This window comes from Ranitomeya imitator, chromosome 5 (genome assembly GCF_032444005.1).
Source record: "Ranitomeya imitator isolate aRanImi1 chromosome 5, aRanImi1.pri, whole genome shotgun sequence".
NCBI classification, from domain to species: Eukaryota; Metazoa; Chordata; class Amphibia; order Anura; family Dendrobatidae; genus Ranitomeya; species Ranitomeya imitator.
In genome coordinates, this window is record NC_091286.1 from 328,581,364 (window position 1) to 328,725,542 (window position 144,179).

Sequence of the window (144,179 nt, forward strand, 5' to 3'; positions counted from 1 at the left end):
GAGGCAGCTTTGTGTCTGCGTTGCGTTTGCAGGACACTTTGCCGGCTACACACTGGGGGAACAGCTGGCGTTGCTGAACCCCACTAACACAATGGCGTGTGTTTTTCTCTGTGCAGCTAGCACTTGCGGGCAAAAACTAGCGATGTTAGAGCCCGTGTTGAAGCAGGAGGAGGAGGAGAGGAGTAGAGTGTAGGCCGAAGCCTAGTTGAACCAATTTCAAAGGAAACCTTTAACCCCCCCCTCAGGTGTTACAAAGTACAAGAGACACACCTTGTGCAGTATTAATGCTGCACAAGTGAAAGGTTGCTCTATTAATTTGTCTACTTGCACACGCTGAATGAAAGACATACACAATTTACCCCATTCTACAGTCAAACTGTAGTGGATGCGTGACTTGGTTTTTTGATGAGACGCAGCACAGGTGTCCAAAATAACGCCTTGGTGCTTGGCGCAGCTTCCTGAGCGTTGTTATTTGCTGTACAGGAGTCTGCGCTCTTGTGTTATCCCTTGGCAATGCCCTGTTAGCGCTGCCCATCTTATGACATCATTTCATGTTGGCCCGTGCGGTTAACGATGGCCATAAATCCCAGACCCCCAGTGTCTTTTCATAAAGCCACACTGCGGTGCTGGGATTCGTGGCCTTGAGCAGTAAATATTTTGGCCGCTCACACACGTCCTTACACCTGCTTCAGACTGGGCGGCCTCTGCTGATCCCTTCTCGCATGCCGCGGCCATGAGGCTGCACAGTCTGAAGAAGGCGGAAGGAGATGAGTTAAGACAGGCGAAGATATGCACTGCTCGTGCCCATCAATCACACCCTCGCAGTCAAAATAAATAAGACAACGAGGAGCATTTTATTCAGGCAGGGCGGACGAACAGGCGCAAGTAGCCAACCAATGATGTCAGAAGACGGGAAGCGCTACCAAGGGGGGTGCTGCGTATCATTAGAAAGGAAAGTCACACCTCAGGGACAGTGGAATGGTCTCAAAGAGACACATTTTGTACGTGTTGAGTTCCACGTGGGCAAGGAGAAAACATCAGCCACCTTGTACAAATGCAGCAGTACTGCTGTACAAGGTGGCTGTTATACATAGAAACACCTGGGGGTGGGGGCCAGGCTCCCTTCAATTTCAGTTCATGTGCCTGCGTGGCGTTTGCAGGTCACGTTGCAAGCTGCACAGCAGGGGAACAGCTGGCGGTGCTGAACCCCACTAACACATTGGCTGGTGTTTTTCTCTGTGCAGCTAGCATTTCCGGGCAAAAACTAGCGGTGTTTGAGCCCAAGGTCAGCAGGAGGAGGAGGAGAGGAGCAAAGTGTAGGCCGAAGCCTGCACTGGTGGCAGCTTTTGGTCGGTTGTGCCAGCGTGGCTTGTGCTGGACACGATGCCGGCTACACAGCGGGGGAACAGCTGGCGGTGCTGAACCCCACTAACACATTGGCTGGTGTTTTTCTCTGTGCAGCTAGCATTTCCGGGCAAAAACTAGCGTTGTTAGAGCCCAGGGTCAGCAGGAGGAGGAGAGGAGCAGAGTGTAGGCCGAAGCCTAGTTGAACCAATTTCAAAGGTTACCTTTAACCCCCCCTCAGGTGTTACAAAGTACAAGAGCCACTCCTTCTGCAGCATTAATGCTGCACAAGTAAAAGGTTGCTCTATTAATTTTTCTACTTGCACAAGCTGAATGCAACACGTAGACTATTTAGCCCATTATACTGTTAATCAGTAGTGGAGGCGTGACTTGTCTTTTTAAAGAAAAGCAGCACAGGTGTCGAAAACAACACCTTTTTGCATGGGCGCAGCTTCCTGAGCGTTGTTAGTTGCTGTACAGGAGTCTGCGATCTTGTGATCCTTTGGCCATGCGCTGTGAGCGCTTCCTGTCTTATGACCTCATTTCATGTTGGCCGTTGCGGTTAGCGATGGACATGAATCCCAGACCCACAGTGTGTTTTTAAAAAATCACACTGCGGTGCTGGGATTCGTGCCCTGGTGCACTAAATATGTTTGCCGCTCACACATGTCCTTACACCTGCTTCAGACTGGGCGGCCTCATCTGATCCCTTATCGCCTGCCGCGGCCATGAGGACACCCAGTCTGAAGAATGCGGAAGGAGATGAGTGAACACAGGCAAACATATGCACTGCACATGCCCATCAATCACACCCTCGCTGTCCAAAAAAATAAGACACCGAGGGGCGTTGTTTCGAGCAGGGGAGATGCACAGGCGCAGCCAGCTAACCAATGATGTCAAAAGACGGGCAGCGCTAACAAGGGTGGTGCTGCGTGTCATTACAAAGGAAAGTCACACCTCAGGGACATTGTAATGGTCTCTAATGAGACACATTTTGTACGTGTTGAGTTCCACGTGGGCAAGGAGAAAAAGTCAGCCACCTTGTACAAATGCAGCAGTACTGCTGTACAAGGTGGCTGTTATACATAGAAACACCTGTGGGTGGGGGGCAGGCTCCCTTCAATTTCAGTTCATGTGCCTGCGTGGCGTTTGCAGGTCACGTTGCAAGCTACACAGCAGGGGAACAGCTGGCGTTGCTGAACCCCACTGACACATTGACTGGTGTTTTTCTCTGTGCAGATTGCATGTCCGGGCAAAAACTAGCGGTGTTAGAGCCCAGGGTCAGCAGGAGGAGGAGGAGAGGAGCAAAGTGTAGGCCGAAGCCTGCACTGGTGGCAGCTTTTGGTCGGTTGTGCCAGCGTGGCTTGTGCTGGACACGATGCCGGCTACACAGCGGGGGAACAGCTGGCGGTGCTGAACCCCACTAACACATTGGCTGGTGTTTTTCTCTGTGCAGCTAGCAGTTCCGGGCAAAAACTAGCGGTGTTTGAGCCCAGGGTCAGCAGGAGGAGGAGGAGAGGAGCAAAGTGTAGGCCGAAGCCTGCACTGGTGGCAGCTTTTGGTCGGTTGTGCCAGCGTGGCTTGTGCTGGACACGATGCCGGCTACACAGCGGGGGAACAGCTGGCGGTGCTGAACCCCACTAACACATTGGCTGGTGTTTTTCTCTGTGCAGCTAGCATTTCCGGGCAAAAACTAGCGGTGTTTGAGCCCAGGGTCAGCAGGAGGAGTAGAGGAGCAGAGTGTAGGCCGAAGCCTAGTTGAACCAATTTCAAAGGTAACCTTTAACCCCCCCCTCAGGTGTTGCAAGGTACAAGAGCCACACCTTGAACAGCATTAATGATGCACAAGTCAAAGGTTGCTCTATTTAATTTTGCTCCTTGCACACGCTGAATTAAACACGTACACTATTTAGCCCATTATACTGTCAAACAGTAGTGGAGGCGTGACTACTAGTCTTTTTAAGGTGACGCAGCACAGGTGTACAAATTTACACCTAGGTGCTGTGCGCAGATTCCTTACCGTTGTTATTTGCAGTACAGGAAACTGCGCTCTTGTGTTATCCCTTGGCAATACCCTGTTAGTGCAGGCCGTCTCATGACCTCATTTCATGTTGGCCGGTGCGGTTAACGATGGCCATAAATCCCAGACCCACAGTGGCTTTTCCTAAAGTCACACTGCGGTGCTGGGATTCGTGGCCTTGTGCAGTAAATATGTTCGCCGCTCACACATGTCCTTACACCTGCTTCAGACTGGGCGGCCTCAGCTGATCCCTTATCGCATGCCGCGGCCATGAGGCCGCACAGTCAGAAGAAGGCGGAAGGAGGGGAGTTAAAACAGGGGAACATATGCACTGCTCGTGCCCATCAATCACACCCTCGCAGTCAAAATATATGAGACAACGGGGGGCGTTGTGTCGGGCAGGGGGGACGCACAGGCACAGCCAGCCAACCAATGATGTCAGGAGACGGGCAGCGCTAACAATGGGGGTGCTGCGTGTCATTAAAAAGGAAAGTCACACCTCAGGGACATTGTAATGGTCTGTAATGAGACACGTTTTGTACTTGTTGAGTTCCACGTGTGCAAGGAGAAAAAGTCAGCCACCTTGTACAAATGCAGCAGTACTGCTGTACAAGGTGGCTGTTATACATAGAAACACCTGGGGGGGTGGGGGGCAGGCTCCCTTCAATTTCAGTTCATGTTCCTGCGTGGCGTTTGCAGGAAACGTTGCCAGCTACACAGCAGGGGAACAGCTGGCGGTGCTGAACCCCACTAACACATTGGCTGGTGTTTTTCTCTGTGCAGCTAGCATGTCCGGGCAGAAATTGGCGTTGTTTGAGCCCAGGGTCAGCAGGAGGAGGAGAGGAGCAAAGTGTAGGCCGAAGCCTGCACTGGTGGCAGCTTTTGTTCTGTTGTGCCAGCGTGGCTTGTGCTGGACACGTTGCCGGCTACACAGCAGGGGAACAGCTGGCGGTGCTGAACCCCACTAACACATTGGCTGGTGTTTTTCTCTGTGCAGCTAGCAGTTCCGGGCAAAAACTAGCGGTGTTTGAGCCCAGGGTCAGCAGGAGGAGTAGAGGAGCAGAGTGTAGGCCGAAGCCTAGTTGAACCAATTTCAAAGGTTACCTTTAACCCCCCTCAGGTGTTGCAAGGTACAAGAGCCACACCTTGTGCAGCATTAATGCTGCACAAGTAAAAGGTTGCTCTATTTGTTTTGCTCCTTGCACACGCTGACTAAAACACGTACACTATTTAGCCCATTATACTGTCAAACAGTTGTGGAGGCGTGACTTGTCTTTTTAACGAGACGCAGCACAGGTGTCAAAATTTGCACCTAGGTACTGGGCGCAGATTCCTGAGCGTTGTTATTTGCTGTACAGGAGTCTGCGCTATTGTGATCCCTTGGCCATGCGCTGTGAGCGCTTCCTGTCTTCTGACCTCATTTCATGTCGGCCGTTGCGGTTAGCGATGGACATGAATCCCAGACCCACAGTGTGTTTTCAAAAAATCACACTGCGTGGCTGGGATTCGTGGCCTTGTGCAGTAAATAGGTTTGCCGCTTACACATGTCCTTACACCTGCTCCAGACTGGGCGGCCTCAGCTGATCCCTTATCGCCTACCACGGCCAGGAGGCCGCACAGTCTGAAGAAGGCGGAAGGAGATGAGTTAAGACAGGCGAACATATGCACTGCTCGTGCCCATAAACCACACCCTCGCTGACAAAATAAATATGACAACGAGGGGCGTTGTTTCTAGCAGGGCGGATGCACAGGCGCAGCCAGCTAACCATGATGACAAAAGACGGGAAACGCTACCAAGGGGGGTGCTGCGTATCATTACAAAGGAAAGTCACACCTCAGGGACAGTGGAATGGTCTCAATGAGACACATTTTGTACGTGTTGAGTTCCACGTGGGCAAGGAGAAAAAGTCAGCCACCTTGTACAAATGCAGCAGTACTGCTGTACTAGGTGGCTGTTATACATAGAAACACCTGGGGGGGTGGGGCCAGGTTCCCTTTTAATTTCAGTTCCTGTGCCTGCATGGCGTTTGCAGGTCACGTTGCCGGCTACACAGCAGGGTAACAGCTGGCGTTGCTGAACCCCACTAACACATTGGCTGGTGTTTTTCTCTGTGCAGCTAGCACTTCCGGGCAAAAACTAGCGGTTTTTGAGCCCAGGGTCAGCAGGAGGAGGAGAGGAGCAGAGTGTAGGCCGAAGCCTGCACTGGTGGCAGCTTTTGTTCTGTTGTGCCAGCGTGGCTTGTGCTGGACACGTTGCCGACTACACAGCAGGGGAACAGCTGGCGGTGCTGAACCCCACTGACACATCACCTAGTGTTTTTTCTGTGTAGACAACACTTCCAGGTGGCAACTGACAGTGTTGAAACCCAGGGAATCAAAGAGGAGCAGAGTGTAGGCCAAAGCCTGCAGTGGAGCAAGTTGAAAGGGAACCTTTAACCCCCCCCCCAGGCATTTGTTGCTGAAAGAGCCATCTTGTACAGCAGTAATACTGCACATGGAAAATGGTTGTTCCGAAAATTATGCTCCTTGCAAACGCTGAAGTACACACTCATATAATGTGTCCCCTCACACCGTCAAACCATCCCGGAAGTGGGACTTTCCTTTGTAATGTGACACAGCACAGCCGTCATTCCAACCCCCTTGGTGCCGGGCGCCACCTCCTCAACGTTGTTTGGTTCTGTCACGGAGCCCGCGCTGTAATGTTATCCCTTGGCCATGCACAGTTAGCGGTGCCCGTCTTCTGACATCATGTAGGTGTCAGGCTGGCAGTGCCTGTGCGTCCAAGCTGCCCGAGATCCAACCTTGCAGTGTCATCTAATGTAGTCCCACTGCGGGCCAGGGATCCATGGGCATGCGCAGTGCATATCATCGCCTCTCACTCACCTCCTTCCTGCTTCTTCAGACTGTGCGGCGTCACGGCCGTGGCATGCTATTAGGGATCAGCTGACGCCGCCTAGTCTGAAGAAGCGTGAAGAAGGGGAGTGAGAGGCTAGTATATGCACTGCGCATGGCCATGGATACCAGGCCCACTGTGGGATCACATTAGACGACACTGCGAGGTGTGATTTCGGGCAGCGTGGACGCACAGGCGCAGCCAGGACGACAACAAATGATGTCAGAGGACGGGCAGCGCAAACTGTGCATGGCCAAGGGATAACATAGCGCAGGGTCCATGACGGAATCAAACAACGCTAAGGAGGCAGCGCACGGTGCCAAGGGGGTAGCAATGACGGCTGTGCTGCGTCACATTACAAAGGAAAGTCCCACCTCCGGGACGTTTGGACGGTGTGAGGGGACACATTACATGAGTGTGTAGTTCAGCGTTTGCAAGGAGCATAATTTCAAGAGCGACCTTTCCCTTGTGCAGTATTAGTGCTGCACATGGTGGCTCTTTCAGTAACAAACGCCTAGGGGGGGGGGGACAGGTCCCCTTACATTTTAGTTGTGCCAGCGTGGCGGTCGCATGACACGTTGCCGGATACACAGCTGGGGACCAGCTGACGTTACTGAACCCCAATAACAGAGGAGCGATTGTTGACTGTGCACACAGCACTTCCAGGCACCAACTGGCGGTGTTAGAGCCCAGGGACAGCAGGAGGAGCAGATTGGAGGTATTGCCGCACACACAGCTGGGGATCAGCTGACGTTACTGAACCCCAATAACAGAGGAGCGACTGTTGACTGTGCACACAGCACTTCCAGGCACCAACTGGCGGTGTTAGAGCCCAGGGACAGCAGGAGGAGCAGATTGGAGGTATTGCCGCACACACAGCTGGGGATCAGCTGACGTTACTGAACCCCAATAACAGAGGAGCGACTGTTGACTGTGCACACAGCACTTCCAGGCACCAACTGGCGGTGTTAGAGCCCAGGGACAGCAGGAGGAGCAGAGGAACAGAGTGTAGGCCGAAGCCTGATTGGAGCAAGTTGAAAGGAAACCTTTAACCCCCCCCCCCCAAGACGTTTGTAGCTGAAAGAGCCATGTTGTGCAGCACTAAGGATGCAAAAGGAAAAGGTTGCTCTTTTAATTATGCTCCTTGCAAACACCGAAGTAAACACTAAAAATGTGTCCCTTTATACCGTTAAACCGTTCCGGAGGTGCGAATTTCCTTCGTAATGGGACACAGCACAGCTGTTATTCCTATCCCCTTGATGCCGTGCGCTGCCTCCTCAGCGTTGCTTTAAGCTGTCACGGAGCCTGCGCTGTTCTGTTATCCCTTGGCCATGCCCAATTAGCGCTGCCTGTCTTCTGACATAATTTGGTGTCAGGCTGTCAGTGCCTGTGCGTCCACGCTGCTCCAGATCCCACCTCGCAGTCTCAGCTAACGTAATCCCACTGCGGGCCTTGGAACCATGGGCATGCACAGTGCATAACCTCGACTCTCACTTCCCTCCTTCCCTCTTCTTCAGACTGTGCGGTGTCACGGCCGTGGCATGCTAGGGATCAGCTGACGGCGCACAGTCTAAAGAAGGCGGAGGGAAATGAGCAAGAGCCCGAGGGGAAGATATGCACTGCGCATGCCCATGGATCCCAGGCCCGCAGTGTGACTCAATCAGAAGACACTGCGAGGCGGGATCTCGGGCACCGCGGCCGCACAGGCGCAGCCAGCCTGACACCAAATTATGTCAGAAGACAGGCAGCGCAAATAGGGCATGCCCAAGGGATAACAGAACAGCGCAGGCTCCGTGACAGCTTAAAACAACGCTGAGGAGGCAGCGCATGGCACCAAGGGGGTAGGAATGACGGCTGTGCTGCGTCACATTACGAAGGAAAGTCCCAGCTCCGGGACGGTATAACGGTATCAGTGAACACATTTTATAAGTGTTAAGTTCTGCGTGTGCAAAGAGCTAAAAAAAAAGAGCTACCTTTTCCTTGTGCAGCATTACTGCTGCACAAGATGGCTCTTTCAGTAACAAACGACGGGGGGGGGGGACAGGTTCCCTTACATTTAGGTTGTTGTGCCAGCGTGGCGGTCGCAGGACACATTGCCGGCTACACAGCTGGGGATCAGCTGACGTTACTGAAACCCAATAACACTGGGTCGTATGTTTTTACTGTGCAGCCTGCACTTCTGAGCCGCAACTGGCGGTGTTGGAGCCCAGGAATAGCAGTTCAGGTGGTAGAAAGATGAACACAGCAGGAGACCTGGATGACACCCAATTACTTAATCAGGCAGAGGAGTGGCAAATTCCTGCGAGATCCAGGCCTGGTTCATTTTCAGTAAAGTAAGCCGGTCAACGTTATCGGAGGATAGTCGCATGCGACGGTCTGTTAGTACACCACCTGCGGCACTAAAGACACGTTCCGATAAGACACTAGCCGCAGGGCAAGCCAGCACCTCCAATGCATACTGGCTTAGCTCTGGCCATGTATCCAGCTTAGAGACCCAAAACTTGAACGGGGAAGAGCCATCTGGGAGTACAGTAAGAGGGCAAGCCATGTAGTCTGTCACCATCTGACGGAACCGTTGCCTCCTGCTGACTGGAGCCGCCGGTGATGGTGTAGACATTTGGGGCGGGCACACAAAAGTGTGCCAGAGTTGTGCCATACTGGGCTTGCCTTGGGCAGAGGCACTGCTTCTGCTCCCTCTTTGGGCAGAGCCTCCCCCACTGCCTCGACGCACTGAGCTGCTTTGTAAAGCACTAGCAGCACTCCTCTCAGTTGGACAGGAGAAGATGATGGAATTCACCAGTGTGTCGTGGTACTCCCACAATTTACGCTCCCGGGTCAACGCAGGGATGAGGTTTTGGACGTTGTCCCGGTAGCGAGGATCGAGGAGGGTGAACACCCAATAATCAGGCATGTTGAGAATGTGGTCGATGCGGCGGTCGTTTCTCAGGCACTGCAGCATGAAATCCACCATGTGCTGCAGAGTGCCAACTGGCCCAGAAACGCTGTCCCCTGCTTGAGACATGATCTCTGCCCGCTCGTCATCACCCCACCCTCGCTGTACACACTGACCACTGGACAATTGTGTCGCTCCCTCCTCTGGACGGAGCTCTTCCTCCTCCATTGACTCCTCCTCATCCTCCTCACAAATTGGCCCCTGCGTACCCCTTTGTGAGGAACCACGTGGCGCTGACTCTCCAGAAGCTGATGGAAAAGGTGACTCCTCATCCTCCACCTCTTCCACCACATCATCCCTTAACCCTTGCAAAGTTTGCTGAAGCAGGCAGATAAGGGGGACAGTCATGCTGACTAGTGCATCATCTGCACTTGCCATCCGCGTGGAATAATCAAAAGGACGCAAAACCTGGCAGACGTCCTTCATAGTGGCCCACTCTGTGGTTGTGAAGTCTGATCGGCGCTGACTGCGACTTCTTTGCGCCTGATGCAGCTGGTACTCCATAACTGCTTGCTGCTGCTCACACAACCGCTCCAACATATGTAACGTGGAATTCCACCGGGTAGGTAGGTCACATATGATGCGGTGTTCCGGAAGGCGGAATCGGCGCTGCAGAGCAGCAATGCGGGATCTGGCCAAGCTGGAACGCCGCAAGTGAGCACACTCTAGGCGGACCTTGTGCAGCAGGGCATCAAGATCCGGATAGTCCCTCAGAAAACTCTGCACAACCAAATTGAGCACATGTGCCAGACATGGGATGTGAGTGAGGTTGCCAAGGGCCAAAGCTGCCACCAGATTTCGGCCATTGTCACACACTACCATGCCTGGCTGGAGATTCGCTGGCAGTAACCACACATCGCTCTCCTGCTTTATGGCATTCCAGAGCTCCTGCGCTGTGTGGCTTCGATGCCCCAATGAAACTAGTTTCAAGACGGCCTGCTGACGTTTGGCCACGGCTGTGCTCATGTCGGTCATAGGTAAACGTTCACGGGTCCATGTGGGGGTGGACTGTGACGGATCCTGCAGAGAGGAATCAGAGGAACTGGTGTAAGAGGAGGAGTCGATGTGTACAGACTGGATTCCTGCAATCCTTGGAGTGGGCAGGACACTCGCACGATCTGTACCTGGCTCAACAACATTAACCCAATGGGCAGTGAGGGAAACATATCGCCCCTGTCCATGCTGACTGGTCCACGCATCGGTGGTGAGGTGGACCTTGCTACTGACGGCGTTCAGTAGCGCATGTTTTATGTTTGCCTCAACATGCCTGTGCAGGGCAGGGACAGCCTGCCTGCTGAAGTAAAAGCGGCTGGGCACCTTGTACTGTGGGACTGCCAATGCCATCAAGTCACGGAAGCTGTCAGTCTCCACCAGCCTGAACGAGAGCATTTCCAGGGACAACAGTTTGGCAATGCCTGCATTCAGAGCCTGTGCTCGGGGGTGGTTGGCCGAGAATGCCCGCCTTTTCTCCCATGCCTGTACTACCGATGGCTGTAGAGTAGACTGGGAGTGTGAGGATGACTGGGAAGGTGGTGCTGTGGGTGGAATTACACAAGGTCTCTGGGAGGAAGCCAAACCAGCTGTGCGTGAGCTGGAGGAAGAGGCAACACGAGCTGAAGAGGTCGTAGCTGCCGCTGTTGGTTGGCCTACATCTTCAGTGTGTTTCTGTAACTCCACCGCGTGCCTGGTCCGCACATGTTTCCACATATTTGTGGTATTGAGGTTGCTGACATTTTTCCCTCTTTTTACTTTATGATGACACAGCTTGCATTTGACAAAACAAATGTCATCTGCAACTGTGTCAAAAAAGGACCAGGCACTGCAAGTCTTGGGAGCGCCCTTTTTGGCTTTGGAAAGAGACAGGCTCCTAACGGGTGCCAAAGTGGAGGCTACAGGCTCCGCAGTCTTCCCCCTCCCTCTCCCTCTTTGGCCCGTAAGAGGAAGCTCTTCCTCTGAGCTGCTCCCACCACCTTCCTGTTCCTCACGCCACGATGGGTCAAGGACCTCATCATCTCCACTACCCTCTGCCACCAACTGCTCCTCCTGGGTAGTCTCAGCAGCACAGTACGCACGAGAAAGCGGCACCTGAGTTTCATCATCAGATGCGTACTGCGCTGTGGTCACCGGAGGCACTGGCCCACCTGCCTCTTCAGAGTCAGAGAGAAAAAGGTGTTGGGCATCACTGCACACTGCCTCTTCTTCCATTTCTCCAATGCTGCTTGGCTGGCCCCCTGTTTCCAAGCCAAGAGATTCAGAGAACAGAAGTAGAGACGGCTCCTGTCCTGGGCTCTCTGACTGCCTGGCCAATTTGGCAGGTGGTGAAGAGACAGATGGCTGCTCTCCAGTGCTCTGTGCCTGAGAGGATGTGGCACTAACTGAAGTCGATGCCGAGGCGTTAGCTGCCATCCACCCGACAACGGCTTCAATTTGGTCTTCACGCAGCAGCGGTGCACGGCGCTCTCCGACAAAGCTGCGCATGAAGGACTGTTCCCTGCTGAAACTGAGTGACGACGAGTCACCGGCGCCCGCAGCAGGCACAGAATCACCACGTCCTCTCCCTGCTCCTCTCCCTGCTCCGCGCCCACGCCCACGTGCCTTACTCCCTGCCCTCTTCATCTTGGTTGACAGATAAAGATAAGCAGAAAAGTACTAAGGCCTTAGTGTGCTTATTCCTGTAATGCTCCTCCTAACAGGTGTAAGAAACACTAATGTTGTAAATTGTGGACTAAACTTTATTATTTTTCAAATGTGGCCTACACAAGTGTTAAGTTGTGTTTGGTGAACTTAACTTTTTTTTTGGTGCAGATCGGGCTACAGAGCTAGTTTAAATCACACGGAGACCGTGCAGACAGCCGTAAACGGCGCTGCAAGGCCCCAAAAAAACCCTCTAGGTTATCCTATGTAGTGTTTTTCCACAATTGAGCTGGATACGAGTGGAAAGACACTAATAGGAATTTTTTTTTTTTCAAATTTTAAACAGGCTGCACTATTTCAAAAAAAGGAAAATTTTTCTCAAGGTATGAGCCAGTAACGAACCCTGAGCTGAATCCAACCGGCTATGGCTGCACACAGACTACAGGGCGAGCTGGGCTCACACGGAGACCGTGCAGACAGCCGTAAACGGCGCTGCAAGGCCAAAAAACCCTCCTCTAGGTTATCCTATATAGTGTTTTTCCACTATTTAGCTGGATACGAGTGGAAAGACACTAATAGGAATTTTTTTTTTTCAAATTTTAAACAGGCTGCACTATTTGAAAAAAAGGAAAATTTTTCTCAAGGTATGAGCCAGTAACGAACCCTGAGCTGAATCCAACCGGCTATGGCTGCACACAGACTACAGGGCGAGCTGGGCTCACACGGAGACCGTGCAGACAGCCGTAAACGGCGCTGCAAGGCCCAAAAACCCCCCTCTAGGTTATCCTATGTAGTGTTTTTCCACAATAGAGCTGGAGACTGGTGGAAAAACACTAATAGGAAATTTGAGAAAAAATGTGCAGCAGGCTGCACTAAGAGCAAAAAAGAACAACTGTGTGAGGCAGTGTGAACCCCCCCTGAGCTGAATACAACCGGGTATATGGCTGCACACAGACTACAGAGTGAGCTGCACACAAACACACACAGAGACCTTGCAGAACGCTGTTAAAACAGCGCTGCAAGGCAAGAGCAAGGTGAACAGTGAAGAACACACAGCGTTTTGCTAAATTAGCCTTTGGAAAGGAAAATAAAGCAATTAGCAAGCTCAACTGGCCCTCAGTTAGAACACAGCGTCCTGTCCCTAACTGAAATCACAGCAGAGTGAGCGCAAAATGGCGGCAGCGCTTTTTTATAGTGCAGAGTGACATCATTTCAGCAGCCAATCCCAGCCTTGCCAGTACTTACATGCCCACCATGCTAAACAGGATGTGCCCACACTTTCATTCATTCCTCATTGGCTGCTGCGTTCAATTTGAATTCTGGGAACTTCCGATTCCGGTATCCGATACGCGGGAAGTATCGGAATTCAGTATCGGAATTCCGATACCGCAAATATCGGCCGATACCCGATACTTGCGGTATCGGAATGCTCAACACTAGTAGTAGGCCTAACATAACAAAATTTGGCTGTAGGCACTTTAAAATTGGTTCCAGGGGTACACGGGCAGCAGTAGACAGGTCAGTGGAGGACTAGTGGAAGCAGGGACCGCAGACAGGCGTAGTAGGCCTAACATAACAAAATTTGGCTGTAGGCACTTTTAAATTGGTTCCAGGGGTACACGGGCAGCAGTGGTCTGGTCAGTGGAGGACTAGTGGAAGGAGGGACCGCAGACAGGCGTAGTAGGCCTAACATAACAAAATTTGGCTGTGTGCACTTTTAAATTGGTTCCAGGGGTACACGGGCAGCAGTGGTCTGGTCAGTGGAGGACTAGTGGAAGGAGGGACCGCAGACAGGCGTAGTAGGTCTAACATAACAAAATTTGGCTGTAGGCACTTTAAAATTGGTTCCAGGGGTACACGGGCAGCAGTAGACAGGTCAGTGGAGGACTAGTGGAAGGAGGGACCGCAGACAGGCGTAGTAGGCCTAACATAACAAAATTTGGCTGTTTGCACTTTTAAATTGGTTCCAGATGTACACGGGCAGCAGTGGTCTGGTCAGTGGAGGACTAGTGGAAGGAGGGACCGCAGACAGGCGTAGTAGGCCTAACATAACAAAATTTGGCTGTAGGCACCTTAAAATTGGTTCCAGGGGTACACGGGCAGCAGTAGACAGGTCAGTGGAGGACTAGTGGAAGGAGGGACCGCAGACAGGCGTAGTAGGCCTAACATAACAAAATTTGGCTGTTTGCACTTTTAAATTGGTTCCAGATGTACACGGGCAGCAGTGGTCTGGTCAGTGGAGGACTAGTGGAAGGAGGGACCGCAGACAGGCGTAGTAGGCCTAACATAACAAAATTTGGCTGTAGACACTTTAAAATTGGTTCCAGGGGTACACGGGCAGCAGTGGTCTGGTCAGTGGAGGACTAGTGGAAGAAGGACCGCAGACAGGCGTAGTAGGCCTAACATAACAAAATTTGGCAGTAGGCACTTTAAAATTGGTTCCAGGGGCAGCAGTAGACAGGTCAGTGGAGGACTAGTGGAAGGAGAGACCGCAGACAGGCGTAGTAGGCCTAACATAACAAAATTTGGCTGTAGACACTTTTAAATTGGTTCCAGGGGTACACGGGCAGCAGTGGTCTGGTCAGTGGAGGACTAGTGGAAGGAGGGCCCGCAGACAGGCATAGTAGGCCTAACATAACAAAACTTGGCTGTAGGCACTTTTAAATTGGTTCCAGGGGTACACGGGCAGCAGTGGTCTGGTCAGTGGAGGACTAGTGGAAGGAGGGACCGCAGACAGGTGTTGTAGGCCTAACATAACAAAACTTGGCTGTAGGCACTTTAAAATTGGTTCCAGGGGTACATGGGCAGCAGTGGTCTGGTCAGTGGAGGACTAGTGGAAGGAGGGACCGCAGACAGGCGTAGTAGGCCTAACATAACAAAATTTGGCTGTAGGCACTTTAAAATTGGTTCCTGGGGTACATGGGCAGCAGTAGACAGGTCAGTGGAGGACTAGTGGAAGGAGGGACCGCAGACAGGCGTAGTAGGCCTAACATAACAAAATTTGGCTGTAGGCACTTTTAAATTGGTTCCAGGGGTACACGGGCAGCAGTGGTCTGGTCAGTGGAGGACTAGTGGAAGGAGGGACTGCAGACAGGCGTAGTAGGCCTAACATAACAAAATTTGGCTGTAGCCACTTTAAAATTGGTTCCAGGGGTACACGGGCAGCAGTAGACAGGTCAGTGGAGGACTAGTGGAAGGAGGGACCGCAGACAGGCGTAGTAGGCCTAACATAACAAAATTCGGCTGTAGGCACTTGCAATTCTCTTGCAGGGGTACACAGGCAGCATTGGTGTTGTCAGCGGAGGCCGATTGTGATGAGTGTCTGCCAGTTAGTACTCCAAAAAAATAAATAGATGTTAATGTCTCGCATTACAACAAAACCAAAACACAAAAGGGTGGAATACTTAGGTACAGGGGTGAGCTACTCTACTGAGTTTTAGACCTAGTAATTTGGTGCTAAATATTTACTGTTGTAAATATAGGACACTGCCCCTGACTATGTTAAGTACCATCATACATGTCAACACAATGGTATTGTCAGTGCCAGGCATTGAATGATGTCAGCGCTAAACATTGGTGGAACTGTGAGAGATTATTGTGCAAGTGGTAGAGCAATGTTTGAGCTGGGGGGGGAACTCTCTTGTGGCCGGCGGTACAGGCCCAGGGCCCCTCATCTTGCAACAGTGTGTCTGACGTTGGTTGCACACCACCACCGCCAGAGACACTTTATTGTACTATGAGGGACCCAGTGGCAGTGCCGTCGACCAAAAGCTGGCACACCCACCTCTTCAGACAAACGGCACTCTCACGGGTGCTTGCGCCAAGTGGCGAGACCACGGCCCCTTGGGGGGAGTTTGGCCATTTAGGGAGGTGTAAACATGTCGTATGCTGGACAATCAGCTGCTGCAAATTACGCGATTGGAAAAATCAGTCAGAGTAGTCCACAAGCAAGACCTTTTCATAGGAAAGCTAGGTGTCAGCCGGGCAAGGTGGGGCAAAAGAATTCGAAATTCAGTTGTGGTTCATTTTAATGAAGGTTAGATCATCCACATTTTGGGTAGCCAGACGAGTCCTTTTTTCGGTTAATATTGAACCTGCAGCACTGAATACTCTTTCTGATAGGACACTAGCTGCCGGGCAAGAAAGCTCCTGCAATGCATATTCTGCCAATTCTGGCCAGGTGTCTAATTTGGATGCCCAGTAATCAAATGAGAATGACGGTTGAGGGAGAACATCGATAAGGGATGAAAAATAGTTAGTAACCATACTGGACAAATGTTGTCTCCTGTCACTTTGAATTGAAGCTGCAGTACCTGTCCTGTCTGCGGTCATAGCAAAATCACTCCACAACCTGGTCAGAAAACCGCTCTGTCCAATGCCACTTCTGATTTCTGCATCTCTAACATCTCTGGTGTGCTGCCCCCTGCAGCTCGTGTGAGAACGATCACGGGCGCTGTGTGATGGGAATGCCTGAAGCAAACGGTCAACAAGAGTTGATTGTTTGGTTGCTAATATTAGTTCCAAGTTCTCATGTGGCATAATATTTTGCAATTTGCCTTTATAGCGAGGATCAAGGAGGCAGGCCAACCAGTAATCGTCATCGTTCATCATTTTAGTAATGCGTGTGTCCCTTTTGAGGATACGTAAGGCATAATCCAGTTGTCAAATCTGCGGTTGTGCTGGGTTGAGGGGCTGTTTCAGGCAAATCTACGTCACTTGTGTCCCTCAAAAAACCAGAACCCGGCCTTGCCACGCCACCAATTTCCAGTGGCCCCGGAAAAGCTTCCTCATTAAAAAAATACTCATCCCCATCATCCTCCTTGTCCTCCTCCTCCTGTTCGCCCGCTACCTCGTCCTTTACACTGCCCTGACCAGACAATGGCTGACTGTCATCAAGGCTTTCCTCTTCCTCTGCTGCAGACGCCTGCTCCTTTATGTGCGTCAAACTTTGCATCAGCAGACGCATTAGGGGGATGCTCATGCTTATTATGGCGTTGTCTGCACTAACCAGCGGTGTGCATTCCTCAAAGCACTGAAGGACTTGACACATGTCTTGTATCTTCGACCACTGCACACCTGACAACTCCATGTCTGCCATCGTACTGCCTGCCCGTGTATGTGTATCCTCCCACAAATACATAACAGCACGCCTCTGTTCGCACAGTCTCTGAAGCATGTGCAGTGTTGAGTTCCACCTTGTTGCAACGTCGATGACTAGGCGATGCTGGGGAAGGTTCAAAGACCGCTGATAGGTCTGCATACGGCTGGAGTGTACGGGCGAACGGCGGATATGCGAGCAAAGTCCGCGCACTTTGAGGAGCAGGTCGGATAACCCTGGATAACTTTTCAGGAAGCACTGCACCACCAGGTTTAAGGTGTGAGCCAGGCAAGGAATGTGTTTCAGTTGGGAAAGGGAGATGGCAGCCATGAAATTCCTTCCGTTATCACCACTACCTTGCCTGCCTCAAGATCTACAGTGCCCAGACACGACTGCGTTTCTTTCTGCAAGAACTCGGACAGAACTTCCGCGATGTGTCTGTTGTCGCCCAAACACTTCATAGCCAATACATCCTACTGACGCTTGCCAGTAGCTGCCCCATAATGGGACAACTGGTGTGCAACAGTGGCAGCTGCGGATGGAGTGGTTGGGCGACTGCGGTCTGTGGACGAGCTCTCGCTTCTGCAGGAGGACGAGGAGGAGGAGGAGGAGGGGGTGCGAACGCCTACAGCCAACTGTTTCCTATACCGTGGGCTAGGCATAACTGTCCCAAAATTGCTGTCCCCTGTGGACCCTGCATCCACCACATTCACCCAGTGTGCCGTGATGGACACGTAACGTCCCTGGCCATGCCTACTGGTCCATGCATCTGTTGTCAGGTGCACCTTTGTACTCACAGATTGCCTGAGTGCATGGACGATGCGCTCTTTAACATGCTGGTGGAGGGCTGGGATGGCTTTTCTCGAAAAGAAGTGTCGACTGGGTAGCTCCTAGCGTGGTACATCATAGTCCATCAGGGCTTTGAAAGCTTCGCTTTCAACTAACCGGTAGGGCATCATCTCTAACGAGATTAGTCTAGCTATGTGGGCGTTCAAACCCTGTGTACGCGGATGAGAGGATAAGTACTTCCTTTTTCTAACCAGAGTCTCATGTAGGGTGAGCTGGACTGGAGAGCTGGAGATCGTGGAACTAGCGGGTGTGCCGGTGGACATGGCAGACTGAGAGACGGTTTGAGACGGTATTGTTGCCGCCTGTGCCCTAGATGCAGTGTTTCCTACTACGAAACTGGTGATTCCCTGACCCTGACTGCTTTGGCCTGGCAAAGAAACCTGCACAGATACTGCAGGTGGTGCGGAAAATGGTGGCCTTACAGTGACGGAAGGGATGTAGCGTTGCTGACTAGCTTCATTGGCCGAGGGTGCTACAACCTAAAGGGACGTTTGGTAGTTAGTCCAGGCTTGCATATGCATGGTGGTTAAATGTCTATGCATGCAACTTGTATTTAGACTTTTCAGATTCTGACCTCTGCTTAAGGTAGTTGAACATTTTTGACAGATGACTTTGCGCTGATCAATTGGATGTTGTTTAAAAAAATTCCAGACTGCACTCTTTCTAGCATCAGATCCCTTTTCAGGCATTGCAGACTGAGCTTTAACCGGATGGCCACGCTGTCCTCCAACAGGTTTTGTCTTTGCCACGCGTTTTGGGCCAGATACGGGCCCGGCAGATGGAACCTGTTGCGATGTTGATGCCTTCTGCAGCCCCTCCTCCTCCGCTTCAGAACTACTGCCACCTGCACCCTGTTCCCCCAATGGCTGCCAATCGGGGTCAACATCTGGGTCATCTATAACCTCCTCTTCTAGCTCGTGTGCAACTTTGTCTGTGTCACCGTGTAAGTCGGTGGTATAGCATTCGTGACGGGGCACCATAGTCTCATCAGGGTCTGATACTGGATCAGTACCCTGCGAGGGCAATGTTGTGGTCTGAGTCAAAGGACCAGCATAGTAGTCTGGCTGTGGCTGTGCATCAGTGCACTCCATGTCAGATTCAACTTGTAATGGGCATGGCCTGTTAACTGTTTCACTTTCTAAGCCAGGGACGGTATGTGTAAAGAGCTCCATGGAGTAACCCGTTGTGTCGCCTGCTGCATCCTTCTCTGTTGCTGTTTTTGCTGAAGAGGACAAGGAAGCGACTTGTCCCTGACCGTGAACATCCACTAACGACGCGCTGCTGTTACATTTAGCAGTTTCAGAAGAGGAGGCAAAAGAGCTAGAGGCTGAGTCTGCAAGGTAAGCCAAAACTTGCTCTTGCTGCTCCGGCTTCAAAAGCGGTTTTCCTACTCCCAGAAAAGGGAGCGTTCGAAGGCCTTGTGTAGCCAGACGACGAACCTGGCTCCACAGCTCGAGACTTAGGTGCTATATTGTTTTTCCCATGACCACCCGATGCTCCACTACCACTACCATCATTACCAGCTGGCAATGAACGCCCATGGCCACGACCTCTTCCACCAGACTTCCTCATTGTTTTAAAAACGTCACCAAACTAACGGTATTTGTTACTGTCAAACAACTTACAAGGTGAACTCTAGCTTCTGTATGATTTAGATATCCCTTAATAGGTGGGTGAGACCGCAATGAAAATCAGGCACGATGTTACACACTCTGTTTTCTGTGGCACCAAATGAGAGAGATGCCACACACGCAGGACTGTCACTCAAGCACAAAGGCCAATATTAATCTCCCACTGTTTTTTTTTTCAGGGAGAATTTAGATACCAAATTTAAAAAAAAAAAACACGGGGCTTTCTATGGCCCACTATTTAAGAGAGATGGCACACTCAGGACTGGCACACAAGCAGAAAGGCCAATATTAATCTCCCACAGTTTTTTTTTCATTTTTTCAGGGAGAAGTTAGAAACCAAATTAAAAAAAAAACAAAAAACCACGGGGCTTTCTATGGCCCACTATTTAAGAGAGATGGCACACTCAGGACTGGCACACAAGCAGAAAGGCCAATATTAATCTACCACTGTGTTTTTTATTTTTCCAGGGAGAATTTAGAAACCAAATTTAAAAAAAAAAAAAACACTAGGCTTTCTATGGCCCACTATTTAAGAGAGATGGCACACTCAGGACTGGCACACAAGCAGTAAGGCCAATATTAATCTCCCACTGTTTTTTTTATTTTTCCAGGGAGAATTTAGAAACCAAATTTAAAAAAAAACACTAGGCTTTCTATGGCCCACTATTTAAGAGAGATGGCCCACTCAGGACTGGCACACAAGCAGAAAGGCCAATATTAATATCCCACTGTTTTTTTTTTTCAGGGAGAATTTAGATACCAAATTTAAAAAAAAAATAGGCTTTCTATGGCCCACTATTTAAGAGAGATGGCACACTCAGGACTGGCACACAAGCAGAAAGGCCAATATTAATCTCCCACTGTTTTTTTTATTTTTCCAGGGAGAATTTAGATACCAAATAAAAAAAAAAAACTAGGCTTTCTATGGCCCACTATTTAAGAGAGATGGCACACTCAGGACTGGCACACAAGCAGAAAGGCCAATATTAATCTCCCACTGTTTTTTTTTATTTTTCCAGGGAGAAGTTAGAAACCAAATTTAAAAAAAAAAACACTAGGCTTTCTATGGCCCACTATTTAAGAGAGATGGCACACTCAGGACTGGCACACAAGCAGAAAGGCCAATATTAATCTCCCACTGTTTTTTTTTTCAGGGAGAATTTAGAAACCAAATTAAAAAAAAAAAGAAAAAAGGGGGCTTTCTATGGCCCACTATTTAAGAGAGATGGCACACTCAGGACTGGCACACAAGCAGAAAGGCCAATATTAATCTCCCACTGTTTTCTTTATTTTTTCAGGCAGAAGTTAGAAACCAAATTTAAAAAAAAAAAAAACACGGGGCTTTCTATGGCCCACTATTTAAGAGAGATGGCACACTCAGGACTGGCACACAAGCACAAAGGCCAATCTTAATCTCCCACAACTTATTTTTTTAGGGAGAATTAAAAAAAAAAAAAAAGGGACTGTCCTACAATTACTATCTCCCTGCAGTAATCTCAGCCAGGTATGGCAGGCAGCAATAACAAGGAGTGGACTGCTGCACAAATTAAATCAAAAGTGTGGACAAACAAACAAGATAGCTGTGCAGAAAGGAAGGAACAACAGGATTTGTGCTTTGAAAAAAGCAGTTGGTTTGCACAGCGGCGTACACACAGCAATGCAGCTATCAGGGAGCCTTCTAGGGCAGCCCAATGAGCTACAGCGCTGAGGAAAAAAAAAAATGTAGCTTCCACTGTCCCTGCACACCGAAGGTGGTGTTGCACAGTGCAAATCGCTACAGCACAAGCGGTTTGGTGGTTAATGGACCCAGCCTAACGCTATCCCTGCTTCTGACGAAGCGGCAGCAACCTCTCCCTAAGCTCAGATCAGCAGCAGTAAGATGGCGGTCGGCGGGAACGCCCCTTTATAGCCCCTGTGACGCCGCAGACAGCAAGCCAATCACTGCAATGCCCTTCTCTAAGATGGTGGGGACCAGGACCTATGTCATCACGCTGCCCACACTCTGCGTCCACCTTCATTGGCTGAGAAATGGCGCTTTTAGCGTCATTGAAACGCGACTTTGACGTGAAAGTCGCGTACCGCATGGCCGACCCCACACAGGGGTCGGGTTTCGTGAAACCTGACTGTGCCAAAAGTCGTCGACTTTTGAAAATGAACGATCCGTTTCGCTCAACCCTAGTGGTCAGAATTTAAAAAAATGGCCTGGTCAGGAAGTTGAAAACAGGCTTCGGGGTTAATATGCTCAATAAAAGCTTTATGATGTAAAATTGTGCATCTATTAATTAGCCCTTTGCTATGTGAGATCATGTAAGCAAACTTTTAATTTCAAAGCATTGAAGTTCTGTTGTTTTAGAATTACTGTTGGGGTTTAACGTGAAGAAGCAAACCAATACCTGGCATCTGAAAGTAGTCTATGTGATGTTTCCTAAGCAATTTAATAATAAAGAAAGAATGAATGGTAATTGTCAATTCAACACAAAAATGTATTCTTTCTACATATGGTAAGATATTACATACCCCAAAGAGACATACTAATCACATCAAATTCTACTTATAACAAAAAAGATTTTGACCTTTCTTTCTGCAGGGTATTTTTTTGCATTAAAAACAAATTACATCTGTACTGTGACATTGCACATTTCAAGGTATTATCAAAATTTGACTATCACCTCAGCATGAATCTCATCAATCAAATATCTGCCATGCTACCATTTGCTGCATTTTCTCAAAAGCTATCATGGAAAAATGTTTACTAAGTTGGCTACATTTGTCTGCGGTACTGTACTAATAACACCATTCTCTTATAGTCAATATCAATTCAGCCCTTGCATGTGACAAACTCATTTGTACAGTCTAGAATGAAGGAAGGTTAAAAAACAAGATGTGAATAACAATGAACATGTGAGGATTGAAGAAACCTACTTCTCGGAATCAAGGTTACAAAATGTATTTTTTTCCATAAAAATGTGTAGTCCTGCATTTCCTTTAAAAAATTATAGTTCTGAAACAAACAAGGTTACACACTTTTTTGCAGAAATCTGCTATGCCTTTTTATAAATAAGCTTAGACTGTATTGTTTGTTTTAATCATAATCTAATAACTAAGTCATATAGTTTATACAGAATCTTAGCTATGTATAGCTGCAATAAACAAAATAGTTGTCTGTTGAGAAAATGAAAATATGCAGGATATTTGCAATTCATATGTCAAACATTGCCATATGGATGAGTTTAACCTAAGGGATCTCACATATGCTTACCCTTTTACTAACAAAAATGTACCGTGCGTCTACTTTAATGAAGAATTAGCTATAATTGTCCATTTTTGTAAGAACATGCGATAGTACTAACCAAAATTAAGACAGCAAGGGAAAATGTGAGTCACTTACTCAAGTATCTTAAAAACACATTTCCATGCAATCTCCATAATTGTGAACCTACCTGCTCTGTAGCCTTGCGCCATATTTCACATTTTCACATTATAACAGATTTTCAGCTGTTCTTCACACAGCTACTGACTAGTCATATACATTTTGCAAGTTGTTTTAGCTTTTTTTTATGCTGCCTAATCACTTGTTGGACAGGTTGGACATTCCTTAACATGACACACTGAGACATCAAAAAAAGTTTTTCTCTTTCGCAACTAAGAAGTTCCATTTTCTTTCTTAGACTATTAATGGAAAATCTATCCTACCACTGAAAACCACCATCCACCTGGAGTGTCAACTATAACCTTTATATAGTTTACAAAAGGATTCTCAAATTATTTTCTGTTTTTCTCATGCCATATCACTCACTTTTGAAAAGGTTTCACAGATACTATTGTCAAGGGATTGTTGGTATAGTGGCAGATATGACGTTCCAATACAAAAGGTAGCTAATGTCACTTTTTTGACTTAGGCAGAAAAATTTATATTGATGGGACTCATGTGCACACCAGGAGATTAGATCTGGAAAGAGTTATCTCTGAACTGCCTCCTGTTACTGTCTCTAATACCTGAGTCTCTGGCTCATTCTCTACATTTCCTTGTTCAACTCAGTAGCTACTATTAGTTTCATTCTTTTACATACAACAGGTTCCACATTATTATGTAATTTAGATTTAAGCGTCATGGAGATTTAGGTTTTTTTTTTCAAATAAACTAAAATATGTTATTGTGACTCAGGTTTCTTTGGATCACTGTAAGTAATCTCAAGTGCCTGTGATAATTAATTTGATAGGTGAGCCCAAATAACAGAAAACTACATGAAAAGGTCATTCCCGTTAGTGAGCAGGCAACAGGTTTCATGAAATGTGGGAAAGAAAAAGGATATGCCAAAAAGCATCAAATAATACAATGTCTTGGACAAAAATATGAAAATATATGAGATATTTCACAGAAACTTAAGCGCGATCATCAAACTGTGAAGGTAATTGTGGCTGACCAGAACACAGACAGGTTTGTGCAGATAAAGGCATAATGATGAAGGTTTTTCCAAACAAATTTATTGGACTAAGAGAGCAGCTGCTAAAATACCATTATAAATCAGCCAACAGGTATTTAAGGTTGTTGGTGTGTCTGTAATCCCACATACCTAAAGAATGTGGGATCCTCCAGAGGCTGGAAGGTCCTTTTTGAATTTTTTGAATTTAGAGAAGGGTTTAGTGTAGGACTCGCAAGATAATGAGGACCCGTGATGTGGGTTGTGAGCTTAAGTATTTTGGCCAAAATAATGACAAATACCTCATTCAAGTCTCATTTAGGAGCCTGGAAAGCCAGTAATGTTCTTAGTCCAGCACTGGACAATGTAAAGTGCTAACAAATATGTATGCCCTATCTAACTAACAACTCATGAACAGAAATATATTATTATTAATATTTATTTATATAGCACCATTAGTTCCATGGTGCTGTACATGAGAAAGGGGTTACATACAGAATTATAGCTATCGCTTACAGTAAATGAAATTACAATGACAGACTGGTACAGAGGGGAGAGGACCCTGCCCTTAAGGACTTACACAAGGGACAATTGAATGTTGCTCTGGGACAACAAATTGGACAGATGACAGGTGTGATATGCGAGGGTGTAATAATTGGACAGCACTCACATCCAAGGGGAACTTGGATGTGAGTGCTGTCCAATTTTTACACACCGTTGTCCTTTGAAAAGCTGGCAATTCATATGCGGCTACAGTAAATCACATTGACAGGTTAGAATATAAAAGATAGAATACATAACATATACATATAGAATAGGTGTGTGTATAATCTTTACATTGCATAGAGATATAGATAGAAGACTAGCCGGTAATTCATTCAAGACTAGCCGGTAAATCAATGCAAGAGCCAACAGGATAGGAGGCATGGTTTACATACAGTAAATCCATGCAGAATAGTTTGATATATAGATGTGTGTGACCAATACAATTAGTATAGTGTGTGTACAAATTATGGGACCTATATGTAGTTAATAAAATACGGTAATCTTTTCGGGGAAAAAATAGTGTGGGCTTCTGCGCAATTTTCTGCACCAGAGAGGGAAAGACAGTGATTGGAGGCCGATATTTATAGCTTAGGAAGGGGTTAATACCCATGGAATTTCCCAGGCTATGAATCTCAGCTCACAGCTGTATATTTAGCTTTTACTGGCTAGTGCATCTGATGAATGAATGAGAAGCAGCTGGCGCAGCATCAGTGACTAGTGCTGACATCACTGGAGCTGTGCTGCCTCACAGCCTGACCAGTACATTTTCTCACGGTCCAGAGTTCACTGCTGGTCAGGCTGTGAGGTTGCGCAGCATCAGTGACATCAGTGCTAGTCACTGATGCTGCCGCCGGCAGCTCCTCATTCATTCATTAGTGGTTTACAGCCTGAGCAGTCGCATTAGCACCGCTCCTGGTTGTAAACTCCCCAAATCCCATCACCATCACCCAACTATCCTGATCTTCCTCACCCAAATATTCCTGGTATGTCCGCTGGCTGCACACCAAATCCCATCACCATCACCCAACTATCCTGATCTTCCTCACCCAAATATTCCTGGTATGTCCGCTGGCTGCACCCCAAATCCCATCACCATCACCCAACTATCCTGATCTTCCTCACCCAAATATTCCTGGTATGTCCGCTGGCTGCACCCCAAATCCCATCACCATCACCCAACTATCCTGATCTTCCTCACCCAAATATTCCTGGTATGTCCGCTGGCTGCACCCCAAATCCCATCACCATCACCCAACTATCCTGATCTTCCTCACCCAAATATTCCTGGTATGTCCGCTGGCTGCACCCCAAATCCCATCACCATCACCCAACTATCCTGATCTTCCTCACCCAAATATTCCTGGTATGTCCACTGGCTGCACCCCAAATCCCATCATCATCACCCAACTATCCTGATCTTCCTCACCCAAATATTCCTGGTATGTCCACTGGCTGCACCCCAAATCCAATCACCATCACCCAACTATCCTGATCTTCCTCACCCAAATATTCCTGGTATGTCCACTGGCTGCACCCCAAATCCCATCACCATCACCCAACTATCCTGATCTTCCTCACCCAAATATTCCTGGTATGTCCGCTGGCTGCACCCCAAATCCCATCACCATCACCCAACTATCCTGATCTTCCTCACCCAAATATTCCTGGTATGTCCGCTGGCTGCACCCCAAATCCCATCACCATCACCCAACTATCCTGATCTTCCTCACCCAAATATTCCTGGTATGTCCACTGGCTGCACCTCAAATCCCATCACCATCACCCAACTATCCTGATCTTCCTCACCCAAATATTCCTGGTATGACTGCTGGCTGCACCCCAAATCCCATCACCATCACCCAACTATCCTGATCTTCCTCACCCAAATATTCCTGGTATGTCCGCTGGCTGCACCCCAAATCCCATCACCATCACCCAACTATCCTGATCTTCCTCACCCAAATATTCCTGGTGTCCGCTGGCTGCACCTCAAATCCCATCACCATCACCCAACTATCCTGATCTTCCTCACCCAAATATTCCTGGTATGTTCGCTGGCTGCGCCCCAAATCCCATCACAATCACCCAATTATCCTGATCTTCCTCACCCAAATATTCCTGGAATGTCCGCTGGCTGCACCCCAAATCCCATCACCATCACCCAACTATCCTGATCTTCCTCACCCAAATATTCCTGGTATGTCCGCTGGCTGCACCCCAAATCCCATCAACATCACCCATCTATCCTGATCTTCCTCACCCAAATATTCCTGCCAATACACAGTTGGCTTTATGTTTCCATTTGGATCTATTTCCCCTTGCATTTTCTCTTCTGACTTCTAATTAATCCCCTCCTGTGTCTATGACCAGTTTTCCTGCTGCCCCTCCCTCCTGATCACACCTGGCCTATTTCATGAGCACTTAGCCTGTTCTAAATTCAGAGACACAAGTCTGTCTGGACTTTGGTCTGTCTCTAGAAGGATGTTTCTAAAGGATAACAGAAAATATCAGAGCAGAAATATGCCAGAAATGAGCCAGAAGTGAACAGAAGGTAAGACTAACCACTGTTAATAAATGTCCTAAATTTCTTTCCCTTTCCGCCACACTTATTCTCATCATGCTGGCATACACTCTAACAGTTTTGGCTCCCTTAGGGTATGTTTTCACGTGCAGGAAACGCTGCGTGTCTGACGCTGCATAGAGCTGCAGCGTCAGACACGCAGCGTCCAGATGTTACAGCATAGTGGAGGGGATTTAATGAAATCCCGTCTCCACTATGCGTGGTAACACGCACGCGGCGGCCCTGCGACTCCGGACATGCTGCACGTCTTTTCAGATCTCAGCACGTCCGTACATCTTGCGGCGACGCTGCGTCGCCGCAAGATATAGCACAGGGCCCTATGGTGGGGAGCGATGATCCCGGATGTGTGCTATGAACACATCCGGCATCATCGCGTCCCAGAAAGGGGGCGGGGCTTGCCGCAGAGCGGGTTTGCCGCTCCGACGATACCGCCGGCCATCCTGATCGTGGACACGCAGCCTTACTCCTCACTCTCCTTCGCTATCCTCAAACCCCAGCACCCCCTAACCAAGTAATAATCTCTCCTTCTCTCCTGCCTCCCCACCTGACCTCCTCTGCTGACCTGCTCCTCAACCTCAGATCTCTCCTAATAAAGCACAAAACTAGCCGCCCACCCTCTTTCTCCCACCTGCTCTGTCTCTCTCTGCTTCTCCTGACTGCTGGAAACATATCTCCCAATCCTGGGCCCCCACAGCTCATACTTCCTATTACTACCCCCTCCTATCGCTCCCAAACCAATATAAACACCCGAAATCTTGCCCTCCTCAAATCTGTGCCCATGACGCCCACCCCCCTACACCCTCTCTCTGGATCACTATGGAATGCCCTCTCCATCTGCAATAAACTCAACGTGATTCACAACCTCTTTACCTCTTGTAATCTTTTCTTTCTGGGCATCACCGAAACATGGCTGACACCCTTGGACACAGCCTCCCCTGCTGCACTATGTTATGGAGGCCTCCACTTCACCCACACTCCTCGCCCTGGCAACAAATATGGTGGAGGAGTGGGCCTTCTCGTTTCTTCCAACTGTACCTGTAACCCAATCCCACCTCTACCCTCCCTTATCCTCCCCTCTTTTGAAGTCCACTCTGTCCGTATCTACTCCCCCTACAACCTCCAAATGGCCATCATATACCGACCTCCGCGCCTGACCACTGCCTTTATTGACCAATTCTCCACCTGGCTCCTTCACTTTCTCTCTGCTGACATTCCCACCATCATCATGGGTGACATCAACATCCCCATTGACACCCACCAGTCAGCAGCCTCCAAACTCCTGTCCCTTACTTCATCCTTTGGACTTACTCAGTGGTCCTCTTCAGCCACCCACACAGACGGACACACATTAGGCCTGGTCTTCACCTGTTTATGCTCCTTATCTAACTTCACAACCTACCCTCTCCCTCTATCTGACCACTATCTACTCACTTTCTCATCACTATCCTCCTCCCCTGTCACCCATGTCCAGCACCATGCGCACCCACGCAGGAACCTCGCACACCTAGACACCAACACACTCTCTGACTCTATCCTACCACTGTCCTCTATATCCTCACTCTATGACACAGACACTGCAACTGCTTTCTACAATGCCACTCTTGCATCAGCTATTGACACGGTTGCCCCTGTCATGCATAGCAGAGTGCGACGAACCAATAGAAAACCCTGGCACAATAACATCACTAAAAGGCTTCGGCAAGTATCCAGAATTGCAGAAAGGCGTTGGAAGAAAACAAATTCACAAGATGATTTCACTGTACTCAAACAAGCAACACTGGCATTCAAATCAGCTCTCACCTCTGCTAAACAGACCTACTTCACAACCCTCGTATCTTCCTTATCCCACAACCCCCAAACAGTTGTTCAACACTTTTAACTCCCTCCTCTGCCCACCACTGCCCCCTCCGAGTTCCCTAATCGTTGCCGAGGACATTGCCACGCACTTCAAAAATAAGATAGACCAAACAAGGCAAGTCTTTGTTGTCCAACCACCACAACCCCTTTGTATGCCAGACCAATGCCCAAACCCCATAACTTCACTCTCCAAAATCTCTGAAGGGGAGCTTGCTCATCTTCTCTCCAAATCACACCTCACCACTTGGGCACTTGACCCCATCCCATCCCACCTCCTCCCCAACCACACCACCACACTAATCCCATCCTCTTACCCATTTCTTCAACCTTTCACTAACTTCTGGTACCTTCCCTTCTGCCTTCAAACATGCCACAATCACACCTATCCTCAAAAAGCCATCAATTGACCCAAGCGCTATGTCCAGCTATCGCCCCATATCTTTGCTCCCATTTGCTTCCAAACTCCTTGAGCAGCATGTCCATGCTAAACTTTCCTCTCACTTTGCATCTAACTCTCTCTTCGATAACCTACAATCTGGCTTCTGTCCCCACTATTCCACTGAGACTGCCCTGACCAAAATTACTAACGACTTTCTTACAGCCAAAGCTAACAGACAATTCTCTATACTCCTCCTCCTAAACCTGTCCTCTGCCTTCGACACAGTTGACCACTCCTACTACAGATCCTCTCTTCCTTTGGTGTCAAAGACGTTGCCCTATCTTGGATCTCCTCATACCTTGCCAACCGCACATTTATCATTTCCTACTCCTATATGACCTCTTCATCTCGCCCCCTCTCTGTTGGAGTCCCCCAAGGCTCTGTCCTAGGACCCTTACTCTTCTCAATCTATACACTCGGCCTGGGACAGCTCATAAGGTTCTATGGCTTCCAGTACCATCTATATGCCGATGACACTCAGATTGTAGGGATTCGGACAGAAATCCGAGAGTGGACCCTCTGGGTCGTGACTCTAGAGCCCCCGGGGTCGAGCGGACCAGATGGAATCACCCCCTATACAGGGAGTGTTAGGAGCAGGACCTCGGGGGAATGGAGACACAACAGCTAGAGCCAAAGGGACGACCCAAGATAAAGAAGGAGACTACAGAGCTATTGGAATGGCGGGGAATAATAGGAAAACAGGACTTAACTGATAAGGACAGGAACACGAGATGATGCAGGATACGGCAGGAACACAGGACTTGGCAGGAGACGGCAGGTACACGGAACTTGGCAGGACACAGCAGGAGCACGGAACTTGGCAGGACACAGCAGGGACACGGAACTTGGCAGGACACAGCAGGAACACGGAACTTGGCAGGACACAGCAGGAACACGGAACTTGGCAGGAAACAGCAGGAACGTGGAACTTGGCAGGACACAGCAGGAACACGGAACTTGGCAGGACACAGCAGGAACACGGAACTTGGCAGGACACAGCAGGAACACAGAACTTGGCAGGACACAGCAGGAACACGGAACTTGGCAGGACACAGCAGGAACACGGAACTTGGCAGGACACAGCAGGAACACAGAACTTGGCAGGACACAGCAGGAACACGGAACTTGGCAGGACACAGCAGGAACACGGAACTTGGCAGGACACAGCAGGAACACGGAACTTGGCAGGACACAGCAGGAACACGGAACTTGGCAGGACACAGCAGGAACACGGGACTAGGCAGGACACAACACTGAGACAAAGCGAAAACTAAGCAGGGAAAAGATACTGATACAGGGGAGCCTAGGGCATAGGGACACTGACGGCACACAGTGCACCTACAAAGCAAAGGCGTCTTGCCTGGAAAGACGCTGGGAAGAAATACCCGATGGGCGCCGCCATGTTGGGGCGGAGCCATCGGGTCGCGACCTCCCAGAAGGCTCTGCGACGGTGGAGACGCGACCGCGCATGCGAGACCGGACGCCGTGAGCCGGCGAAGGAGGAGGCAGAGCGGCGAGGGACAGGATCGCGAGTGCGCCGAGGGATGGAAGAAGCCGGGTAAGTATGTGCAGCGGACTTAACACAGATCTACCTCTCTGGCCCAGATGTCACCTCTCTGCTCTCCAGAATCCCAGAGTGTCTATCAGCCATATCCTCCTTCTTCTCCTCTCGCTTCCTCAAGCTCAATGTGGACAAATCTGAACTCATTGTCTTTCCTCCATCACGCATATCTTCCCTACCTGATCTATCTATCAAAATAAATTAAATCACACTTTGCCCTGTCCCCAAAATCCGCTGCCTCGGAGTAACCCTTGGCTCTGCCCTGTCCTTCAAACCGCACATCCAAGCTCTCGCTACCTCCTGTCGCCTCCAGCTCAAAAATATTTCCAGAATCCATCCTTTCCTTAACCCACACTCTACCAAAATGCTTGTGCATGCCCTAATCATCTCCCGCCTCGACTACTGCAACATACTCCTCTGTGGCCTACCTTATAACACTCTCGCTCCCCTCCAGCCCATCCTTAACTCTGCTGCCCGACTAATGAATCCCTCTCCTCGCTACACTCCTGCTTCACCTCTTTGGCTCCCAATTTCCCAGTGTATCCAGTTTAATTTACTAACACTGACCTACAAAGCCATCCATAACCTTTTGCCTCCATATATTTCCACACTAATCTCTCATATCTTCCCTCACATAATCTCTGGTCCACCCAAGACCTCTTCCTTTCCTCCACGCTTATTCGCTCCTCACTCAATCGCCTCCAAGATTTCTCCCGAATATCACCCATCCTCTGGAATTCAGTGCCCCAACACATCTGGTTATCCATTACTTTTGGATCCTTCAAAAGAAACCTGAAAACCCACCTCTGCAAGGAAGCTTACAGCCTTTAAAGACCACACGGCCACCTCAACACCATTGGAGCTACTGCAACTCTCGACCTACTGTCTCCCCATAATCCTGTAGAATGTAAGCCTGCAAGGGCTTCCCTCTGTACCAGTCTGTCATTGTTAGTTTTGTTTACTGTAAGTGATATTTGTATTTTGATGTAACCCCTTCTCATGTACAGCACCATGGAATTAATGGTGCTATATAAATAATAATAATAATAATAATAGACTATATATCCCCAAATATGGATTACGGCGTGGGACTGAACGCCGGACAGGTATGGTATATTGTTGGTTTTTTATTTTTTATTTTTTACAGGAGATCGAAGATGTTGCATGGATTAGGAGAACAATAAAGATGGCAAACTGTGTTTATTATTTTATTTCTTAAAAAAACTTTTTTTCTGGCTGTGTATTTTTTTAACTCTTTAACAACTAAGGATTAGTAATGGATAGGTGTCTTATTAACACCTCTTCATTACTAATCCGGCTTGATGTCACCTTACAATACAAAGGTGACTTTAACCCCCTATTACCCCATATGCCACCGCTACAGGGCAGTGGGAAGAGAGAGGCTAAGTGCTCAATTTCTGGAGTGGCTGTGAGCTGGTGTTCCTAGCAAGGAAAGGGCAATAACCTTGGTCTCTTCCTAGGCTATGAATAACAGCCCGCAGCTGTCTGCATAGTCTTTTCTGGCTATTAATTAAAGGGGACCCTTCATAATTTTTTGGGGGGTCCCCCTTTTTGAATAGCCAGTAAAGGCTAAATATACAGCTGCAGGCTGAGATTCATAGCCTGGGATGATCCATGGGTATTCTATGACTGATCTATGATGCTGCGCATCCAGCCAATCATAGTAATGCCACAACCAAGAAGGCTGCAGCATTACTTTGATTGACTAACATGCTGGACGGGAGATCCGATTATTGTGAGGTGAATAGTGAAATACTCGCTATGTTCCTAGTACCACATTACTCGCCGAGTACTGAATACTTGTGAATATACTCGCTGATCCCTAATGAATGCCATTCAGGTCAATAGGAGACAAAAACAAATGCATGCACAACAGCATGTAATGGCCCCAAATACTGCCAAAACACATCAAATGAGGTACAGACACCAGACGCCTCAATTCACCCACAGTACTAATTGTAGCATGGCACTGCAGCAATCAGCCACGCATGAAGTATTGGGGTCTGGGACAGCATATACAGCTTTCAATTGAATGTCACAGTAAGGGGAGGTGGGTGTGGGATCAGTGTAGGCCTCATTTGCTTGGAACCCTAATACCACATGAAACACCTCTACCTGCTTTCATGCTGAGTCACACTCATGTGGCACAAATAGTTTTGTAGACTACCACTGTCAGAAAAATTTTAGGATAGTAACACGGGTAGCTGACTCCAAGGAAGTGGAGGCCTGACAGTCTTGGAGGCCTACTGCTACAGGCAACACACATGAAGGAGACCTAACCCAGAGTCTACTCATTCACAAAAATTAGTAGCAGACACCAACAAAGTGGCATCAATTGCAATAGAGTAGAACTATTATAGTGGGGACCTACACCTCTTCCACTACAGCCAACTCAGCAGATGGAGACTGTAACGGGCAAGGTGGTGGAATTACTGTTCCTCATCCCTCTGAAAGCCTGGAAGGGGAGTAGCTAGGTGGCCTACCAAATTGCTACTTGGACAAGTGGCAGCAAGCGAAAACTGCTACCCAAGGAGAGACAAAGAGGTGGCCCCAGATGCTACTACATGGCTGACCTACAGACAGTGGCAGCTGATCCCCTACAGCAGGTAAGCTGCTACAGCCTGAAATTGAGATGAAAAATGCAGGCAGGTACTGTAGTGACTCTGGCACCACGGGTGCAGATGGGACTGGCTGAGGAACAGAAAAGCACTGGCGGGTGCGGGCTAGACCAGGTGTTAGACAGATGGGCACTGGCAAGTGCAATCTGGACCAGCTGATTGAAAGAAGAGAATAGACAGGTAAGAGCAGATGGATACAGGGTAGACAAGCAGACAGGCAGACCTGGGGAACCAGACAACTTGAAAGCATGCAAGGCAAACTAAAAACGTACCTTAGGCACCTCCATATTGGAGGAGAAGCCTTAAATAGCTGTCGCCCAGCTATAGGTTGGGAATACCTTAGGTTGATGTAGGCGGTCCCTTTTAGAGGGAGGTAGTGTGCACGTCTGACCTCTAAGCGTAGTTCCAGGTCCAACAACTGAACGTTGGTGGAGGCCGACACATAGAGGATGAGATGAGTAGGTGGTGTGTGAATAAGAGGCACTGAATATCCTGCCTGTTAGGTATGAAGAGACAGAACAAAGGGCCAAGTCTGTAATGTCAACAGATCAGAAAGTCTGTAGTAAGAGTGAATGGTCCATTGTGTCAGACAGATCCCAGGTCCAGGAGAAGGAGAAGGACAAACTCGCATCACTTTCATTTGACGGTCAGTGGGTCATTGATGACTTTAGTCAGGGCAGTTTCAGTAGAATGTTGCAGTCTGAAGCAAGATTGTAAGTGGTAAAAGAGGGAGCAAGAGGAGAGGTGGGCGGAGAGATCAAAATGGACATGTTGTTCCAGTAGTTTGGAGGCTTAGGGGAGAAATGATATGGGGTGATAGGTAGACACAGAGGATTGGTCAAGGGTGGGCTTTTTGAGAATGGGTGTGATCGAGGTATGTTTCAATCAGGATGGAAGACACCAGTTGTAACAAGTTGAAGAGGTGGGTTAGGCTTATTATGAAGACTATTGAAATGTTTGGGATGAGGTGGGAAGTTATTGTGTCCAGTTCACAGATGGTGAGGCAAAGTATTCAGCTGAGATGAGAGGGGAGGGATGGGGAGTTGGTGGATGCAGGAAAGAATTGAAAGTACTGAATAGCTGTTTAGGGTTGTGAGACAGGTATGATATGAAGGACGAGAAGTCGGTTTGTTTTCCTGCAGTCAGAACTTGTGCAGTATTTTTACAACTTCTGATACTGGATGGGCAACTCTGCTCCCTTTCTTTAGCAGCCGTACAATAGCACGCTTTGTAGATGAGGGCCAGAAAGAACCATGTGCTCCAGTAGATGACAAGCACTGCGTCAAGTGGCCTCTGCTCCTCTTTCTCCACCTTAACATCATCCTACCCAGATGAAAAAAAACTATTTATTTTGCCATAATGCAATGTTTCAACCAATTGTAGGTCTTTTTCTACACCTACAATTGGTCGAAACATCGCATTATGGCAAAATAAAGAGGTATTTTTATTTTCCCTCCTGGATTGGATGCTGTTGTCCTTGATTTTCTGGTATACATTTTTCCTATTGGGTCCCATGGATTCTGAATGTGCATTCTGATATGTGAAGTGCTGTCAGCTGTTTCTATTGTATTTAAAGATTCACAGAGTCAAGTGGAGGAAATCATCTGCACCAATGGCCAAATTTTTACTCACTTTCATCCATGGCTGTATGAAGTTTAGTCCGAGCATAAACCAAACCCTCGTCAAAAGACGTTAAAACTATTTTATGAAGTTGATCCTTTTATGTCGAGACTCAGATACTTGAGGCACCCGCGGACTGTACTGTGCTGTCAAGGCAGAAGGAGGGTAACTCTCAGGGCATGGAGTGAGAGAACAGAAAGAATGTTTTCCATTCATCACCCTGTTTAATTCGCACAAGATTATACGCCCCTCGAAGATCTATCTTGGTGAACCAACTAGACCCCTTAATCCGAGCAAATAAATCAGACAGCAGCGGCAAAGGATACTGAAATTTGACTGTGATCTTATTAAGAAGGCGGTAATCAATACAAGGTCTCAAAGAACCATCCTTCTTGGCCACAAAAAAGAACCCTGCTTCCAATGGTGACGACGACGGACGAATATGACCCTTCTCCAAGGATTCCTTTATATAACTCCGCATAGCGGCGTGCTCTGGCACAGATAAATTAAACAGACGGCCCTTAGGAAACTTACTACCAGGAATCAAATTAATAGCACAGTCGCAATCCTTATGAGGAGGTAGGGCACCAGATTTGGGCTCTTCAAATACATCCCGGTAATCTGATAAAAACTCAGAGACTTCAGAAGGAGTGGAAGGCGAAATTGACAGCAATGGAACATCACCATGTACCCCCTGACAACCCCAGGTGGACACAGACATAGATTTCCAATCCAACACTGGATTATGGACCTGTAGCCATGGCAACCCAAAAACGACCACATCATGCAGATTATGCAACACCAAAAAGCGAATATCCTCCTGATGTGCAGGAGCCATGCACATGGTCAATTGAGTCCAGTACTGAGGCTTATTCTTGGCCAAAGGCGTAGCATCAATTCCTCTCAATGGAATAGGATACTGCAAGGGCTCCAAGGAAAAACCACAGCGCCTGGCAAACTCCAAGTCCATCAAATTCAGGGCAGCGCCTGAATCCACAAATGCCATTACAGAATAGGACGACAGAGAGCAAATCAGAGTAACGGACAAAAGAAATTTAGACTGTACAGTACCAATGGTGGCAGACCTAGCGAACCGCTTAGTGCGCTTAGGACAATCGGAGATAGTATGAGTGGATTCACCACAGTAAAAACACAGCCCATTCCGACGTCTGTGTTCTTGCCGTTCAGCTCTAGTCAAAGTCCTATCACATTGCATAGGCTCAGGCCTATGCTCAGAGAATACCGCCAGATTGTGCATAGCTTTGCGCTCACGCATGCGCCGATCGATCTGAATGGCCAAGGACATAGACTCATTCAGACCAGCAGGCATGGGAAATCCCACCATGACATCCTTAAGGGCTTCAGAAAGACCCTTTCTGAAAATTGCCGCCAGGGCACATTCATTCCACTGAGTAAGCACAGACCACTTTCTAAACTTCTGACAGTACACCTCCGCTTCATCCTGACCCTGACACAAAGCCAGCAAGATTTTCTCTGCCTGATCCACTGAATTTGGTTCATCATAAAGCAATCCAAGCGCCAGAAAAAACGCATCTACATCTCGCAATGCAGCATCTCCTGGCGCAACAAAGAAATTATGATTTTTACTTGTTGAACGGTATCACCAGAGGAGCGGGATTTCAAAGCTAGAAACAGTTTACAATTATTTTTGAAATTCAAGAATCTAGATCTATCCCCAGAAAATAAATCAGGAATAGGAATTCTAGGCTCTAACATAGGATTCTGAACCACAAAATCTTGAATGTTTTGTACCCTTGCAGTGAGATGATCCACACAAGAGGATAGAGCCTGAATGTCCATCTCTATACCTGTGTCCTGAACCACCCAGAGGTCTAGGGGAAAAGAAAGACAAAACACAGTGCAAAGAAAAAAAAATGGTCTCAGAAGTCCTCTTATCCCTCTATTGAGATGCATTAATACTTTGGGCCAGCTGTACTGTTATGACCTGGTGGTTAGGAGCACCCGACCTGATAGTTAAACTCATACAGGACGAGCTCTGGGATGTGGGAGCTCTGCTGACCGCAAGCCCTAATCCTATCGCACACACTAAAAATAGCCGTGGAGCGCTCCTGACGCTCCTTAGGCGCCTCGTCACAGCCTCAGAGCTAGCTAGCCCTAGAGATAGAAAATAAAGCCTACCTTGCCTCAGAGAAATTCCCCAAAGGAATAGGCAGCCCCCCACATATAATGACTGTGAGTAAAGATGAAAGTCACAAACGCAGAAATGAAATAAGTTTCAGCAAAGGGAGGCCAGACTTACTAAATAGACAGAGGATAGGAAAGGAATCTTTGCGGTCAGCACAAAAACCTACAAAAGACCACGCAGAGTGTGCAAAAGGGTCCTCCGCACTGACTCACGGTGCGGGGTGCCACTCTGCATCCCAGAGCGTCCAGCTAGCAAGACAAAATCAGGATAACCAGCTGGACAAAGAAACAATGAGCAAAAATAACAATAAGGAACTTAGCTTCTGCAGGAGAAGACAGGACACCAGGCAGATCCAGGAGCGAACTGAACCAATGCTAAAACATTGACAGCTGGCATGGAGTAACGATCTGAGTGGAGTTAAATAGAGAAGCCAACCAAACGATAAACCACGTCACCTGTGTAAGGAACCTCAGAAGCAGCAGCTTCACTCATAGCCACCAGAGGGAGCCCATAGACAGAACTCGCTGAAGTACCATTCACGACCACAGGAGAGAGTTCGACAACAGAATTCACAACAGACTGGTGGCTGTAGGGGCAGTCGGAGAATGGGCTGCTACACACCTAAATGTAGACAGCAAATGTTGGAAAACTAAACTAATAAACAGCAACGACTGCAGAACTAAAAAGATTAACACCAGAATATGGAAAGCAAAACTAAAAGAGAACAGGGATTGGATAACTAAACAGCTTGGGTTGGAGAACTAAACTAGTACACGCCAGGTGATGGAGACCTAAAGCAGTAGACATCAAGGTGTCACTAGACACCAAGTCTTAGAATACCCAGTAACAGTTCCAGCTGTGGTTTTGCCTCCTCCACCTCCTCTAGGGCCTCCACCTGCACCCTCAACCCTGCCTTAATTAAACACACATTCCAACACTGCAGAGATAATCCCTCTCCCACCTCCATTCTACAGAGCAAGGGCTAACTGTAATCAGGCAGTGTTTACAATAATATGTCTTGGAAATCGCAGTCATATAGTATATATCAACATGTGTGGACAGCTATCCTTGCCAAGTTTGAGCAATGGCTGTCTACTCTCAACCTGGAGCCAAGGAAGACCATGTGTGATAATGGTGCAAACCTGGTGGCAGCCATATACCAGGGCAACCTTACATATGTGCCTTGCATGGCTCATATCCTCAACCTGATGGTAAAGCATTTCCCCAACCACTGTCCCAGCCTGGAAGCGCTGTTGCAGAAACCACTGTCGTGCTGACTTCCACCATTCCACTTCTGGTATAGAGATCTTTCAGACTACTGGTTAAAAGGTTGATATGCAGTATAACCACACCATAGAATTAAACTCTGCACATGTTGCAGCGACTATGGCAGCAGTGCTGAGACCTGGTGCAGTATAATATATTTCATAGCCTGGCACAACTCAATACGGATGTGGTGCAATTCATACTTGTGTTCTGGATACAGATGAAGGACCTCTGCACCCTCTGTCCATTTTCTTAAAGGCTACTAAGATGGTTAGCTGTGATGATGGCGTCATCAGCATCCCTATTACTGTCATCTACATGCTGCAGCTAGGGTTGAGCGACCTTTACTTTTATAGGATCGGGTCGGGTTTCACGAAACCCGACTTTTTCAAAAGTCGGGTCGAGTGAAATCGGCCGATCCTATAAAAAAGTCGGGGTCGGGCGAAACCTGAAACCCAATGCAGTGCATTGGGTTTCCATGGTTCCCAGGGTCTGAAGGAGCGGAAACTCTCCTTCAGGCCCTGCGATCCATATTTTAGTGTAAAATAAAGAATTAAAATAAAAAATATCGCAATACTTACCCTCTGACGCGCCCTGGTACTAACCGGGAACCTTCCTTCCTTAGAATCAGCCTTCCAGGACCTTGCGGTGACGTCGCGGTGACGTCGCGGCTTGTGATTGGCCGCGCGGCCGCCCATGTGACCGCTCGCGCGACCAATCACAAGCCGCGACGTCACCGCGACGTCACCGAAGGTCCTGGAAGGGCTGATTCTTAGGAAGGAAGGCTGCCGGAAAGAAGCAGGGCGCGTCCGAGGGTGAGTATATTCCTATTAGGTATATACTCACCCTCGGACGCGCCCTGCTTCTTTCCGGCAGCCTTCCTTCCTAAGAATCAGCCCTTCCAGGACCTTCGGTGACGTCGCGGTGACGTCGCGGCTTGTGATTGGTCGCGCGAGCGGTCACATGGGCGGCCGCGCGGCCAATCACAAGCCGCGACGTCACCGCGACGTCACCGCAAGGTCCTGGAAGGCTGATTCTAAGGAAGGAAGGTTCCCGGTTAGTACCAGGGCGCGTCAGAGGGTAAGTATTGCGATATTTTTTATTTTAATTCTTTATTTTACACTTAAATCTGAATTCCGATACCAATTCCCGATATCTTAAACATATCGGGAATCGGTATCGGAATTCCGATTCTAGATTCAAAAGATCGCCGACTTCATGGCCGACCCCACACAGGGGTCGGGTCGGGTTTCATGAAACCTGACCTTGCCAAAAGTCGGCGGCTTTTGAATATTTTCGACCCGTTTCGCTCAACCCTAGCTGCAGCACACTTTCAATTGTGTGGGTGAGCAGGTGGTGGTGGTGGTCCTGGAGAAAGTGGAGGAAGCAGAGGAGGATACCTTTAGGTTTAACAATACCTATAAGTTCAGGTCTGTCATTTCACAGATGTTTGCCATGGGAGAAACAAATGGAGAAGGACCATGAAAAGGACAAGAAGGAAGAGGTGATGGATGCACAACAGTTAGGAGATGAAGATAATAATGGTAAATAATATTACCTCTATGTTGTCCATGGTTGTCAGGAGGGCATGGAGGAAGAAAGCTTGAGTGTTATACCACCATAAACACATTGTGAAGTTGGACCTCAAGAAAGAGACCAACCCATGAGCACCTACTTGCAGCACTATCTGCAACATGATTGTTACCTATATAGTAATGATTCCAAATAGTGCTGACTACTGGGTTGCCAGTGTGTTCTATCCACAATACAAAAGTAAATTTTGCCTGTTGCTTCCCCTCTGGAAAGGGATGCACCCATGCTGCATTATGAAACCATGCTGGAAGACAATCTTGACAGTGGTTTTGCCCAGCACAGCAGTGAGGCACACAGTTTAAATTACCGTGATAGCCTTCCAACCATGGAAGCATTCAGTTGTCAGCACAAAAACATTAGCAGTCTTGCAGCATTGTAGTCCTGTGTTACAACCCCACCAAATGCAACATCTGCATAGAGTTTGTATGTTTTACCCGTGTTTGTGGGGATTTACTCTCAGAAGTTATTTTTCTTCCCACACTACAAAGACAAACAGATAGTACATTTTAGATTGTGAGTCCTAATGATGACTGTGCCAGTAATCTCTGTAAAGCAAAGGTGGAATTATTGGAGCTATATAAGTGATGCTCAGCCGCACTCAGGTGGCACACAAATCAGTTTCGTAGATTACTATTGTCAGAAAAATGTAAGGATAGTAACACAGTGTCACAGACATGGTTTGTGGAACCACTGTGCCTCGGACTGTGGAGAGCCTGGAGTGGTGTGACTAAGTGAGCACCGGACTGTTCACTACAGTCTCTGATGGTGAGGTTAGACTTGGCTCCCGATGAACTCCAGGTGCAACTCCAAGACATACCAATGTACCAATGAATACTCAGCAGCTGGACCCAGAAGCATAGACTCGAAGGTGCAGTAAGCAGAGTTTGAATCAGAGTGCAGCAGGCAGATTACATATCATGCAGCAGGCAGAATGCATCTCAGAGTGCAGCGGGCAAGATCTGCAGCAGAGTGCAGCAGGTAGGATCTGCACCAGAGTGCAGCAAGGACCGCTACACAATCTTACACAACTTAGACTGCAGAACAGGAAGGTTGCTCAGGCACCTCCCCAGTGGGAAGGAAGCAATACTGTATATACGTAATGCCCTACAGCCATTGGCTGGGGAGGAAATAGCAAGTGCAGGCGCTGACCCTTTAACCCTGATGTGGAACCATGAAAAAAATCAATGCTTTGGTACCATGGGGTCTATATGACCCCAGGCTCAAAATCGTCATATTTCATTAAAATCAACATGCTGGCTGTTCAGAATAATCAAGTTTTATTCTGTCATCATTTCAGAACACAGTTATGAAATCACTTTGAAGTAATTTATTTGTCATCATCAAACACAAACTGAAATTTATACCAAAATGCTTTATTAATAAATAAAAGTATTCAAATTCAATTAAAAAAGCACAATAACTGCAAATGTGTGGATTTTAGTAAAAACATAATGACAACAAATGATCTAGCTATAAATTTAGCCCTTGCATTCTCTGCATGTCATAGTGCCATGTTCTTCACAAATGAACTTCTTGCAGTGATTGCAAACAAATCTTGTCTTTCGATCGAGGACAAACATAGCACCATTTGCGCTGTCCTGTAACACTGCTGGTGTCACTTGGAAGTGACTAGCCATTGTTTATTTACAATTATATTACAAAACCTGTGAATAAACAGAAAATATTCAAAAAAAATTTCAGACAATAAAGGTACTATGGGGTCAGGAGAGTCCCAAAGACAGAAAATTGAAAATAACTTTGAAACAAAATTGAAAAACAAATTGAAAATATCATCAACAAAAGCAGAAATATGTTACTTGAAAATACATAGAAGGCCAATGTGTGAGATTGACCAGTTTTAGAAATATTTCAATTTATTCAGCGCTGTAGTCTATATTACCCCATGGTTCCACAGCAGGGTTAAGAGGGCGGGAGCGCGCGCGCTCTAAAGAAATGGCTGGAGGCCCAGCTGCAAGCTCTTCTGGAAGCATGCATGGGCAAGGGAAGCACTTACCACAGAGCGGGTGAGTGAAGTGACACGATGGAGATCCTGCCTGTCAGAGCAAGGATCTTGCATTGTGCTAACACACAGGTAGTTGACTCAAAGACAGTGGAGGACTGCTCGTATTGGAGACAATGGAGGCCTACTGCTACAGGCAACGCACACAAAGGAGACCCAACATGGAATCTACAAATTAAAAAAAAAATTTGCACACACCAGCAAAGTGACATCAATTTCACCACTGTAGAAATAGTATAGCAGGGACCGACAGGTGCTCCATTACACCCAAACCAGCAGATGGACAACCAAATAAGTGGTAACATCTCCAGAAGCATCGGCAGTAACAGCTGTCACATAAACCTCTCTAAAGAAAACAGAGACTGCAATTACGCAAGAACAATGCAGCACACTAAAAACTACAATACCCAGTAACAGAAGTTGCAACTTGTCAGTTGTCTTTAGATATGACGTCATGTTAGTGGTTCACTAGTGCTTTCCGAAACATTAACACCTACCACACATACACCTCAGACACCAAACGTAATCCCCCTTCCTTCACGACCTTGCGTATTCCCAGTCATATTGCTCAGATAGTGTGCTAGTAGCACACTATTAGCAACTAAAAATAGATTTTTTACTCTGCACAACCTCTGCACACACCTGAATTTCAGCAGCACAAAAGTAGAAGGTGAAACATGGCTTGATTAATCACGTTACTCACAGCAGAAAGAAGTGTTTCAGTGTCGATGAGGCCTGTATGACAAAGAATATCTGCTCCAAAAAATTGCAAAGTGAGATGTTCACTACTGTATGACATCAGTAACAGAATAATTTTTGGGAGGCCTGTCAATGAGGTCTGTATAAAATTGACTACATGCGCCAAATAATTTCAAAGTGAGATGTCTCCTACTGTATGACTATAGTAACAGAAGAATTTTTGGGGGGGCCTGTCGATGAGGCCTGTAAACATTGACTAGATGCTACAGACAATTTCTAAGTGAGATATCCCCCACTGTTTTACGTTAGTAACAGAAGAATTTGGGGGGGCTGTCGATTAGACCTGTATAACTGACTGTATGGTCTAAATAATTTCAAAGTGACATATCCCCTACTGTATGACAGTAGTAACAGAAGCATTTTTTTAAGCCTGTAGATGAGCCTGTATAACATTGACAAGGCGATTAAAACAATTTCAAACTGAGATTTCCCCTTCTGTATTTGGCTAATAACTAAAAGTAAAGAAAAAATTTAGTGCTGATGAGGCCTGTATAGTCTATAAGATTGTGCGTGGCGTTGGAACACCCTCTTTCCTACAGTTTCTGCTGGTAAAGTACAGGTTTGCTGGAGAAATATGGCCGATGTGTCGTTAGATGAACTGATCAGGAAAAGGGGCAGGACGATGCCGGGAATGGGAACGTGCAACAGGATCAAAACGGTGACTATGAGATCCAGGATCCAGCCTACAACAATTAGTCATTTACCCAACACCAATTACTAGAGAGCATTTGATTCTCATCAGAAGATAGGTGTCACAGATGTGCATCTCAATCTAGGCATAAAAGATGCCCGTGAGAAATTGGATGCCAAAGATTCACATAATCTAGAGCAGTGTTCCCCAACAATGTGCAACAACTCTGCACATATTACAATTTTAATGTCACTAAACGAAAAGTTTGGCTATAGCGGGCTGTATCACGTTTATCAGCAAAAAATAATAAATATTACATATTAAATAATAAAATAATATTTTGAATGTATTTGAGGTCTGCAGGTTCATATCACAGCCACAGCCAAATGACGATGTGGGATATGGAGGGCTGCATCACATTCAGCAACAAAAAAATTATATATTTTTTAAATGCGCGCTAGATCTGCAGACAGGTTCATATGACCGTCACAACATGACAATGGGGGATATGGCGGGCCATATCATATTCAGCAACAGAAAAAAATATATATTTTTTTAGTGTGCCTTAGGTCTGAAGACAGTTTCATATCACCACAGCACTAAATGACAAAGTGGGATACAGCAGGTTGTTTCACATTTATCTAGTGAAAAAATATTATTTAGAATGTTATACTCATTCATGGAGCACAATACAAAGAGTGCACAACACACTTTTAGGACATGTGCCCTTCTGGCTTTGACTGTGGACCTCAGCAATGGAAAAAAATGCTGGAAGGTAAATTTAACAGCCACACTGGACACTAGCTAGCTACACTATCTGTCTCATATACAACCACCTATCTAAGTAGCTAAAATCTGGGATACAGCAGGCTTTTTCACATTTAGCTAGTGAAAAAACGTTATTTAGAATGCTATACTCATGCATGGAGCACAATAGAAGCAGTGCACAACACACTTGTAGAACATATGCCCTGCTGGCTTTGTCTGTTGACCCTCTCTCAAGCGCAACAGCAGAAGTTGCAGCAACAAACTAACAATTTGATTCTGCAACAGATTGCGGCTCTGCAAGAGATGTCCTCCCCAGCGACCATGGTCCATTCGGAGGCCCGATGTAATGTATGGTCATCCTTGAGGAAGATGAGTCCTGAAGCAGATTTGGAGGCATTCCTCCCCATGTTTGAGCTCACAGCCTAGCGAGAGAGCTTGCTGCTGTCCCAGTGGGCTGAAGTGGTGGCCCCCTTTCTGACAGGAGATGCCCAGAAGGCCTACTTGGACCTCAGTCGGGAGGGTGCTCTGGACTATGAGAAACTAAGGTGAGGTGAGATCCATGCCTGACTGGGTGTTAACACTTAGGTACATGCACAATGGGTGTTCCAATGGTCCTTTGTGGAGACTGGACCCGCCAGGACTCAGTCATATGACTTGCTGCAGCTGGTCAAAAAATAGCTTCAGCCTGAGATCAGAACTCCATTCCAGATGGTAGAAAGGATGGTGGTTGACCGGCTGGTGAGGGCTCTGCCCTAAGCCATACAGCATTGGGTGGGTCAAGGGGACCCGAGCACTCTGGACCAGGTGGTTGGACTGGTTGAGCAGTATACGGCCACTCGGAACTTTATACGGGACACTGCTTCACTTCTACTGCCACGTTGGGCACCGCCAGCCCAGGAACCTGGGAAAGGTCCCCAACCATCTGATGGGGCCAACCAGGACCGAGCCTGTAATGAGTGGGTAATCCGAAGTGAGAGTAACAAGAGACCCGCTTCCCCTAAAACAGCCCCAAGGTGTAGTCGTGCTGCAGCCATTGGTGTTGGTGGTACCAAGGGCCCAGATGTGTGGCTGCCAACTGTCCCTGACAGCTGAACCCATAGACTGCGGGTATACTCGCCGTATGTCTATGTATGCCCAGCAGCAAACCCCAACTGTGCCAGGTACTCGTCAACGGGTACCAAGTGGAGGCTCTCATGGACTTCTGGTCCATGGGTCCCTTGTTGCCGGGGACAACTCCAATGGATGGAAAGTTTGGGTGGTGTGTATACTTGGGGAACTCTGAGAGTACCCGACCGTAATGTCACCCACAGAAGGGATATGCCGCAAGCTCGCCACACAGTCAATGTTCACCAGTAGGAATGCTCGATCCAATCATGTCAAATCGGAATTAAACCAATTTTCACTATGATCGGAATTCCGAATCGCAATTCCGATCTTTGAATGTGATTGGAAATTGGAAATCGAAAGTGCGTATTTTTTTTGCACAATGCTTGTGATTGACACATGAAACACCCAATGAAGAGCCTGTGAAGTGTGGGCACATCCTCAAACGCTAGTAGGCATTTTAACTCCTGGCATGACTGTGATTGGCTGTGATCAGGCACTATAAAAGGCTGGCACCGCTATTTTGTGTTCACTCTACTGTGAATTCAGTTAGGGAGAGCTTGTCTCTGTCATTAGAGAGAGAGAGAGAAAATATTGTGTCTCTATTAGCGTTTTTGCCCTATTTATTTTAACACCTCCTGTGTTAAAGTACCTTCACTGACTGTACTTCACTACCCTGTGCTTTTTTTCTTAAGACCTTCACATAGTTCTGTGGAGGCAGCAGCGTCACTGTGCAGCATACACTGGTCTGCTTCCTGCATTCTCTGTGCAGCGCTTGTCTTTTTGCTGTTTCAGCACACCATCCACCAATCTTTTATTTTGTTCGGACTGCAGTCGTTGAGAATTGGATAGATAGATAGAGGGAACAAAAGTTATTTAGTTGGGTGATCCTATACCTCTTAATGAGGACTGGGGAGGGGAGAGGTGTGGGAATTGAGAAATATTCTTACCTAGTATTAGCAGAATATTTGTAGCTTCCACTTTTGCACTGTAGATTACGCCCCCATGGTGCAACTGATACAAAAAATTCCTAATACTACCACCTGCATTTTGTGTGTGATTGCACTCTAACTGGAATCACCACAATACTTCCAATTAGTGTCGGTTTACACCTCTGTGCTGCTGTCGAGGTGTAATCACACTATCGTATTTTTGTTGTGGGATTGTGCCACCTTGCACATTCTCACCTAGTATTCGCAGAATATTTGTAGATTCCACTTTTGCCCTGTAGATTATGCCTCCATGGTGCAGCTGCTACAAAAACTCTGTGATACTTTCAGATTTTGATAAATACAGTTCACACAACACCAGTTCATATTCGTTAAGGCCACACCAGTTTCTATTAAAGTTTATGCCAAACTAGATCCAATTAGTGTTTCTTACACCTGTCTGCAGCTTTACAGGTTTAAGCACACTAAATAGGATAACTCTTCTGGCCTTCTGCCCATCTAAGTCTAGAGAGATGAGGAAGGCAGGGAGTAAGGGACGTGGTCGCGGCCACGGTACCAGAGGTGTTGCAGGGAGAGGAAGTGGAGAATCTTTGCCTGCTGTGGGCACAAGTGACTCAGCCACTAGCTATTCCTGGGAACAGCACTACATGCGCTGCTTTGTTGGAGGTCGTAGTTTCCCATTGCTGGGGGAGGAACAAATTGAAACCGTTGTTGGATGGATGGCAGCTGTGGCATCGACTTCAATTCGCTCATCATCCTCCCAAATACAGAGCACAGAGTCAGTGTAGAGCACCGCTCTGCTTCTTCACCACCACCTGCCAAATTACCCAGACAGTTAGAGGGACCAGTACAGGAGCCGCCTTTACTTCTGTTTGAAGAATCTGTTGGCTGTGGATCAGGGGGTCAGTCAGGCAGTATTCGACAACAGGAAGAAGAGCTTTTAAGCAGTGATGCCCGACTTTTATTTCTCTCAGAAGAAGAAGAGGTGGGTAGCCCTGTGTACACAATCAGCCGACCACCGTACACATCAGATGATGATGAAACTCAGGTGGCATTAGCTGGTGCGTCCTGCAGTATACAAGTGACCCGGGAGGAGCAATCGTCTGAGGTGTTGGAAGAGGGTCCAACACTTGATGAGGTCCTTGATCCATCATGGTGTGACGGACAGCAAAGTGGTGGTAGAAGCTCAGAGGAAGAGATTCCCACAACAGTACAGCAGCAGAGGGCCAAAAAAGGGGAGTAGAGTGAGAGGCGAGAGTTGGTTGCCTGTAGCCTCCACTTCGGCACCCGGAAGGAGAAGGACCAACGCAAAAACTAGTGCAAGGGGTGCTCCAAAGAGATGTGGTGCCTGGGCCTTATTTTACCACATTTTCGATGACATTACAACAGTCAGATGCAATCTGTGTCATCTAACTCTGAAGCAAGGGAAAAACATCCACAACCTCAATACCACCAATATGTTGAGGCATTTAAGGAACAAGCACATTGCGGAGTGGACAAGTCACATAAAAAAATCTTGCCCGACCTGCATCTCCATGTGCCACCTCTTCCGCTAGCATTGTAGCTTGTTCCTCCCAGGAGAGAGAGGGAACATCCTCCTGCAGTAGTGTACAGACAGCCATCGTCACTGTCACACCGCTACCAACCTCACAATCCCGGTTATCCTCACAGTCCCAGTCTAGCCTGCAGCCATCCATCCCACAGTTATGGGCTCGAAAAAGGAAATTCCCGGCAAGCCACCCCCGAGCACAGGCCCTCAATGCTAGCATTTCAAAACTGCTGGCCCTGGAAATGCTATCATTCAGGCTGGTGGACACGGACACCTTTCGCAACCTCATGGCATTGGCAGTCCCACAATACTGTGTTCCTAGCCACCACTATATTAGTCGAAAAGCCGTCCCTGCCCTGCAACAGCACGTGGAGAAAAAAATCAAGCATGCGCTACTTAACGCCATCAGCAACAAAGTCCACCTGACCACCGATGTATGGACCAGTAAACACGCTCAGGGACACTACATTTCCCTCACTGCCCATTTGGTAAATGTGGTGGAGCCGGGTACAGAAGTGGATAGTGGCACTGCGCAGGTCCTTCCGATACCAAGGATTGCAGGACTTTCCTCAATTTGCATTGCCTCTTCCTCCTACTCCACTTCCTCAGATTCCTCCGCACAGCAGTTGGCACCATCTACATCCACAAGGATTGGTGAACTGTCCACTGACACCACCAAGTTGAGCACTGCCGTGGCCAAACGTCAACAGGCCGTGTTGAAATTAATTAGTTTGGGGGTTTCAAGCAATACTGCAGAGCAGCTGTGGAATGCCATCAAGCAGCAGAGCAACCAGTGGTTTGGGCCGCTCAACCTCCAGCCAGGTATGGTGGTGTGTGATAATGGGTGAAAACTGGTGGCAGCTCTGGGTCTAGCCAATCTGACTCACACCCCGTGCCTAGCACATGTGTTAAATTTGGTCATGCAGAGTTTTCTTAAAAGCTATCTAGATCTTGAAGATCTTCTGCACAAGGTCCGTGGCGAGGGAGCTCACTTGCGCCGTTCGAGCGTATGCAATGCGTGCATTGCAGCTCTGCAGCAAAGATTTAACCTGCCTGAACACCGCCTCATATGTGATGTCCGCACTAGGTGGAAATCCATGTTGCATATGCTGGAGAGGTTGTGTGAGCAGCAACAGGCGGTAATGGAATTCCAGCTGCATCAGGTGAAAACGAGTCGCACACCTCGCAGGCCACACTTCACATGTGCCGAGTGGGCTTACATGAAGGACATCTGCTGTGTTTTGCGGCCTTACATGATTCCATTCTCATGTCGAGTGCGGATGATGCCATAGTCAGCATCACTGTACCCCTCATATGCCTCCTTGATAAAACTATGCTAGGGATCAGGGATGCAGTTTTGGATGAGGAGGAGGAACAAATGTTGACAATGCCTTCTATATTGGGACAGTCTACCCACAGCTCTACGGGTGGGTTGTTAGCCAGGCAACACAGCAACTCACAAAGGTCCAGACAGGGGACACTTTTTGATGAAGAGGAGGAGGAAGAATTGGAGGAGGAAGTAGTATGGCCAGAGGAGGATGGTATATCACACACTGGTAGTCATCATTTACAGCGAGGACGGGGGGATGCAGAGGAGACAGAGAGCACGCCTCAAGCAGGGGACAGTGGGGGCGTGGCCAGTCGGCAGTCTGCAACACATGGGTGATTTCATGCTGCAGTGCCTTCGAAGCGACTGCTGTATCGCTCGCATTCTCAACACTGATGATTACTGGGTGGCAAGCCTCCTGGATCCTCGCTACTGGGACAACCTACAAACCCTGATAACACCGTTGAACCGGGTTCGTAAAATGCCAAGACACACTGATACATTCGTTGATGTCCTCATTTTCACCTGAGAGGACTACTTCGAGTGTTTCACATGGCAGCTCAGTGCCTCCAGGACGGGGAGGAAGCCGTCCACAGAGCAGGAGCAGCACCTCTGCAGAAGGACAGTTCAGTCTTGCCAAAATGTGGCAAAGTTTTGTGTGCCCACAACCACGTCATGCACCATCCCATATGGATCCATTCAGCAGGATGCAGCATTACCGTCAGATGGTGGCAGACTGCATGTCCAGCCATGTCAGTGTGTCCCAGGATGGTTCTGCCCCCGTTAAGTTTTGGGTCTCCAAGCTTGATATATGGCCAGAGCTTAGCCAGTATACCTTGGAGGTGCTGGCCTGCCCCGCTGCCAGTGTGTTATCGGAGAGTGTCTTTAGTGCCGCTGGTGGAGTCCTAATAGACCAATGCACACGCCTATCCACCAATAACGTTGACCCCCTAACTTTTATAAAGATGAACCAGGCCTGGATCTCGCCAGACTTTGCAAGCCCTGCGCCAGATGAGACTGAATAAACACATGTCTGGCAACATTCTCCAGGACCACACTTGGCCCTCTGGCACCACTAGATTGATCACCCCACCTGGGTTTCAGCACCGTCAGCTGTTGCTTGGAAGTGTCAGTTGCACAGTGAACAACCGCTGCTTTGTTTGTGGGGTTCAGCACCACAAGCTTTACTCTGGCTGTGCCACTGGCAAATCAGATACTCCAGTCTACCTACAAATACTCCAGTCCACCTACAAATACTTCAGTCCACCTGGGCTTCAGCACCGTCAGCTGTTGCTCGGAAGTGTCAGTAGCACAGTGAACACCCTCTGCCATGTTGTCTGGGTTCAGCATGCAAGCTGGTCTATGGCTGTGCTACTGGCAATTCAAATTCTGCTGTCCACCTACAATGAATCCTGTACCACTGGGCCTCAGCAACACCCGCTGTTGCCCTGCACTGTTTCCTCTGTTAGCTGGTTCTCAAGAGTGTCGGCAGGACAGTTGCCTCCTAGCTTGGCTCCGGGTTCCGGTAACGTAGACTGGTAATCGGGAAGATGCACAACTTGATCTGCTTCTGCTCCATGCCCCAGTAGAGTTAGCTGGGTCTCCAGAGTGCAGGTAGTACAGGCGGCTCCTGCTGTGGCTTCGGGTTCCAGTAATAGAAGCTGTCCTTTATTTTGGAGGTTAGTAACACATGTTAACCCTGCAGTCCAATACGAGTTCCAGAACCGCCAGATGGTTCTTTATAGTGCCAATGGCACTTATACCTTTGGCTTAGTAACAGGGTTCCAGCAGCATCAGATGGTTCTCGCTAGTGCCAATGGCACTTATACCTTCTGCTTAACCCCTTCATGACCCAGCCTGTTTTGACCTTAAAGACCTTGCCATTTTTTGCAATTCTGACCAGTGTCCCTTTATGAGGTAATAACTCGGGAACGCTTCAACGGATCCTAGCGATTCTGAGATTTTTTCTCGTGACATATTGGGCTTCATGTTAGTGGTAAATTTAGGTCAATAAATTCTGTGTTTATTTGTGATAAAAACAGAAATTTGGCGAAAATTTTGAAAATTTTGCAATTTTCACATTTTGAATTTTTGTTCTGTTAAACCAGAGAGTTATGTGACACAAAATAGTTAATAAATAACATTTCCCACACGTCTAATTTATATCAGCACAATTTTGGAAACAAAATTTTTTTTGCTACGAAGTTATAAGGGTTAAAATTTGACCAGCGATTTCTCATTTTTACAACGAAATTTACAAAACCATTTTTTTTAGGGACCACCTCACATTTGAACTCAGTTTGAGGGGTCTATATGGCTGAAAATACCCAAAAGTGACACCATTCTAAAAACTGCACCCCTCAAGGTGCACAAAACCACATTCCAGAAGTTTATTAACCCTTCAGGTGCTTCACAGCAGCAGAAACAACATGGAAGGAAAAAATGAACATTTAACTTTTTAGTCACAAAAATTATCTTTCAGCAACAATTTTTTTATTTTCCCAATGGTAAAAGGAGAAACTGAAACAGCACGTTGTTGTCCAATTTGTCCTGAGTACGCTGATACCTCATATGTGGGGGTAAACCACTGTTTGGGCGCACGGCAGGGCTTGGAAGGGAAGGAGCGCCATTTGACTTTTTGAATGAAAAATTGGCTGCACTCTTTAGCGGACACCATGTCACATTTGGAGAGCCCCCGTGTGCCTAAAAATTGGAGCTCCCCCACAAGTGACCCCATTTTGGAAACTGGACCCCCCAAGGAACTTATCTAGATGCCTAGTGAGCACTTTAAACCCTCAGGTGCTTCACAAATTGATCCGTAAAAATGAAAAGTACTTTTCTTTTCACAAAAAATTTCTTTTCGCCTCAATTTTTTCATTTTCACATGGGCAATAGGATTAAATAGATCCTAAAATTTGTTGAGCAATTTCTCCCGAGTACGCCGATACCTGATATGTGGGGGTAAACCACTGTTTGGGCACACGGCAGGGCTCGGAAGGGAAGGCGCGCCTTTTGACTTTTTGAATGGAAAATTAGCTCCAATTGTTAGCAGACACCATGTCGCATTTGGAGAGCCCCTGTGTGCCTATGCATTGGAGCTCCCCCACAAGTGACCCCATTTTCCAAACTAGACCCCCCAAGGAACTTATCTAGATACATACTGAGCACTTTAAACCCCCAGGTGCTTCACAGAAGTTTATAACGCAGAGCCATGAAAATAAAAAATAATTTTTCTTTCCTCAAAAATGATTTTTAACCTGGAATTTCCTATTTTGCCAACGGTAATAGGAGAAATTGGACCACAAATTTTGTTGTCCAGTTTGTTCTGAGTACGCAGATAACCCATATGTGGGGGTAAACCACTGTTTGGGCGCATGGCAGGGCTCAGAAGGGAAGGCATGCCATTTGGCTTTTTAAATGGAAAATTAGTTCCAATCATTAGCGGACACCATGTCGCGTTTGGAAAGCCCCTGTGTGCCTAAACATTGGAGATCCCCCATAAATGACCCCATTTTGGAAACTAGACCCCCAAAGGAACTAATCTAGATGTGTGGTGAGCACTTTGAACCCTCAAGTGCTTCACAGAACTTTATAACGCAGAGCAATTTTTTATTTTCCCAATGGTAACAGGAGAAATTTGACCCCAAAAGTTGTTGTCCAGTTTCTCCTGAGTACGCTGATACCCAATGTGTGGGGGTAAACCACTGTTTGGGCACACGTCAGGCTCAGAAGGGAAATAGTGACGTTTTGAAATGCAGACTTTGATGGAATGCTCTGCGGGCGTCACGTTGCATTTGCAGAGCCCCTGATGTGGCTGAACAGTAGAAACCCCCCACAAGTGACCCCATTTTGGAAACTAGACCCCGAAAGGAACTTATCTAGATGTGAGGTGAGCACTTTGAACCCCCAAGTGCTTCACAGAAGTTTATAACACAGAGCAGTGAAAATAATAAATACGTTTTCTTTCCTCAAAGATAATTTTTTAGCCCAGAATTTTTAAATTTTCCCAAGGGTAACAGGAGAAATTTGACCCCAATATTTGTTGTCCAGTTTCTCCTGAGTACGGTGATACCCCATATGTGGGGGTAAACTACTGTTTGGGCACATGCCGGGGCTCGGAAGTGAAATAGTGACGTTTTGAAATGCAGACTTTGATGGAATGCTCTACGGGCATCACGTTGCGTTTGCAGAGCCCCTGATGTGGCTAAACAGTAGAAACCCCCCACAAGTGACCCTATTTTGGAAACTAGACCCCGAAAGGAACTTATCTAGATATGTGGTGAGCACTTTCAACCCCCAAGTGCTTCACAGAAGTTTATAACGCAGAGCCGTGAAAATAATAAATACGTTTTCTTTCCTCAAAAATAATTATTTAGCCCAGAATTTTTTATTTTCCCAAGGGTTACAGGAGAAATTGGACCCCAAAAGTTGTTGTCCAGTTTCTCCTGAGTACGCTGATACCCAATGTGTGGGGGTAAACCACTGTTTGGGCACACGTCGGGCTCAGAAGGGAAGTAGTGACTTTTGAAATGCAGACTTTGATGGAATGGTCTGCGGACATCACGTTGCGTTTGCAGAGCCCCTGGTATGCCTAAACAGTAGAAACCCCCCACAAGTGACCCCATTTTGTAAACTAGACCCCCCAAGGAACTTATCTAGATATGTGGTGAGCACTTTGAGCCCCCAAATGCTTCACAGACGTTTACAACGCAGAGCCGTGAAAATAAAATATAATTTTTCTTTCCTCAAAAATGATGTTTTAGCAAGCAATTTTTTATTTTCTCAAGGATAACAGGAGAAATTGGACCCCAGTAATTGTTGCGCAGTTTGTCCTGAGTATGCTGGTACCCCATATGTGGGGGTAAACCACTGTTTGGGCACACGTGGGGCTCGGAATTGAGGGAGCACCATTTGACGTTTTGAATACAAGATTGGCTGGAATCAATGGTGGCGCCATGTTGCGTTTGGAGACCCCCTGATGTGCCTAAACAGTGGAAACCCCTCAATTCTAACTCCAACACACCCCTAACCCTTATCCCAACTGTAGCCGTAACCCTAATCACAACCCTAACCCCAACACACCCCTAACCCTAACCACAACCCTAATTCCAACCCAACCCTAACCCTAAGGCTATGTGCCCACGTTGCGGATTCGTGTGAGATTTTTCAGCACCATTTTTGAAAAATCCGCGGGTAAAAGGCACTGCGTTTTACCTGTGGATTTACCGCGGATTTCCAGTGTTTTTTGTGCGGATTTCATCTGTGGATTCCTATTGAGGAACAGGTGTAAAACGCTGCGGAATCCGCACAAAGAATTGACATGCTGCGGAAAATACAACGCAGCGTTTCTGCGCGGTATTTTCTGCACCATGGGCACAGCGGATTTGGTTTTCCATATGTTTACATGGTACTGTAAACCTGATGGAACTCTGCTGCGGATCCGCAATGGCCAATCCGCTGCGGATCCGCAGCCAAATCCGCACCGTGTGCACATAGCCTAATTCTAAAGGTATGTGCACACACTGCGGAAAACGCTGCGGATCCGCAGCAGTTTCCTATGAGTTTACATTTCAATGTATACCTATGGGAAACAAAAATCGCTGTGCACATGCTGCAGAAAAACTGCATGGAAACGCAGCGGTTTACATTCCGCGGCATGTCGCTTCTTTCTGCGGATTCCACAGCGGTTTTACAACTGCTCCAATAGAAAATCGCAGTTGTAAAACCGCAGTGAAATGCGCAGAAAAACCGCAGTAAATCCGCGATAAATCCACAGCGGTTTAGCACTGCGGATTTATGAAATCCGCTGCGGAAAAATCTGCAGAGGACCAGAATACATGTGCACATTCCTAACTCTACCCCTAACCCAACCCCTAACCCTACCCCTAACCCTACCCCTAACCCTAACCCTACCCCTAACCCTAACCCTACCCCTAACCCTACCCCTAACCCTAACCCTAACCCTACCCCTAACCCTAACCCTAGTTCTAACTCCAACCTTAGTGGGGAAAAAAAAAAAAAATTCTTTATTTTATTATTGTCCCTACCTATGGGGGTGACAAAGGTAGGGGGGGGGGTCATTTACTGTTTTTTTTAATTTTGATCACTGTGAGGTTTTATCACAGTGATCAAATTTCACTCTGGAACGAATCTGCCGCATGCGCCCGCCATTTTGGAAGATGGCGGCGCCCAGGAAAGAAGACGGACGGACCCCGGGAGGCTAGGTAAGTATAAGGGGGGAGATCAGGGCACGGGGGGGGGGGCGTCGGAGCACGGGGGGGAGGGATCGGAGCATGGAGGAGTGGATCGGTGTGCGGGCGGGTGGATCGGTGTGCGGGCGGGTGGATCGGTGTGCGGGGAGGTGGATCGCAGTGCGGGGGGTGGATCGGAGTGCAGGGGTGTGGGATTGGAGCACGGGGGGTGGGATTGGAGCACGGGGGGAGCGGACAGGAGGACGGGGGAGCGGAGCACAGGACGGAGGGGAGCGGACCACAGATCGGAGGGCTGGGGGGGCGATCGGTGGGGTGGGGTGGGGGCACATTTGTGTTTCCAGCCATGGCCGATGATATTGCAGCATCGGCCATGGCTGGATTGTAATATTTCACCAGTTTTTTAGGTGAAATATTACAAATCGCTCTGATTGGCAGTTTCACTTTCAACAGCCAATCAGAGCGATCGTAGCCACGGGGGGGTGAAGCCACCCCCCCGGGCTAAAGTACAACTCCTCCTGTCCCTGCACGCCCGGTGAAATTACAGTTAACCCTTTCACCCGGCCTGCAGGAACGCGATTCCGCCATGACGCATACGCTGCGTCATGGGTCGGAATGGCACCGACTTTCATTACGCAGCGTATGCATCAAAGGTCGGGAAGGGGTTAATAACAGGGTTCCAGCAGCACCAGATGGTTCTCGCTAGTGCCAATGGCACTTATACCTTCTGCTTAATAACAGAGTCCCAGCACCACCAGCTGGTTCTCGATAATGTTTTTGCCACAGGTTCCTTCTACTGTGTGTCTGTCACGGTGCCTGGATATCTATGCTGCAGGGGAAGCTGCACACAGCAGCTGAACAAAATGCCAAGTTACTAACCTGAACCCACAGGACCTTTGACATGAAACAGAGTGTACAGGTAACGAACAGGACCTAGACCATGTGACAGAGTGGGAGGAGGAAAAGGAGGCGGAGCCAGACGCAATGGAAACAGAGAAGGGACAAGCACTAAAGAATTATCAAACAAGCAGAAGTCGTAGCCAGGAGATTACGAGGTACCAAAACAGAGAGACAGAGGATCGTCAGAAGCAAAGCCAGAGTTCAGTAGCCAGGAACACAAACAGGGTAAAGCACAGAAAGCAAGACAACGCTATGCAAACCAGGCACACAATCCAGGAGTCACGCATACAGACAGAAACAGATTCTATAGCTGACAGAGAAACCAGGCTAGGAGCGAGTATAAATACCCCTCCCAATATAGAAAAGAGGCTAGCAAAAATTAACCCTGACAGGACATTAACCATGTCCTGACCATGACAGTACCCCCCCCCTTAACGGGGGGCCACTGGACCCCCAGGCTTCTCAGGGTATCTTACATGAAAAGCCCGCACCAGTCGATCAGCATGCACAGAACTGGCCGGAACCCATGACCTATCCTCAATAGAAAACCCCTTCCAATGTACAAGGTACTGAAGCCTACGATGCACCCACCGTGAATCAATGATGCGCCCTACCTCGTACTCCAGCTGACCCTCTACCAATACTGGCGGAACAAATGAAGAATCTTCTCTAACCGTCCCCACAGGTTTTAATAGGGACCTGTGGAAGACATTAGAAATTTTGAAAGAGGTGGGCAACTGTAACCTATAGGCCACCGGGTTGATCACCTCAATAATCTTGTATGGACCTATAAACCTGGGGCCCAACTTCATGGAGGGAATCTTAAGTTTGATGTTACGAGTAGACAACCATACCTTCTCCCCCACCGTCAGTGTAGGAGCTGACCCCCTCCTCCTGTCAGCAAAATGTTTGTACCTCTTTTGGGCTTTGGAGATGTTCGCCTGAACCTCCCTCCAAAGGGTTCTTAACTGTTGCACCAGACCCTCAGCACCAGGGCAACCAGAATCCATGCGGGAAAATTCTCCAAACTGTGGAACAAATCCACAATTGACTTCAAAGGGAGATTTGCCAGTAGACTGATTAATACGACAATTGAACGCAAACTCAGCCATGGGTAAAACCTCACACCAGGCCTCCTGTCTGGAAGAGGCCAGGCATCTCAAAATCTGTTCCAACGACTGGTTGGTGCGTTCAGTCTGTCCGTTGGATTCCGGGTGATAAGCAGAGGAAAATGACAACGTAACCCCCAACTTCTTACAAAAAGCTCTCCAAAACCTGGCCACAAACTGCACACCCCTGTCAGACACCACATTCACAGGGACCCCATGCAACCGAACTATATGCTGAATAAACAAGCGAGCCAAGGTTTCAGCAGAAGGCAACGCAGGTAGCGGCACAAAATGGGCTTGCTTTGAAAACCTATCAACCACAACCCAAACTACAAAGTTGCCCTTGGAAGACGGAAGATTAGTGGTAAAATCCATGGAGAGGTGTGTCCAGGGTTTATCCGGAATTGGCAAAGGTACCAATTCCCCGGCCGGCCGGACCAGAGAGCTCTTAGAACGAGCACAAACCCCACAAGAATTCACAAACTTTTTGATATCCGAACCCATAGAAGGCCACCAAAAGTTCCTAGCTACTCCCCCCCGGGTAGCTGCAATCACAGGGTGTGCACTCAACACAGAATCATGAAATTCTTGCAGAAGTGTGAAACGGAAGTGATCGGGTACAAACAGTTTACCTTGGGGTTTATTCCTGGGAGCTTGTGCTTGTGCATTCAAAATCTCCCTCTGTAACTCAGATGAGACTTCAGCCACAACCACTCCAGGTTGAAGAATGGAGGAAGGAGGTTCTGGAGGGGACACAGAATCAAAACTACGGGATAAGGCATCCGCCTTCACATTTTTAGACCCTGGTCGGAATGTAATGGTAAAATGAAACCGAGAAAAAAAAAGTGCCCACCGAGCCTGTCTGGGGGTTAATCTCTTAGCGGACTCGATATAGGCCAAATTTTTATGATCAGTGATGACCGTAACGAGAAAAACAGCCCCCTCCAGAAAATGCCTTTATTCTTCGAAGGCCAATTTAATTGCCAACAATTCTCTGTTGCCGACATCATAACTTCTCTCGGCCGAAGAGAATTTTTTAGAGAAAAAGGCACAGGGTTTAAGGTTAGTAAGGGTGGACGGACCCTGAGACAACACTGCCCCCACCCCCACCTTCGAGGCGTCAACCTCCACGATAAAAGGTTTCGATGGATCGGGTTGTATCAACACGGGTGCTGAAGTGAAACATTTCTTCAGTGTCAGAAAGGAATTTTTTGCGGCCATGGACCAATTTTTTACATCCGCCCCTTTGAGTGTGAGGTCCGTCAAGGGTTTCACTACCTGCGAAAACCCTTTAATGAACTTCCTATAATAATTAGCGAAGCCCAGAAATCGTTGCAACCCCTTCAGGTCCTGAGGTTGCACCCAATCAGAAATGGCCTGAACCTTCCCAGGATCCATGCGGAATCCCTCCCCAGATACAATTAACCCCAGAAAAGACAGTTCTTGCAAAAAGAACGAGCACTTCTCCAGCTTAGCATATAAATGGTTCTCCCTGAGTCTTACAAGAACCGAGTGAAGATGGTGTAAGTGTGACTGACTGTCCTCTGAGTATATCAAGATGTCATCCAGGTAAATGACAACATAACGCCCAATCAGGTCAGAAAACACAACATTAATAAAACTCTGGAAAACAGCAGGAGCGTTGGTGAGACCAACCAAATTTTCAAACAAGCCCTCGGTCGTCAGAAATGCTGTTTTCCATTCATCCCCCTCTCGGATCCTTATCAGATTATAAGCCCCTCGTAAGTCAAGCTTGGAAAACCACTTGGCCCCAGTGAGTTGATTACATAAATCAGGAATCAGAGGAAGAGGATACATGTTTTTAACAGTAATCTTATTTAGTTCTCGAAAGTCGAGGCACGGTCGCAAACCACCATCTTTTTTCTTGACAAAGAAAAACCCCGCAGCAACGGGTGAGACAGAGGGCCGAATATGCCCCTTGCGGAGACTCTCTGTGATGTACTCTTTCATAGATTGGCGCTCAGGCCCAGACAAATTGTACAGACGAGCCTTGGGTAATATGGCTCCCGGGATCAAATCAATTGCACAATCACCGGGTCGATGTGGTGGAAGCGCCTCAGCCTCACTTTCGGAAAACACGTCTTCGAAGTCCTTCAGGTACTCCGGAATACCCTCCAGACCGACAGACGACACAGATACAGACTTAATAGGGTTAACAAGAGGTCCCAGGTTACAACACGGACCATTACCCTTACATCTCCATTGAGTGATTTCCCCTGCCACCCAATCAATGACAGGATTGTGGCGTTGCAGCCAAGGCATACCCAGTACCAGTCCTGCAGGTAGATTATTCATTACAAAGCAACTTAATTTTTCCACATGAGTGGAACCCACCTTCAGAGAAAAAACATCAGTCCCGAAACAAATTCCATCCCGGGTAAGAGGGGATGAATCAACAGCCACAACTTTAACAGGGTTTTTCAGCCTGACTGTCCCTATCTTATGACGAGTCACAACTTGGGCATCAATCAAATTAATAGAAGAGCCACAGTCAACAAAGGCGGTGGTCACCACAGGACCGCCAGCAAGTTCCAATTCCACTTGAAGCAATATTTTGGCAAGTGAAAAAACATGTACCTGGGAGTCTGGACAACCTCCTTGATTGTTGCCCAGACTCAGTCGTTCCTCAGACGGTTTCACAGAAGAAGGGCAGAGTGGACAGTTGCTTTTCCAATGTCCAGAGGCTCCACAGTAAAAGCACAATTGATTGTCTCTCCGGCGCCTCCTTTCTTTCTCCATAACCGAAACTGACCCAATCTCCATGGGTTCAGATACAGGAGCAGCGTCACGCAATTTGGAAAACAAGGAAGTCTCTTGCTGTATCACTCCTCGAGCACGGAGTCTCCGGTCCATTCGAACTGCCTGTGTCATGGCATCCTCCAGGGTATTAGGAGGAGGATGAAGTGCCAGAGCGTTCTTCAGACGGTCAGACAGACCCATGCGGAACAACCCCCTCAGGGCTGCATCATTCCAAGAAATTTCAGCTGCCCAGCGCCTAAACTCTGAGCAGAACCATTCAGCAGAGTGCTTCCCTTGTGTCATACTCATCACCATTTCCTCCGCCAGATGTACTCTATCTGGTTCATCATAAATGAGCCCCAGGGACTCAAAAAACAGGTTCACAGACATGCGTTCAGGAGCAGAGGGAGAGAGGGAGAAGGCCCATGCTTGAGGGGACCCCCTTAATAAAGACATAACTACCCCCACCCTCTGCCTTTCATTTCCCGAGGCCCGGGGACGCAACTCAAAAAACAACCTGCATCCCTCCCTAAAGACCCTGAATAACTTTTTATCCCCAGAAAAAGAATCGGGTAACTTTACAGGTGGTTCGGGGTCCACCAGGGATACATCAGTGGTGCCCCCCTCCGGGGACAGCAAGGAAGCAGACATCTGTAAAGCACCTGCCACATCTCTCTGCACCTGCTGGTGCGAGTGGACCAGGGCTTGCTGTTCCGCAGACAGCTTCTGCAACAACTGGGAGAGCTCATTAATCTGCCCCGTGAGAACCTGTACAGGATCCATGGCATACCAAGAACCCCGCACCAGGGAAAAAGACTGTAAGGTCACCTATAATGTCACGGTGCCTGGATATCTATGCTGCAGGGGAAGCTGCACACAGCAGCTGAAAAAAATGCCAAGTTACTAACCTGAACCCACAGGACCTTTGACATGAAACAGAGTGTACAGGTAACGAACAGGACCTAGACCATGTGACAGAGTGGGAGGAGGAAAAGCGGGCGGAGCCAGACGCCAGGGAAACAGAGAAGGGACAAGCACTAAAGAATTATCAAACAAGCAGAAGTCGTAGCCAGGAGATTACGAGGTACCAAAACAGAGAGACAGAGGATCGTCAGAAGCAAAGCCAGAGTTCAGTAGCCAGGAACACAAACAGGGTAAAGCACAGAAAGCAAGACAACGCTATGCAAACCAGGCACACAATCCAGGAGTCACGCATACAGACAGAAACAGAATCTATAGCTGACAGAGAAACCAGGCTAGGAGCGAGTATAAATACCCCTCCCAATATAGAAAAGAGGCTAGCAAAAATTAACCCTGACAGGACATTAACCATGTCCTGACCATGACAGTATCCAGGTTCCATTAACATCAGCTGGTCCACGAATGTGCTTTCAGACACTGGTACTTCTTGCTGTTCCTCCGTGCACCTGAACTACATGCTTCACAAATTACAATTATAAATACAAGTACCAAAAAAAGAAGAACAAAAAGAACTAGAAGAAGAAGAACCAGACAAAGAACAACCGGAAGAAAAACCGGAAGCAGAGGAAGAAGAACCAGAGGAAGAAGAAGAACCGGAACCAGAGGAAGAAGAAGAACCGGAACCAGAGGAAGAAGAACAACCGGAAGAAGAACAACCGGAACAAAAGGAAGAAGAACCAGAGGAAGAAGAAGAATCAGAACCAGAGGAAGGAGAACCAGAGGAAGAATAAGAACCGGAACCAGAGGAAGATGAACTAGAAGAAGAAGAAAGGAAGAAGAATCGGTTCAAGAGGAAGAAGACCCAGAAGAAGAAGAAAAACCAAAGGAAGAAGAAGATAAAGCAAAGGTTTAAGAAATGGAAGAACCAGAAGCCTCAGTACCCAAAACACCAGAACCAGAAGAACCAGATACCATAAGACCAGGAAAAAAGTCTAAGCAGAAGAAGACGAAACAGTGTATGGGGGTGAGTCTATTCCTCCTCGTGGTACCCCTGGAGACTCCCTGCTGCTGTGGGGCAAGCTGAACGCGGACCCCTCCCGGTGAGAGTCCCCTGAGACAGGCCTCCTGGATAGTGTATTTTTCAAATGTCGCTAAACCATGCAAAGTTCTTATATTTAAACCTACTCCGACACAACAGAGGAATAGGGCAAGCAAAATTTTTTTTTTTTTTAAACAATAAACACATTTTCTTAAAAAAGCTATCAGAATGAGCTATTTAAAAAAGGATGAAAGGTAACAAAAAAAAATTGAAATTAATAGTGGTTAGAACTCGGTACCATTTATTCTACCCAGGGCAAGGAACAGCAAACATGGCATCAATGCTGCTGCCGCGGAATGATGTGCAGACAAAAATGTAGGCATGACTCTTGCTACAGCGCACTCTATTTTGGATTGTGGTGCACAGCTTTAGATCTCTTCAACATTTTTATTGACTGTGGCGACTGGGCATTAGCTGTAGACTAGAGCCTTCCAGCATCTTGTCGTGTGCGACGTGGGTCAGAAAGATGTTAGTGTGATTTCAGGTCATCAGTATCTATAGTGAATTATGTGGTTTTCCCTGCTGGTTCCAGTGTATAGCCTCCCTGCATCTGAGGTGTAGATTGCAGCATAGTGACAGACAATCATTTAAGAACCGTTTTTGCCCTTGATCTTAGCAGAAAAAAGAGCGAAGCAGGCACCTCTGCCTGGGAGATCCACAGGCGAGATAATAGTATCTACAACGCCGTGCCCACCATTGAAGAATACAATGAAATGAATGAAGAAAAAGTAAATTCCAAAGAGTTTGCCAAGCATTACGTTATTATTTTGACCCGTAGACCAAATGTGCCCCAATATAACCGCTCTTCATACTAAAAACAGTACTGGTGCCCATTGTTATTTGATTTCTCTGGCTCCGCTGCCTCTGATTACCAATTCTACATGTTATTTTGGCGTTTTTAGTTATTTAGAAAACACCACAATGTAAAGTAGGTGTTTTAGGAATTCCGATTTTTTATCCCCATTGACTTCCCGATCGCCGATATTCAAGTGTGATCGGACCGATCCTTTCCGATCCGATTTTTAGGGTGATCGATCAACTCTATTCACCAGGGAAGCCTGAAGTCATTCTCATTTAGTGTGATTGAAACCGGTACCGGTACGGTTTTATGAAGAGGTAAGCTATAGGCTGGACCACGGTGAGTCATTGGACGTGGTATATCTCGATTTTTCCAAAGCGTTTGATACCGTGCCGCACAAGAGGTTGGTACACAAAATGAGAATGCTTGGTCTGGGGGAAAATGTGTGTAAATGGGTTAGTAACTGGCTTAGTGATAGAAAGCAGAGGGTGGTTATAAATGGTATAGTCTCTAACTGGGTCGCTGTGACCAGTGGGGTACCGCAGGGGTCAGTATTGGGACCTGTTCTCTTCAACATATTCATTAATGATCTGGTAGAAGGTTTACACAGTAAAATATCGATATTTGCAGATGATACAAAACTATGTAAAGCAGTTAATACAAGAGAAGATAGTATTCTGCTACAGATGGATCTGGATAAGTTGGAAACTTGGGCTGAAAGGTGGCAGATGAGGTTTAACAATGATAAATCTAAGGTTATACACATGGGAAGAAGGAATCAATATCACCATTACACACTGAATGGGAAACCACTGGGTAAATCTGACAGGGAGAAGGACTTGGGGATCCTAGTTAATGATAAACTTACCTGGAGCAGCCAGTGCCAGGCAGCAACTGCCAAGGCAAACAGGATCATGAGGTGCATCAAAAGAGGTCTGGATACACATGATGAGAGCATTATACTGCCTCTGTACAAATCCCTAGTCAGACCGCACATGGAGTACTGTGTCCAGTTTTGGGCACCAGTGCTCAGGAAGGATATAATGGAACTAGAGAGAGTACAAAGGAGGGCAACAAAATTAATAAAGGGGATGGGAGAACTACAATACCCAGATAGATTAGCGAAATTAGGATTATTTAGTCTAGAAAAAAGACGACTGAGGGGCGATCTAATAACCATGTATAAGTATATAAGGGGACAATACAAATATCTCGCTGAGGATCTGTTTATACCAAGGAAGGTGACGGGCACAAGGGGGCATTCTTTGCGTCTGGAGGAGAGAAGGTTTTTCCACCAACATAGAAGAGGATTCTTTACTGTTAGGGCTGTGAGAATCTGGAATTGCTTGCCTGAGGAGGTGGTGATGGCGAACTCAGTTGAGGGGTTCAAGAGAGGCCTGGATGTCTTCCTGGAGCAGAACAATATTGTATCATACAATTATTAGGTTCTGTAGAAGGACGTAGATCTGGGGATTTATTATGATGGAATATAGGCTGAACTGGATGGACAAATGTCTTTTTTCGGCCATACTAACTATGTTACTATGTTACTATGTTACCCCAATCAAAAAGATTGGGTGATTGGGACAGTAATATCCTTCAAAGAGAAGCTTGTTGGATATTTCTGCTTGAGTCTGTGAGTCCAGGGAGTATCATTGAGCAGCTCAGCTTTGCTACTTCGTATAAGAAAGTGTTTAACTATCTGTCCACTGTAAAGCTTAATAAACTTTGGCATATTGATCTCTAAGAGATCGTGCCATACTTGCTCTATTTCCGGTCCCAATATTACTTCAATCTGGCTGTCATACACATAGGTAATCACACCTGAGTTTTATAGGACTGGGTTCATTATATTCCAGGGGTGACTTACTAATTAAAGGTAACCTATCACCAGGTTTGGCTGATACAAGTTACAGTCACCGCCTTTCAGAGCTTATCTACAGCATTCTATAATGCTATAGATAAGCCCCCGATACAACCTGCAAGAGAAGAAAAATAACTTTTATTATACTCACTGGGTGGCGGTCCGGTCCAATAGGTGTCACAGGTCCTGGTCCAGCACCTCCCATTTTCATGTGATGCTGCCCTCCTGCTTGCTTTTTGTGGATGACACATCCCTGCGTCATCCAAACGAGCTCCACGGCACCGTGCTTCTGTGCAGGCATACTTATCTGCCCTGTTGAAGGCAGAGCAAAGTACTGCATTGCGCAGGCTCTGGGAAAGGTCAGAGAGGCCCAGCACCTGTGCACTGCTGAAATTTGCCCTGCCCTCAATAGCGCAGATAGGTACGCCTGCGCAGGAGCAAGATGCAGGGGAGCCTGTGAAGCAAGCAGGAGGGCAGCATCGCATGAAGATGGGAGGCATTGGACCAAGACCTGCTACACCCATCAGACGGAACTGCCCCACTGTAAGTATAATAAAAGTTATTTTTCTTCTCTTGCAGGTTGGATCAGGGGCTTTTCTACAGCATTATAGAATGCTGTATATAAGCCCTGAAAGGCGGTGGCCATAGTTGACTCCAGCGGAAAAATAACTATGCCATCATAGAGCAAGAATGCTTAGCTGTTAAGGTAGCACTAGAATCTTTGAAGTATTATATCTTGGGTAGGACATTACAATCTTTTATCAGTTCATGCCCTGCTGATGTGGATGAAACAAAACAAGGAAAAAAACGCTAGGGTGACAAGGTGTTTTCTCTTGCTGCAGAATTAATTTCTCCACAGAACATAGATCTGGGAAATCACATGGGAATGCAGATACATTATCAAGAACTCATTGTATGATCTCCCAAAATGCCCAGACCTCTGGATTGGAAAAGAAGGGGGGATATGTAGGCAGCTGGCAGGGAAAATACTGAACGGAGTGCATATCTCTTCCAGAAAGTTAAGATGGGCGAGACATTAAAAGCCGGGTTGTACTGGTTTGAGCAGCAGCTTAAAGGGGTTGTCCATTACTTTCAATTAACCCACAATGTATCCCCCCAGGGCCCCTAATGAATTTTGAAAATACCTTCTCTTGCCGATACTGCCTGTGAGCGGCGCTATGCCAGTGGCTGAGTCTGGGTTATGTGACTCCCAGGCTGCAGCCACTGCTAATATCCGCCAATGTCACGTCAATATCCTGACTCTGGAAATGGACTGACTTCAGCAGGGGCTTGCGGGGGTATGCGGGCTGTGCAGGGGGTCTGCAGGCTGTGCGTGGGGGTCTGTGGACTTTTCAGGCAGTGCGGGGGGTCTGCAGGCTGTGTGTGTGTTTGCAGGCATCGTCCAATGGGACCCATCAGGCTATCCCTGCCACACTGTCAGTGACTGACACATTAGCCAATGATGGGACAGTAGTGGACTCATCATCCAGCTAATGTGTTCAATGTAAAAAAAGCAAAAAAAAATACAGAACATACAACATATAACATACAGAACATATATAAAACATACAATACATAACATAGATTACATACTTACCAATCACCTAATTCCCTGAAGCCCTCTTCTCCTTTAATAAAAATAAAATAATAAACCAACTTATACTTACTTTTCTGCCATAGTCCAATTAATAACGAGGGTCCCACGACAATCTCCTGTGTAGAACACTGACATCGGGTGATGTCAATGCTCTACAGGGGCTCCAGCGATGAAATGACAGGCAGAGGTAATCCTCCACTGTGTATCCCTCTGCCGCTGGAAAAGAGGTCCCATAACCCTAACCCTAATTCTCATGCAGCATTGCTGTAAAGTAAGAGCCAGAACTCAGGTAACCTCAGTGATGCACTGCAGGAGCCATTGTCTCCTGTCAGTTCATCACTGGGAGGCCCTATAGAGCAGTGACATCACATAATGTCATTATTGTATAGGGGAAATCGTAATGGGACACTCATTATTAATTGGACTGCGTCAGACAGGGAGTATACGGTTGGTTTATTTTTTTACTTTTTATTATAGGAGACCAAGGGCATCACTTGGATCTGGGCGTGCAATAAAAATATGAAAACGGTGTTGTGTTTTATTTCATTAAAATACTTTATGTGTGTTTGTTTTTTTAACACATTCCTACTATAGGATTAATAATGGATAGGCATCTCATTGACGCCTCTCCATTAATAACCGGGCTTAATGTCACCTTACAATAGCAAGGTGACATTATTACCCCATTTCCCACCGCTACACAGGAGTGGGAAGAAAAGGGCTAAGTGCCAGAATTGGTGCATCTTAGAGATGTGCCATTTCAGGGGCAGCTGTGGGCTGGTATTTGTAGCCAGGGGGGAGCCAATATCCATGGCCCCTTCCTAGGCTATGAATATCAGCCCACAGCTGTCTGCGTAGCCTTTCTGGCTATAAAATATAGGGGGACCCCACGACTTTTTTTGGGGTGTTCCCCTATTTTAAAAGCCAGTAAAGGCTATGCAGACTCCTGAGGGCTGATATTCATATCCTGGGAAGGGTTCATGGGTATTACCCCCTTTCCAGGCTACAAATATTGGACCCGGCCATCAGCTTTCCCCCTCTGGCTCAGAAAATTGTGTGGGACTCCCATGCCATTTTTTTTTTCATTTTTTTTAAATGAAACATATTGTTCATTTAGCAACGTGGATGTGGATATATCTATGGATATATGTATGGATATTTCTGTATGTTTCTGTCTTTCTATCCATCCCATATCTATATATCTATCTATCTATCCCATGTCTATTTATCTATCCATCCATCCCTTATATATCTATCTAGCCATCCCATATCTATCTATCCATCTATCCCATATCTATCTATCTCTCTTTCTACCTACCTATCTATCTATCCATCTGACTATCTTTGTGTGTAATGGAGTGTGGGTTGGACAAATGTGAAAGAGGAGGTTGACAGAAATGACATCACAAATCTTGTGATGGGGTTAGGGTGTGCTAGGTGCTGGCTTACAGGCCAGTGCAATGCATCATGGAACTTGTAGTATTAGAGCACAATAAGTCAGGAGAAAGGAAGTTGTCGATTAGCCTCATGAGAGCTGAAGCAAGCACTGAGGATGTGCTGCTACAACATGATAAAATGTAATATTGCTAAAATAAACACAGTGGATGTTTTGAGTGGCACATAATAGCAAGATTTATGAAAAAAAAAATTATAGTACTGGACAACTTCTTTAAGTTGTTGCATAGTTTTTTCTATCTCACAAAAGGTCTAATCAACACGCAATAAAATGACTATGACCATGGTACTAATATGAAACACCAGTTTATTAGAAAATAAATCTATTAAAAACAACATTAATCTACTGCAAGGAGGTTACTGTACCAAACACATGAGGGACAATAGATGCCATAGGCTAAACCCTAGACAGTGGGCCGATGTAACATAAAGATATTATATCATTATTGATAAAGCACATCACATATATGCATAACAACCTGAATAAACAGTGAGTGTGAGGAAAAACCGTTTGTGTACTAAGTACTTTTCAATACCTATACTCTTATGAGGTAAGCTAATGCTGATCCTCCAATGTAATGTATGGTTCCAAGCACAAGAAAACATATAGATGCAAAAGTATGGATGAGCTATCTGTAATTCGGCCACACGGGTGAATGCCTCGGCGTCCCTCTGCCCCGACGCGCGTTTCTACTGCTTCTTCGGGGCGCGTCGGGGCAGAGGGACGCCGAGGCATTCACCCGTGTGGCCGAATTACAGATAGCTCATCCATACTTTTGCATCTATATGTTTTCTTGTGCTTGGAACCATACATTACATTGGAGGATCAGCATTAGCTTACCTCATAAGAGTATAGGTATTGAAAAGTACTTAGTACACAAACGGTTTTTCCTCACACTCACTGTTTATTCAGGTTGTTATGCATATATGTGATGTGCTTTATCAATAATGATATAATATCTTTATGTTACATCGGCCCACTGTCTAGGGTTTAGCCTATGGCATCTATTGTCCCTCATGTGTTTGGTCCAGTACCCTCCTTGCAGTAGATGAATGTTGTTTTTAATAGATTTATTTTCTAATAAACTGGTGTTTTATATTAGTACCATGGTCACAGTGGCGTATCCAGGGGGGGGCAGCCGGGGCATGTGCCCCGGGCGCAGCCGACAGGGGGGCGCCAGCGGGCCGCCTGATGATGCGGCGGTCCAAGGAGGCTTGGGTGGGACTGCACTTGTCCCGCAGCTGAGCAGAGCCCCTCCACCGCAGAGAGCCGCACACCACAGCTATTGCTTGTGCAGCTCTGTGCTCACAGGACCTGTGATGAGGTCACGGGGGGGGAGGAGTCAGGAGTCACATGATGAAGGGCCTCTGTGTAGTGCAGGACTCTGCTGATTGTCATGGTGCTCGGTGCTGGACGAGGGTAAGGGTCAGGAGTGGTTTGTGTGGATGTAGCAGAGCCATGTGTGTACTAGGTGTACAGAGCGGAAGCCGTGTCTGCAAGGTGTACGGAGCGGAGCCGTGTCTGTGTACAGAGCGGAGCCGTGTGTGTACGGAGCGGAGCCGTGTGTGTGTACGGAGCGGAGTTGTGTGTGTGTTTACGGAGCGGAGCCGTGTGTGTGTACGGAGCGGAGCCATGTGTGTACGGAGCGGGGCCATGTGTGTACGGAGCAGAGCTGTGTGTGTGTACGGAGCAGAGCCGTGTGTGTGTGTACGGAGCGGAGCCATGTGTGTACGGAGCGGAGCCATGTGTGTACGGAGCGGAGCCATATGTGTACGGAGCGGGGCCATGTGTGTACGGAGCGGAGCCATGTGTGTACGGAGCGGAGCCATGTGTGTACGGAGCGGAGCCATGTGTGTACGGAGCGGAGCCATATGTGTACGGAGCAGAGCTGTGTGTGTGTACGGAGCGGAGCCGTGTGTGTGTGTACGGAGCGGAGCCGTGTGTGTGTGTACGGAGCGGAGCCGTGTGTGTGTGTACGGAGCGGAGCCGTGTGTGTGTGTACGGAGCGGAGCCGTGTGTGTGTGTACGGAGCGGAGTCGTGTGTGTGTGTGTACGGAGCGGAGCCGTGTGTGTGTGTACGGAGCGGAGCCGTGTGTGTGTGTACGAGGTGTACAGAGCTGAACTGCGTGTGTGCAAGGTGTACATAGCGGAGCCGTGTGTGTACGAGGTGTACATAGCGGAGTCGTGTGTGTACGAGGTGTACGGTGCGGAGCCGTGTGTGCAAGGTGTACGGAGCTGAGCCGTGTGTATACGAGGTGTATGGAGTGGAGCCACGTGTGTACGGAGCGGAGCCATGTGTGCAAGGTGTACGGAGCTCAGCCACGTGTGTAGGAGTAACTAGGTGTGGCCATTACATTACTGTACTCAGTGTGTGTGTGTGTGTTTGTGCGTGCATGCGTAGCGCTGCGGGTGAATGTGCAGAGACGTAAATGGTTTTGTGTGTGTACGGAGAGGAGAGGCGAGGGCAATGATGGGACTGACGGGGAGAGGGCAATAATTGGGATGGAGGGGGAGGAGGAAATGATGGATGTGGTGGAATGGGCAATAATGAGGGGGGGAAGAAATGATGGAGGTGGTAGAATGGACAAGGATGGTGGTGGTGGAAAGCACACTGATGATATTGGAGGGGGAGAAAATGATGGAGGTGGTGGAATGGGCAAGTATGGTGATGGTGGAAAGGACAATGATGATGGTGGTGGAAAGGGCAAAGATGGAGATGGTGGGGGAAAAGAAAATGATGGATATGGTAGAAAAGGCAAAGGAGGAAATGATGGAGGTGGTGGAATGGGAAATTATGGGGTGGTGGGGGAGAAAGCAATTATAGTGGTGGTGGAGAAAGTAAAGATGGAGGTGGTGAAGAGAGCAATGATGGGGTGGGGTAGAGGAAAATAATGGGCATATATGAGGAAACAGTTCAGGAGAATGGGGGGCATATCTGAGGAAACAGTATGGGGGATGGGTGCAGACAGTATGAGGAGCGAACGGGGGAATGTATGTGGACACAGTATGAGTAGCAATGTGAAAAATGTATGTGGACAGAGTACGGGGAGTGAGGGTGATGGGATGTGTGCAGACACAATATAGGGAGTCAGGTGAGCAGGCAGTATAGAAAGCGAGGGGGTAAATATATGAGGAGACAGTTTGGTGAACAGGAGGGATGTGAGAGGAGACAGTATGAGGAGGGAAGGGAATAGTGTGAGGAGACAGTATGCGGGAGAAAAGTGAGTGGGCACAGAATAGAAACTGAGCAGTAGGGGTGTAGAATGAGGGGACAGTGTAAGGGCACAGCCAGCAGAGGACGGTATACCAAGGAGGGGGGAGTGTAATCAGAGTACAGTACAAATACTGGGCCCTATAGAGGGGGACACAGTGTGAGAGGACAGTGTGAAGAGGGGACCGGTATGGAAAGGAGAGGTTAGAGTGAAGAGTATGTACCATAAGAGGGACAGTGTGGGGGTCATATTTTGGGCAGACAATATAGTGAGGGGCAATTTTTTATTCAGGAGCATTATAATGACACTTGTATCTTTAAGGGCGTCATGTGGAGATTTTCTGCAAAAGAGCGGACAAGATGGAAGTCTGCAGAGACGGCTGTGGATGAGAAAACTCATCATGGGGTCTGGACAAGATGAAGAAAAGAAGTAGAACGACTCCAGAGATGACGACATCTATAAGGTACCTGGATGTAAATGTTATTTGTGTGTTGTGAATTCTGTGGCAGAGCTCCCTCCTGTGGTCACAAGTGGTACTGCGGCTTCTGAGTTTCCTTCCTCAGGTGATGTGGTGAAGTCGTAAGGTGTTGCTCTATTTAACTCCACCTAGTGCTTTGCTCCTGGCCTCCAGTCAATGTTCTAGTGTTGGTCTTGCTTCCTCCTGGATCTTTCCTGTGGCCTGTCTGCTCAGCATCAGCTAAGTCTGCTTGTGTTTATTTTGTTGCTATATTTTCTGTCCAGCTTGCTTTTTGGGTTTTGCTTGCTTGCTGGAAGCTCTGAGACGCAGAGGGAGCAACTCCGTACCGTTAGTCGGTGCGGAGGGTCTTTTTGCCCCTCTGCGTGGTTGTTTGCAGGTTTTTGTGTTGACCGCAAAGCTATCTTTCCTGTCCTCGATCTATTCAGTAAGTCGGGCCTCACTTTGCTAAACCTATTTCATCTCTGTGTTTGTATTTTCATCTTACTCACAGTCATTATATGTGGGGGGCTGCCTTTTCCTTTGGGGAATTTCTCTGAGGCAAGGTAGGCTTATTTTTCTACCTTCAGGGCTAGCTAGTTTCTCAGGCTGTGCCCGAGGCGCCTAGGTCTGTCAGGAGCGCTCCACGGCTACCTTTAGTGTGGTATTATAGGATTAGGGATTGTGGTCAGCAGAGTTCCCACGTCTCAGAGCTCGTCCTATGTTTTGTGGGTTTTGTCAGGTCACTTGTGTGCTCTGAACTTCAAGGTCCATTGTGGTTCTGAATTACCTAATCATAACATTGTGATACTGACTAACTCATGTTTTTATTTATGTTAGGAGCATTAAAGGGGTTGTCCAGGTTTGTAATGAGTCTGCAGTCATTCTTTGTGACTGCAGACTTCTGAATTCTCACAGTGCGCCCTGCACGCTGTCAGGATTCTCTCGTGCTGGTGATTTACATACATGCGGTCACGTGCTGACTAGACATGTGTGGCCTCACTCAATGAAAATGAACTGAGCGAGGCCGGCACGTCTAGTCGGAATGTGGTCAGAAGTATACAAATCACATGCTTTTGTTGACATGACCGTCCACCGGCAAGGGAGAATCCTAAAAGAATTCAGAAGCTGCGATGTCAGGATTCAGCTCTGCAGGTTCCAGTAGTCGTCACATGGACACTTCACTCATATGCGACTTTCAGACTTGTGGTCCTGTGACAACGAGCTTCTCTTCTGCTTCTCTCAGTTTTTCACTGAATATTGAGAGCATTAGGGAGAGGAGCTCGTGGGTACATGACTAAGTGTGAAAATCACATATGTCCTGGGGGGGGGGCGCCGAAATGAATTCTTGCCCCGGGTGCCAGAAACCCTAGATACGCCTCTGCATGGTCATAGTCATTTTATTGCGAGTTGATTAGACCTTTTGTGAGATAGTAGCCGTGATGGTACAAGTCCCCCTGAGGGGTAGGACATTGATAATAATTTTGGAGCGAATCATTGTGAATTCATAGTTTTTTCTATGTATGACCATGGTGGTTCAGTCCGGTATTCAATTATGGTTTCATGTTTTATTGGGTCCTATGCAATATACTATTTCATCACATATACTGTATAAGTGAGCATCGCCCAGATTGTACTGTATTTAGCGTGGATAGAGTGTTGTGTTGTTTTTATGGCAGTTTTATCATATAATTTATAGTTTTTGTTCAGTAAAATTATTCTGTAATATTTAGGTGTGCACTTTACTAGTGTATTTCTGTTTTTGTCTAGTACAAAGTGATACAGATCACCAAAAATGGCCCATCCCTAGTGTGAAGCCGTGGGTGTAGTTAGAGGGGTTTAGGTGGCGTTACAAGGCCGTTGCTCACTTCTGGTTTGAAGCCCAGCACAAGGACTGATGGGAATTATAGTCTGAAGACACCAGAGGAACCTGAAAAAGAAGTGATGGCTGTGATAACACAGTTGATGCCAGGGCGCAGGAAGTATACAACAACATGAAAAATAGCAGAAAAAATATATATGGGGGTTCTTTAGGGTACTTACCCTTAGGCAGTTATGTCAAAAACAGTAACTTAGGGTAGTGGACAACCTCTTTAATAATTCATTGGATAATCAAAATGCAACTTTAGCAATGTAAATAGTTTTATAAAACTTTCGTAGTCCTGCCAGAAGTAGGTCAAAACTTAATTGTCTCAGAGTACACTTACTAGTAACTGTGATGATCAATTCCACTGAGAATGAATTATGATTACTTTTCACCAAACATTCAGTCTGTGAAATTGCTCCTATTACCTTTACTGTTGTGCCCAATTTCGTAGAATTTCTATTTAGTTCTAGAGAGTACAGCATTGTGTGGTTAAAATATTCTGAAAAGTACGTCTCAGGAATCTGAACAGGAAAATGTCAGTTTTCCAGCTACAAAGACTTGTGTGATTTGTATGCTGTATGCCTTAGCCACAATGATATAAATTGATTCCGTCTCCTGAGGTAAAATTTCAGCTCACCCTAGAGAAACAAAACGTATTTGCTCAGCCTCTCTTTTAAAGGATTTTAACTTTATTGCAAGCTCAGTAAACTATTAAACTGACATTTATTACTTCATGACAGTTTTTGCAATGGACAATAAAGCACTTAAAATGCTGAAAACAAGTATAAAGTCACAATAAGTTTTTTTTAATAAAGTCTGACAAAAAACATGAATTTTTGCCAGAGTTAATTAGCGATTTGAATTATATCTATATTTGTTATTTTCTAGCTGTTCAAAGATGGCAAAGTACAAAACCAAACTTTCTAAGCAATTAGAAGTCAATGAGAATTTCAATTTCCTTTATCACAAGAACGCTTTTATTGCCAGGGAATCTGGAAATGAAGATAGTTAACACTGTCAGGATTCTCAAATATTTACAGAATGAGTAGGCAGTCATATGACCATAATTATGTGATTTGCATACTTGTAGTCACATGCCAAATAAACTCATCTAGAGAAGCAGATGAGAATTTACTAGGACCATGACTTTTCGTATGTAAAGGACTTACCTGCCACCCACTCAACCTGAAATTGGACTACAAATTGTCACAATTTTGTAATCTATAAAAATTTCTTTTATGCCCCCCAAAATTCTTTAAACAAAAAAATGACAAGTTTTTAAAAATTCTGAAACATTTCTAACAAAACTGTATAATTTAAATTATAAAAATTACTTTGTTACAGGATTTTAATTTCATTTTCTACAATTAATGCTCTTTCATCCTTATGTATTGTTGCGGTATAATAAAGATTAAGTATTGACATATCTGCCTACAATGATTAAAAAAACACTTTTTCTTTTTGAATTCTTGGTACAGCACTTTAGTACATTTTCTCTAAATTAGGAAAAAATTGACTTGTGACATAAAAAAATGAGATGATGACTCGGAAATGAAACCATTTCTTTCTTAAAGAACTTTCACTGTGTTATAAAGTTGTTAAAAACATGCTCATTTTAATGAAGAGGATGAGGATCAATTATGTTTAAAGATAAGAAGACAACACAGAAAGGCCAAGTTCTAATCACTTTGAATTTTAATTACAGTGGAATTAATTGGTGTAATGGGATTGCCAGTTTGACAAAAGGTAATAGGTTTGTGGGCTTACTAATAGGCAATTTAATATTCCGGGTAGTTAAATGAGATAAGAATGGCTGCTCTTTTGGATCATGAAATCTGAAATACCTTCAAATTGTTAGAAATGTTTAAGAGAAATATGTAATTGAAGCACATTTTGTATAACTCTTAAAACTAACAGAATTGTCATATCACAATAGGTGTTTATCAAAAATATCACCATACTTACGTTAGATATAAAAAAAGTCATTTTTCATAATACTTTGAGACTAGAGTTGATAAATATTGCACAAGTGAAATTGAATTCTACTCTAGTTTTGCAAAAATCCACTTTTGCCAAAATACTGATTTTTTTTTTTTAGCAGGCCATTAAATTGTTAAAAAATAAACAAATCCTCATGCTTATCTCTCCGGCCTCATTGCTCCTCACTGTCACCTTTATGATTGCATGCGCAAAACACTTCTGGGCCAATCAAATCAGCAATTTCTGGTCTAGAGTGAAAGGTCAAAGCAATGAGCTCAGGGGCCACAAAGGTGAGCAGTGAGGTGAATAGAAGGATTTTTAATTTTTTACATATTAAGTTTATTATGCATTCGGGTCCAGAGAGAATCCAGAGCACAATATGGGACATTAAATTAGCAGAGAATAACTTCTACACGGATCACATTTCCCTGGAAAAAAAACATTAACAGGTGAATTTGAATTTGACCTGATCCACTCATCTCTACTTGAGACGAGTTCCTTCAATGTTGTATGTAAAATACAGCTACACAAACATATTAGAAAAGTAAAGCTACATAGAAGTGAGGAACAGTGGCAACCTAACATTACAAATTACTGCCTGGAGCAAAACCAAAGAAATGACCTCAACTATAAGCTGGGATACATGCAAAGTATAAGAGCACATTCACACTGTGGCTACTTCAAAAACAAACCCAAGGAAAAAAAAATAAAATGAGCATATACACTACAGCAAGTAAAAACTAAATGGTAACAGTAAATGTAAATAACATAGGGTACTTAGTTGAAACTATTTTGATCAAAAAAACTTAAAAGCCATTCTACCAAGAATAGGTGTACCCATTGGGATGGTCTTAACCTGACTCTAGTATTAAAACCTTACCATGTATCAAACAATGTTAATGTGTATAAAGGCAGTGGTTGTTAATGAATTCTGTGTGTCTTATTCCTGTTCACCCTGCATTGAGTATGGCTTACAAAAAGCTAGTCTTAATCAACTGGGGCTTTTATATTTTGTCGTGGATAATTTTTATGGGATCAAAAAAATCATAATGCTATAATCAAATAAGTTATAAAGTAAAATATGATCACAATTATGCAGTTGTTTTATTGTCAAAAGTATTTGCAAATATCCAAAATTACTCTGTTTTTTCAAACAACATTTTTTTTCACAACATAGCAAACACATTTTTTAGATTAATCTGGCAAGAGACATGTATCTCCAGGTACATAACCAAGAAGTAGATTTATGTTACAACAATACAATTGAAATCACTATTCTAAATCAAACTTCAAAAACCACCTCAACAAACACTTTGATTTTCTCTGTGGTGTTCGGAAATGATCACAAAAAGGCCACTCTTGCTAGATTGTTTTCCTTATATACCAGCTATGGATAAGGAGGAAATAATGTTTCTGTTATAAATGGTACATTCTGCCAGCCATAGAGAATGTGTTCCAAATAATAATTCCTGTACAGCCCAACTGTACAATAATGGTAAATTGTCCTCCAGGTAAGATGCATTATAAAGGTAGGTTTGACTACCAAACTTTTGTAAGTTTTACAATAATGTTACAGGAAAAGGAAATGTGGCGCCCCAGGGTCCTGGTCATCACAGTAACGTTTATTTCCTCCTGGGGAGAGTGATGTTATGCTTGGAGGCAAGGAAGGATAACTGTCACAAGGTAAACACAACCATGCAACATGTTCACACTCCAGGCCTCCAGGGGGAGCTTTTGATCCTATTTACTAGGTGACTCCCCATATATATGGTAGTTTGAACGGAATGTTAGTCAGTTTTGTGCCAGCGAGCAGACTGGAGCAGTCTGTGGTAGGAGAAGGTGTACAGAGCTGTGTAGCCGCAGTGCTGCAGCTCCTGGGAAGAGATTATACAAAGCCACATATATTGCAGCGAGCGTGTAGGAGAGCGAAGCACAGGAGAGGAACACCAGTGGGAGACCAGCCAAGAGCATGGAAGTGCATTGAACAGCAAGGGGTATTGTAGCTGAGGGGAAGAAAAAAAACAAAAAAAATCTTTAAATCTTCAGCTTAGCGAGTGTGAACGAGCTGAGTGTGACCTGAACGTAAGTGTGAACGGCGGTAAGTGTGACTTGTGATTCAGTGAAGAGGTATTTGGAAAGCCTTTAACAAATACCTGTGTGAATTGCTGAATTGGGAGTAGCTATATTCACAAGGGGTTAACTTAGGGTGGGGGTTTATAAGGGGCAGCTATTTGGGGCTCAAGTCCTTTTTGGAAGTGCATTGAACAGCAAAGTGGATTGCAGCTGAGGGGAAAAAGAAAAAAAAATCTTTAGATCTTCAGCTTAGCGAGTGTGAACGAGCTGAGTGTGACCTGAGCGTAAGTGTGAACGGCGGTAAGTGTGTGTGTGTGACTTGTGATTCAGTGATTTTGGATTCAGGGAGTTTCCAAGGGAGGAATTACTGAATTGCTGTCTGTATCTTATTAATACTTTGCATTTGTTTTTTTTGTTTTTTCATTTATCGATTCTGTCTGGTGCAATCCCCATTAGGAAATGTGCTCCACTATTGTTAATGCCATCCAGTGCACATCTTGCCACATGTATGCTGTCCTTGAGCAGCCGGTCGAGGGTGCATACTGCTGTGCGAGATGTGAGCACGCTGTACATTTGGAAGCCCAGATTCTGGTTCTAAATGTGCAGCTGGCAACACTAAGATCCATTGACAACATGGAAAGGAGTCTTCTGCTCACTGAGCAGACGCTCAATGGGATAGATGAGGTGGGGGATGGTAGGATGGAGCTGCAGGACAGTGAAGTAGCAAGCTGGGTGACAGTTAGAAGGCCGGGTAGAGGGAAGAGTGCCAGGGAGGCTAGTCGTGATCTGGCACACCCCAATAAGTTTGCTAAGTTGGCAGATGAGGGGGGTGCCAGTACAGGGGTAGCACTGCTGCAGCAAGGCATGTCCTCTGAAAGCCGGAGGAGTGACTGCTCCAGTAAGGAGGGAAATAGGAGAGCAGGGCAGGCCAGACAGGTGCTGGTAGTGGGGGACTCAATTATTAGGGGAACAGATAGGGCAATCTGTCACAAAGACAGGGATCGTCGAACAGTGTGCTGTCTACCTGGCGCTCGAGTCCGAAACATCACTGATCAGGTGGACAGATTACTGGGAGGGGCTGGTGAGGACCCAGCGGTCATGGTGCTCATTGGCACAAATGACAAAGTTAGAGGTTGATGATTTCAGGGAATTAGGCTGCAAGCTGAAAGCAAGGACCTCTAACGTAGTATTTTCCAAAATACTGTCTGTACCACGTGCCACGCCAGAAAGGCAATGGGAGATTAGGGAGGTTAATAAGTGGCTCAAGAATTGGTATAGGAAGGAGGGGTTTGGGTTCCTGCAGAACTGGGCCAACTTCTCTGTTGGCTACAGGCTCTACACTAGGGACGGGCTGCACATCAATGGGGAGGGTGCAGCTGTGATGGGGAAGAAAATGACTAGAAGGTTGGAGGAGTGTTTAAACTAGGGATTTGGGAAGATGGGGGTGGCGGAGGCATGGGGGTGGGGTTAAAACTGTTAATAATTTAAGAAAGAATAGTGGTACAGAGAGGAACATGAAGTGCATGTATACTAATGCCAGAAGCCTTGCCAACAAAATGGACGAATTAGAATTAATGTTGTTGGAGCATAAGTATGAAATGGTGGGGATAACTGAAATGTGGCTGGATGAGAGCCATGACTGGCCTGTTAGCTTGCAGGGTTATTGTCTGTTCAGAAATGACCAACTGGATAAGCGAGGGGGAGGGGTGTGTCTATATGTAAAATCATCCTTTAAACCCATCCTGCATGATAATATAGGAGAATCTAATGAAAATGTAGAGTCCCTGTGGGTGGAGATGAGGGGAGGGGGTAAAAATATTAAATTACTGATAGGGGTTTGTTATAAATCTCCAAAAATAATGAAAGGAATGGAGAATATCCTCGTAAAGCAAATAGATGAAGCTGCGACTCAAGGGGAAGTCATTATTATGGGGGACTTCAACTACCCTGAAATAGATTGGGGAACAGAAATCTGCAGTTCCAGCAAAGGCAATCGGTTTTTGACAACTATGAGAGACAATTACCTTTCACAACTGGTTCAGGACCCAAAAAGAAGGGGGGCACTGCTAGACCTAATATTAACCAACAGGCCAGACCGCATATCAAATAAAAGGGTCGGGGGTCACTTGGGGAATAGTGATCACAAAATAATAAGTTTTCATGTATCCTTTAATAAGATGTGTAGAAGAGAGGTGACAAGGACACTAAACTTCACAAGGGAAAATTTCCAACGAATGAGAGAGGATCTTGGTGCAATTAACTGGGACGATATCCTAAGACATAAAAATACACAAAGAAAATGGGACACATTTATTAGCATCCTGGATAGGACCTGTGCAAAGTATATACTGTATGGGAATAAACATGCTAGAAATAGGAGGAAACCAATATGGCTAAATTGAGCTGTAAGGGGCGCAATAAGGGACAAAAAGAAAGCATTTAGAGAATTAAAGGAAGTAGGTAGTTATGAGTAGTGTTGAGCATTCCGATACCGCAAGTATCGGGTATCAGATATCGAAATTCCGTTACCGAGTTCCGATACTTTCAGTATATCGGATACCGGAATCGGAAGTTCCCATAAGGCAAAGTCCCGGTTTTATTTAAGTCAGCCAATGAGGAATGATTACAAGTGTGGGCACATCCTGTTCTGCATGGTGGGCATGTAACTACTGGCATGGCTGTGATTGGCTGCTGAAATTATGTCACGATGCCCTATAAAAGTCGCCGCCGCCATTTTGGGTTCACTCTGCTGTGAATTCAGTTAGGGACAGGACGCTGTGTTCTGACTGAGGGCCAGTTTTGAGATAGCGATTTGCTTCATTGTGCTTTACCCAGGCTAATTTAGCAACCGCTGGGTGAGAACCTTGCTTTTGCCTTGCAGTGCTGTTCACAGCTCTCTGCAAGGTCTCTGTGTGTGTGAGTGCAGCTCACTCTGTAGTCTGTCCACAGCCACAGACGGTCGTGGTCAGCTCAGGGTGCATCACTGCCTCATACCGCTCAATCCATTGTCCTTCATTGCAATTAGTGCAGCCTGCTGCACATTTTTTCAAATGTATCCTATTAGTGGCTTTCCATCCGTATCCTGCTAGATTGTGGAAAAACACTTAATAGGATTAGATAGAGGAGCTTTTCTTGGTCTTGCAGCGCCGTTCTCGGCTGTCTGCATGGTCTGTGTGTGAGTGCAGCTCGCTCTGTAGTCTGTTCTTTTGCCACAGTCGGTGGTACTCAGCTCAGGGTGCGTCACTGCCTCATACTGCTGAATCCATTGTCCTTTATTGCAATTAGTGCAGCCTGCTGCACATTTTTTCAAATTTATCCTATTAGTGGCTTTCCATTCGTATCCTGCTAGATTGTGGAAAAACACTATATAGGATTAGACAGAGGAGCTTTTCTTGGCCTTGCAGCACCGTTCTCGGCTGTCTGCACGGTCTGTGTGTGAGTGCAGCTCACTCTGTAGTGTCTGTTCTGCGAAACAAACCAAAAGTTTATAAAGTTCACCAAACACTCCACTTTACAGTTGTGTAGGCCACATTAGCTCATATTAAATTGTAGTCCACAGTTTATAAAATTAGTGTTTCTTATACCTGTTAGCAGCTGTTCAGGAATAAGCACACTAGTCCCTTAGTACTTTTCTGCCTATCTTTATCAGTCTACCAAGATGAAGAAGGCAGAGAGTAAGGCACGTGGTCGTGGGCATGGAGCAGGGAGAGGAAGTGGGGATTCTGTGCCTGCTGCGGGCACCGGTGACTCATTATCCCCCAGTTTTAGCAGGGAACAGACCTTCATGCGCAGCTTTGTAGGAGCTCACCGTACCACACTGCTGCAGGACAAACAAATTGAAGCTGTTGTCGGATGGATGGCAGCTAACATTGACTTCAATTAGTGCCACATCCTCTCAGGCACAGAGCACTGAAGAGCAACCATCTGTCTCTTCACCACCTGCCTAATTGCCCAGGCAGTCAGAGAGCCCAGAACAGGAGCCATCTCTACTTCTGTTCTCTGAAACTCTTGGCTTGGAAATATGGGGCCAGCCAAGCAGCATTCTAGAATGTGAAGAAGAGGCAGTATGCAGTGATGCCCAACAGCTTTGTCTCTCTGAATCTGAAGAGGCGGGTGAAACAGTGCCTCCGGTCAGCACACCTCAGTACTAGAGTTGAGCGACCTTGACCTTTTTAGAGTCGAGCCGGGTTTCGCGAAACCCGACTATCTCAAAAGTCGGGTCGAGTGAAAACGGCCGATTATGACGTAAAGTCGGGATCGACCGAAACACGAAACCCAATGCAAGTCAATGGGGCAGCATAGTTGGCAGTGAGTGGGGGCCAGGAAAACACCTAGAGTGCCCATTTTAATGTCAAAACCATCCATTCTTCTTAATGAAGCTTGTCAAGCGTAATTTACCTTATAATAATTGGAAGGCATTTGAAATTGGGGGTCATTTGGCTAAAGTTGTGGTGGGTAGGGCTGGTTCAAGTAATTAGTGGGCCCAGGAAATCTGGACCACGTCACGGCAGTGGAGCAGGGAGAGGTAAGTATTTCAACTTTGCAAGTGCTGTGAACCTGAGCAAGCAGGGGGGGCCCACTCGTTGGCATTGGCACTGGCACAGGGCCCCTCAAAGTACAGCGGTGTGTTTGCACGGCGGGGGCGCCTCCCACCGGCAGCAACACTTTTGCGTACCATGAAAGGCCCTGTGCCAGTGACGTCGCCAACTAGTATTCCTCCCCCCACCTGATGAAGGAACCTGCACTTTCATCTGCACCTTCCTGTTTGTCCCCGTGTAAGGTGGTATGGTATGCGGGAAGGGGGACCTGACTTTCAGCAGGGTCACAATCTTGCAGTGTAGCGTGCACGGGAAATGTTGCGTTATGGGTCAATGTACCAGCAGACTCATCTATCACTGGCTGGGCAATGGGCAGGATGAGGAGGAAACACAGATATAGGCCCAAAGAATAAAGTGGGCTAAATGCAGTTCAAAATTGGTAACACAGGACTAATCAGGGGGCATTGCAGTGGAGGACAACTGGAATGAGAGGCTGACACAGAGAGTAGGCCCAAATCAGTAAGTAGTCGAAATGCAGTTCAAAATTGGCAACAGTAGTAAACAGGCGGCACAGCTTTGTTCAGTGGAGGAGAACAGCAAGGAGTGGCAGACACCATTAGTAGGCCCCAACCCAAATAGTAGGCCAAATGCAGTCTAACATTAACAACTACTTAACGAGCGCCTGAAAACGGAATTTCAGGACAGGAAACCAGGAGAACAGCAAGGAGCGGCAGACACCGATAGTAGGCCCCAAACCAACTAGTATGCCAAATGCAGTTGTTCCGTTTAACCACAATTTAATGAGAGCCTGAAGATCGAAGTTCAGGAAAGGCAACCTGGAGAACACCTTGGAGTGGAACACACCATCTCTCTACACCCCATACCCAATTTGTAGGCCTAATGCAGCGTAGTTTCCAACAACTACTAAACGAGAGCATGATGATCGAAGCATTGGCGAGGAAACCTGGGGAACACCTTGGAGTGGAACACACCATCTCTCTACAGTGGAACACACCATCTCTCTACACCCCATACCCAATTTGTAGGCCTAATGCAGTGTAGTTTCCAACAACTACTAAACGAGAGCCGGAAGATCGAAGCTCAGGAAAGGCAACCTGGAGAACACCTTGGAGTGGAACACACCATCTCTCTACACCCCATACCCAATTTGTAGGCCCAATGCAGCGTAGTTTCCAACAACTACTAAACGAGAGCCGGAAGATCGAAGCAATGGAGAGGAAACCTGGGAAACACCTTGGAGTGTAACACACCATCTCTCTACACCCCATACCCAATTTGTAGGCCTAATGCAGCGTAGTTTCCAACAACTACTAAACGAGAGCCGGAAGATCGAAGCAATGGAGAGGAAACCTGGGGAACACCTTGGAGTGTAACACACCATCTCTCTACACCCCATACCCAATTTGTAGGCCTAATGCAGCGTAGTTTCCAACAACTACTAAACGAGAGCCAGAAGATCGAAGCAATGGAGAGGAAACCTGGGGAACACCTTGGAGTGTAACACACCATCTCTCTACACCCCATACCCAATTTGTAGGCCTAATGCAGCGTAGTTTCCAACAACTACTAAACGAGAGCCGGAAGATCGAAGCAATGGAGAGGAAACCTGGGGAACACCTTGGAGTGTAACACACCATCTCTCTACACCCCATACCCAATTTGTAGGCCTAATGCAGCGTAGTTTCCAACAACTACTAAACGAGAGCATGAAGATCGAAGCAATGGAGAGGAAACCTGGGGAACACCTTGGAGTGGAACACACCATCTCTCTACACCCCATACCCAATTTGTAGGCCTAATGCAGCGTAGTTTCCAACAACTACTAAACGAGAGCATGATGATCGAAGCATTGGCGAGGAAACCTGGGGAACACCTTGGAGAGGAACACACCATCTCTCTACAGTGGAACACACCATCTCTCTACACCCCATACCCAATTTGTAGGCCTAATGCAGCGTAGTTTCCAACAACTACTAAACGAGAGCCGGAAGATCGAAGCTCAGGAAAGGCAACCTGGGGAACACCTTGGAGTGGAACACACCATCTCTCTACACCCCATACCCAATTTGTAGGCCTAATGCAGCGTAGATTCCAACAACTACTAAACGAGAGCCGGAAGATCAAAGCAATGGAGAGGAAACCTGGGGAACACCTTGGAGTGTAACACACCATCTCTCTACACCCCATACCCAATTTGTAGGCCTAATGCAGCGTAGTTTCCAACAACTACTAAACGAGAGCAGGAAGATCGAAGCAATAGAGAGGAAACCTGGGGAACACCTTGGAGTGTAACACACCATCTCTCTACACCCCATACCCAATTTGTGGGCCTAATGCAGCGTAGTTTCCAACAACTACTAAACGAAAGCCGGAAGATCGAAGCAATGGAGAGGAAACCTGGGGAACACCTTGGAGTGGAACACACCATCTCTCTACACCCCATACCCAATTTGTAGGCCTAATGCAGCGTAGTTTCCAACAACTACTAAACGAGAGCATGATGATCGAAGCATTGGCGAGGAAACCTGGGGAACACCTTGGAGTGGAACACGCCATGTCTCTACAGTGGAACACACCATCTCTCTACACCCCATACCCAATTTGTAGGCCTAATGCAGCGTAGTTTCCAACAACTACTAAACGAGAGCCGGAAGATCGAAGCTCAGGAAAGGCAAACTGGGGAACACCTTGGAGTGGAACACACCATCTCTCTACACCCCATACCCAATTTGTAGGCCCAATGCAGCGTAGTTTCCAACAACTACTAAACGAGAGCTGGAAGATCGAAGCTCAGGAAAGGCAACCTGGGGAACACCTTGGAGTGTAACAAACCCTCTCTCTACACCTCGGAAGGGCTGATTCTTTGGAAGGAAGGCTGTCGGAAAGAAGCAGGGCGCGTCCGAGGGTGATTATATTCTTTTTAGGTATATACTCACCCTCGGACGCGCCCTGCTTCTTTATTTGTAATGAATGTTTATTTGCAATGTGGTTTTGACTTACTCTATTTTTTTGGTAAATAATGATTTTATTATTTTCATTGTTTTGCATCTTCTTGGCAATAATATAAAGAAGACGCGACAGGACAACACTCGGTGGATGCCATATCTGTGTTTAAAATTGAAAAAACCTTTCAGTTAACTACTTGCAGGAGAAAGTTATTGTAGCTGGTGGCCATTTTTAGTACTGTACCAGATTTTTGTTGTATGTGTTTGTTTTTAATGTTAAAATGTCTGCATTTGATATCTCTCCAGTATTTTCTTTTTTATAAGCAAAATACTTATTTTTATATTTTCTGATGTTGGTTCCAGGGGTACACGGGCAGCAGTGGTGTGGTCAGTGGAGGCCTAGTGGAAGGAGTGACCGCAGACAGGCATCGAAGGCCTAAAATAATAACACATGGCTGTAGGCAATTTTAAATTGGTTCCAGGGGTACACGGGCAGCAGTGGTGTGGTCAGTGGAGGCCTAGTGGAAGGAGTGACCGCAGACAGGCATCGAAGGCCTAAAATAATAACACATGGCTGTAGGCAATTTTAAATTGGTTCCAGGGGTACACGGGCAGCAGTGGTGTGGTCAGTGGAGGCCTAGTGGAAGGAGTGACCGCAGACAGGCATCGAAGGCCTAAAATAATAACACATGGCTGTAGGCAATTTTAAATTGGTTCCAGGGGTACACGGGCAGCAGTGGTGTGGTCAGTGGAGGCCTAGTGGAAGGAGTGACCGCAGACAGGCATCGAAGGCCTAAAATAATAACACATGGCTGTAGGCAATTTTAAATTGGTTCCAGGGGTACACGGGCAGCAGTGGTGTGGTCAGTGGAGGCCTAGTGGAAGGAGTGACCGCAGACAGGCATCGAAGGCCTAAAATAATAACACATGGCTGTAGGCAATTTTAAATTGGTTACAGGGGTACACGGGCAGCAGTGGTGTGGTCAGTGGAGGCCTAGTGGAAGGAGTGACCGCAGACAAGCATCGAAGGCCTAAAATAATAACACATGGCTGTAGGCAATTTTAAATTGGTTCCAGGGGTACACGGGCAGCAGTGGTGTGGTCAGTGGAGGCCTAGTGGAAGGAGTGACCGCAGACAGGCATCGAAGGCCTAAAATAATAACACATGGCTGTAGGCAATTTTAAATTGGTTACAGGGGTACACGGGCAGCAGTGGTGTGGTCAATGGAGGCCTAGTGGAAGGAGTCACCACAGACAGGCATCGAAGGCCTAAAATAATAACACATGGCTGTAGGCAATTTTAAATTGGTTACAGGGGTACACGGGCAGCAGTGGTGTGGTCAGTGGAGGCCTAGTGGAAGGAGTGACTGCAGACAGGCATTGAAGGCCTAAAATAATAACACATGGCTGTTGGCAATTTTAAATTGGTTCCAGGGGTACACGGGCAGCAGTGGTGTGGTCAGTGGAGGCCTAGTGGAAGGAGTGACCGCAGACAGGCATCGAAGGCCTAAAATAATAACACATGGCTGTAGGCAATTTTAAATTGGTTCCATGGGTCCACGGGCAGCAGTGGTGTGGTCAGTGGAGGCCTAGTGGAAGGAGTGACCGCAGACAGGCATCGAAGGCCTAAAATAATAACACATGGCTGTAGGCAATTTTAAATTGGTTCCAGGGGTACACGGGCAGCAGTGGTGTGGTCAGTGGAGGCCTAGTGGAAGGAGTCACCGCAGACAGGCATCGAAGGCCTAAAATAATAACACATGGCTGTAGGCAATTTTAAATTGGTTACAGGGGTACACGGGCAGCAGTGGTGTGGTCAGTGGAGGCCTAGTGGAAGGAGTCACCGCAGACAGGCATCGAAGGCCTAAAATAATAACACATGGCTGTAGGCAATTTTAAATTGGTTACAGGGGTACACGGGCAGCAGTGGTGTGGTCAGTGGAGGCTTAGTGGAAGGAGTGACCACAGACAGGCATCGAAGGCCTAAAATAATAACACATGGCTGTAGGCAATTTTAAATTGGTTCCAGGGGTACACGGGCAGCAGTGCCCTGGTCAGTGTAGTAGTAGTAGAAAGAATGGACCGCAGACAGGCATCGAAGGCCTAAAATAAAAAAATTGGGCTGGCTGTAGGCAATTTTAAATTGGTTCCAGGGGTCCACGGGCAGCAGTGGTGTGGTCAGTGGAGGCCTAGTGGAAGGAGTGACCGCAGACAGGCATCGAAGGCCTAAAATAATAACACATGGCTGTAGGCAATTTTAAATTGGTTCCAGGGGTACACGGGCAGCAGTGGTGTGGTCAGTGGAGGCCTAGTGGAAGGAGTGACCTCAGACAGGCATCGAAGGCCTAAAATAATAACACATGGCTGTAGGCAATTTTAAATTGGTTCCAGGGGTACACGGGCAGCAGTGGTGTGGTCAGTGGAGGCCTAGTGGAAGGAGTGACCGCAGACAGGCATCGAAGGCCTAAAATAATAACACATGGCTGTAGGCAATTTTAAATTGGTTCCAGGGGTACACGGGCAGCAGTGGTGTGGTCAGTGGAGGCCTAGTGGAAGGAGTGACCGCAGACAGGCATCGAAGGCCTAAAATAATAACACATGGCTGTAGGCAATTTTAAATTGGTTCCAGGGGTACACGGGCAGCAGTGGTGTGGTCAGTGGAGGCCTAGTGGAAGGAGTCACCGCAGACAGGCATCGAAGGCCTAAAATAATAACACATGGCTGTAGGCAATTTTAAATTGGTTACAGGGGTACACGGGCAGCAGTGGTGTGGTCAGTGGAGGCCTAGTGGAAGGAGTCACCGCAGACAGGCATCGAAGGCCTAAAATAATAACACATGGCTGTAGGCAATTTTAAATTGGTTACAGGGGTACACGGGCAGCAGTGGTGTGGTCAGTGGAGGCCTATTGGAAGGAGTGACCACAGACAGGCATCGAAGGCCTAACATAACAAAAATGTCAATACAATGGTATTGTCAGTGGCAGGCATTGAAGGATGTCAGCGCATAGACTAAACATTGGTGGAGCTGTGAGATAATTTTGCAAGTGGTAGAGCACTGTTTGAGCTGGGGTGGGGGTAAACTGTCTTGTGGCCGGCGGTACAGGCCCAGGGCCCCTCATATTACAACGGTGTGTCTGACGTTGGGTGCGCACCACCACCGCCAGAGACACTTTATTGTACTAGGAGGGACCCAGTGGCAGTGCCGTCGACCAAAAGCGGGCTCACCCACCTCTTCAGACAAACTGCACTCTCACGGGTGCTGTCGCCAAGTGTCGATACCACGGCCCCGTGTGGGGAGTTTGGCCATTTAGTGAGGTGTAAACATGTCGTATGCTGGACAATCAGGTGCAGAAAATTACGAGATTGGAAAAGGCATTCAGAATAGTCCACAGGCAAGACCTTTTCATAGGAAAGCTAGGTGTCAGCCGGGCAAGGTGGGGCAAAAGATTTCGAAATCCAGTTGTGGTTCATTTTAATGAAGGTTAGATCATCTACATTTTGGGTAGCCAGACGAGTCCTTTTTTCTGTTAGTATTGAACCTGCAGCACTGAATACTCTTTCTGATAGGACACTAGCTGCCGGGCAAGCAAGCTCCTGCAATGCATATTCTGCCAATTCTGGCCAGGTGTCTAATTTTGATGCCCAGTAATCAAATGGGAATGACGGTTGAGGGAGAACATCGATAAGGGATGAAAAATAGTTTGTAACCATACTGGACAAATGTCTCCTGTCACTTTGAATTGATGCTGCAGTACCTGTCCTGTCTGCGGTCATAGCAAAATCACTCCACAACCTGGTCAGAAAACCCCTCTGGCCAACGCCAATTCTGATTTCTGCCCCTCTAACTCCTCTGGTCTGCTGGCCCCTGCAGCTCGTGTGAGAACGATCACGGGCGCTGTGTGCAGGGAATGCCAGAAGCAAACGGTCAACAAGAGTTGATTGTTTGGTTGCTAATATTAGTTCCAAGTTCTCATGTGGCATTATATTTTGCAATTTGCCTTTATAGCGAGGATCAAGGAGGCAGGCCAACCAGTAATCGTCATCATTCATCATTTTAGTTATGCGTGTGTCCCTTTTGAGGATACGTAAGGCATAATCCGCCATGTGGGCCAAAGTTCCAGTTCTCAAATCTGCGGTTGTGCTTGGTTGAGGGGCAGTTTCAGGCAAATCCACGTCACTTGTGTCCCTCAAAAAACCAGAACCCGGCCTTGCCGCGCCACCAATTTCCAGTGGCCCCGGAAAAGCTTCCTCATTAAAAATATAATCATCCCCATCATCCTCCTCGTCCTCCTCCTCCTCTTCGCCCGCTACCTCGTCCTGTACACTGCCCTGGCCAGACAATGGCTGACTGTCATCAAGGCTTTCCTCTTCCTCAGCTGCAGACGCCTGATCCTTTATGTGCGTCAAACTTTGCATCAGCAGACGCATTAGGGGGATGCTCATGCTTATTATGGCGTTGTCTGCACTAACCAGCCGTGTGCATTCCTCAAAACACTGAAGGACTTGACACATGTCTTGAATCTTCGACCACTGCACACCTGACAACTCCATGTCTGCCATCCTACTGCCTGCCCGTGTATGTGTATCCTCCCACAAAAACATAACAGCCCGCCTCTGTTCACACAGTCTCTGAAGCATGTGCAGTGTTGAGTTCCACCTTGTTGCAACGTCTATGATTAGGCGATGCTGGGGAAGGTTCAAAGAACGCTGATAGGTCTGCATACGGCTGGAGTGTATGGGCGAACGGCGGATATGTGAGCAAAGTCCACGCACTTTGAGGAGCAGGTCGGATAACCCCGGATAACTTTTCAGGAAGCACTGCACCACCAGGTTTAAGGTGTGAACCAGGCAAGGAATGTGTTTCAGTTGGGAAAGGGAGATGGCAGCCATGAAATTCCTTCCGTTATCACTCACTACCTTGCCTGCCTCAAGATCTACAGTGCCCAGCCACGACTGCGTTTCTTTCTGCAAGAACTCGGACAGAACTTCCGCGGTGTGTCTGTTGTCGCCCAAACACTTCATAGCCAATACAGCCTGCTGACGTTTGCCAGTAGCTGCCCCATAATGGGAGACCTGGTGTGCAACAGTGGCAGCTGCGGATGGAGTGGTTGTGCGACTGCGGTCTGTGGACGAGCTCTCGCTTCTGCAGGAGGACGAAGAGGAGGAGGAGGGGGTGCGAACGGCTACAGCCAATTGTTTCCTAGACCGTGGGCTAGGCAGAACTGTCCCAAACTTGCTGTCCCCTGTGGACCCTGCATCCACCACATTTACCCAGTGTGCCGTGATGGACACGTAACGTCCCTGGCCATGCCTACTGGTCCATGCATCTGTTGTCAGGTGCACCTTTGTGCTCACAGATTGCCTGAGTGCATGGACGATGCGCTCTTTAACATGCTGGTGGAGGGCTGGGATGGCTTTTCTGGAAAAAAAGTGTCGACTGGGTAGCTCGTAGCGTGGTACAGCGTAGTCCATCAGGGCTTTGAAAGCTTTGCTTTCAACTAACCGGTAGGGCATCATCTCTAACGAGATTAGTCTAGCTATGTGTGCGTTCAAACCCTGTGTACGCGGATGCGAGGCTAAGTACTTCCTTTTTCTAACCATAGTCTCATGTAGGGTGAGCTGGACTGGAGAGCTGGAGATCGTGGAACTAGCGGGGGTGCCGGTGGACATGGCAGACTGAGAGACGGTGGGAGATGGTATTGTTGCCACCGGTGCCCTAGATGCAGTGTTTCCTACTACGAAACTGGTGATTCCCTGACCCTGACTGCTTTGGCCTGGCAAAGAAACCTGCACAGATACTGCAGGTGGTGCGGAAAATGGTGGCCCTACACTGCCGGAAGGGATGTTGCGTTGCTGACTAGCTTCATTGGCCGAGGGTGCTACAACCTTAAGGGACGTTTGGTAGTTAGTCCAGGCTTGCAAATGCATGGTGGTTAAATGTCTATGCATGCAACTTGTATTGAGACTTTTCAGATTCTGTCCTCTGCTTAAGGTAGTTGAACATTTTTGACAGATGACTTTGCGCTGATCAATTGGATGTTGTTTAAAAAAATGCCAGACTGCACTCTTTCTAGCATCGGATACCTTTTCAGGCATTGCAGACTGAGCTTTAACCGGATGGCCACGCTGTCCTCCAACAGGTTTTGGCTTTGCCACGCGTTTTGGGCAAGATACGGGCCCGGCAGATGGAACCTGTTGCGATGTTGATGCCTGCTGCGGCCCCTCCTCCTCCGCTTCAGAACTGCTGCCGCCTGCACCCTGTTCCCCCAATGGCTGCCAATCGGGGTCAAGAACTGGGTCATCTATTACCTCTTCTTGTAGCTCGTGTGCAACTTCGTCTGTGTCACCGTGTCGGTCGGTGGTATAGCGTTCGTGATGGGGCAACATAGTCTCATCAGGGTCTGATTCTTGATCATTACCCTGCGAGGGCAATGTTGTGGTCTGAGTCAAAGGACCAGCATAGTAGTCTGGCTGTGGCTGTGCATCAGTGCACTCCATGTCAGATTCAACTTGTAATGGGCATGGACTGTTAACTGCTTCACTTTCTAAGCCGGGGACGGTATGTGTAAAGAGCTCCATGGAGTAACCCGTTGTGTCACCTGCTGCATTCTTCTCTGTTGTTGTTTTTGCTGAAGAGGACAAGGAAGCGACTTGTCCCTGACCATGAACATCCACTAACGACGCGCTGCTTTGACATTTACCAGTTTCACGAGAGGAGGCAAAAGAGCTAGAGGCTGAGTCAGCAAGATAAGCCAAAACTTGCTCTTGCTGCTCCGGCTTTAAAAGCGGTTTTCCTACTCCCAGAAAAGGGAGCGTTCGAGGCCTTGTGTAGCCAGACGACGAACCTGGCTCCACAGCTCCAGACTTAGGTGCAATATTTTTTTTCCCACGACCAGCTGATGCTCCACCACTACCACTACCCTCATTACCAGCTGACAATGAACGCCCCCGGCCACGACCTCTTCCACCATACTTCCTCATTGTTTTAAAAACGTAAACAAACTAACGGTAATTGTTGCTGTCACACAAATTACATGGTGAGCTATAACTTCAGTATGATTTAGCTACCCCTTTACAGGTGAGTGAGACCACAACGAAAATCAGGCACAATGTTACACACTCTGTTGTTGGTGGCAACAAATGAGAGAGATGCCACACACGCAGGACTGTCACTGAAGCACAAATGTAAATATTAATCTCCCACTGATTTGATTTTTTTTTTTTTTAAGGGAGACTTTAGGAAAAAAAAATAATAGAATAAAATGATTTTTTCAGGAAGAATTTAGAAACCAAATAAAATAAAATGATTTTTTCAGGGAGTATTTAGAAAACAAATAAAACAAAAAAAGGCTTTCTATGGCCCACTGAGTGAGAGATGACGCACACAGGAGTCAGGAGTGGCACACAAGCCCAGAGGCCAATATTTATCTCCCACTGATTGATGTAGTGATTTTTTCAGGTAGATTTTGGAACCCAAATCAAGCTAAAAAAAATAATAGGCTTTCTATGGCCCACAATTGGAGAGAGAGAGAGAGATGGCACACCCAGGAGTCAAGACTGGCACACAAGCAGAAAGGGCAATATTAATCTCCCACTGATTTATTTTTTTTTTTTTTCAGGGAGACTTTAGAAAAAAAAAAAATAGAATAAAATGATTTTTTCAGGAAGAATTTAGAAACCAAAGAAAATAAAATGATTTTTTCAGGGAGAATTTAGAAAACAAATAAAACAAAAAAAGGCTTTCTATGGCCCACTGAGTGAGAGATGACGCACACAGGAGTCAGGAGTGGCACACAAGCCCAGAGGCCAATATTTATCTCCCACTGATTGATGTAGTGATTTTTTCAGGTAGATTTTGGAACCCAAATCAAGCTAAAAAAAATAATAGGCTTTCTATGGCCCACAATTGGAGAGAGAGAGAGAGATGGCACACCCAGGAGTCAAGACTGGCACACAAGCAGAAAGGGCAATATTAATCTCCCACTGATTTGTTTTTTTGTTTTTTTTTGTCAGGGAGACTTTAGGAAAAAAAAAATAGAATAAAATGATTTTTTCAGGAAGAATTTAGAAACCAAAGAAAATAAAATGATTTTTTCAGGGAGAATTTAGAAAACAAATAAAACAAAAAAAGGCTTTCTATGGCCCACTGAGTGAGAGATGACGCACACAGGAGTTAGGAGTGGCACACAAGCCCAGAGGCCAATATTTATCTCCCACTGATTGATGTAGTGATTTTTTCAGGTAGATTTTGGAACCCAAATCAAGCTAAAAAAAATAATAGGCTTTCTATGGCCCACAATTGGAGAGAGAGAGAGAGAGATGGCACACCCAGGAGTCAAGACTGGCACACAAGCAGAAAGGGCAATATTAATCTCCCACTGATTTGTTTTTTTTGTTTTTTTTTTTTCAGGGAGACTTTAGGAAAAAAAAAATAGAATAAAATGATTTTTTCAGGAAGAATTTAGAAACCAAATAAAATAAAATGATTTTTTCAGGGAGAATTTAGAAGACAAATAAAACAAAAAAAGGCTTTCTATGGCCCACTGAGTGAGAGATGACGCACACAGGAGTCAGGAGTGGCACACAAGCCCAGAGGCCAATATTTATCTCCCACTGATTGATGTAGTGATTTTTTCAGGTAGATTTTGGAACCCAAATCAAGCTAAAAAAATAATAGGCTTTCTATGGCCCACAATTGGAGAGAGAGAGAGAGATGGCACACCCAGGAGTCAAGACTGGCACACAAGCAGAAAGGGCAATATTAATCTCCCACTGATTTGTTTTTGTTTTTTTTGTTTTTCAGGGAGACTTTAGGAAAAAAAAAAAAAAAGAATAAAATGATTTTTTCAGGAAGAATTTAGAAACCAAAGAAAATAAAATGATTTTTTCAGGGAGAATTTAGAAAACAAATAAAACAAAAAAAGGCTTTCTATGGCCCACTGAGTGAGAGATGACGCACACAGGAGTCAGGAGTGGCACACAAGCCCAGAGGCCAATATTTATCTCCCAATTTTTTTTTTTGTTCCAGGGAAAATTTATAAACCCAATAAAAAAATAAATAAATAGGCTTTCTATGGCCCACTAGCTGAGAGACAGAGAGAGATGGCACGCTTAGGACGGGCACACAAGCCCAAAGGCCAATATTAATCTCCCTTTTTTTTTAAGGGAGAATTTATAAAACAAAAAAAAAAAAATAAATAGGCTTTCTATGGCCCACTATTTGTGGGAGAGATGGCACGCTCAGGACTGGCACACAAGCCCAGAGGCCAATATTAATCTCCCACTTTTTTTTTTTTTTTTCCAGGGAAAATTTATAAACCCAATAAAAAAAAATAAAAATAAATAGGCTTTCTATGGCCCACTATCTGAGAGAGAGAGATGGCACGCTTAGGACTGGCACACAAGCCCAAAGGCCAATATTAATCTCCCACTGATTGATTTATTGATTTTTTCAGGTAGAATTTAGAACCCAAATAAAGCAAAAAAAAAAAAAAAAGGGCTTTCTATGGCCCACTGAGTGAGTGATGATGCACACAGGAGTCAGGAGTGGCACACAAGCCCTGAGGCCAATATTTTTCTCCCACTGATTGATGTAGTGATTTTTCAGGTAGATTTTAGAACCAAAATCAAGCAAAAAAATAAATAGGCTTTCTATGGCCCACTGAGGGAGTGATGATGCACACAGGAGTCAAGAGTGGCACACAAGCCCTGAGGCCAATATTTTTCTCCCACTGATTGATGTAGTGATTTTTTCAGGTAGATTTTATAACCCAAATCAAGCAAAAAAATAAATAGGCTTTCTATGGCCCACTGAGTGAGAGATGACACAGACAGGGATGGCACTCTAGCAGAAATGTCAATCTTAATCTCCCACAAAAAAAAAACAAAAAACAGGGAGTGTCCTTCAATTACTATCTCCCTGCAGTAATCTCAGCCAGGTATGGCAGGCAGCAATAAGGAGTGGACTGATGCACAAATTAAATAAAAAGTGTGTACAAACCAAAAAGATAGCTGTGCAGAAAGGAAGGAACAAGAGGATTTGTGCTTTGAAAAAAGCAGTTGGTTTGCACAGCGGCGTACACACAGCAATGCAGCTATCAGGGAGCCTTCTAGGGCAGCCCAATGAGCTACAGCGCTGAGGGGGAAAAAAAAAAATGTAGCTTCCACTGTCCCTGCACACCGAAGGTGGTGTTGGGCAGTGGAAATCGCTACAGCACAAGCGGTTTGGTGGTTAATGGACCCTGCCTAACGCTATCCCTGCTTCTGATGAAGCGGCAGCAACCTCTCCCTAAGCTCAGATCAGCAGCAGTAACATGGCGGTCGCCTGTGACGCCGCAGACAGCAAGCCAATCACTGCAATGCCCTTCTCTAAGATGGTGGGGACCAGGACCTATGTCATCACGCTGCCCACACTCTGCGTTTACCTTCATTGGCTGAGAAATGGCGCTTTTCACGTCATTGAAACGCGACTTTGGCGCGAAAGTCGCGTACCGCATGGCCGACCCCGCACAGGGGTCGGATCGGGTTTCATGAAACCCGACTTTGCCAAAAGTCTGCGACTTTTGAAAATGAACGACCCGTTTTGCTCAACCCTACTCAGTACGCATCTGATGATGAGACTCAGGTGCCACTTTCTGGTGTGTACTCTGCTGCCGAGACTACCCAGGAGAAGCAGTTGGTGGAAGAGGTTAGCGTAGATGATGAGGTCCTTGACCCATCATGGCGTGAGGTACAGGAAGGTGGTGGGAGCAGCTCTGAGGAAGAGATTCCCTGAACGGCCCAAAGAGGGAGAGGGAGGGGGAAGACTGCGGTGCCTGTAGCATCCACTTCGGCACCCATTAGGAGCATTGCTCTTCGAAAGCCAAAGCGGGCCCTCCCAAGACTTGCAGTGCCTGGTCCTTTTTTGACACAGCTGCAGTTCCTCAGAATCATCACTGCAGGAGCCGTCACGGTCCACCTCCACATGGACCCGTAAACGCTTACCTGGTCTGACCAATATGAGCACAGCCATGGCCAAATGTTTGAAATTAATTTATTTTGGGAATCAAAGCCACACAGCGCAGGAGCTCTGGAATGCCATCAAGCAGGAGAGCGACATGTGGTATGTGCCAGCGAATCTCCAGCCAGGCATGGTAGTATGTGCAAATGGCCGAAATCTGGTGGCAGCTCTGTTCCTGGGCAACCTCACATCCCATGTCTGGCACATGTGCTCAACTAGGTCATTCAGAGTTTTTTGAGGGACTATCCGGATCTTGGTGCACTGCTGCACAAGGTCCGCCTAGAGTGTGCTCTCTTGCGGCGTTCCAGCATGGCAAGATCGCGCATTGCAACTCTGCAGCACCGATTCCGCCTTCCAGAACATCGCATCATATGTGACCTCCCCACCAGGTGGAATTCAATGTTACATATGTTGGAGCTGTTGTGTGAGCAGCAGCCAGCAGTAATGGAGTACCAGCTGCATCAGGCGCAAAAAAGTCGTACTACGCGCCATTCAGACTTCACAACCACTGAGTGGGCCACTATGAAGGACGTATGCCAGGTTTTGCATGCCTTCGATGATTCCATGCAGATGGCAAGTGCAGATGATGCACTAGTCAGCATGACTGTCCCCCTTATCTGCCTGCTTGAAAGAACACTGCAAGCACTAAGGGATGAGGTGGTGGAAAAGGTGGAGGATGAGAGATAGAAATGCCATCTGCTTCTGGACAGTCTGCACCACGTGGTTCCTCACAAAGGCCTAGGCAGGGGACACTTTGTGAGGAAGATGAGGAGTAGTCAATGGAGGAGGAAGAGATCTGTCCAGAGGAGGGAGTTACACAAATCTCCAGTAGTCAGTATGTAGAGCGAGGGTGGGGTGATGCAGGGCAGGCAGAGATCACGCCTCAAGCAGGGGACAGCGTTTTTTGGCCAGTTGGCAGTCTGCAGCACATGGTTGATTTCATGCTGCAGTGCCTGAGAAACGACCGCCGCATCGCCCACATTCTTACCACGGCTGATTATTGGGTGTACACCCTGCTAGATCCGCACTACCGTGACAACTTACAAACCATCATAACACCGTTGCAGCATGAGCGTAAAATGCAGGAGTACCAAGACACACTGGTGCAGTCCATCATCTTCGCCAGTCCAATCGAGAGAAGTACTGCTAGTGCTTTACAAAGCATCTCAGTGCATCGAGGCAGTGGAGGAAGCTCTGCACGAAGAGGGAGCAGAAGCAGTGCCTCAGCACAAGGCAAGACCAGTCTGGCCCAACAGTGGCAAAGTTTTGTGTGCCCGTCACAAATGTCTACACCATCACAGACGGATCCACTCAGCAGGAGGCCACGTTTCCGTCAGATGGTGACAGACTACATGCCTTGCACTCTCAGTGTACTCCCAGATGGCTCTTCCCCCTTCAAGTTTTGGGTCTCTAAGCTGGATACATGGCCAGAGCTTAGCCAGTATGCATTGGAGGTGCTGGCTTGTCCTGCTGCTAGTGTATTATCGGAATGTGTCTTTAGTGCCGCAGGTGGTGTACTAACAGACCGTCGCATGTGACTATCCTCCGATAAAGTCGACCGGCTTACTTTTCTGAAAATGAACAAGGCCTGGATCTTGCAGGAATTTGCCACTCCTCCTCCAGAATAACTACTTGGTTGGCAACAGTATCCAGGTCTCCTGTTGTGTTCATGTTTCTACCATCTGAACTTTAATCCCTGGGCTCCAACACCGCCAGTTGCTGCTCAGAAGTGCCGGCTGCACAGTCAACACATGACCCAGTGTTATTGGGGTTCAGTATCGCAAGCTGCTCCCCTGCTGTGTATCCGGCAACGTGTCCAGCGACCGCCACGCTGGCACAACAACAGACATTAACCTGCCTCCATTGCAGGCCTCAGCCTACACTCTGCTCCTCCTGGGTTCCCCGGGCACCAATACCGCCAGTTGGTGCCCGGAAGTGCTGGCTGCACAGAGAAAAACACTCGCTCATGTGTCAGTGGAGTTCAGTAACGCCAGCTGCTCCCCTGCTGTGTATCCGGCAACGTGTCCAGCGACCACCACGCTGGCACAACTACAGACATTAACCTGCCTCCATTGCAGGCCTTGGCCTACACTCTGCTCCCCCTGGATTACCCGGGTTCTAATACCGCCAGTTGGTGCCCGGAAGTGCTGGCTGCACAGAGAAAAACACTCGCTCATGTGTCAGTGGGGTTCAGTAACGCCAGCTGCTCCCTGCTGTGTATCTGGCAATGTGTCCAGCGACCGCCATGCTGGCACAACAACAGACATTAACCTGCCTCCATTGCAGGCCTTGGCCTACACTCTGCTCCTCCATGATTCCCTGGGCTCCAATACCACCAGTTGGTGCTCGCAAGTGCTGGCTGCACAGAGAAAAACACTCGCTCATGTGTCAGTGGGGTTCAGTAATGCCAGCTGCTCCCCTGCTCTGTATCTGGCAATGTGTCCAGCGACCGCCACACTGGCACAACAACAGACATTAACCTGCCTCCATTGCAGACCTCGGTCTACACTCTGCTCCTCCTGGATTCCCCGGGCTCCAATACCGCCAGTTGGTGCCCAGAAGTGCTGGCTGCACAGAGAAAATCACTCGCTCATGTGTCAGTGGGGTCCAGTAATGCCAGCTGCTCCCCTGCTGTGTATCCGGCAACGTGTCCAGCGACCGCCATGCTGGCACAACAGACATTAACCTGCCTCCATTGCAGGCCTCGGTCTACACTCTGCTCCTCCTAGATTCCCTGGGCTCCAATACCGCCCGTTGGTGCTTAGAAGTGCTGGCTGCACAGAGAAAAACACTCTCATGTGTCAGTGGGGTTCAGTAATGCCAGCTGTTCCCCTGCTGTGTAGCCAGCAACGTGTCCTGCGACCGCCACGCAGCACAACAGACATTAACCTGCCTCCAGTGCAGGCCTCAGCCTACACTCTGCTCCTCCTAGATTCCCTGGGCTCCAATACCGCCAGTTGGTGCTTGGAAGTGCTGGCTGCACAGAGAAAAACACTCGCTCATGTGCCAGTGGGGTTCAGTAATGCCAGCTGTTCCCCTGCTGTGTAGCCAGCAATGTGTCCTGCGACCGCCACGCAGACACAACAGACATTTACCTGCCTCCAGTGCTGGCCTCGGCCTACACTCTACTCCTCCTGCTGTCCCTGGGCACTTACACTGCCAGTTCGTGCTCGGAAGTGCTGTCAGCATAGTTAACAGCTGCTCCTCTGTTATTGGGGTTCAGTAACGTCAGCTGATCCCCAGCTGTGTGTGTGGCAATATGTCATGCGACCGCCATGCTGGCACAACATCAGATATTAAACTGCCTCCAGTGCAGGCTTCAGCCTACACTCTGTTCCCTCTGCTGTTCCTGGGCACTTACACTGCAAGTTCATGCTCGGAAGTGTTGTCTGCACAGTCAACACTTGCTGCGGTGTTATAGGGGTTCAGTAACGTCAGCTGATCCTCAGCTGTATGTGCGACAATGTGTCATGCAACCGCGATGCTGGCACAACATCAGATATTAAACTGCCTCCAGTGCAGGCTTCGACCTACACTCTGCTCCTCCTGCTGTCCCTGGGCATTTACACTGCCAGTTCGTGCTTGGAAGTGCTGTCAGCACAGTTAACAACTTCTCCTCTGTTATTCGGGTTCAGTAGCGTCAGCTGATCCCCAGCTGTGTGTGCGGCAATTCTTAAAGTCAGTTTCTAGCAATGACCCTGGGCTCCAACACCGCCAGTTGCTGCTCAGAAGTGTCCTTGGCACGGGTACTCCCTCCTGCCCAGCCTGGTTCCAGCACGCCTGCTGCTTCCGGGTAGTGTCAAGGTCACTTAGACTCCAAAACGTTGTCCTGTCGTGTTGCGGTCGGGTTAGCCGGCTCCATGGTGCCTGCAGTTTAGGTTCTTCCTATGTGGGCTGCGGGAAGTGGCAATCAAGGCTGGCTCAGTAGTGCCAATAGGACAAGCTCCCCCTGTAGGACTGTGGTTTTTCGGTAACTGCGGCCGGCTTGCGGCCTAGCTATTGTTTCTTTTCCTGTGAACCTTCTGCTGCCTATCTGAGTTCCAGCACCGTTAGCTGGTTCTTGGGAAGACAATCTTGACTAGGTCCCCCTGGCTCCAGCACCTTCAGCTGGTTCTGGGCAGAGCCTATGGCTTAGGTGCCTCCTTCTGGGTATCTGAGTTCCACCAACGTCAGGTAGTCCTTGGTAGTGCTTTTAGGCACGGGTACCCCCTGCTTAGTAACTGGTTTCCAGTACCGTCAGCTGGTCCTCAGTCGTGCCATTGGCTCTTGTACCTTCGGGTCGCCATCCGGGTTCCAGTACCGTCAGCTGGTTCTCGGCAGTGTCTTTTGCTCTTCTAAACAGCAGTGCCCTCTCGGCCAACAGGGGGCATACCTCTAAGCCAAACCAAATAAACCTAGAAAAATCGCACCAGACACTCAGATAATCCCTAGATCCAACAAGGATCGTATAGGGAAAGGTCACAGACCATGGGTCTGGGCATGCCAAATAGAGGTACAAAAGAAATATATATGAACATAATTTTATTAAAGTATCAAATATACAAAAAATGCTATGGAATATAACAATACAAGGACAAAACAGGCTACAGGGAGAAGCAGCTAAAAGAAAGCATGTGAAGGATGACAAAATACAATGCTAAAGACAACATGAAGGAAAAATGAGTACTGCCTGCAGCACCCCGGTATTCACCGTAACCATGTCCCAAGGTAACTTTACACTAGTTTGAGCTCACTTTTTGCATTTGCAATGACGTTGCCTTGACTCTGTTATACATCCCCTGCCACCTATTACACCTCTAGGGGATTTTCGCAGTGGTGTCATTCATTTTTTGTGCACATTTGGGAATATTCTCCCAGTGCATTATTCAGTATTTTTCGGTCTGCAGTCAGTGTAGTTTGCTCATTTTTCCTTCATGTTGTCTTTAGCATTGTATTTTGTCATCCTTTACATGCTTTCTTTTAGCTGCTTCTCCCTGTAACCTGTTTTGTCCTTGTATTGTTATATTCTATAGCATTTTTTGTATATTTAATACTTTAATAAAATTATGTTCATATATATTTCTTTTGTACCTCTATTTGGCATGCCCAGACCCATGGTCTGTGACCTTTCCCTATACGATCCTTGTTGGATCTAGGGATTATCTGAGTGTCTGGTGCGATTTTTCTAGGTTTATTTCTTTTGCTCTTCTGCCTTCTGCTCCCCTTCCTGGTTCCAGCACCATCAGCTGGTTCCAGGCAGAGCCTTTGGCTTAGGTGCCTCCTTCTGGGTATCCGAGTTCCACCAATGTCAGGTGGTCCTTGGTAGTGCTTTCAGGCACGGGTACCTCCTGCTTAGTAACCGGATTCCAGTACTGTCAGCTGGTCCTCGGTCGTGCCATTGGCTCTTGCATCTTGGGTAACGCATCCGGGTTCCAGTACTGTCAGCTGGTTCTCGGCAGTGTATTTTGCTCTTCTGCCTTCTGCTCCGCATCCTGGTTCCAGCACCATCAGCTGGTTCCGGGCAGAGCCTTTGGCTTAGGTGCCTCCTTCTGGGTATCCAAGTTCCACCAACGTCAGGTGGTCCTTGGTAGTGCTTTCAGGCACGGGTACCTCCTGCTTAGTAACCGGGTTCCAGTATCGTCAGCTGGTCCTCGGTCTTGCCATTGGCTCTTCTACCTTCGGGTAGCCATCCGGGTTCCAGTACCGTCAGCTGGTTCTCGGCAGTTCCTCAGCCTTCTTGTACCTCTTGCTACAGTTCCAAGTTCAACACCCTAAAGATGACGACCCTGAAGACCGAGAAGCAAAAGAACAAGAAGCTGCAGAACAAAAAGCAGAAGAACATTAAGCATAAGACTAAAAATCAGAGCAAAAGATATTATCTAAATTATAAGCAGAAGAAGGCTAAGCAGTGTATGGGGGTGAGTCCTCCTCCTCGTGGTGCCCCTGGAAAATACCTGCTCCTGCAGGCACAACTGAACGCGGACAAATACTGTAGTAAATCTTTTGTGACAGGCAGAATGGCAGAACGGAAGGTGTAATCTTCAAACTTTTATAGATAACAACTACCGGAATGCCTGTCACAAATAAAAATATGATGAAGAAGAAGAATATGAAGAAGATGAAGAAGTAGAATATGAAGAAGAATAAGAGTTGAATAAGAAGAATATGGAGAATTTTTACAAAAAGAATAATAGAAAGAAGGTGAAGAAGAAGATGTCTAAGCTGAAGAAGATGTTGATGAAAAAGATGGTGCTGCTGAGGATGTTGAAGAGGAAAGTGTGGGAGAAGTAAAAAAAAAGGTGCAGAGCATGGAAGTAGTGGAACATAAATATCTGACAAAATATAAAAAATCTAAACATAGTCAATATCTTTGTAACTCCGAACGTCTTAAAAAAAAATTAATTCCTGCTCTTCCATTTGATTGGGCTAAACCTCTTTGCATTTAATGTCTCTTCCACCTCCCCCGATACATTCTACGTTATTCTTAGTTGTTTTCCTTCATGTGGAATTAACAACAAGGAAAGAAAGGGTTTATTTTAATTCCGATATTTTTGTCCCATTTACTTGCATTAGTATAGGGTATCGGTATCGGCGATATCTGATATTTTGTCGATATCGGCCGATCCAATCCGATACCGATGCTTCCGAATATCGGAGGGTATCGCTCAACACTAGTTATGAGGCATTAAATAAATACAGAAAATTACATTAATTCTGTAAAAAGCAAATCAAGGCAGCAAAGTTTGAGACAGAGAGACTCATTGCCATAGAGAGTAAAAATAATCCCAAAATATTCTTTAACTACGTAAATAGTAAGAAACTAAAAAATGATCGTGTTGGCCCCCTTAAAAATAGTCTGGGTGAAATGGTGGATGAGGATGAGGAAAAAGCCAATATGCTAAATGACTTTTTTTCATCAATATTTACACAAGAAAGTCCCATGGCAGACAAGATGACTAGTGATAAAAATTCCCCATTAAATGTCACCTGCTTAACCCAGCAGGAATAATATAATATAATAATATCTTTATATAGCGCTAACATATTCCGCAGCGCTTTACAGTTTGCACACATTATCATCGCTGTCCCCGATGGGGCTCACAATCTAGATTCCCTATCAGTATGTCTTTGGAATGTGGGAGGAAACCGGAGTACCCGGAGGAAACCCACGCAAACACGGAGAGAACATACAAACTCTTTGCAGATGTTGTCCTGAGTGGGATTAGAACCCAGGACCCCAGCGCTGCAAGGCTGCTGTGCTAACCACTGCGCCACCGTGCTGCCCAGGAAGTACGGCGGTGTCTAAAAATCACTAAAATTGACAAATCTCTGGGTCCGGATAGGATACACCCCCGAGTACTGCAGGAATTAAGTACAGTCATTGATAGACCATTATTTTTAATCTTTAAAGACTCTATAATAACAGGGTCTGTACCACAGGACTGGCGTATAGCAAATATGGTGCCAATAGTCAAAAAGGGGATAAAACTGAACTCGGTAATTATAGGCCAGTAAGCTTAACCTCTACTGTGGGTAAAATCCTGGAGGGCATTCTAAGGGATGCTATACTGGAGTATCTGAAGAGGAATAACCTCATGACCCAGTATCAGCACGGGTTTACTAGGGACCGTTCATGTCAGACTAATCTGATCAGCTTCTATGAAGAGGTAAGTTCCGGACTGGACCAAGGGAACCCAGTGGACGTAGTGTATATGGACTTTTCAAAAGCTTTTGATACGGTGCCACACAAAAGATTGATACATAAAATGAGAATAATGGGGATAGGGGAAAATATGTGTAAGTGGGTTAAGAGAAGGCTCAGGGATAGGAAACAAAGTGTGGTTATTAATGGAGCACACTCGGACTGGGTCGCAGTTAGCAGTGGGGTACCACAGGGGTCAGTATTGGGCCCTCTTCTTTTTAACATATTTGTTAATGACCTTGTAGGGGGCATTCAGAGTAGAATTTCAATATTTGCAGATGACACTAAACTCTGCAGGGTAATCAATACAGAGGAGGATAATTTTATATTACGGGATGATTTATGTAAACTAGAAGCTTGGGCTGATAAATGGCAAATGAGTTTTAATGGAGATAAATGTAAGGTCATGCACTTGGGGAGAAGTAATAAGATGTATAACTATGCGCTTAATTCTAAAACTCTGGGCAAAACCATCAATGAAAAAGACCTGGGTGTATGGGTGATTGACAAACTCATATTCAGTGGCCAGTGTCAGGCAGCTGCTACAAAGGCAAATAAAATAATAGGATGCATTAAAAGAAGCATAGATGCACATGAGAATATAATTTTACCTCTATACAAGTCACTAGTTTGACCACACTTAGAATACTGTGCACAGTTCAGGTCTCCGGTGTATAAGAAAGACATAGCTGAACTAGAACGGGTGCAGAGAAGAGCGACCAAGGTTATTAGAGGACTGGGGTCTGCAATAACAAGATAGGTTATTACACTTTGGGCTATTTAGTTTGGAAATACGAAGACTAAGGGGTGATCTTATTTTAATGTATAAGTATATGAGGGGACAGTACAAAGACTTTTCTGATGATCTTTTTAATCATAGACCTGAGACAAGGACAAGGGGGCATCCTCTGCATCTGGAGGAAAGAAGGTTTAGGCATAATAACAGACGCGGGTTCTTTACTGTAAGAGCAGTGAGACTATGGAACTCTCTGCCATATGATGTTGTAATGAGTGATTCACTACTTAAATTTCAGAGGGCATTGAATACCTTTCTTGAAAAGTATAATGTTGCAGGGTATATATACTAGATTCATTGATAGGGCGTTGATCCAGGAAACTAGTCTGATTGCCGTATGTGGAGTCGGGAAGGAATTTTTTTCCCCAAAGTGGAGCTTATTATTTGCCACATGGGTTTTTTTTTGCCTTGCTCTCGATCAACATGTTAGGGCATGTTAGGTTAGGCTATGGGTTGAACTAGATGGACTTAAAGTCTTCCTTCAACCTTAATAACTATGTAAGAGCAGGCTGCCTCCTTCTGAGGTGCTGACACCAGTAGCCGGAAAACCGAGGTTGTAAGGGATTCCATGACTTACATCAGAGACCGGCAGGACAGCTGAACTGCAAGTTACCTGTCCGCCTTAATACCCAGGAGGCACGGTGACACATATAGTTAGAGGAAGGCTTTAATCTTCACCTGGATAAGGGGACTCCCAACTTGCCTTCAAGCCGGCTGGACCCTGCCTGCCCTGTGATCTAGTGCCCTGGACTGTGGCTGCCTGAAGTCTTCAGCAAACAATGCAAAGAGACTGCAAACATGTGTCCGCTTTCTTTACTGCACCATCCACCATCTTCCATCTACACTCCGGGAGCCCTGGGGATATACTTCACCTGTGGGAAGGTATACCATCTAGCTGCCATAACATCACCCCAGAAGACCCCTTAAAGCAGTGACCGAATACCACATCTTGGTGTCACGAACATAAACTCTATTCACCAAATCCCTTTAAAGGGACACTGTCACCTGAATTTGGAGGGAACAATCTTCAGCCATGGAGGCGGGGTTTTTGGGTGTTTGATTCACCCTTTCCTTACCCGCTGGCTGCATGCTGGCTGCAATATTGGATTGAAGTTCATTCTCTGTCCTCCATAGTACACGCCTGCGCAAGGCAAGATTGCACTATGGAGGACAGAGAATGAACTTCAATCCAATATTGCAGCCAGCGGGTAAGGAAAGGGTGAATCAAACACCCAAAAACCCCGCCTCCATGGCTGAAGATTGTTCCCTCCAAATTCAGGTGACAGTGTCCCTTTAAGGACTTTCCCCTTTTACATGGGCACCACGGACCAGGTCACCACTGTGACATCCCCCTGTGAACACCGGACCCGGTGCCAGGTACCTCACGGCCCTGGCGGGCGACTCAGAAACCATTCAGCAAAACAGTCTCAGTGGTCAACAAAACCTGAAGCCAAATATCCAAGGGGTTTCTGGACTGTGATGGATTCACCAGCACATCATATTGGGAGTCTGATCTCTAGGACCTTCACCTACACTAAGAATAAAGGGGCTGCATTTGTACTGTAGCCCCTTCACATTTATTACATTCATAGCAGCCTCTGGTTCCACACTGTGCAAGGGAACACAGCTTAATTCAAGTTCTGGGCTCACACAGTTAGGCCCAGTCAGTGTCAGAAGAGATCAAAAGAGTGGAGCCTAGAAGATACGAAAACTGCAGTTCAGAAGGTTTGAAGTAAATAAATGGGTGGAGAGCTGTCACTGCAAGGCAGGAGTAGAGAAGGTCTAGGCTATGTATAATCTTTTATTATTTTTCACTAGTGTTGAGCGATACCTTCCGATATTTGCAAGTATCGGTATCGGATGGTATCGGCCGATACCGGCAAAATATCGGATCTCGCCGATACCGAGTTCCGATACCAATACAAGTCAATGGGACAAAAAAAATGAAAAATGAGCGCGTTAATAGCTTGCGGTGACGTCGCGGCTTGTGATTGGTCGCGGCCACGCGACCAATCACAAGCCGCTACGTCTTTGAAAGCCATTAACGCGCTCATTTTTAAAAATGAGCGCGTTAATAGCTTGCGGTGACGTCGCGGCTTGTGATTGGTCGCGGCCACGCGACCAATCACAAGCCGCGACGTCACCGCAAGCTATTAACGCGCTCATTTTTAAAAATGAGCGCGTTAATGGCTTTCAAAGACGTAGCGGCTTGTGATTGGTCGCGTGGCCGCGACCAATCACAAGCCGCGACGTCACCGCAAGCTATTAACGCGCTCATTTTTAAAAATGAGCGCGTTAATGGCTTTCAAAGACGTAGCGGCTTGTGATTGGTCGCGTGGCCGCGACCAATCACAAGCCGCGACGTCACCGCAAGCTATTAACGCGCTCATTTTTAAAAATGAGCGCGTTAATGACTTTCAAAGACGTAGCGGCTTGTGATTGGTCGCGTGGCCGCTACATCACCTGAGCAACAAAGGAGTAGCTTTGTAAGAAGCGTATGAAGCAAGCACATCACCTGAGCAACAAAGGAGTAGCTTTGTAAGAAGCGTATGAAGGTCCTGGAGTGGCCTAACCAGTCTCCAGATCTCAGCCCCGTAGAAAACCTTTGAAGGAAGTTGAAAGTCCGTGTTGCCCAGCAACAGAACTAAAGCATCACTGCTCTAGAGGAGATCTGCATGGAGGAATTGGCCAGCATACCACCAACAGTGTGTGGCAACCTTGTGAAGACTTAGAGAAAACGTTTGACCTCTGTCATTGCCAAAAAAGATATATTACAAAAGAGATGAACTTTTGTTAATCACCAAATACTTATTTTCCACCATAATCTTGCCAAAACAGACATGGTGTTTTTTTTATTTGTTTTCTCATTTTGACTCTCATAGTTGTGGTCTACCAATGATGAAAATTACAGGCCTCTCTATTCTTTTTAAGTGAGAGAACTTGCACCATTGGTGGCTGACTAAATCCTTTTTTCCCCACTGTATAGCAACGAAATGTACTCCAGACCACAGAATAGTCTATGGGTGAGCAATACAATGCTGATAAATTTTTTAACAATTTTTTTTCAGGGTTTTATAGCAACAAAATGTACCGAAAAATATGTAATTTTCTAAGAATTAGCAATATAATACCAATTAATTCCAAACAAGTTCTTTGAAGGTTACACTATTGTTAAAAAGTTTAGGGTCACTTAGAAATTTCCTTATTTTTGAAAGAAAAGCACAGTTTTTTCCAATGAAGCTAATATTAAGTGATTCAGAAATACACTCTATACATTGGTAATGTGGTAAATGACTATTCTAACTGCAAAAGTCTGGTTTGTAATGCAATATCTTCATAGGTGTATAGAGGCCCATTTTCAGCAACCATCACTCCAGTATTCTTATGGTACTTTGTGTTTGCTAACTGTGTAAAGCTGGTTTCACATTTGCGTTTTTTGCCGCTGCGTTTGCACCGCATATAAACGCATGCGTCGTGTTTTCCTATATTTAACATTAAAAACGCATGCGTTTTTTTGGTTTGCGTTAAGGCCGCATTTGACGACGCATGCGTCGTTTCGATGCTTGCGTCTTGGCACGGAAATGCAACATGTAGTAATTTCTAGAGGCATCTATTTGCCGCAAGGAAACGCATGCGTTCGATTGCGCAAGGTTTGCGTCAAAAAAACCTATTACTGTCTATGTAAACGCATGCGTTTTTAAGCACATGCGTTTGGTTGCGTTTTTGAATGCATACGTTTCAATTAAGATAACCATGTCTAGACACTGATAAGCCACCCCCCACCATCAAGGTGATAAAAGGGAGGATGTGGACAGTTGCAGGTCACTTCTCACAAGACTCTGAAGCCGAAGACATCTTGGAGGACAAGACCCTGAACAATGTGAGTATATCCAATGCCTTTATTTTCTATTTTCTGTCTCTACATGTCCTAATTTCTGCCATTTCTTTCTTTCTACATGCATCAGAATGTCTTCTTCGGATTCTTCATCTAGTGAGGAGTTTCAGCCACGACAGTCGGAAGTGGAGCATGTCAGTGAGGTGAGTATTTGCCTCGTCAGATTGGTAAGTATTCACTGGAAAAGACAGCAACCAGCAGCACTCATGTTTTACACCATGTTTTACACATGTTTTACACCATAAAACATATAAATCATATAAATGCCCACATGGTAATGACATCCAATCTATACAAAAGGTATACAATAATTACATAGACAACAGGGATCGTTCCAAACAGACGCTGTACTCCAGTCTTGTTTATGTTGTGCTCGCTGTCATAACGACAATCCACCAATAGGCACGTGTATCTTCCAAATCCTAGGTATTATCCAATCCCAAAGGATCTTCCTGCATTGTTGTACCCCCCAGCCAATCGCTATATACTTAACAGGCTGTAAACAGAACGCCATATCCGCCGACGAGAGGCAGCCGGACCCAGCGTGTAGGTGCGCAACAAGCACATGGTCACATGACCGCAGCCGCTGCCCTCCCAACAGCGCAGGCGCCGGCGGCATCAAGCCGGACAGAGCTCACACACACACAGCAGGGAAATCACCACGGCCGCGTCAGAGCCAGGGGGGGGCGGAGGCAGAACGCCCATACACCCCACCTGACCAGCACAGGACACAGTGAATTCCCGCATGCGCGACAAGAGCCGGAAATAACCACCTCCATGGTAACCAGCGTATATAAACCTCAACATCTCAGAATAGCGATTTGACTCACCAGGGGACAAAGAAGAAAACGGTGAATAACACCAGAATAATAATATACACAAAAGCACAAAACGTTCAAAAGAGCAGCTCCATGACTTCCAAATCTCCCTGGATGTCAAATCACCAGAATACTAAAAAGAAAAAAAGGGGGAAAAACAAAAATAACAATATTAAAAACAAATATACAGACTACGACGATACCTATAAGGAGAGAGATTAAACATTACATATCTGTAAATTATACTCAATATTCAACCCTCTCGGTTGTAGTGTATCTAATAAAGAAATCCATCTCAATTCTTTTTGTTTGAGTAATTGTACCCTATTCCCTCCCCTTCTCAGTATAGGGACTCCATCAATGACTCTGAATCGGAGTTGATTGACAGAATGACGACATTCCTCAAAATGTTTAGGGACTGGCAGGTCCAGCAATTTAGTTCTAATAGTGCTCTTGTGTTTGCTAACGCGGGCTCTAACCTCCATGGAGGTTAGAGCCCGCGTGAGCAAACACAAGCCCGCGTTAGCAAACACAAGAGCACTATTAGAACTAAATTGCTGGACCTGCCAGTCCCTAAACATTTTGAGGAATGTCGTCATTCTGTCAATCAACTCCGATTCAGAGTCATTGATGGAGTCCCTATACTGAGAAGGGGAGGGAATAGGGTACAATTACTCAAACACTAAAGAATTGAGATGGATTTCTGTATTAGATACACTACAACCGAGGGTTGAATATTGAGTATAATTTACAGATATGTAATGTTTAATCTCTCTCCTTATAGGTATCGTCGTAGTCTGTATATTTGTTTTTAATATTGTTATTTTTGTTTTTCCCCCTTTTTTTCTTTTTAGTATTCTGGTGATTTGACATCCAGGGAGATTTGGAAGTCATGGAGCTGCTCTTTCGAACGTTTTGTGCTTTTGTGTATATTATTATTCTGGTGTTATTCACCGTTTTCTTCCTTGTCCCCTGGTGTGTCAAATCGCTATTCTGAGATGTTGAGGTTTATATACGCTGGTTACCATGGAGGTGGTTATTTCCGGCTCTTGTCGCGCATGCGGGAATTCACTGTGTCCTGTGCTGGTCAGGTGGGGTGTATGGGCGTTCTGCCTCCGCCCCCCCCTGGCTCTGACGCGGCCGTGGTGATTTCCCTGCTGTGTGTGTGTGAGCTCTGTCCGGCTTGATGCCGCCGGCGCCTGCGCTGTTGGGAGGGCAGCGGCTGCGGTCATGTGACCGTGTGCTTGTTGCGCACCTACACGCTGGGTCCGGCTGCCTCTCGTCGGCGGATATGGCGTTCTGTTTACAGCCTGTTAAGTATATAGCGATTGGCTGGGGGGTACAACAATGCAGGAAGATCCTTTGGGATTGGATAATACCTAGGATTTGGAAGATACACGTGCCTATTGGTGGATTGTCATCATGACAGCGAGCACAACATAAACAAGACTGGAGTACAGCGTCTGTTTGGAACGATCCCTGTTGTCTATGTAATTATTGTATACCTTTTGTATAGATTGGATGTCATTACCATGTAGGCATTTATATGATTTATATGTTTTATGGTGTATTGAGGGTTTTATGCATTTATAAGATCGTTGTTTTATAAAGGCCGCCCCTCGTCAGTGATTGGTGCCTGATTTTGGCTCCACACTATTTAAGGTGGCCAGGTGTGCTGTATTTTGTACTTGACAAAGGCCACTCCAGGCCGAAACGTTGTATGATGGTGTTGGAATAAAGTCTTGATATTTTTCACCTGGAACGGATGCTGCTCCTTTTTCTATATGGTAAGTATTCACTGTCACATCGACACATGTGACAATTTGATTTTTCCTTTTTTTTAGAGCTCTTCTACTGAGGCACAGACAGGGCAGGAGCAGCGGAGTCAAGGTCCGGTGGAAAGATGGCAGCGGGTACGTATACAAGGCTAACTGTCCTCAGTGTAATATTCTTGAATCTTCCTTTCTTTCCACTCGTATTTCTAAACTTTTTCCTTCTGGAATCCTTTTGTATCTTGACTTTCCTATTCATGCCATTTCTCAGCATCTTTTTTCTTTCTTTTCCTTATGTAATTGAGCAAAGTTTAATGACTTTCTTTAATTTTTAGGTTTCACAACGGGACGATAACCTGATAGACAATGACCTACTTATCACCCTGGTCCAGGAGCAAGTCTCGTTGTGGGACACCCGGGATCCACTGCACTCGAACAACACCACGATCCAGCGTTTATGGAATGAGGTGGCCCAAGCAATGTGGGATGGCTGGGACAATGCCACGACACGGGTCCGAAGTGCATTTGGTAAGTATTGCACTGCAGTGTGAAGCAGCAGAGACCTTGGCCGTGCTCACTCGACTGTGTGTGATGAAAGAAACTCTCCGGAGTTTCTCTCATCACACACAGTTGTCTGAGCACGGCAAAAAGTCAATTTTCTGACCATAATGTTTTTTATTTTAACAGTGGACAAAGTAAAAATACGTTGGCGTTCGATGAAGGACCGCTTCAACAAGGACCTGCGTCAAGAGAGTCGTGTTCCCAGTGGTTCAGGAGCAAGGTTCCGAACATACAAATACCATCATGTTCTGGCATTTTTAAGACCGGTCCTTGCCCAGAGAACGTAAGTATTTATCACATGCTTTAGGTTGTATTGTATTGCCATAATCTGTATTTTTAAATTCCACAGGATTTTGCGTCTGGTAAATTTTTGAAAATAATTTTATTTTTCCTTTTTTCACAGCACAAACAGCACGACTGTCGGCCCAGGTTCTGGAGCGGTCCTTCATCTGACAGCCACGGACCCATCCCAGCCATCCAGCAGCGCAGCAGCAAGTGGGCCTTCCACACTAACTGGAGACCAGGGAGCTGGTCCATCAGGTCTTCCCTTTTTGCAGTCCTCTTCCACTGCCCCCTTTTTTTGGGGCTCATCCCGGGAGCGGCAGAGGGCTTCGGACAGGTCACTCATGCCCGAGTTTTTGCACTTGAGCTCGGTTTTACACAAAGCAATCAAGGCTTTAGGTGACCGAATGGATGTTTCACATAACCTCTTGAATGCACGCATCCAGGAGGTCACCAAAAGCCTTGATCAAGTGAAAGCCGACCTCCAGAGGCCAGCTCATCATTTTTTTTAACCAAATTGAGCAGGGCATGTTGGAACACCTTACTCCTGATCTCCAGCTGAGTGTCATGCAGGCCTGCAATGCTGCTTACATGCAGGCTATGCAGCAGAGTCGGTATTTCCAGCAGACAGTGGCGGCATATCCAACTGTGCCTTCACTGTCACGATTAACCTCAATGCCGACCTCTGCTGCATACCACTGCATGGCCACCTCAATTCCTTCCACAGGCGGACTCCACTACAGTGCCAGCACAATGACGAGTGCAGTTGGACATCCCACCGCCACCACCGTGACAACCGCTGCTCCAGCTTGGACCTCCTCCTCTGACACCACGATGAAGCAGGACCCTGGCATGGCTTTCCGTTCCGCCACCACCACGATGCAGCAGGACCCTGGCATGGCTTTCCGTACTGCCACCACCACGATGCAGCAGGACCCTGGCATGGCTTTCCGTACCGCCCCCACCACGATGCAGCAGGACCCTGGCATGGCTTTCCATACCGCCCCCACCACGATGCAGCAGGACCCTGGCATGACCTTCCGCTCTCCAAGCACTATGGACTCTGGCATGGATGCACGCTCGACGAGCACTATGGACTCTGACACAGTGCAGCCAGACCCTGACAGGTCACCTGCCACCACGCCACGGCATATGAGCCCACCAAGATGTCCCCCAACCAGACAAACCCCAAAAAACAGAAAAAAAAACCAGAGGACTCTTAGCATTCCTCCCCCTCCACCTATCAATGTGTCTGTAATGTCAGTTTTGTTTCACCCTTCCAGTGCGTCTCAAGCCTCTCATGTGTCAAGCCCCATCCCCGAACTTCCAGACCCTTCTAGTTTCATTGCCCCTTCTCCTGCCACCTCTGCGTTGTCCACGGTTAGCCAGGCCTCAGTTCTTCACACACCCCGTTTACATCACTCTACCCCAAGCCGGCGCAGTAAAAAATAATTTTTTTCAGTTGTTAACAAAATAAAAAAAGTTTGATTTGCCGCAATTATGTTTGGTTTATTGTGTCTATCGCCGCCGGCAACACACACCGTGCGCCAAGAAACGTCGCCACACACTTACTTTTTGGGCCACATCATATCTCCAGTAGTTAAAAATAAAAAGACTGCAGCTTTGTGTGTCTCTAGTATACAGATATGAATATTACATGTATCTCCATAATCTCTTTTTGTCTGTGCCTAGTGTGGCAGTCTGAAGAGAAAATGGTGGAAATACAGTGCAGACCTCTACTGCACAGGTCAGGTGTCAAAAAACTCATTAGTTATGACACCTGACCTGTTAAGTAGAGAACTTCCTTGTATAACCACCATTTTCTCTTCTTTTTACATAATCTATTACACACAAATTGAGGGGACAATGGTTGTCACAAGCTACATATCTATGCTCACCTGCACAGGTGTCAGAAATAGTGAATTCATGAGCCTGTATATGTTTATCATGAATTCATTATTTCTGACACCTGACTTGATGAGTATAGATAGTGTGACAGTGATTGTCTCTTCAGTTTGTGTCCATTGGATACAGGAGAAGACAATCATGATGCAATGACGTCAACAAGCTTACCAATAAAGCAACATGGCTGCCATTACTAGCAGTATGTGGCCAGTGTTTTACATCAGTATTTGTAAACCAAAACAAGGAGTGGAACAATTAGAGGTAAATTATGATATTAGCATAATAACTAGCACCTCTGCCTTTATCACCCACTCCTGGTTTTGGATTACAAAAACTGATATTAAATACAGATCAAATACTGCCAGTTTTAGGACAACCTTGGTTTGGAGAGGAAAAAGATAGGAGAGATGGTCAACACAACCAAAACTAAAGTTTTTCAATGAGAAATATTATTATCATTGTAGAAAATTACTGATACAGATATAATTACAACATGACATTTACACAACATTGTCCTGCCATGACACACGTCCAATATCTGAATAAAAAAAGGCAGCAAATTGGTCCCGCATGTGACCAACGGCTGCAGTTGACCGCAGCGGGTGATGCTGGAAATCGGGCAGTGGGTGTGCAACTGGTTTATCCAGTTCAATGTTGGGTCGCTCCTTAGTCATTATGTAATTGTGGAGAACCACACAGGCTTTGACCACCTCGTCGACTGTTTCCACTTTTAGATTTATGGCTGATGCAAAAATGCGCCATTTAGCAACCAGAATGCCAAAGGTACACTCTACTGTTCTTCGGGCCCTGGTCAGTCTGTAGTTAAAGATCCTTCTAGTGTGGTTCAAGTCTCGACTGGAATATGGCTTCAGTAGGTTTTCACACATCTGGAAGGCCTCATCCCCAACCATAACAAATGGCATCGGTGGACCTTGAGTGTTGGGGAGAGGTTGTGGCGGAGGAAAATTGAAATTGTTCCCATACACACGGCGGCCCATATCCGAGTTCTTGAAACTCTGGGAATCATTGCCACGGCCAAAAGCTCCAATGTCCACGGCGATGAAGTGACAGTTCGCATCGGCTATTGCCATGAGCACCACAGAAAAATATTTTTTGTAATTGAAGTACTCCGATCCTGTCCTGGCTGGTTTGATAATGCGAATGTGCTTTCCATCAACCGCTCCTAAACAGTTGGGGAAATCACACACATTCCAGAATTTAGCCGCAATTTCAAGCCACATGTCCAAGGTGGGTAGGGGTATAAACTAATCCGGGAGTACATTCCACAAAGCCCGGCAGGTGTCCGCAACTATTCCGGACAGGGTGGATATTCCAAGCTGGTATTGGAAGTGGAGGGATGATAAACTCTCTCCGGGGGCCAGAAATCTGGAAGAAAAACAAACACAAAAAAAAATTACAATCTATTCTTTTTATGGTGTGGTTACGATAAAAAAAAGAAAGGAAAATATACCAAAAATAAATGTCAGAAAAAACTAAATTTGGACTGTCTTTGGTTTAGATTTTGAACGTACCTTAATGTAACCAGCAGACGTTCCTCGGGTGGAATCGCTCTATGGAGCTGGGTGTCCTGTCGCCGTATGGTTCCTTGGACACGAGAAAGCAAATCCCGAAACGACTCTTACGACATTCGTGTGTATTCCTGGAATTTCTCCGGGTTGGCATTAAGCTCGCCATAGAGCATGTGATAGGCTCCACGGCTCTCACGTACTTCAATAATGGGGTGCCTCCAAAAACGCTTACGTTGTCTCCTTCTCCATCTGTCGCGATTTCTGTCTTGCTCCCAAGCAAAAGCACAGGCAAGAAACAGCTTGAAGCTGAAATCCAGGTTGAAATAAAAGCTCTCCATGCGAAGATCCATCATGACACAGGATACAGTAACAAACTGTTAAAATTTCAGTAGCCCTAGGGTCTATATATAGAGATCCCATCATATACGCCCTCTGTAGTCCCATTGGCGGTGTCTGGTTATCTTGATTGTGAAATTTCTCATCATGCGCACCAAAAACGCAAACGCAGGAAAAAACGCATGTAAACGCGTACAAACGTGGCGTTTTTTTAACCGCATGCGACAACGCATGCGTCTAAAAAACGCTGCGTTTTTACGCACTTATATGCGTTTTTTTCACCACTTGCGGATGCGTTTTAAACGCTGCGGATTTAAACGCAAATGTGAAAGCAGCCTAAGAAGGCTAATGAATTGTTAGAATACCCTTGGAAACTCTGTTGCAAATATGTTAGCACTAGTATTGAGCATTCCGATACCGCAAATATCGGGTATTGGCCGATATTCGCTGTATCGGAATTCAACTTTATATGGCACAGCTTTATATGGCACATCTATGGGGCCATAATGAACGGTGCAGAGCACTATATGGCACAGCTTTCTATGGCACATCTATGGGGCAATAATGAACGGTGCAGAGCACTATATGGCACAGCTTTTATATGGCACATCTATGGGGCAATAATGAATGGTGCAGAGCATTCTATATGGCACAGCTTTATATGGCACATCTATGGGGCAATAATGAATGGTGCAGAGCACTATATGGCAGAGCATTCTATATGGCACAGCTTTCTATGGCACTTCTATGGGGCAATAATGAACGGTGCAGAGCACTATATGGCACAGCTTTATATGGAGCATCTATGGGGCAATAATGAACGGTGCAGAGCATTATATGTGGCACAGCTTTATATGGAGCATCTATGGGGCAATAATGAACGGTATGGAGCATCTATTTTTATTTTTGAAATTCACCGGTAGCTGATGCATTTCCTACCCTAGGCTTATACTCGAGTCAATAAGTTTTCCCAGTTTTTTGTGGCAAAATTAGGGGGGTCGGCTTCTACTCGGGTAGGCTTATACTCGAGTATATATGGTATTATAAATTAGTTATGAGCGAGCACTAAAATGCTTGGGTGCTAATTAGTGTTGAGCATTCCGATACCGCAAGTATCGGGTATCGGCCGATACTTGCGGTATCGGAATTCCGATACCGAGATCCGATATTTTTGTGATATCGGGTATCGGTATCGGAAGTGTAAAATAAAGAATTAAAATAAAAAATATTGTTATATTCACCTCTCCGGCGGCCCCTGGACATCAGCGGGAGGATCCGGCGTCCGGCACGGCTTCTTTCTTCAAAATGCGCGCCTTTAGGACCTGTGGTATGACGTCCCGGCTTCTGATTGGTCGCGTGCCGCCCATGTGACCGCCACGCGACCAATCAGAAGCCGCGACGTCATTCCTCAGCTAAAGTCCTAGAATGAGCGCCTTCTAGGACCTGAGGAATGACGTCGCGGCTTCTGATTGGTCGCGTGGCGGTCACATGGGCGGCACGCGACCAATCAGAAGCCGGGACGTCATTCCACAGGTCCTAAAGGCGCGCATTTTGAAGAAAGAAGCCGTGCCGGACGCCGGATCCTCCCGCTGATGTCCAGGGGCCGCCGGAGAGGTGAATATAACAATATTTTTTATTTTAATTCTTTATTTTACACTTTAATATGGATCCCAGGGCCTGAAGGAGAGTTTCCTCTCCTTCAGACCCTGGGATCCATGAGGATACATTCCGATACTTGATGTCCCATTGACTTGTATTGGTATCGGATATCGGTATCGGCGATATCCGATATTTTTCGGGTATCGGCCGATACTATCCGATACCGATACTTTCAAGTATCGGACGGTATCGCTCAACACTAGTGCTAATTGCTCGGGTTGAGCAGATTGGAATGCTCGGCTACTCGGCCAGAACAATGAGCCCAATGTAAGTCTATGAGAGACCCGAGTATTTATACCGTGATCCCCCCCGGGGGTCGCTATAAGGTCTAAAAACGTCTGATAATGGAAACACTGCTTAAATGACACAGAAGCATCATGGGGATCGCCCCTGGAAGCATTCCTGACTCCTAGTTCACAGCTTTAAACAATTTTTTCCGAGATTCATGCGATATTCATGCCATATTTCCCAGTGCCACGAAAAACACACCAAAACTGATTTTGTTGGGAAATATATTAAGGTACATCCTTTGCAGGTTAATGACTTGCCTGTAATGCTAAATTATTAACCCCAAAACGAAAATTTCCTCCCCAATTAGGTTTAGTTCAGATGCAGTGCTTTTGAAGCGTTTTTCAACTTTAACATTGCTTTCAACCACTACAAATGTGTTCTCTGGGAAATGTCATTGTAACATTTGACAACCTAAGCTGGTCATGTGGTGTGTGCCCAATTCCCAATTCATGCCCAATTGCCAAATGTGGGTTCCTTTTTTACAAAATAAAATAGTGCCATTACAGCCTACTTGCTGAAAATGCACCGTACAGAGCACGTTCACCCTGGAGATCTAGTGGCAGTTAAAGGACACATTGCAGGAGCCAGAATTAAGAAGTAGGCCCAATGTAATGTCATGCCCAATTCCCCAATGTGGGGTCCTTTTTTACAAATTAAAATAGCGCCATCACAGCCCCCTTGCCCAAGGAGCACCATACAGAGCACGCTCACCCTGGTGATCTAGTGGCAGTTAAAGGACACATTGCAGGAGACAGAATTAAGAAGTAGGCCCAATGTAATGTCATGCCCATTTCCCCAATGTGGGGTCCTTTTTTTACAAATTAAAATAGCACCATCACAGTCCCCTTGCCCAAGGAGCACCATACAGAGCACGTTCACCCTGGTGATGTAGTGGCAGTTAAAGGACACACTGCAGGAGACAGAATTAAGAAGTAGGCCCAATATAATGTCATGCCTAATTCCCCAATGTGGGGTAATTTTTTTACAAATTGAAACAGTGCCATCACAGCCCCCTGCCCAAAGTGCACCGCATAGAGCACGTTCACCCTGGTGATCTAGTGGCAGTTAAAGGACACATTGCAGGAGACAGAATGAAGAAGTAGGCCCAATGTAATGTCATGCCCAATTCCCCAATGTGGGTTCCTTTTTTTGGAAAATAAAAAAGTGCCGTCACAGCCCCCTTGCCCAAAATGCACCATACAGAGCATGTGCACCCTGGTGATCTAGTGGCAGTTAAAGGACACATTGCAGGAGACAGAATGAAGAAATAGACCCAACGCAATGTCATGCCCAATTCCCCAATGTGGGATCCTTTTTTTACAAATTAAAATAGTGCCATTACAGCCCCCTTGCCCAAAATGCACCGTACACGGCACGTTCACTCTGGTGATCTTGTGGCTGTTCAAGGACGACATTGCAGGAGACAGAATGAAGAAGTAGGCCCAATGCAATGTCATGCCCAATTCCCCAATGTGGGGTCCTTTTTTTTACAAATTAAAATAGTGCCATCACAGCCCCCTTGCCCAAAATGCACCAGCCTATGACAGTACAGAGCACATTCATCCTGGTCATCTAGTGGTTCTGTATGATGAGGATGAGGATGAAGAGGAGGATAACAGCAAACAGACCAAATCTGGAAGCGTATACCCATGTGTGGTTGTGAAGAGGTGCATGAGAATACACCTCCCCAAAAGAGAGAATGTATTTGAGGTTATGCTTCGCTGTTTTCACTTGGTGGTGTACAGAAGTCTTTCCCAATCTTGTTCATTTTTATTTTTTTTAAATAAACAACAAAAGCTTTATTCCACCACATAAAAACACTCAAGAGATGCACCACCAATCCTGTACCCTCTAGTCCAACTATTATTGGGGCGGCACGGTGGCGCAGTGGTTAGCACTGCAGCCTTGCAGCGCTGTAGTCCTGGGTTCAAACCCCACCAAGGACAACATCTGGAAAGAGTTTGTATGTTCTCTCCGTGTTTGCGTGGGTTTCCTCCGGGCACTCCGGTTTCCTCCCACCTTCCAAAGACATACTGATAGGGAATTTAGATTGTGAGCCTCATCGGGGACAGTGATGATAATGTGTGCAAAATGTAAAGCGCTGCGGAATATGTTAGCGCTATATAAAAATAAAGATTATTATTATTATTATTATTAAAGGATGGACAAGTCACCTCTGCAGTTTGTGATGAGACTGATCATATTACAACATGGTCAGACTTCAATCTTCAACTTGATTCAGATGTTGTCTCTAGTTTGAACAATAATTTGAACCCGTTGTTACGTCCCATGAGATGGATCACCATTTTCCAGGTTTCTCTCAACTAACCATCCACGAGGAATCATTTTCGTCACAATTACCTTCAAATGTGAACACAATTTCCATTTTACCTACTTCAAAATTATTGGACGATTTTACCTCTTCCTTACCGGTTCTGGAAACGGTTGTCCCAACGAATTCGTTGATTAGTAATTTAGTTGATTCATCATTTATTGACACTCTCACCCCCTGGCCTAAAGGTACCGTCACACTAGACGATATCGCTAGCGATCCGTGACGTTGCAGCGTCCTCGCTAGCGATATCGTCCAGTGTGACAGGCAGCAGCGATCAGGCCCCTGCTGTGCTGTCGCTGGTCGGGGAAGAAAGTCCAGAACTTTATTTGGTCGCTGGACTCCCCGTAGACATCGCTGAATCGGCGTGTGTGACACCGATTCAGCGATGTCTTCGCTGGTAACCAGGGTAAACATCGGGTAGCTAAGCGCAGGGCCGCGCTTAGTAACCCGATGTTTACCCTGGTTACCATCGTTAAAGTAAAAAAAACAACCGCTACATACTTACCTACCGCTGTCTGTCCTCCAGCGCTGTGCTCTGCTCTCCTCCTGTACTGGCTGTGAGCGTCGGTCAGCCGGAAAGCAGAGTGGTGATGTCACCGCTCTGCTTTCCGGCCGCTGTGCTCACACAGACAGTACAGGAGGAGTGCAGAGCACAGCGCTGGAGGACAGACGGCTGTAGGTAAGTATGTTCTGTTTGTTTTTTTTACTTTTAGGATGGTAACCAGGGTAAACATCGGGTTACTAAGCTCGGCCCTGCGCTTAGTTACCCGATGTTTACCCTGGTTACCGGCATCGTTGGTCGCTGGAGAGCGGTCTGTGTGACAGCTCTCCAGCGACCAAACAGCGACGCTGCAGCGATCCGGATCGTTGTCGGTATTGCTGCAGCGTCGCTAAGTGTGACGGTACCTTAAACCCTCTAATTGCAACACTAGTTTCGTTTATTCTGATAACCCCTCCCGAAATACAAACATCACTCAGTTTTTTCAGTTGGTTCCGGGTCACTCATCAAAAAGAAAAAGAAAAAACGGGGATGTAGAGGTGGTGGAAAATCTTACAAAAAATTCTGAGGGAACTTCACATCCCATTCTGAAGAAGGTAAAAGCAGTCTAAATTATCACACCAATGGCTCCAGTATCTTTAATATATCTGATCATATACTCACTAGTGATGAAAAAGCTCCAAAATAAATCAATAAAAAAAATCAAACCTACACATATTTGGTATGGCCGCGTTCAAAATCGCCCAGTCTATCAATGAAAAAAGGATTAACCTGATCGCTAAACGGCATAGTGAGAAAAAAATTCGAAAATCCTGAATTACGTTTTTTTGGTCGCCGCGACATTGCATTAAAATGCAATAACGGGCAATCAAAAAAAGTATCTGCACCAATATGGTATCAATAAAAATGCCAGCTCAGCACACAAAAAATAAGCCCTCAACCGATCCCAGATCAGGAAAAATGGAGACGCTACGGGTATCGGAAAATGGCGCAATTGTTTGTTTTTTTTTAGCAAAATTTGGATTTGTTTTCACCACTTAGATAAAAGAGAACCTAGACATGTTTGGTGTCTATGAACTCATAATGACCTGGAGAATCATCAGTTTTAGCATTTAGTGAAGCTAGAAAAAAAGCCAATCAAAAAACAAGTGTGGGATTGCACTTTTTTTGCAATTTCACCGCACTTGGAATTTTTTTCCCGTTTTCCAGTACACGACACGCTAAAACCAAGGATGTTGTTCAAAAGTATAACTTGTTTTACAAAAAAATAAGCCCTCACATGGCCATATTGATGGAAAAATAAAAAGTTATGGCTCTAGGAAGGAGGGGAGCAAAAAACGAACATGGAAAAACGGAAAATCCCAAGGTCATGAAGGGGTTAAAGAAGGCAATAACATTAATTTTAAAGAACAATGTTTTTTCTTTTGAAAGTACATTCTTCCATCAGATCAGAGGCTGTGCGATGGGGATGAAATTCTCCCCCATCATTCTTTTTGTCCCCACGCCCAACTTAATACTTTCAACTTATTTCTTGATCTCAATGAGTTTATACGAAAGCTGACCTTGAAACAGCACTTTCTGATAGAAGAAAAAAACAAAGTTTCGTCTCCAACTTCTAGTTGCACAACTAACACAGAGGACAGGTTTTTAAATGTTGACCCTAAAATCTCATGTAGCCAATTCTACCCTATCCACCATAAAGGCTCGCATATTGAAATGTTTGAGCATCTTATCTTGAATGAGGTACGGTCATTAACTATAACTAAAACGAAAAAGCACAATTTAAGTTTGGGTGAAAAAACGGTGATTAAAACACTTAGGGAGAATAAGGAGATTATTATTTAAAATGCTGATAAGGGTAGGGGGTTTGTCATCATGAACAGGGGCTGGTTTATCAATGAGGGTTTTAGACTTCTTGGGGATCAAAAACTTTATGAGAGATTGGGACAGGATGTTTCCACCACAATTTTTTGGGACTATAATACACTTATAAGAGAAGCACAGTCTTCAGGTTTTCTTAACAGAAAGGAGATCAAATTTCTAAACATTTCGGGTTTCATAGTTCCTTTATTTTATAATAATAATCTTTATTTTTATATAGCGCTAACATATTCCGCAGCGCTTTACACATTATCATCGCTGTCCCCGATGGGGCTCACAATCTAGAATCCCTATCAGTATGTCTTTGGAATGTGGGAGGAAACCGGAGTGCCCGGAGGAAACCCACGCAAACACGGAGAGAACATACAAACTCTTTGCAGATGTTGTCCTGGGTGGGATTAGAACCCAGGACCCCAGCGCTGCAAGGCTGCTGTGCTAACCACTGCGCCACCGTGCTGCCCAATTTATTTTTTACCGAAAATTCACAAAGATCCTTCTAACCCCCCTGGGCGACCTATAATTTCTGGTATAGATTCCATCACCAGTAACTTGTCACATTACATAAACCATTTTTTACAAAAATATGTATTGAGCTTGGACTCCTACTTGAGAGATTCATCCCAATTGATCGATCTTCTTTGAGCATTACATGGTATCCCGCATTGTATCCTTTTCACCATAGATATTAATGCCCTATATACTAATATATCACATGACCTTGGCATGGAGGCAATTAACCATAATCTTTCACTAGATAAAGATTTACCACATTCTCAAAAATAATTTTTAACCCTTTTCTGACCTCGGACGGGATAGTACGTCCGAGGTCAGATCCCCCTCTTTGATGCAGGGCTCCGGCGGTGAGCCCGCATCAAAGCCGGGACAAGTCAGCTGTTTTGAACAGCTGACATGTGCCCGCAATAGCGGCGGGTGAAATCGCGATTCACCCGCTGCTATTAACTAGTTAAATGCCGCTGTCAAACACTGACAGCGGCATTTAACCGGCGCTTCCAACCATCCGGCCGGAAATGAGCGCATCGCTGACCCCCGTCACATGATTGGGGTCAGCGATGCATCAGAATGGTAACCATAGAGGTCCTTGAGACCTCTATGGTTACTGATCCCGGCCTGCTGTGATCGCCACCCTGTGGTCGGCGCTCATAGCACACCTGCAATTCAGCTACATAGCAGCGATCTGATGATCGCTGCTATGTAGCAGAGCCGATCGAGTTGTGCCAGCTTCTAGCCTCCCATGGAGGCTATTGAAGCATGGCAAAAGTAGAAAAAAAAGTTTAAAAAAATGTGAAAAAAATAAAAAAATATAAAAGTTTAAATCACCCCCCCTTTCGCCCCATCCAAAATAAATCAATAAAAAAAAAATCAAACCTACACATATTTGGTATGGCCGCGTTCAAAATCGCCCAGTCTATCAATGAAAAAAGGATTAACCTGATCGCTAAACGGCATAGTGAGAAAAAAATTCGAAAATCCTGAATTACGTTTTTTTGGTCGCCGCGACATTGCATTAAAATGCAATAACGGGCAATCAAAAAAAGTATCTGCACCAATATGGTATCAATAAAAATGCCAGCTCAGCACACAAAAAATAAGCCCTCAACCGATCCCAGATCAGGAAAAATGGAGACGCTACGGGTATCGGAAAATGGCGCAATTGTTTTTTTTTTTTTAGCAAAATTTGGATTTGTTTTCACCACTTAGATAAAAGAGAACCTAGACATGTTTGGTGTCTATGAACTCATAATGACCTGTAGAATCATAATGTCAAGTCAGTTTTAGCATTTAGTGAAGCTAGAAAAAAAGCCAATCAAAAAACAAGTGTGGGATTGCACTTTTTTTGCAATTTCACCGCACTTGGAATTTTTTTCCCGTTTTCCAGTACACGACACGCTAAAACCAAGGATGTTATTCAAAAGTATAACTTGTTTTACAAAAAAATAAGCCCTCACATGGCCATATTGATGGAAAAATAAAAAAGTTATGGCTCTAGGAAGGAGGGGAGCAAAAAACGAACATGGAAAAACGGAAAATCCCAAAGTCATGAAGGGGTTAAAGAAGGCAATAACATTCATTTTAAAGAACAATGTTTTTTCTTTTGAAAGTACATTCTTCCGTCAGATCAGAGGCTGTGCGTTGGGGATGAAATTCTCCCCCAGTTATGCAAATTTGTTTATGGGTGCATTTGAGTCCATCTTTATCGCACAGTCTACCCTGACGATGGGCATGATTGCCCTGTATCGCTGCTACATTGATGATTTATTCATCGTCTGGACTGGCTCCCTCTCTGAAATCACTGAATTTGTTGAAATCTTGAACATCAACTCGTGGGGCCTTACTTTTTCAGCCCAAACATCTAATACAGCAATACAGTTCCTCAATCTAATGGTACATGTAGATCCTATGGGTAAGTTTTCTACCTCCACACATTTCAAAAAAGTAGATGTAAACAGCTACTTGGGTTTCAATAGTGGTCACCTTCCTAAATGGATATTGAATATTCCCTATGGACAATATTGGAGAATAAGGAAAAACTGTACACATGACAATGATTTCTCTAAAGAGGCTATTGTTTTGAAGGAACGCTTCCAACAGAGAGGGTACCCAAAGAAATTAATTTTTGATGCCCACTCCAAAGTCAAAAAGTTTTCACAGGAGGACTGCATCAATAAAATAAAAAAAATAAATAAAGTTAAAACAGCTACAAATAAACTCACCTCAGAGATCGGTAAATGGAGTCTGGTCACCACCTTCAACGAATCTCATACAGTTATTCGTGATCTCCTTAGAAAATACTGGTTTATCCTGAGAGGTGATCCTATTCTCTCCACTCTCCAAACATTTGCCGACCCAACCAAAATCAGTATATAGAAAAAATCGTACACTTCGTAACTTAGTTGCTCCCAGCAATATTACTCATAACCCCAATCTTTCTATAACCACTAAAGATTTGAATCCAAGTTGTTTTGCTTGAAGTCTCTGCTGTGTTTCCTTTATATATGGAACAAGGGAATTCAAATCGAACACCACCGGTACGACCTTTAAAATCAATTGCCATGTAAGCTGTTAATCAATATTCGTGATATACCTAATAGAATGTATTTGTGGTCTTCAGTATGTAGGTAGGACCATCCAGACCATGCATGCAAGATTGAATAAGCACTGTCAAAATATTCTAAATGGTTTTCTACTCCAAACATTTTACAATAACACACCATAAAGACCAGAGGCATTTAAAACTTACTATCATTGACCATATATCAGATAATGTCCCCAATTGGTACAGGAGCTTAATTAACAGAGAGAGTTACTGGATATTTATATTAGGCACACTTGCCCCTGACGGTTTGAATCTCACTATTGAAAATGCAAGAAGGTAAAAGGAAGGAGGGAAAAGAAAAAAAACTGACATTTTTATATGTATTTTTTAATAAATTTACATGTATTTTAATCATTATTCTTTATTGTTTCATTGTACACATGGACTCATTGTTTTAATTATTTTTGTAGTTTTTTTTATATACCGTATATACTCGAGTATAAGCCGAAATTTTCAGCCTAAAAAATGGGCTGAAAGTGCCCCTCTCGGCTTATACTCGAGTCATGGAAGGCGGGGGGGTCGGCAGGTATGGGCGTGCGACGCCTGTCAAATACTCACCTGCTCCCAGCGCTCCCTACATGTCCCACGGTCTTCGGGCGCCTGCAGCTTCTTCCCCTGTTCAGCGGTCACTGGTACTGCTCATTAAAGTTATGAATATGGACTCCACTCCCATAGGGGTGGAGCCGCATATTCATTACTGTAATGAGCGGTACCATGTGACCGCTCACTACAGGAAGAAGCTGCTGCTCCCGAAGACCGTGGGACATGCAGGGACCGCGTCAGGAGCGCCGGGAGCAGGTAAGTATGTCATATTCACCTTTCCGCGTTCCACCGCTGCCTCGTCTTCCCGTCCTCTTGCTGTGACTGTTCAGGTCAGAGGGTGCGATGACGTATTAGTCTGCGCGCTGCCCTCTGCCTGAACAGTCAATGCGGAGAGACGGGACGCTGAGGAGCAGCGACGAGAGGTGAGTATGTCATTTTTTTCTTTTAGTGCAGCAGCAGCATTACATGTGGCACAATGCATGGGAAGAACTGCATGGAGCATCTATGGGGCATCTATGGGGCCATAACTGCATGGAGCATTATATGGGGCCATAACTGCATGGAGCATTATATGGGGCATCTATGGGGCCATAACTGCATGGAGCATTATATGGGGCCATAACTGCATGGAGCATTATATGGAGCCATAACTACATGGAGCATTATATGGGGCATCTATGGGGCCATAACTGCATGGAGCATTATATAGGGCATCTATGGGGCCATAACTGCATGGAGCATTATATGGGGCATCTATGGGGCCATAACTGCATGGAGCATTATATGGGGCATCTATGGGGCCATAACTGCATGGAGCATTATATGGGGCCATAACTGCATGGAGCATTATATGGGGCATTTATGGGGCAATAACTGCATGGAGCATTATATGGGGCATCTATGGGGCCATAACTGCATGGAGCATTATATGGGGCCTCTATGGGGCCATAACTGCATGGAGCATTATATGGGGCATCTATGGGGCCATAACTGCATGGAGCATTATATGGGGCATCTATGGGGCCATAACTGCATGGAGCATTATATGGGGCCATAACTGAATGGAGCATTATATGGGACATCTATGGGGCCATAACTGCATGGAGCATTATATGGGGCATCTATGGGGCCATAAAGAACTGCATGGAGCATTATATGGGGCATCTATGGGGCCATAAAGAACTGAATGTAGCATTATATGGGGCATCTTATGGGGCATAAAGAACTGTATGGAGCATTATATGGGGCGTATTTTGTATGGAGCATCTTATGGGGCCACAATGAACTGTATGGAGCATTATATGGGGCTCTTGATTCACTATGGATATTCAAAAACACTTAACTTACTGATGTCTCAATTAATTTTACTTTTATTGGTATCTATTTTTATTTTTAACATTTACCCGTAGCTGCTGCATTTTCCACCCTAGGCTTATACTCGAGTCAATTAGTTTTCCCAGTTTTTTGTTGCAAAATTAGGGGGGTCGGCTTATACTCGGGTCGGATTATACTCGAGTAGTATATACGGTATATATATTTGTACCACCATTTTATATAAGTGAATTTGATTGGCTGTTCTATTCCTAATTTTTATTGGTTGCTGTCACTTTAAATACTCCTTCCGTTTGTTTTAATTATATTGCCACCTGATGAAGATGATTGTAACCATAAAAACGTGAAGTGGAACAAAGGATTAACCCCCTGCGATAATTCTCAGCGCTCCTTTGACCGCGATCTTCAGTACTTGTCATTATTCTTCCCTCTCAGAAGGCTCACGGCTGGAGCTGCTACAGACTTATCGCTTATCTAAATCCATTTGACCCCTCTTGCCTCTTCTTCAGCGCTCCCCAGAGACCGCTAATCCATTTTCCTTCAGAATTAAGAAGTAGGCCCAATGTAATGTCATGCTCAATTCTCCAATGTGGAGTCCTTTTTTTACAAATTAAAATAGTGCCATCACAGCCCCCTTGCCCAAAATGCACCGGCCTATAACAGTACAGAGCACGTTCACCCTGGTCATCTAGTGGTTCTGGATGATGAGGATGAGGATAACAGCAAACAGACCAAATCTGGAAGCGTATACCCATGTGTGGTTGTGAAGCGGTGCATGAGAATACACCTCCTCAAAAGAGAGAATGTATTTGAGGTTATGTTTCGCTGTTTTCACTTGCTGGTGTACAGAAGTCTTTCCCAATCCAGCCCTTGTTCATTTTTATAAGAGTCAGCCTGTCAGCATTTTCAGTTTACAGGCAGATGCGCTTATCTGTTATAATTCCACCAGCAGCACTAAAAACCCGCTCTGACAGAACACTAGCAGCAGGGCAGGTCAGGATCTCCAAGGCATAGAGAGCCAGTTCATACCACGTGTCCAGCTTGGATACCCAATAATTTAAAGGCACAGAGGAATCACGGAGGATGTTTGTATGATCTGCAAGGTACTCCCTTCTATCTTCCCAAACATTGTACTTCTTGTGACAGCACCCCTTGCCTCTGTGCCATCACGATGGGAGGGTCTGAGAGAACTGTCACAGAACTTTGGCATTGTTCCCCTGCCTGAGCTGTATTGTACTTCTGTCTCTCTTGTTTGGAGTCCTTGGTTGTACAATAAACTCGGATGTCTGCTGCCAGCGTTCTCACATGGGAATTTTCTAAGTAATTCTGCTACAATGGCCCTCTGGTACTGCAACAATTTAGTACACCTCTCTGCCTCTGGTAGAAGAGATTGAAAGTTCTCCTTGTAGCGTGGGTCTAGAAGTGTCACCAACCAGTAATGACTGACATCCAAAATTTTTATATTGCAAAGGTCACGTGAAACGCAGCGCAACATAAAGACAGCCATGCGTGCCAGACTGCTAGCAGGGAAGACTTCCATGTCTTCACCAACAGGACAATTGATCATGCTGTCCTTCTCATCCTCCTCCTCCTCCCTGTCCTCAGGCCATCCCCACTGAACAGAAGGTATGACAGCTGTGTTTGTAGTACCATCTATAGTGCATTAAAGTAGCTCCTGTTCTTCCTCCTCCTCCTCCTCTTCAATGACTACCAATCCACATTGAGAAGACATGAGGCTGGGCTGAGTGTAATCCCCGGTATGGTTCCTTGCTCCATGTCCTCGTGCTCTGCCTGCAATGCATCCTCTTTAATTGTAAGCAGAGAAGTTTTCAGAATGCTGAGAAGAGGGTTGGTGATGTTAATTATGGTGTCATCGCCTCTCACCATCTTGGTGCAGTCCTCAAATTTTGGAGGATGGTACATATGTCGGACATCTATGTCCACTCCTGAGGTCTTATGTGTGGAGTTTGAACTGAATATTGATGGCCTTGTTGATGTTGGTAGTCAAAAACTGCCCTCTTCTGCTCACAAATCCTTTCCAACATATGCAGCATAGATTTCCAGCACGTGGGGATATCACACACCAGCCGGTGAGCTGCAAATGCTGCTGAAGCACGGCAAGGAGGGCTGAAGCTGTAGCTGGCTTTCTAAAATGGGCAGACAGACGGCATACTTTCTCTAGCTGATCCGGCAGCTCCGGGTAGCTTTTCAGAAAATGTTGAACCAAGAGGTTAAGCATATGTGCCAAGCAAGGTATGTGTGTGAGCTCACCTTGCTTCAGAGCCGCCACTAGGTTACAGCCATTGTCACACACGATTATGCCTGGCTGTAGGTTCAGAGGTGTCATCCAAACATCTAACTCCTCTTTCAGCGCTGTCCACAACTCTTCTGCATTGTGTGGTTTGTCACCTACGCAGATTAGCTTCAGCACAGCCTGTTGTCCTTGGCTGAGGCAGTGCTGCAGTGCTTCCAGCTTCTGACTGATGTGCTGATTTTAGAGATGGAGGATGAAGAGGACTAGGTGCAGGAGCTGTAGACTGTGGGGGCAACCCTGATTGATGTTGGGCCAGCAATCTTCGGTGTGGGGATGATATGTTCCATCCCAAGGTTCGATTGGATCCTGGCTTCCATAATGTTAACCCATTGTGCCGTCAGTGAGATATACCATCCCTGCCCTTGAGCACTTTTCCATGTGTCCGTGGTTAGGTGGACTTTCCCTGTAACACCATTGCTGAGGGCGCGGGTAATGTTGTGGGACACATGCTGGTGTAATGCCAGTATGGCATACCGAGAGAAATAGTGGCGACTGGGGACCGAGTACCTTGGGACAGCCGCCGCCATCAGGTTGCGGAAAGCTTCCATCTCAATGAGCATAAAAGGCAGCATTTCTAGCGCAAGCAGAAGACAAATTTTAGAATTTAAGACTGTGGCCCGTGTGGCGTTCGCTGAGCATTTCCACTTGCATTCCAAAGACTGGGTTATAGATAATTGAAGGCTGTGCTGGGACAAGGACATGGATGGGCTTGATGATGGTGCTGCTTGACTGTGGGCCACAAGAGGTGAATGGATAGAGTCATCTTCACATGCACGGTGTACTGGGATTGGCTTCTATGCAAAACAGTGGAAGAAGCAGTGGTATGACCTGCAGACAGTGGTCCTGGAGCCTGGGGTTTGTCCTAAAAAAACACGTGCTTTGCTGCCATGTGCCTGATCATGCTGGTGGTGGTCAGGCTGGTAGTTTTGCTACCCCTGCTGATGCTGGCATGGCAGGTGCTGCAAATGGCCTCTTTGGGGTTATCGGCAGAGTCTTATAACCAGACTCAGGAAGATCTAACAGTTGGAATGGCAACTTCTCTCATGTTGGTGTTACAGGGAATGGATGCACGCCTTCTGTCTGGCCACCACACTGCTTCTTCCTGCCTGTTGGGGTGATATGCCTCCTTCCTCATGTGTGCAGCCGCCTTTGTTCTACATGTCCTCCTGCCAGGTTGGGTCAGTCACTATGTCATCCACCACCTCGTCTTCGACATTTGCACCCTGCTCTTCCTCCTGACTTTCCGGCAATTGTGTCTCATCATCATCCACCTCTTCTAACACTTTCCCACCATTGCCTTCGCGTGACCGGGGCTGGTCAAAGCTTTGGGCATCTCTACATGCAATCTCATCTGTCCCCACTTCAAGTTGACCAGCCAATAGTTCTGAATCTTAAAATGGAAAACTGAACAGCTCTTCAGAGTGTCCAAGTGTGGGATCAGTTGTCTCAGGGCACTCAGCATGGTGGGAGGAAGGAATATCCAGGCCATAATCATGGCTACTCAGACTTGACCATGTGGAAGACATGGTGGTGGTGGTGGCTAAGTGACTGGAAGCATTATCCCCTATCCAGCCAACAACCGTTTCACACTGCTCTGGCTTCAATAGTGGGGTGCTGCGGTCCCCTAGAAACTGGGACAGGAAGGTCCAGCGAGAAGATGTGGGTCTTTGTTGTTGCCTACTTTCACCTTGGCCACGGCCTCGTCCTCTGCATGCAATATCATCATCACAGAAGAACGAAGAAAAACCGAGACAAAAGTCCAAAATAACGTGTGAAATAACAATATTTATTTATAAAATAAACAGTGGAACGGTGGGAAAAAATACCAAAAACAGCACATCACCGGGGACATATAAATAGTACAGAAGCGTATGATAATAAATTTATACTTATAAATAAACCGTTTTGATAGACCATATAGCGGTGTAGAGAGGTAGATGAAATACTGACATACTATAAAGTGCATGTGCAAAAGTATGAACCATGGGCTGGAACAGACCAAATAGAGTGATAGCAAAAAGGATATGGGATAATGCCAGCTAATACTGTGGGCAAAGCTAATTAAGGTCCAAAAGGACCAAGAAGCCAAATAAATATAAAGCTCCTAGTGGCCAGTGCCAAAACAAAATAAGGTGCTAGTATTATGGGATAAAACCAGCCATAGATGTTACCTGCTATATGGTGAGTGTGTCCCAGGGATGTGCCGAACCCCGACGCGCGTTTCGGCGTCTGCCTTCGTCAGGGGGTGGCTACATCCAAGGAAAGCTGGGTATTTATGAGAGGAGCAGCCAATGGGAGGGGGAGCGGGTGTGTAGCGACGCGCGCCGACACAGGAGGTCACCAGGAAGCGCCGGCCCACAAGCCCATGCAATCCCGGCGCCGCGATCAGCTGACGCGACGCAGGGGAACATGGGAAAGGGGGCGGAGCCACCCGGAACGCAATGCCGGCGTGCGTTCCACCCGGCCCACTGTCATTGGATAGGAAGGAACATGTGATGAAACAGGTCCTAGAGGGAAAACCCTCAATACAATAGACCGCTAAAATAAGGAAAGGACATGTGACCGCAGGTCCTGGCAGGGAAAAAATATAGCAGCTACGGAGAACTAACAAGAAAATGAAGTGTAAATGGTGGTAAATATGGAAATATACAAGAAATATGGTGTAAAATATGCATGAGTAATAATAATAATAGTTGTGAATATGGAAATGATTAGAAAAGTGATCGTACAATCTAATATTAATAGTGTAAGAGAAAGTGATCGGGATGTGATATAGTGAAGAAAATTAAGTGTAAAAAGACAAAAAAATACTAAAATAATGAAACAAATTGATGAAAAAAATGATAAAAAAAGAAAATAAAAAAGGAAAATGGACATAAACAAAGCCATGATAAAATAAGGGTAGATGATGTAATAATAAGATTGGGTGATAAGATCATAAAACCCAAAAATCTATAATAATAATAATTAGGGTTGAGCGACCTTGACCTTTTTAGAGTCGAGTCGTGTTTCGCGAAACCCGACTATCTTAGAAGTCGAGTCGAGTGGAATCGGCCGATTATGGCGAAAAGTCGGGTATCGCCCGAAACACGAAACCCAATGCAAGTCAATGGGGAAGCATAGTCGGCAGTGAGTGGAGGCCAGGAAAACACCTACACTGCCCATTTTAATGGCAAAAACATCCATTCTTGTTACAGAAGCTTGTCAATCGTAATTTAGCTTATAATAATTGGAAGGCATTTGAAATTGGGGGTCATTTGGCTAAAGTTGTGGGGGGTAGGGCTGGTTCAAGTAATTAGTGGGCCCAGTAAATCTGGACCACGTCACGGCAGTGGAGCAGGGAGAGGTAAGTATTTCAACTTTGCAAGTGCTGTGATCCTGAGCAAGCAGGGGGGGCCCACTCGTTGGATTGGCACTGGCACAGGGCCCCTCAAAGTACAGCGGTGTGTTTGCACGGCGGGGGCGCCTCCCACCGGCAGCAACACTTTTGCGTACTATGAGAGGCCCTGTGCCAGTGACGTTGCCAACTAGTATTCCTCCCCCCACCTGATGAAGGAACCTGCACTTTCATCTGCACCTTCCTCTTTGTCCCCGTGTAAGGTGGTATGGTATGCGGGAAGAGGAACCTGACTTTCAGCAGGGTCACAATCTTGCTGTGTAGCATGCACGGGGAATTTTGCGTTATGGGTCAATGTACCAGCAGACTCATCTATCACTGGCTGGGCAATGGGCAGGATGAGGAGGAAACACAGATATAGGCCCAAAGAATAAAGTTGGCTAAATGCAGTTCAAAATTGGTAACACAGGACTAACCAGGGGGCATTGCAGTGGAGGACAACTGGAATGAGAGGCTGACACAGAGAGTAGGCCCAAATCAGTAAGTAGTCGAAATGCAGTTCAAAATTGGCAACCGTAGTAAACAGGCGGCACAGCTTTGTTCAGTGGAGGAGAACAGCAAGGAGTGGCAGACACCGATAGTAGGCCCCAACCCAACTAGTAGGCCAAATGCAGTCTAACATTAACAACTACTTAACGATAGCCTGAAAATGGAATTTCAGGACAGGAAACCAGGAGAACAGCAAGGAGTGGCAGACACCGATAGTAGGCCCCAAACCAACTAGTACGCCAAATGCAGTTGTTCCATTTAACCACAATTTAATGAGAGCCTGAAGATCGAAGCTCAGGAAAGGCAACCTGGAGAACACCTTGGAGTGGAACACACCATCTCTCTACACCCCATACCCAATTTGTAGGCCTAATGCAGTGTAGTTTCCAACAACTACTAAACGAGAGCATGAAGATCGAAGCATTGGCGAGGAAACCTGGGGAACACCTTGGAGTGGAACACACCATCTCTCTACACCCCATACCCAATTTGTAGGCCTAATGCAGTGTAGTTTCCAACAACTACTAAACGAGAGCATGAAGATCGAAGCATTGGCGAGGAAACCTGGGGAACACCTTGGAGTGGAACACACCATCTCTCTACACCCCATACCCAATTTGTAGGCCTAATGCAGCGTAGTTTCCAACAACTACTAAACGAGAGCCAGAAGATTGAAGCTCAGGAAAGGCAACCTGGAGAACACCTTGGAGTGGAACACACCATCTCTCTACACCCCATACCCAATTTGTAGGCCTAATGCAGTGTAGTTTCCAAGAACTACTAAATGAGAGCCGGAAGATCGAAGCTCAGGAAAGGCAACCTGGAGAACACCTTGGAGTGGAACACACCATCTCTCTACACCCAATACCCAATTTGTAGGCCTAATGTAGTGTAGTTTCCAAGAACTACTAAACGAGAGCCGGAAGATCGAAGCTCAGGAAAGGCAACCTGGAGAACACCTTGGAGTGGAACACACCATCTCTCTACACCCCATACCCAATTTGTAGGTCTAATGCAGCGTAGTTTCCAACAACTACTAAACGAGAGCATGAAGATCGAAGCAATGGAGAGGAAACCTGGGGAACAACTTGGAGTGGAACACACCATCTCTCTACACCCCATACCCAATTTGTAGGCCTAATGCAGTGTAGTTTCCAACAACTACTAAACGAGAGCCGGAAGATCGAAGCTCAGGAAAGGCAACCTGGAGAACACCTTGGAGTGGAACACACCATCTCTCTACACCCCATACCCAATTTGTAGGCCTAATGCAGTGTAGTTTCCAACAACTACTAAACGAGAGCATGAAGATCGAAGCAATGGAGAGGAAACCTGGGGAACACCTTGGAGTGGAACACACCATCTCTCTACACCCCATACCCAATTTGTAGGCCTAATGCAGTGTAGTTTCCAACAACTACTAAACGAGAGCATGAAGATCGAAGCAATGGAGAGGAAACCTGGGGAACACCTTGGAGTGGAACACACCATCTCTCTACACCCCATACCCAATTTGTAGGCCTAATGCAGTGTAATTTCCAACAACTACTAAACAAGAGCATGAAGATCGAAGCATTGGCGAGGAAACCTGGGGAACACCTTGGAGTGGAACACACCATCTCTCTACACCCCATACCCAATTTGTAGGCCTAATGCAGCGTAGTTTCCAACAACTACTAAACGAGAGCCAGAAGATTGAAGCTCAGGAAAGGCAACCTGGAGAACACCTTGGAGTGGAACACACCATCTCTCTACACCCCATACCCAATTTGTAGGCCTAATGCAGTGTAGTTTCCAAGAACTACTAAACGAGAGCCGGAAGATCGAAGCTCAGGAAAGGCAACCTGGAGAACACCTTGGAGTGGAACACACCATCTCTCTACACCCCATACCCAATTTGTAGGCCTAATGCAGTGTAGTTTCCAACAACTACTAAACGAGAGCATGAAGATCGAAGCATTGGCGAGGAAACCTGGGGAACACCTTGGAGTGGAACACACCATCTCTCTACACCCCATACCCAATTTGTAGGCCTAATGCAGCGTAGTTTCCAACAACTACTAAACGAGAGCCAGAAGATTGAAGCTCAGGAAAGGCAACCTGGAGAACACCTTGGAGTGGAACACACCATCTCTCTACACCCAATACCCAATTTGTTGGCCTAATGCAGTGTAGCTTCCAAGAACTACTAAACGAGAGCCGGAAGATCGAAGCTCAGGAAAGGCAACCTGGAGAACACCTTGGAGTGGAACACACCATCTCTCTACACCCAATTCCCAATTTGTAGGCCTAATGCAGTGTAGTTTCCAAGAACTACTAAACGAGAGCCGGAAGATCGAAGCTCAGGAAAGGCAACCTGGAGAACACCTTGGAGTGGAACACACCATCTCTCTACACCCCATACCCAATTTGTAGGTCTAATGCAGCGTAGTTTCCAACAACTACTAAACGAGAGCCAGACGATTGAAGCTCAGGAATGGCAACCTGGAGAACACCTTGGAGTGGAACACACCATCTCTCTACACCCCATACCCAATTTGTAGGCCTAATGCAGTGTAGTTTCCAAGAACTACTAAACGAGAGCCGGAAGATCGAAGCTCAGGAAAGGCAACCTGGAGAACACCTTGGAGTGGAACACACCATCTCTCTACACCCCATACCCAATTTGTAGGCCTAATGCAGCGTAGTTTCCAACAACTACTAAACGAGAGCCAGAAGATTGAAGCTCAGGAAAGGCAACCTGGAGAACACCTTGGAGTGGAACACACCATCTCTCTACACCCCATACCCAATTTGTTGGCCTAATGCAGTGTAGTTTCCAAGAACTACTAAACAAGAGCCGGAAGATCGAAGCTCAGGAAAGGCAACCTGGAGAACACCTTGGAGTGGAACACACCATCTCTCTACACCCCATACCCAATTTGTAGGCCTAATGCAGTGTAGTTTCCAACAACTACTAAACGAGAGCATGAAGATCGAAGCATTGGCGAGGAAACCTGGGGAACACCTTGGAGTGGAACACACCATCTCTCTACACCCCATACCCAATTTGTAGGCCTAATGCAGCGTAGTTTCCAACAACTACTAAACGAGAGCCAGAAGATTGAAGCTCAGGAAAGGCAACCTGGAGAACACCTTGGAGTGGAACACACCATCTCTCTACACCCCATACCCAATTTGTAGGCCTAATGCAGTGTAGTTTCCAAGAACTACTAAACGAGAGCCGGAAGATCGAAGCTCAGGAAAGGCAACCTGGAGAACACCTTGAAGTGGAACACACCATCTCTCTACACCCCATACCCAATTTGTAGGCCTAATGCAGTGTAGTTTCCAAGAACTACTAAACGAGAGCCGGAAGATCGAAGCTCAGGAAAGGCAACCTGGAGAACACCTTGGAGTGGAACACACCATCTCTCTACACCCCATACCCAATTTGTAGGCCTAATGCAGCGTAGTTTCCAACAACTACTAAACGAGAGCATGAAGATTGAAGCAATGGAGAGGAAACCTGGGGAACACCTTGGAGTGGAACACACCATCTCTCTACACCCCATTCCCAATTTGTAGGCCTAATGCAGTGTAGTTTCCAACAACTACTAAACGAGAGCATGAAGATCGAAGCATTGGCGAGGAAACCTGGGGAACACCTTGGAGTGGAACACACCATCTCTCTACACCCCATACCCAATTTGTAGGCCTAATGCAACGTAGTTTCCAACAACTACTAAACGAGAGCCAGAAGATTGAAGCTCAGGAAAGGCAACCTGGAGAACACCTTGGAGTGGAACACACCATCTCTCTACACCCCATACACAATTTGTAGGCCTAATGCAGTGTAGTTTCCAAGAACTACTAAACGAGAGCCGGAAGATCGAAGCTCAGGAAAGGCAACCTGGAGAACACCTTGGAGTGGAACACACCATCTCTCTACACCCAATACCCAATTTGTAGGCCTAATGTAGTGTAGTTTCCAAGAACTACTAAACGAGAGCCGGAAGATCGAAGCTCAGGAAAGGCAACCTGGAGAACACCTTGGAGTGGAACACACCATCTCTCTACACCCCATACCCAATTTGTAGGTCTAATGCAGCGTAGTTTCCAACAACTACTAAACGAGAGCATGAAGATCGAAGCAATGGAGAGGAAACCTGGGGAACACCTTGGAGTGGAACACACCATCTCTCTACACCCCATACCCAATTTGTAGGCCTAATGCAGTGTAGTTTCCAACAACTACTAAACGAGAGCCGGAAGATCGAAGCTCAGGAAAGGCAACCTGGAGAACACCTTGGAGTGGAACACACCATCTCTCTACACCCCATACCCAATTTGTAGTCCTAATGCAGTGTAGTTTCCAACAACTACTAAACGAGACCATGAAGATCGAAGCAATGGAGAGGAAACCTGGGGAACACCTTGGAGTGGAACACACCATCTCTCTACACCCCATACCCAATTTGTAGGCCTAATGCAGTGTAGTTTCCAACAACTACTAAACGAGAGCATGAAGATCGAAGCAATGGAGAGGAAACCTGGGGAACACCTTGGAGTGGAACACACCATCTCTCTACACCCCATACCCAATTTGTAGGCCTAATGCAGTGTAATTTCCAACAACTACTAAACGAGAGCATGAAGATCGAAGCATTGGCGAGGAAACCTGGGGAACACCTTGGAGTGGAACACACCATCTCTCTACACCCCATACCCAATTTGTAGGCCTAATGCAGCGTAGTTTCCAACAACTACTAAACGAGAGCCAGAAGATTGAAGCTCAGGAAAGGCAACCTGGAGAACACCTTGGAGTGGAACACACCATCTCTCTACACCCCATACCCAATTTGTAGGCCTAATGCAGTGTAGTTTCCAAGAACTACTAAACGAGAGCCGGAAGATCGAAGCTCAGGAAAGGCAACCTGGAGAACACCTTGGAGTGGAACACACCATCTCTCTACACCCCATACCCAATTTGTAGGCCTAATGCAGTGTAGTTTCCAACAACTACTAAACGAGAGCATGAAGATCGAAGCATTGGCGAGGAAACCTGGGGAACACCTTGGAGTGGAACACACCATCTCTCTACACCCCATACCCAATTTGTAGGCCTAATGCAGCGTAGTTTCCAACAACTACTAAACGAGAGCCAGAAGATTGAAGCTCAGGAAAGGCAACCTGGAGAACACCTTGGAGTGGAACACACCATCTCTCTACACCCCATACCCAATTTGTTGGCCTAATGCAGTGTAGTTTCCAAGAACTACTAAACGAGAGCCGGAAGATCGAAGCTCAGGAAAGGCAACCTGGAGAACACCTTGGAGTGGAACACACCATCTCTCTACACCCAATTCCCAATTTGTAGGCCTAATGCAGTGTAGTTTCCAAGAACTACTAAACGAGAGCCGGAAGATCGAAGCTCAGGAAAGGCAACCTGGAGAACACCTTGGAGTGGAAGACACCATCTCTCTACACCCCATACCCAATTTGTAGGTCTAATGCAGCGTAGTTTCCAACAACTACTAAACGAGAGCCAGACGATTGAAGCTCAGGAAAGGCAACCTGGAGAACACCTTGGAGTGGAACACACCATCTCTCTACACCCCATACCCAATTTGTAGGCCTAATGCAGTGTAGTTTCCAAGAACTACTAAACGAGAGCCGGAAGATCGAAGCTCAGGAAAGGCAACCTGGAGAACACCTTGGAGTGGAACACACCATCTCTCTACACCCCATACCCAATTTGTAGGCCTAATGCAGTGTAGTTTCCAACAACTACTAAACGAGAGCATGAAGATCGAAGCATTGGCGAGGAAACCTGGGGAACACCTTGGAGTGGAACACACCATCTCTCTACACCCCATACCCAATTTGTAGGCCTAATGCAGCGTAGTTTCCAACAACTACTAAACGAGAGCCAGAAGATTGAAGCTCAGGAAAGGCAACCTGGAGAACACCTTGGAGTGGAACACACCATCTCTCTACACCCCATACCCAATTTGTTGGCCTAATGCAGTGTAGTTTCCAAGAACTACTAAACAAGAGCCGGAAGATCGAAGCTCAGGAAAGGCAACCTGGAGAACACCTTGGAGTGGAACACACCATCTCTCTACACCCAATTCCCAATTTGTAGGCCTAATGCAGTGTAGTTTCCAAGAACTACTAAACGAGAGCCGGAAGATCGAAGCTCAGGAAAGGCAACCTGGAGAACACCTTGGAGTGGAACACACCATCTCTCTACACCCCATACCCAATTTGTAGGTCTAATGCAGCGTAGTTTCCAACAACTGCTAAACGAGAGCATGAAGATCGAAGCAATGGAGAGGAAACCTGGGGAACACCTTGGAGTGGAACACACCATCTCTCTACACCTTATACCCAATTTGTAGGCCTAATGCAGTGTAGTTTCCAACAACTACTAAACGAGAGCCGGAAGATCGAAGCTCAGGAAAGGCAACCTGGGGAACACCTTGGAGTGGAACACACCATCTTTCTACACCCCATACCCAATTTGTAGGCCTAATGCAGTGTAGTTTCCAACAACTATTAAACGAGAGCATTAAGATCGAAGCAATGGCGAGGAAACCTGGGGCACACCTTGGGGAGGCAGACACCGTTAGTAGGCCCTACCAAAGTTGTACCCCCAATGCAGTTTTAAAATTCCTAGAGGCTGGACTTGATGCTCAGCTTTTTTCAAAGGAACACAGCTGAATTGAGTGGCGCAGACAGACACAGGTAGTAGGACTTAACCCAAAAATGTGGCTCACTGCAGCTTAAAAAAGTTACAGGGGTACACAAGCAGCAGTGCTCTGGGCAGTGGAGGACAATTTCAATAGTGGACCGCAGACAGACTTTGTACGCCTACTATTAAAAAAAGGATGCTCTATGCAATTAAAAATAGGTTCCAGGGGTCCACGGGCAGCAGTGGTGTGGTCAGTGGACGAGTATTGGAAGGAGGGACCGCAGACAGGCGTAGTAGGCCTAACATAACAAAATTAGGCTGTAGACACTGTAAAATTGGTTCCAGGGGTACACGGGAAGCAGTGGTGTGGTCAGTGGAGGCCTAGTGGAAGGATGGACCGCAGACAGGCATCGAAGGCCTAACATAATAACACATTGCTGTTGGCAATTTTAAATTGGTTCCAGGGGAACACGGGCAGCAGTGGCATGGTCAGTGTAGTAGTAGTAGAAAGAACGGACCGCAGACAGGCATCGAAGGCCTAAAATAAAAAAATTGGGCTGGCTGTAGGCAATTTTAAATTGGTTCCAGGGGTACACGGGCAGCAGTGGTGTGGTCAGTGGAGGCCTAGTGGAAGGAGAGACCGCAGACAGGCTTCGAAGGCCTAACATAAAAAAATAGGGCTGTTGGCAATTTAAAATTGGTTCCAGGGGTACACGGGCAGCAGTGGTCTGGTCAGTGTAGTAGTAGTAGAAAGAAGGGACTGCAGACAGGCTTCGAAGGCCTAACATAACAAAATTGGGCTGTTGGCAATTTAAAATTGGTTCCAGGGGTACACGGGCAGCAGTACAATGGTCAGTGGAGGCCTAGTGGAAGGAGGGACCGCAGACAGGCTTCGAAGGCCTAACATAACAAAAATGTCAATACAATGGTATTGTCAGTGCCAGGCATTGAAGGATGTCAGCGCATAGACTAAACATTGGTGGAGCTGTGAGAGATAATTTTGCAAGTGGTAGAGCACTGTTTGAGCTGGGGGGGGAACTGTCTTGTGGCCGGCGGTACAGGCCCAGGGCCCCTCATATTACAACGGTGTGTCTGACGTTGGGTGCGCACCACCACAGCCAGAGACACTTTATTGTACTATGAGGGACCCAGTGGCAGTGCCGTCGACCAAAAGCGGGCACACCCACCTCTTCAGAAAAAAAACAGCACTCTCACGGGTGCTGGCGCCAAGTGGCGATACCACGGCCCCGTGTGGGGAGTTTGGCCATTTAGTGAGGTGTAAACATGTCGTATGCTGGACAATCAGGTGCAGCAAATTACGATATTGGAAAAGTCATTCATAATAGTCCACAGGCAAGACCTTTTCATAGGAAAGCTAGGTGTCAGCCGGGCAAGGTGGGGCAAAAGATTTCGAAATCCAGTTGTGGTTCATTTTAATGAAGGTTAGATCATCTACATTTTGGGTAGCCAGACGAGTCCTTTTTTCTGTTAGTATTGAACCTGCAGCACTGAATACTCTTTCTGATAGGACACTAACTGCCGGGCAAGCAAGCTCCTGCAATGCATATTCTGCCAATTCTGGCCAGGTGTCTAATTTGGATGCCCAGTAATCAAATGGGAATGACGGTTGAGGGAGAACGTCGATAAGGGATGAAAAATAGTTTGTAACCATACTGGACAAATGTTGTCTCCTGTCACTTTGAATTGATGCTGCAGTACCTGTCCTGTCTGCGGTCATAGCAAAATCACTCCACAACCTGGTCAGAAAACCCCTCTGGCCAACGCCACTTCTGATTTCTGCCCCTCTAACACCTCTGGTCTGCTGGCCCCTGCAGCTCGTGTGAGAACGATCACGGGCGCTGTGTGCAGGGAATGCCAGAAGCAAACGGTCAACAAGAGTTGATTGTTTGGTTGCTAATATTATTTCCAAGTTCTCATGTGGCATTATATTTTGCAATTTGCCTTTATAGCGAGGATCAAGGAGGCAGGCCAACCAGTAATCGTCATCGTTCATCATTTTAGTAATGCGTGTGTCCCTTTTGAGGATACGTAAGGCATAATCCGCCATGTGGGCCAAAGTTCCAGTTCTCAAATCTGCGGTTGTGCTTGGTTGAGGGGCAGTTTCAGGCAAATCCACGTCACTTGTGTCCCTCCAAAAACCAGAACCCGGCCTTGCCGCGCCAACAATTTCCAGTGGCCCCGGAAAAGCTTCCTCATTAAAAATATAATCATCCCCATCATCCTCCTCGTCCTCCTCCTCCTCTTCGCCCGCTACCTCGTCCTGTACACTGCCCTGGCCAGACAATGGCTGACTGTCATCAAGGCTTTCCTCTTCCTCAGCTGCAGACGCCTGATCCTTTATGTGCGTCAAACTTTGCATCAGCAGACGCATTAGGGGGATGCTCATGCTTATTATGGCGTTGTCTGCACTAACCAGCCGTGTGCATTCCTCAAAACACTGAAGGACTTGACACATGTCTTGAATCTTCGACCACTGCACACCTGACAACTCCATGTCTGCCATCCTACTGCCTGCCCGTGTATGTGTATCCTCCCACAAAAACATAACAGCCCGCCTCTGTTCGCACAGTCTCTGAAGCATGTGCAGTGTTGAGTTCCACCTTCTTGCAACGTCTATGATTAGGCGATGCTGGGGAAGGTTCAAAGAACGCTGATAGGTCTGCATACGGCTGGAGTGTACGGGCGAACGGCGGATATGTGAGCAAAGTCCACGCACTTTGAGGAGCAGGTCGGGTAACCCCGGATAACTTTTCAGGAAGCACTGCACCACCAGGTTTAAGGTGTGAGCCAGGCAAGGAATGTGTTTCAGTTGGGAAAGGGAGATGGCAGCCATGAAATTCCTTCCGTTATCACTCACTACCTTGCCTGCCTCAAGATCTACAGTGCCCAGCCACGACTGCGTTTCTTTCTGCAAGAACTCGGACAGAACTTCCGCGGTGTATCTGTTGTCGCCCAAACACTTCATAGCCAATACAGCCTGCTGACGTTTGCCAGTAGCTGCCCCATAATGGGAGACCTGGTGTGCAACAGTGGCAGCTGCGGATGGAGTGGTTGTGCGACTGCGGTCTGTGGACGAGCTCTCGCTTCTGCAGGAGGACGAGGAGGAGGAGGAGGGGGTGCGAACGGCTACAGCCAACTGTTTCCTAGACCATGGGCTAGGCAGAACTGTCCCAAAATTGCTGTCCCCTGTGGACCCTGCATCCACAACATTCACCCAGTGTGCCGTGATGGACACGTAACGTCCCTGGCCATGCCTACTGGTCCATGCATCTGTTGTCAGGTGCACCTTTGTGCTCACAGATTGCCTGAGTGCATGGACGATGCGCTTTTTAACATGCTGGTGGAGGGCTGGGATGGCTTTTCTGGAAAAAAAGTGTCGACTGGGTAGCTCGTAGCGTGGTACAGCGTAGTCCATCAGGGCTTTGAAAGCTTCGCTTTCAACTAACCGGTAGGGCATCATCTCTAACGAGATTAGTCTAGCTATGTGGGCGTTCAAACCCTGTGTACGCGGATGCGAGGCTAAGTACTTCCTTTTTCTAACCATAGTCTCATGTAGGGTAAGCTGGACTGGAGAGCTGGAGATCGTGGAACTAGCGGGGGTGCCGGTGGACATGGCAGACTGAGAGACGGTGGGAGATGGTATTGTTGCCGCCGGTGCCCTAGATGCAGTGTTTCCTACTACAAAACTGGTGATTCCCTGACCCTGACTGCTTTGGCCTGGCAAAGAAACCTGCACAGATACTGCAGGTGGTGCGGAAAATGGTGGCCCTACACTGCCGGAAGGGATGTTGCGTTGATGACTAGCTTCATTGGCCGAGGGTACTACAACCTTAAGGGACGTTTGGTAGTTAGTCCAAGCTTGCAAATGCATGGTGGTTAAATGTCTATGCATGCAACTTGTATTGAGACTTTTCAGATTCTGCCCTCTGCTTAAGGTAGTTGAACATTTTTGACAGATGACTTTGCGCTGATCAATTGGATGTTGTTTAAAAAAATGCCAGACTGCACTCTTTCTAGCATCGGATACCT